Below are 144,179 nucleotides of genomic sequence, written 5' to 3' on the forward strand. Positions count from 1 at the left end.
CACGGGTGGGGGTGTACATACACGGGGGGTACGTCTCGGACGTACGGGGGTGGGGGGAGTGTTGGGCGCGTATGCGGGCACATGTCTCCATGGTTGCTATGGGAGTTCGGTGCGGACGGTGTTTTTTCCATACGGTTGTAACATCGGACGCACGGGATGGATCGTGATTCCTCGGTTGGACTTCACCTTTCACATTTGTACGGTAAATCGTCCGAGGACGTGTCGGACACATTTTCCGACCCGAGGACGTGTGGGAAATCATTCCCGATGCGGTTCGTATGGACTTTTTACCATGCGAATCGTGATTGCCAGTTCGTACGGCACTTGTACGATTCGTACGGTAAAAAGACCGGATACGAGTCGCACAGGGAATTTTTTTACCGGATCGTAATTGGCACCATAGTATACTTACCAAACAGCTCCACCTGCTGGCATGAATTTTTGCTGCACCTTCATCTAGAAGCCTTCCTGTAAGGAGAGAAAAGAGTTTTACTCAAAACGAAGATTCACATGCTATGCAAATATATAGAAGAGAGACAATAGCTACTTGCGAACAGGGTAAGAATATCAGAGGATAAATAGAGTAATAAGATATTGTTGTACATAATATTGTGTGTTTTAAAACAGTGAAACATTTAGGTTATTTCTTGCAGTTCACACATTTAAAAGAAATACGCAAGAAACAACGAAGAGAACCTGGAAGAAGTGTAGCTATCTCGTCTTGTCCCCTACCCCTTTTCCCCTTTTAGTTTCTTCAGCCCAATTACTTATTAAGGAGTTTGGCTGGGAAAGTGAATAGGGGAGTTGGGAAATAGCGTCAGTCTGCTCCTGCGCAATTCACTTGGTGTTGAGTCTGACAGTAATTTAATTATAATAAATTGAATATTAATTTTATTTTAATAAAATTTTGCGGATTAGTTTCGTAGCAGGTTGTGGGTTTATAGAGGAATAGGGTGGAAAGTAATTTAATTATAATAAATTCAATATTAATTTGTATTTATTAGTATTTAATTGTATAGTGTTAATTATGGTCATTAATTGATTATTAATTAATTAATAATTGGCCGTTAATTTTTATTGATTAATTAATTGGTAAATATGTTAATGGTGTCATTTTTTTAGGAGTGGGTTGGTTTATAGGGGAATAGGGTAGAAAGAAATTTAATTATAATTAAATTATTAATATTTTTCATAATTAATATTTATTTAATATTGTTAACTGTGGGAAATAATTTATTATTAATTACTTATTAGTTATTATTAAATAATTGGTAATTATGTTGTCATTTTTTAAGAACCTGGTTGTGGGCTAATAGGGGAGTAGGGTGGCAAGTAATTTAATTTTAATAAGGTATTAATATTTTTTTACAGATATTATGTATTAATTATTATTTTATAGTGTTAATTGTTTAAATCAATTAATTCATAAATATGTATATTTTGATTGTTAATTGTTATTAATTAATTAATTGTTAATTATGTTAATTGTGTAACTTCTTACGAAATTGGTGGTGGCATTTGTAGGGGGATATGGTGGGAGGTAATTTATTATTAATTAATTCTTTGTTAATTGACAGTAATTAAATAATAACATTTTTATTTTGTCAATTGTGTAATAATTTTGATGTGAGTTGTGGGCTTTATAGTGGTAAATGGTGGGAAGTAAATGTTTTTTTTTTTTAAATATATATATTTTTTTTCAATAAGATAATAATAACCAGGCGGCACTTAATTAGATCATATAGACAGCCAGATATTCCATCTTACATTTTATGTGTTTTTTACGTCCATCGCTTGAGTTGTAAACTTCAGTCATCAGCATGTCGTCACACACATGCACATAATACCTCACATGCAAATCACAGTATTCTATTACAGAGATCTTCTTCATATCGTTCCTTCAGGGTCTTGTGGTATAAGCGGTAAGGTGCATAGCTCCCCCCTGTATATGTTCCACCCTTTCCACAGCCGTATCCATTTTTCCGGGCACCCCCTGCATACATATACAGTCTTTTCAGCTACCATAGCTATATCCATGTCCTTAAACCATTCTGCGAGTGTGGGCGTGGCCGCTGCACCCCAGTGTCTTGCGATATTATTTTTTGCTATCATCATTCCCAAGGTTGCCCATGTCTGTTGCGTGATATTAAGGTCTGTGGGTTCCCAGATATTTAAAAGGCAGCGCTTGGGTTTGGGCAGGACTGGGCTACCGCTGAATCGTGTGATTTTTCCCATTACCAATTTCCAGTATTTCACTATCTCAGGGCACTCCCAGATAGTGTGGAAAAAAGCACCAGGCATCCCACATCCCCTCAAGCAAAGTGGAGTGTCCGCTCTCCCCATGTGGTGGAGTGTCAGTCGTGTATAATATACTCTATGTAGGATCTTAAGTTGTATCAGTCGGAGTCGGGATGGGATTGCCACTTCCCTGGGTGAGGCTAATGCGTCCTGCCAGTCTGAGTCACCAAGTTCTCCCAGCTCTGCTACCCATTTAGAACGGAGCATTTGCATGGGGTCAGGTGCGTTGTTAATGATTTTCCGATACGTCATGGATATTGCCCTTTTGTCCATGTGCTCTGTGAGTAACCTGTCTTCTAATGGCGATGCCTCGGGTAACTTGGTGGCGGGCGGGATTGCTGCCTCTAAGGCATGCTTTATTTGATAGTATCGGAAACGCTCCGTTGGTGCCATCCCATATTTGGTCTGGAGTTGCTCGAATGCAATCATCTTCCCCCATACCCAGAGGTCCTCGACCTTGGAGATGCCAATAGCATCCCATTGTTGGAATCCCTTGCTTTTACTCAGTCTACCCAGTCTGTCCGCAACCCAGAGAGGTGTGGCCTGTGTGATTTTGTTATGCCAGCCCAGTTTTTTATGTACTGTTTGCCATATTTGGAGGGTGTGTTTCGTCGGGCCCAGCAGGGTCTGCGGCTTGCCATAGATTGCACGATACGGACCTTCGTCTCCCATTCCCACCCTATCTAGCCCGTAAGCCGGGTCTGTGTGAGGGACATGCAGCCAACTGTTTATTACCGTTAGTTGGGAAGCCCAATAGTAGGTCTGGATATTAGGGAGTGCAATTCCACCAGGAAGTAAATGTTTTTTAAATGAATTGATGATTTGTTGTTAATTGATATTAATTTATTAATGTAAAATTAGTTATGTAAATTGCGTACATATTTTTTAGGTGTGGGTTTTGGTGTTTATTGGGGTTTAGGGTGGAAATTAATTTAGTTGAAATGAATTAATAATTACTTGATCATTAATATTCATTTATTAATTGATAAATATTTGTGTTAATGATTTAGTTTTTATTTTGTTTGGGTATTTCCGCTTTATAGCTTTAACGTTTTGTTAGTACATTAATTTATACCTTTTTAAATGTGTTTTTTAAATTATTTATATTTGTATAATTGTTAATTCATGTGTTAATTATGGAGGTACACTTTTTTAAAATTTAGATATGTGTTGTAAATTGTGTGGTGTTATAGGGTAGGGAAAAAATATTACTTTTATGTCATTTATAATTTTTGGGATTAAAATTAATTTTTATTTCGAGATAGTTATCTGTTTGTATTTTTTTTTATTAAAAAAGTAATATTTTTAAGTAAATTTAAACATTTTGCTACATTTAGGTGCTGATTCCGATCCGTTAAAAATAATTTGCGTACGACCCGCATCCGTATTTTTTTACGTACGAGTCACACAAGTACAGTACAAACTGGCAAGTACGATTGGGACGTGAAATATAACTACGAATAGTGTTGGGAAAAGTCTACGAGCGCGCGTCGGAAAGTGTCCACGTCCGAATATCTTCGGGAAAAGTGTACGAAAGTGATCCGGACAGTTTCACTTACAAATCGTAAAACAGAACTCCGAGCGCGCAAGTACGATCCGGACCGCCTGTCAGAATACACAATCGCACGTAAAAAGGCCCGTACGGAGCCAACGCAGTAGCACACATGTACACGGGTAAACTCATGCCCGTGTACGAGCCGTACAGCCCCCCCCAAATATGTCAGCACCGTACACCACCCTGTCCGCACTGTACCCCAGCCCCGCAACTGTACGCGCCTTACCCCCATGTATGCGCAGCACCCCCTCATGTACGCGCCGTACCATCGCATGTACGTACTGTACCCCCATCCCCCCACCGCATGTACACACTGTACCCCCAGCCCCCCCCACCGCATCTACGCGCTGTACCCCAAGCCCTCCACCGCATGTACGCACTGTCCCCCCAGCCCCCCCACCGCATGTACGCACCGAAGCCCTGCACCGTATGTACGCACTGTACCCCCAGCCCCCCACCGCATGTACGCACCGAAGCCAAGCACCCCATGTACGCACTGTACCCCCAGCCCCCCACCGCATGTAGGCACCCAACCCCTGCACCGCATGTACGCGCCATACACCAACACGGTACCCCAGCCCCCTCACCCAGCATCGCGTATGTACGGATCGTACCTACGCGAAAAATACTCTTACAGAACCTGGACACTGTAAAACAGCACAAGGAGGGCCAATCCGACTCGCACAACAACACAAAACATGTCGACATGACAAAACACATCTCAAAGACTGACCTGGCACATCCAAACAGGCAAACAGAGGCCCAAAATCACAACCACCACTTATAACACACCCACCAAAATTCAAACACAGCCACACCCAAAAATGGACCAATAAAAAGGGCCCACACACACACCCCATGAGCCTTTGCAACAGACCCACTGCTGCCAGACCCCACGGACAAACAACCCCACACAACTCACACTTTCGCCACACCTTAACTCACACACCTTCACACAACCACCTCCACAAACATCCCCCTCTTCACATTCACACACACACACACACACAACCATCCACACCCACACCCCACACCATGCCCACAGACAAGAATCCAAAGTTCACCACGGCGGAGCTGGAGCTCCTTGTCAACGAAGTCATCAGAGTCGAGCCACAGCTGTTTGGAACATTGGTCAGACAGACCAGCATAGCTGCAAAATCTGCCATGTGGCAGAGGATTGTCGACAAGGTGAATGCTGTTGCGCCCGTCCGAAGGACCAGGCATGAATGCCAAGCCAGGTGGTACGATCTGCGCAGGGCGGTCAAGAGGAAGATGAATGAAGAACATGCCCAGACCAACATCACTGGAGGTGGGCCGTCCCGCAGACCCGTACACTACCATCCCTGGGAGGAGAAGGTGATGGCCATGCTACCGCCGGTGGGACTACACGGAGTGGAAGGAGTCGCAGAGTCTGGTGAGTACACAAACAACTCATGTAACTTGGGGGGAATGGCATCCACACCCCAACCACCAGAGGCGCAACTAGAGCAAAATTTCGGGGGAGGCCAAGAAAAAAATGTGTGGGGGGATGAATCTTGTAAGCCATAGGCAGAGTGGAGCTGCAGGGGCTGTTAAAGGGGTGAAACAACAGCGAGGCCTCATTAACACGCAAATGGCCTGTTAAAGACCAGTGAAGTGCTCGGGTGCGGCTGTGAGTGTGCCGGGAAGCTGTCACATCCCGGCCTGCATGGAAAGTCTGGACACGACCTGGTCCATGCCTCTGGTGTCACGCCGGTATGAGTCCAGGATGTTGCGTATGTGTGTCAGACCGGGGTCCTGAGCTGGCAGGTCAGGTTCGCGCCTCCGCCTGCCTCCACTCCCACCACCCCTGTCCACATGAGCCTGGCCTGCCGTTGTGGGTACATCAGGTCTCCGGGACCCCTGAGGGATGGCATTTGCAGGGTTGCCTGCCTCCTCCTGGGTGCCCGGAGAACCTTGTCCCTCCTGGTCAGACTGGCTGTGTTGTTCAGTGCGAGCAGGGCTCCTGGGTGTCTCCTGGGATGTGGCAGGAATGGGGGTGGTGGTTGGCACAGATGTACCTGACGCGGGTGCTGCAGGGGCTTGTACACCTGAGGGGCCAGGTTGGTCATGCCAGTCATCAACAACACCAAGGACGGATGGAGGCAAGACTGGCTGAGCTCCTGGCGGTGCACAGGGACGTGGGAGAATCACTCCGTCAGATTGCACAAAGCCTGGCAAACCCTCCCTGTACCACGAGGCGTAGACCAGCACCAGACACAGGGAGGGACGAGGAAGAGGAGGATTCGTCTGACGGAGCGTCCCTGACATCGTCAAGGCCTGCATCTGAGGGTCCCCGGAGGAAGGTGGGTCGTCCACGTAAAAGACCGTGAGAGTTACCGGAGCATCACCGTCTCCCAGGTCACCTGGCCTGGCACCTGGCCCTCTGGCGCAACAGCAGCACCTCACCCAATGACATTCTCTGCCGGGGAACAACCTTTACAACGCAACTTTTACAACGCACTACCATTACAACGCATTTTTTACAACGCATAATCCATTACAACGCATGATATTACAACGCATGACACTACAACGCATTTTTAAAAACTACCATTACAACGCATTCCATTACAACGCATACTACCATTACAACGCATACCATTACAACGCATAATATTACACTATACTATCCAACACTTACCCTACTGATGCACCCCCTGGAGTTAGAATAGTAATTTTTACCCCTATACTATCCAACACTTACCCTACTGATGCACCCCCTGGAGTTAGAATAGTAATTTTTACCCCTATACTATCCAACACTTACCCTACTGATGCACCCCCTGGAGTTAGAATAGTAATTTTTACCCCTATACTATCCAACACTTACCCTACTGATGCACCCCTTGGAGTTAGAATAGTAATTTTTACCCCTATACTATCCAACACTTACCCTACTGATGCACCCCCTGGAGTTAGAATAGTAATTTTTACCCCTATACTATCCAACACTTACCCTACTGATGCACCCCCTGGAGTTAGAATAGTAATTTTTACCCCTATACTATCCAACACTTACCCTACTGATGCACCCCCTGGAGTTAGAATAGTAATTTTTACCCCTATACTATCCAACACTTACCCTACTGATGCACCCCCTGGAGTTAGAATAGTAATTTTTACCCCTATACTTTCCAACACTTACCCTACTGATGCACCCCCTGGAGTTAGAATAGTAATTTCTACCCCTATACTATCCAACACTTTCCCTACTGATGCACCCCCTGGAGTTAGAATAGTAATTTTTACCCCTATACTATCCAACACTTACCCTACTGATGCACCCCCTGGAGTTAGAATAGTAATTTTTACCCCTATACTATCCAACACTTTCCCTACTGTTGCACCCCCTGGAGTTAGAATAGTAATTTTTACCCCTACACTATCCAACACTTACCCTACTGTTGCACCCCCTGGAGTTAGAATAGTAATTTTTACCCCTACACTATCCAACACTTACCCTACTGTTGCACCCCCTGGAGTTAGAATAGTAATTTTTACCCCTATACTATCTAATACTTACCTGAAATGTAATTTAATATTATGCGTTGTAATGGTATGCGTTGTAAAGGTAGTATGCGTTGTAATGGTAGTGCGTTGTAAAGGTATTTTTTTAAAATGCGTTGTAGTGTCATGCGTTGTAATGTCATGCGTTGTAATGGATTATGCGTTGTAAAAAATGCGTTGTAAGTGCATGCGTTGTAATAGTGTGCGTTGTAACGTCATACATCCTTCTCTGCCACATGGACTTGCTGGTCACAGTCTGACCAATGATGACCAACACTGTGGTCTGGACTCTGATGACTCCAACTGACAAGGATGCCATCTCCCCCTGTGAACTTTGGATTCTATGCACCCGGTAGAGCACCTTGGCACATCTAGCAAAAGACTCACCCCACCAAAAATAAATTCACATTGTTCTGCACATGAGATGTTGCTGTCATTTTGCATTATTCAATGACATATGTGTGTGGAAATGTCTAACTATGCCTGAGTGTTGAACTAACTCCAGCCATCCATACGCTGGGATCAAAGTCTGGTACAGGACACACATGGGTCACAAGGTATCATTCAATGTAGGCATTGAGCACAACACTCACCTGTGATGGCCTCTGGCTGCTGAGGGGGGGCTTGCTAAACTGTGTGGACACACCTATTTGGGAGATCATCATCAAGGCGTAGAGGTCATGGCCCATGTGGAGGTACCCGGGGAGGAAGTCCCAGGTATGTGTTGCCAGGTGGGAGAACAATGTCCTGTATGCTGGAGTACGGTGGATGTTAAGAACGGTGGCCAGGGCAAGGTTGGATGCACGGAGATTGCCCAACGGGATCTAGGATGACAGACGTACAAGGTAGGTTCGGGGTCGGGGTTGTGGACTGCCTCCTGAGTGTGGGTGGGGAGTGTGGAGATCATCCTGCAGCAGACAGTGATCCATTGCAGCTATCTATGGTGGACGGTGAGGTGGCTGGGGCGCAGGGTGTAGATGCTGAGGTGTGCAGATGCCCCCTGGAAGTGGACCAGGTTCCTGGGAGTGCAGATGTACTTGCACCGTAGAGGGCGGGCCTGTATATGAGACGGATGTTGTCATGGACCTGGGAGATGGTCTGTCGTAACTTGGAGTGGATCTATCTGTGGATCATGTGCATGATGCAGAGGGCGTTGCAGCATGAGGCACAGATGCTGTGGACTAGCATGGCATATGTGAGCGAGCCAAACATGATGCACACCATCTCGTGTGTGTGGCCACTGGGTGCTTGTGCAGGGCCCGCAGCAGCAGGCGCCATCTCCCTGAAAAATGCCCCATTTTGCACACAAAGACTAGGATGTCAGAAGGACAACTGTAACAGGCACGTGTGTAAAGTAAGGAGTGTCCAGTGTCACATGGCACACCCAGAGACAATGCATGCACAATCACCAAAGAGCCATTACACCGGATCAGGAAACTGAAGGGCGACCTGCGCACAGGAGACACACCCTCAGCAGCTGGTGATGGCTCATTGTGTGGTCGACCTTGCTAAAAAACATACACGACCATGTACTTCGTGCCCAATAGAGAGCCTAATCCATGAGCAACTGCATGCATGTCGCTAGACTACACATGGACTCCTATGCATTATCGACAGCAAGTATGCCAGAGATGCCGCATGCCAAGTGGCAAGAAACCTGCATTGACAGAGACGAGGCACCTTGGAGTGTGACGAACACCTTTATTACTCAGCCTCACACAAATGGAATTGCATCCATTGGAACAGTATCACAGGTCATACGGCTGACCATGTGTGACCTACACTGGACACCCCCTGCAACACACAGATGTGGTACATCCTACTGAGCTGGCACACAAGTGAAGGGGTTGAGCTTCACACCCCTTGCTGCACACGGAGAGTGTACAGTTCCCCATTGAGCCTCATATGGGGATGTCCCACACCATGTCCACCATTGGCATCCCGTATGTTCCTGAGGGACGTTATACACACATTGATGCCTTCATCAGAATACACAATCCATGACAGATGACTGTCAGGAAGGGTGACTATCAATTTATGGGAGCCATGCAACACGTCAGGTGGCCCATGGTGGATCGACATGTATGCACGGTAACACAACATGCACAGGAGCAGTCCCCACATATCACAAACACGTACCACCCACAAACCGCCTTGCTGCACTCCTTACCCAAAATTACTTTTCACCATGTCTGTGCATTTAACTCTGCTACAGCCCACGTTGCGATACTCATGAGGAAGAGCAGGAGTGCAATGATGACATGAGCAGACGACAGCCGCAGGAAGCTGGGGAGGACAGACACCCAACAAGTCAGCGAAGAGCTAGTAATCCGCAGACATGTACATGCACTCTACAGGATTTATGTTGTCGCCATGCTAAATATGAAATATGTGTACCCGCTGACATCATGACTTGAATGACACATCAGAACACACCTCCAAGTCACTTAGCACACAGTCAGCTCGACACACACATTGCAACACATGCCACACAAGGCCCTAAGCGTGCACACTCTGACACAGGGACTCACCATCATGAGAAGAAGTTGCGGATAAGCTGACTCCGGATGTCCTCATCCTCATCCTCACTTGCCCCGTGCCCGAGCCCCTCATCCTCCACGGGTGGATTATCCTGCTCATCCGGATCCAGGATGAGTAGCACGGCCTTCTCCACTGCCATGTTGTGCAGCATGCAGCACACAAGGAAGATGTTGCAGACCTTCACCGGGGCATATGGGAGTGCGCCGCCGGTCTTGTGGAGGCACCGGAATCTGCTCTTCAGGAGTCCAAACGTCCTCTCAATCACGCGCCTCATCTGCCCATGGGTGTCGTTGTACCGGTGTTCTGCAGCTGTTCTGGGGTTGCGGAGCGGCGTCATCAGCCATGGCATGTTGGGATAGCCAGCATCCCCTACATGGAAACATCATGGACAGAAGTGGGTCAGGAGAAGCAGTAAGATATGAAGATACCGCTGAATACAGGACTAACAGAGTATACCCACTAACAAGACATGCACGTTCGTTGCGCAGCTGCAGCATCATTTCAGGCACCCTGCTACGCCTCATGATGTAGGCATCGTGTGCTGATCCTGGAAAACAGGCACAGACATGGGATATCATCATGTTAGCAAGACATACCACAAGGGCATTGATGGAGTGGTAATGTTTGCGGTTACGGAAGGCTACCTCCAGTGCGTGTGGTGGTACCAAAGCCACATGTGTCCCATCAATGGCCCCAATGACGTGGGGCATCCCTCCCAGGGCATAGAACTCACCCTTGACACCTGTCAACTGCTCACGAGTCGGGAAATGTATGAATTCATCCAGGTGTACCAACATGGCCTCTAACACATCATGCAGGACACGGCTGAACATGGTCTGGGACATGCCACCTACATCAGCTATGGTCAATTGAAACGTACCCGTGGCAAAGAAATGTAGGGCTGCCATCACCTTCATCTTGGCTGTCAGTGCAGAAGGATACCTGTGTAGCGGTTGGAGGTGTGGTTCCAGCCTTGTGGTCAAGTCGTCAATCAACGGTTGGGAGAAGCGGTAGCAGCGTATACAGTCACGTTCCCTCATGGCAGCCAAGTCTGGCATTGGTCGGGGGAGAGGGGGTGCCCTGCAGAAATTTGGAAGGAATAACGAAGATTGAGTACAGCACTACACCACTGTCAATGAACTGAGCACATGTTCAACAGCTAATACACATATGCTACATACAGAGTCTGTACTGTGCAATGCATCCAGGACACGTATGCCAGCCAGGTGACACCCCTGCCAACAGTCAGCTACACATGTGGGTGCGCAAGATCAACATGACATGCCATGGAACTAGCTGTGGGCCAGTGTAAGTGAACAGGCAGACGCATTACAGGAGTGACAGACAACCACATATGTGCATGAGAAGGATGTTTCATCATACAGACCGGTGGCGGAACACCAGAGGCACAGGTCACATGTCCTTGAAATAGGACAGTCCACACACCTTGCCATGAAGGGGTACATGTCAGGAATGATCACACATACATTGAGACTACGCAGATATGTCCTTGTCTCGCAAGGCCATGTGCGATGCATGCATACACCCGTTACTTCTGATTCCACATGTGGCCTGGTGTGCGTAATAGTGTGCCATGCCCATCCACACGCACACACATGTTGGATGCAGCAACTGCAGATGCATGTCACGGAACAACTACAGCAAGCTCATGGGAACACTTGACACACACATGACATAGTCACATCATACAACGCCGGTAGTTACATGTCAGGTGTCATTATCCCTGTACCTGGCATCAGGGGACAGTTGCGGGTGTAGGTGACTGTGCCATGCCAGTGATGCAGTGCCCGACTGTCCACAGAGGGTAGCTCCTCTGTATCAATTGATATCAAGTACATTTGCTGTTGTGTCATGCTCCCCATTGTTTCACAGTGGCATGGTGGCTAAACCAACTGTGTGGTGCAGGGCCTACATATGTTTGTGGTATTGTAGATGTCACTCATGTTGCTGTTCATGCTATGCGCTGTGTCCTATGTAGTTTGGACTCATGTGTCATATGTCTACAGGTGTCTGATCATTTCCTGTCTCTTCACCTTGACCACAGCATCGTCGGGGGAAACCGAGGGAGACACTGGCACGGACGTGGGGGAGGGATCCAGCACCGGGGCCACCAGTGCTGGGGAGTCTGGAGCAGCAGGTGGCACGGAGGCCAAGGGGAGTCAGGCGGAGGACCTGTCCAGTCCCATCACCGCCCTCCCACTTGCTCGGGTCCCTTGTGTCCGTGCTAGGCGACAACAGGTGCGTGAGAGGCGGCAAGGAGGTGTATTTAAAAGGTGAAGGGTGCACTTCCACTCCGGATCATTCTGTGGTGTGTAGGCAGATTCAATTGCATGGTGCATGTCATATGCACGCTCATGATTTAGCTTGTATTCTGAGGTGGATTCGTGTGCCAGTCATGACCCCGTCTTGTGCGCTGCTTGATAATGGTAATTATGTGCTGTTCAATGAAGAAGCTTGCTGTGGGATGCTTCCGGGAATTGCTCACATCGTGACTGTATCACTACGAGTGGTTTTCTGTCATTACGTCCTTTTCCCACCCCCGCATGGCTGGCTGGATGTATCCATCTGGCCTTCCATTCCAACCTTGAAAGCAGAGTTCAACAAGATGTGCAGAATAAGGGCTCTATTGTCTCAAAAACAAGTCGTGTTGACTTCATACCGAGAAACATTTGTCCTTCACGTAGCTCACACGCGCACAGAGGTGCAAGTGCTTTTGGACACTGTTCTCCCACTACATATTTGGGACACGGATTCAGACTATCTTTCATGCCTCGTCAACAGGTGGCCTGGATGTTTTTTTCAGAATTGTGTGCTCTGGCCTCGTGACCTCCTTCCATACTCTGTTTGGTGTGATCCCCGCATTTCATCATTCGATTTGTTCTAGCGTCTTCGGAGGTCTCCCTTTGCTTCTCGCACTCGTAGCTAGGGTGCTATTGTTGATCTGCGTACTACGCTGTGGCTTCACAATTTGCGTTAGAAGACAGCATGCACCGGCTGCTCCATCTTCGGAAACAGATGCTTGAATTCTACGGCACTCTGCCGCTGGCGACCTTAAGCAGTGCCTATGGATTGTCCTTCCGGTTTCCCTTCTTTACCTGCGTGCAACCTGTCTTTCATTGCCTAGATTGTCCATTCGAATGGGCTCTGGATTTGTGCCTGTGTAACTCGGTGTCTCCTGACCCGGATTATGATCGACTGATGAGCCCCTTAGTGGCTCATGAGTTGGACTGCTCTGGCGTCGGGATTATGGCCTGTGCTGCAGCACATGGAGTCCTTGGGAATTGGGACATCGGAACCGCTGCAACTGAATTCTTATCCAGAAGTTATCTTGATGTCCCCACCTGTTGTCCACAAATGGTGCTGGATGCCCCGATTGTTGAGGAACACGTGTGTTCTTTCCCCCTGCTGAACTGGATGGCAGATAATTTTGCGGAACGTTCAAATGATTTCCTCTTGAAAGCTGTTGCGACTTATTGTGCCTATACCTTGATGGACTGACGTTAGCCCTGCTCATTTCATGGTGCATCCATCGATGTTATGTTTTTCCCCTTTTAAATGGTTCATTTCCCTGCAACATCGTTCATCATTGACATTTCTTTTCTGACTTTTTTTCGCTTCCCTTCTATGGACTTCCAGTTCATGCCCTTGGTTCCGTTGTATCAGACTTGAACTCTGCGTTCTCGATTTAGCGCCCCTAGTGGTTAGTGGTACGAACAAGGGGGGGTGTAGTCATGATTCCTATCTCCCTATGTACAATGCTAAGTTGGCACTACCGCGTTAGTTGTTAGTGAGCCATCTTGCCAATTTTGCTGCTTTTGCACGCGACACTGTAGTTGCGTGTAATCATTTTAAAAATGCCTACTCGAGTTAGCTTCACATGAGGACTGTCAGTTGTGTGACATCCTTCACAGTGAGCAGCGAGCTTGTACTGTACATTGTGTACACAAACATTCTGGGTGACTAGACGGTGCATGTTGTTGTGTGCAGGTTGATCGCCCCACTATTTGGCCATAACATGCATGCAGCTGCAGATACCTGATAGACGAATGCTTGCCATATTGTAGTGCAGCACGTTTGAGTTTCATTGTGATGGGGAACTTTCGCAGGAGAAGAGACTAGATGATCCTGTGATGTGATACCACTGAGCTGATCTGTAGGGTGGGGGGTCCCCCGTTCAAGCCTGGAGACCTTCTATTAGTCGAATGATACTACTATTGGTTTACTGGCGACAGGAAGATTGCTGTTTCCACTGTCATTTACTCATGATTGTTCCTTTCATTGTCTATGATATTGCATCTTCGATGATGCTTCTGAACTTAACCATTTGTCTGCTTATGTTAGCCACAGTACTGCATCTTAGGACGCGAGGTTCATTGAATGAACTCTTTCAACTTTACCGTGTCTGTGTATATTCTGTTGTGGACTGATCTGAGAATAATGACGTATAGGTATGTCTGATTCCCACCATTCGTGAGAATATTGTAATGCGCTTGTTCTGGGTTGTCTATACATAGGGACCGCCGAACTCAACCTCGGCTAACGAATGGGACACTAAGCTAGTCGGATGAGGGGTTCTGGGTTCTGAGGGGAGTTTGTGGTACACCAAACATGTCTCCTTCGTGCCAGGCTCCGCACCCCCTGTCTCCCCTGCTGCCGTCCATGCAGAGTCTGTGGACATTCAGCGCCACTTGCAGGTTGGTCAGACATGGCTCCTGCGTGTCCTCCATGGCCACACCAGACTGCTGAAACGGATGGTGTCATACATGGAGGGCATGTCATCAGCGATGTCTGACCAACGGATGTTGCTGAGGTCCATTGACTCGTCACTGACGGCAGCAGTGGCTCTCCTGCAGCGCTCCGTCCCCCCCTACCCCGGCACCATCCGCACTTCCCACTCCTATGCCTGTCCCATACACACCCAGACGTCCCCATGCTCGCACCACACCAGACACAGGCAGCACACCACCAGGGGAGGCCAAGCGCACACCTCCTGTCACGCACACACAGGGGGGAGAAGGCACAGGCACTGGGTCGGGGGGAATACACCAGCCACGCTGTCACAGTAGGAGTCCGCAGTTCTCACGAGCCACCACCTCCGAACCCACTCCCCTTGGCTCTCCTGCCCAACAGTCGGACAGGGAGTCCTTCATGGCCAGTCAGTCCCCTGCCTGAGTGTGACACCACCCCGCAAGCTTTTGAGGGACTCCCCGGGCAGGGTAGTTGATTCCCCCCCTATCCACACCCTCCCACAGTTGCGCTGCGACCCATCCCTCCGACCCCCCCCCCCTCCTTGGGGCCTGTGGTTCCTTCGGGTGCAGGGGAGACACTGCAAGAGCTTGCTGCCGTGTGCAGCGCCATACTGACCTCCTCCTTTGGCGCTGCCCCACCCCCTGTGGTGGAGTCGTCCGTCCCTGCACCCACGACACCTACCCGTGCCCCTCCTTTCCCTGCGGTGCCTGGTTCTTCCCCCCCACATGATGCCCCCCACTCTGTGGATGATATGGTACAGTGCACTGTGCAGGCAAGCTAGGGGAGACGCGTCCCGACGTGTTCCCCCCCCAGGACTTCGCATCTGGCGTGGCCCATGGGCTTGGTGAAGAGTGTACTGTAGCTACTTTTCTTCGACATGCTGATTGTGGTTTTTTGTTTTTCCTTTGCACACAAATGTTTTTCTGGTATTGCTGTTGGTGCTGCTGCTCCCTGAGTTGGGGTGGTGATGATGTGTTGTGTGTCTGTGAAATGTTGTGGTGTGCTGCTCATGGGGTGGACCCTGGTATCTGCATGCCGTCACAAGGTGACTGCATGTATTCTTAGGTGATGTTAGCTCTTACTGCATGGTGACATTGTCCCAAGTTGTGTTCCTTACTCTGTGGCAACTGCCATCTTCCCTGCAGGGTGTTTCCCAATTGTTGTGCTGAGCTGTGTCAACATTTCCTGGGTGTGTGACACGTCCCTTCGACTTTCGCCATGCATGCTCTGCTATGTCTCCACCTGCATCGTTTGTGGCATCCTTGCTGGACACTGTACTTGTGTATGGAATGTATTGACATGACTTCATGTGGACATTTTCCCTTTTCCGCACTATGCATGTGTGTACTCCCTGCCTCACACACATATGTTACGTGTTCTGCAGGGTATTTGGGCACCTGACTGACAATTGTGGGCATTGTATCTGTGTGTACTCCACCCTTTTCCTTCCATGGGAGGCTAAAACTTGTTGGCTGCCCCGGCACCTGTGCATTTCTATCATTCCTGGTATGTGGGTGACAGTGTGTGTTCCCTTAGGCTCTCTTACTTTAGTGGTGTTTGACATGAGGATACTGTCTTGTTGCATGATCTCAGTGTGTGTATTGTGCTGCCTCCGCCAGGGGTGGGTATGCATGTGTAATTTGTCATCACACCCACATGTGGTGTGTCATGCAGTGGGGGAAGGACATCCATCCTCATGGGAGTGGGACACTGCCGTCAGTGATGTGTTGTCATGGCACTCTCAACATTGTCGCATATTGTGTATGCCTTCATGCACCCATGGAGTTTGGCTCATCGGAGGGTGATGTACACACCCCCATGGCTCTGTCCACTGCTGGGGGTCCTCTACACCCACCCCTAATATGTCTGGGCAGTGCTGGGAGTGATAGGCACCCACCCCTCATATGTCTGGCCAGTGCTGGAAGTGATAGGCACCCACCCCTCATATGTCTGGGCACTGCTGGGAGTGATAGGCACCCACCCCTCATATGTCTGGGCACTGCTGGGAGTCCTCTGCACCCACCCCTCATATGTCTGGGCACTGCTGGGAGTGATGGGCACCCACCCCTATGTATGTGTCCACTGTCGTGGTACGAGCCGTACCCACGTGCTGATGTCCTGGGTACGGCCCGTACCCCTGCGGCACCCCAACTTTGGGGGTGCAGCCCGTACCCATGCCTTTGGGACGTGGGTACCGGCCGTGCCGCCATTGTTGGTGTGACGTAGGGGTAGGCGTGGTATGTGCCGTACCCACGCACTGATGCCCTGGGTACGGCCCGTACCCCTACGGCACCCCAACTTTGGGGGTGCGGCCCGTTCCCATGCCTTTGGGACGTGGGTACCGGCCGTGCCGCCATTGTTGGTGTGACGTAGGGGTAGGCGTGGTATGTGCCGTACCCACGCGCTGATGCCCTGGGTACGGCCCGTACCCCTACGGCACACCAACTTTGGGGGTGCGGCCCGTACCCTTGCCTTTGGGACGTGGGTACAGGCTATACCGCCATTGTTGGTGTGACGTAGGGGTAGGCGTGGTACGGTCCATACCCACGCTCTGGGGGGCGTGGGGACGTCCAGTACCACCATTGTGGTGGTGACAGGTACGTGTCCACGTCCACTTCCGTTGTGGCGGGACGTGGGATTGGTGGACACGCCCCCCGTAGTGACCAGACCATGGAGGTAATTATTGTGCAGGTTGTATTTGTATTTTGTGGGGTGTGGGTTATGTTTCTTACCCCTTGCCCCCCACCCCCCCCTTTGCCCCTGGGGGTTGTTCTGACCTTCTGCGGCATCTGCGTTGGTTTCTGTACACGAGGTGGTAGGCTATGAGGGCCGGGATGACGCGTAGGTTGGGGTCCATGGCTGTCCGTCGCGTACCGGTACTCTTTGTTCGCGTCGTCCTCAATTTCCCGGCAGTTTTTGGCTCCCGTGAAAACTGCTGCGTGCGGAGTGACGTCGGCAAGAATCGTACTTGCTGGTCCGTAGAACGCTGCCTGACTCCATCCGGACGTCGCGTATGCGCCGTCCAGATTCTGATTTGTATGTATTTTTGGGCCGGTCGGTGTTTTTTACGACTTGTACGGAAATGGTGTTTCTGTGCGAATCGTACTTGCGAGTTTGTATGGTGTTTTTCCCGGTTACGAGTCGGACGGAAAAAACGCTCCGTCCGGCCATTCGTACCCGGGTTTTACAGGATCGGAATCGACACCTATATTTTTATGTTTTGTAAATTTTGATATTTTTATATATGTTGTTTTTGGGTTTTTTATTTAATTTTGTATTGTAGTAGATATTTTGTTTGTTTTCAAATTTAATTTTTTTGTGGGAATAGTAGTTTTTACCCCTCTGCTATCCAACACTTTCCCTACTGTTGCACTCGCTGGAGTGGGAATAGTAGTTTTTGCCCCTCTGCTATCCAATACTTTCCCTACTGTTGCACTCGCTGGAGAGGGAATAGTATTTTTTACCACTCCGCTATCCAACACTTTCCCTACTGTTGCACTCACTGGAGTGGATATAGTAATTTTTATCCCTCCGCTATCCAACACTTTTCCTACTGTTGCACTTGCTGGAGTGCGAATACTAAATTATTTCCCTCCGCTATCCAACATTTTCCCTACTGTGGCATGCATTGGAGTGGGATTAGTAAATTATTCCCCTCTGCTATCCAACAGTTTCTCTACTGTTACATTAATTGGAGTGGGAATAGTAAATTATTGCTCAACGCTATCCAACATTTTCCCTACTATTGCACTCGCTGGAGTGGGAATAGTAATTTTTAACCCTCCGCTATCCAACACTTTCCCTACTGTTGCACTCGCTGAAGTGGGAATAGTAATTTTTATCGTTCCGCTATCCAACACTTTCCCTAATGTTGCACTCGCTGGAGTGGGAATAGTAATTTTGTATCTCTCCGCTATCCAACACTTTCCCTACTCTTGCAGTTGCTGGAGAGGGAATAATAATTTTCACTTCTACGCTATCCAACACTTTCTCTACTGTTGCACTCATTGGAGTGGGAATAGTAAATTATTTCCCTCGCTATCCAACACTTTCCCGACTGTTGCAATTATTGGATTGGGAATAGTGAATTATTCCCCTTGACTTTCCAACACTTTGTGCACTGTTGCAGTCACTGGAGTGGGAATAGTAAATTATTCCCCTCCGCTATCCAACACTTTCCCTACTGTTGCACTTGCTGGAGTGGGAATAGTAATTTTTTCCCCTACGCTATCCAACACTTTGCCTACTGTTGCACTCAATGTAGTGGAAAATGTACTTTTAAAAAAGAATACAAATTTTAATATTTTAATTTATAACAATTTTTTTATTTTATTTTTATGTTACAGGTGTATATATATATATATATATTCATTTATAATTGTTAATATATTTCTAACATTTTATAATTAATTAAAATAATTATTTATTAATTAATATTAAGTAAATATATATATTACATTTTATATATGTATGTTTAATTTATTTCTACATTTTGGGGTCGATTCTGATTTTGGCTGGAAAAGGTTCTTCCCGACACGGACCCGTCATATTTTCAGACCGAACCGTACACACGCCTTCCAAATGGCTGAGTACGATGCAATGGTTGAAATTTACAACCGACTCGGCCGGATTTGTTTTTTTTTACAGCCGAGTCAGCAGGAAAGGAGCCTGACGCGATAGACTCTTACGTGCAAGATTCGAGATAGTCAAGCGCCAACCCGACGCAACAGACACATACGCGAACGACTCCATTAACACGATACAACAGACTCGGACGCGAATGATGCCACATAGTCCAGCATGAACACAACCCAATAGACACGAATGCGAACGATTCGACAGACAAGCACATACACGACGCGACAGACACGTACGCGAACGACTCCATGTAGCCAAGCATTAAGACGACACGACAGACTCTGACGCGAACGATGCCACATAGTCCAGCATCAACACAACCCAATAGACACGTACGCGAATGATTCTACACAGCCAAGCACATACACGACACGACAGACTCGTATGCGAACGATGCCACATAGCCTAGTATGAATGGAACAGTCTTGGACAAAACATTGTCGCATTGTATAATTGTACACTGGAGTAATTATCAGGGATCATGGCCATTGCTTGTCTGCACATGGCAGAGGGTGTTCTTGTGATACACAGCAATCTTTGCCTCACCAAATCTATGTTTGTATGTGACACAACCACTACATTGCCACAACATGCTTGTGGTGTTGGGACCAGGAATCATGCATGCTGGTTTGGAGATGCTGCTATTTTCATGTCCACACTCACCTTATGATCACTGTAGTGATGGGGGGTTTAGGACACATTACCACATTCGTCCCAAGATGCTGGATTTTTTAACCCCACTAACACCTTTTGGGCACACATGTGTTAGGAGTCACAATGTATGTTCACTGTCAGGATCTGTGTTGTGAGCATTTTACACACACAGACATTAAATCTTGCAAAGATGGTAGGGGGTTTGCTTACTCATCCTTAGTGTGTGAATCCTGGTGGTGCTAGGCATCCAGCCCCCTATGAGTGGGGATGGTAATAGTGATGGGCATCCAGCCTCCTACGGGTGGGGGCACTGGTGGTGATGGGCATACAGCCCCCTATGGTTAGGGTATGCTAGTAGTGATAGGCATCCACCCCCTATGGTGTGGACAATACTTGGAGTGATAGGCATCCACCCCGCTATGGGGTGGACAATGCTGGGATTTATAGGCATCCGCCCCCCTATGGTGGGGTTTCCTTTCATGTCATTTTGGTGTGTGGTAGGTATCTGACTTACCTTCTGCGTCGTGCACGTCGGTAACGGTAGGCATACAGTATAGGGAAAACATGCACGATTGGATAAATGGCTGCTCCGTCTCGTCCCCGTTGATCGTGTTCTGGCGCAAAACAGAGCTTCAATATGCCTCGTCCTAATGCTGTGACGTGCTGGAAGCGGTGCCCTGTACGAAGCGTAGTAAAGACGCATCATACTTGCGTGTCCGGAAACTGGTTGGGAAAAGCCTCCGTACTACTCGATTTCCATGTTTCCTGAGCCTGTTCGATCGTGAAATAGAGCACGAATTGGAGCAGACGATTCGGTCAGAAATTTGCCTGTAATACGCACGTACTTGCTCGTTTGTAGAAAAAAGCTCCAGATACGAGTCGGTCGTAAGGTAAGCCTACGAATAGCATTGGGAAGGCAATTTTAGCATCATCGGAATCGGGCCCTAAATGTATTACTTATAATTGTAAAAATTTACAAATAATTCTAAATATTTTTTTTTAAGTTAGATGTATTATTTAATTTATTTTACATTATTTTTTATACATATAAAAAAAACGATATTTGGTACTTTGATATTTTTAACAACGATATTTTTTCTCTTCATATTTTAGTACTTACCATTATGAAGCTAGGAGGTCAATATTTTTTACATTGATATTTATGTCCTGATATTTTGGTAACACAATATTTTTGTACATCAATATTCTGTCAGCGATCCAACACTGGCATTCACATCAGTAGAAAAACATTATCTTGGCCCTTATGGAAGCCAGTAGGCATTCAAACCCCCAGATCAAATTTTTTATAACTGCAATTTTAAACCGTTTACACAATTAAGAGAAGAATTTGATCTTCCAATGCATCAATCCTTGAAATATATTCAGTTTCAATAATGCTTGAAAAAGCAACTCGGTTCGTCCACTAGGGGACTTCAAAACTCACTAATAGTATCATATTTAAATACGTGGGACAAATGTAAAGGAGTAATATCTGGTATTTATAAAACTCATGCATTGCACCTTTATTCTCAATCTCTCTCCCAGAAACTCCACTCCAAATGGCAGACTTGGCTTTCAATATCCTAAACTAAAGGGGAATGGGCGGAGCGGTGGAAAAAAGTTACATTAAAATACATTTCTCTATTTAAAACAATGGGAAAAAAATTAAAACAGATTCAGATAAGCAATTAATCCATTATTTAAAAAGAGCCAAAGTTTTAAAACTTAAGAACTATTTTTTTCTGTGCAATTGCAACTGCTAATAAATACCAGCTCAGGCTAAAAACAACATAAGGCAGCGTTTCTTACCTCAAAACTCTCAGAGCTTACTGCTGATTTCTATATCCTAACTTCTGACAGGGAGGGCAAATCCACTTTTTCCTAATCTTGTCATAAAATGTGCAAAAGAACAAAATATGTGCAAAACTTTCTATATTTGCTAAGGAACATAACCTGCAGAGGGATTCAGTATTTAGCCCATTATCCGTATTCCATTTTACTGTATAGGTTTTAATTTGAAATATAGCATAACAAAACTTAAAATTTCCTGTTCTTGGCAGGGAAGGATAAACAGCGTCCACCTACTCCTCGAACCCTGGAAAAGGCTTAAATTCCAAAAACTGCTTGGTAAATCTGCCTAATCTTGGGTTACTATGCAGAATGTTCAGCTGGTACTCCCAATATATCTGCTTCAACTTTTTCTTGGAGTTCTGGGACAGTGTCTGTGGCTGGTCCCAATAATCACTTAAACCAAGCTAGCTTAATGAACCATGCTTTCACATAACGCAGCCAGAGGAGAGTTAGCAGTTCAGCTAAGGTTATTATTTCTCTAAGGCCTTCTCTAAAGTGATCCAACTGTGTATCATCCACAACCTCACCCAGAAGAGCAGTGGTCTCAAGTTTGCAATATGCTCCATCCGTTTTACATTAAGGTCATGGAAAAGGGGCGTTAATGCTGTAGCCACTGGTAGGCCTTATAGCCTCCTCATGAATTTATTTTCCTCAATGGAAAGCTTCCTCGAATTTTCTATGCCCCATAGGTCAGCCCCATACAATGCTGCAGCCTGGGCTGTATACTTTCATATCTCTAGAGGAGTAAAATAGTTTATTGTAGACTTATGATATTTACCATAGACCACCCATGCACCATGTGTAAGAATCATTCTTGTGTGATTTATTTGTGTGTTCCACGACACCCTAGAGTTTATAGTAATACCCAGATAATTAAAATGTGAGTCCATTTCAAGATTTTCTTTACCAAGATGGGTGTTTTTCTTAAAAGACCTATGAGGTTTCAAGGACATACATTTGGTCTTGCTTATGTTTAATTCCAATCCCTTTCCAGTGTAGTATTAATTGAACCCAAGATCGTAATCAGGCCCTTAGTATTGTCAGTGACACTGTATGTGTGGCATGCGGCCTGCTACTGTCAATTGCATGCAAGGAAGAAGCATTTATGGCTGTCTTTTCTTTAGGTGTTGGACAAGAATGCTCTGGGAAAGAGGTGGTGCTGCATCTCTCAGCCCTCTTACAGAGTCATAAGATGCTCATCAAAATCTCTAATGCAGCAAGTGCTTATCACCAATTCACAGATTGCCTTTCTGGAGTATTAACAACCAAATGCAGCATCAAACTGCTTCTGCCTCGTTGCCACTACAGCTCAGACTCTACTTGTAGGGTCAGAAAGGCCTTCTCTGTCATTGCAATTTCCTCCTTCTAAGTGCTCACTCCCACCACCATCTCAAACCGACCAGAGTTTGGAAGTTATCCATGAGGCCAATATGCCTACATGTCTCAAAATTACCCATTTTGCCACCTGGGCATTCTTCAATCAACATTGACTTAATTATTGTTGCCCCAAATGATTGTTGTACTTTCCTTGGTGTATTCCACAATTGACTATTACACTGAAAGTCACAGGCCCTTCCTACTATGACTACGACCAAACACTGAAGTGTGCAAATTTATGACCCGAAGCACACTGTTTACATTACCTCTGGACTGATTTCTCACAGGGCCCTTCACCCCATGCGTTATTGGTTGACCTTTGAGATCCAAAGGTTTTCAGGGTCGCCTTTTCCACATACAAGGGGGCAGATTTACAAGCCCCTTGCGCGTCACTTTTAACATGGGAAAAGTGACGCAAAAGTGGCGCAAGGAGCTTGTAAATCTGCCCCAAGGTTCCTTGCTCTGGGATAAACTCAGTTATCGTTTTCATTCATTATTGTAGTCATTCATCTTAGTCATAGCCTCTCCCTCCCCCATACTCACGACCTAATTTGGAAAACAACAAGTGCTGGAGCCCAAACTTTCTTTCACAGTCCTCCAACGGGAGTTGACGAATGTCAGGATTGCCGAACACCAAGGTGGTGTGGTCTTGATTCCACCTCATGGCTCTTTCATCAACCTCCCCTCCCTGTCCCTTTATCTCACTCTTACAGGTTCCTCCTTTGTCCTCAAAAATGGGAGGCTACACCTGCTTTTGATACATTTACAATTGTACAACTTTGCTGTTTATCATAATGAATTGTATAAGTACTTCTCTTCTGGGATCTGCAACTCTTGCATATTGGCTTGTGTTCACAGTTGTGTAAACACACGCTCGGAAATGTACGCTGTGTGAATGCATACATTTAAGACATCATTGTATTTGGTGTGAATTACATTTTTTATGCACTATAGAAAAATATTTTTCTCTGCTGAGAAACCCATTTGCCTCCACACTGAAAATATTCTTGTCATTGAGTAGATCTTTGAGCGTTTTCATGTTGAGAAAGTACCGGGAAAAGGGTTGTGAATACAATGTAGCTACAAGTTTGTTGGTGGTATGACAACCATTATCGTATTTCACTGAAATTTGACTCCCATAACTCTTGGGATGAGGAGATTTACTCGTGTTGGTGTTAATGTATGGGTGAGTAAATCTGGTTACTAATACAAATTCACTAAAGAAAATGAAAATAAATTGATAGGCTCTATAAAATACAGGGTTATTTTGTACTTTCTATTTAAATTACAGAGTGCAATGAAATTTAAATAGTGAAAAACGTTGTCGTCAGAAAAATTTGTTTTCTCAAAATACCATCTAAATTACCTTCCCTTTCTCATTAAATATATAACATTGGAATATAGCACTTTGGATTCCACAGAATGTAAACACAATGCGCCTTAGAACAAAAATAAGTTAGAAACATATACTAAAAAGACATGGATCGATCTAATAGGTCCTGCAGTGAAAAGTCTGATAACATGTAAACAATATTATTAACAATTATTATAAAAGTACAGAAAATAGGTAACGACTTCACGTTAGTTGTTAAAACCAATCAATTAACCCAGTGTTCTACATGATACATACAGTGTCATTATTTTCCACAATATGGGTGCTCAGCATTTACCATCATCATTCAAAAACTTCATTTCGGACAAAATGACCTAAAAAGTACATCACAGAGCAAACATTTTACATCTAAAATTTCATCGTATTATCAGTCGTGATTAAAAGAAAAAGATAAAAAAGCAATGATAATTATACACACATTTTCAATTTAGGAATACATTAAATTTGGGATATAGGATTTGGACAAAGGTTACACAATTGACTTCGAAAAGTGCATGGTGCAATAAGTACATAAATTAGCTAAAAGAAATAAAAAAAACCTCTGTATAAAAAGAAGTAAAAAGCTCTTATATATAAAACTATACATGAAACATCAGGGAGGTTATGAACTACTGTACTATCACGTTTGCTATAGGGCAATCGAAACATTATTACGAGATCTCAGGTAAACCCTTCTAGTGCACCACATTGAAAACAGAAAACCAGCCACCGAGTATACTATTGGAATGCTTGAATCAGATTTCAGTATCCTAAATGTTTCAAGGCAGCGCCTACTGCCAAGATTCCTGCAAATCTGAACCAACCAACGTCTCCTTGCCTTCTGGTAGCCTGAACAACTAAAAAAAACATGGAGCTCAGTTTCCTCGGGGTGGTCGCATGCCGGGCACTGAATCGTTTGTTGGTCTCTCCACTTGGCTGTAAAACAGCGAAGTGGAAGCACCCCATATCTATACTGTAAATAGAGCTTCCTAGCCGCTGGTGGCGTGATAAGATCTATTGCCGGCTCAAAGCAAGGAAAATCTTTTATTTCTAAAAAACCACTAGTGCATTTCCCAGTCCCAGAAAGGGTATGGAGTTGTGTCAATCTGTATTCTTTATAGCATGCCTTCATGTGACCCTTAGTTATTAGCAGACAGGCTGACTCAGGTTCAGACCAGCAATCCCCTAAACCCATGCTAGTTAGCAGGGATTTTATGTGGTCAAGCCACGGAATTTTTACAGCGCCCCGTAACCTCAATACCTCTAATAATTCCTCCCTATAGGATATAAGTTCGGGGGAGGTCCAAAGGCGACGCCAGTACATTATGGGCTTAAGACTCGCTACTTCAGCTATTGGTATTATACCTGTGTCAAGACGTAGCGGGACCAACGGGGTACTACGAGGTAATCTAAATAACTGTCTTAAGTACTGATTCTCCACCTTTGATAGTTTTTTCAAATTTAGGTGGCCCCATAGCTCTGCGCCATATAAAGCCCCACCTCTTGCTTGAGCCCTATAGATTTCAATTGCTGGACTAACAGTTCTTTTGCTGGACTTATTAAAAACCTTCATGATGCCACCTGAAGATTGTGCTAGTTTAAGTGTGGATTTTGTAATATGAGCCCCCCATTCCATAGACTCGGTGATTGTAATGCCTAAATACACAAAGGATGACACTCTCTCAAGAGGCTTGCCATTTAAAGACGGGTTAGGACGTGTACTTTTTGGACAATTAAATGCCATAAATGTGGTTTTCTGTAGGTTAATTTCTAAGCCTCTGTCTCTACAAAACATCTCAAATTTATCCAAAACCCTTTGTATCCCCATATGCGATTTGGCAACCAATAGGGTATCATCGGCAAACTTCATTGCCGAGATTCTACGGGAGGCTAGCTTGGGGGCATCAAGATCTTTTTCTGCAAGCAAGGCATCAATCAGGCCATTAATATAGAGGCTAAATAGAGTTGGCGCAAGCACGCACCCCTGGCGAACACCACGGTTAATGGGTATGGGGGCTGTAAGATTACCATCCTTCCCATAACTAATTTGCGCATAGTTACATTCATGTAAACGTTTAAAAAGTCAAATTAAATAAACTGGGACCCCCATCTCGGCCAAAACCAACCATAATTTCTCCCTTGGTACTAAATCAAACGCAGATCTCAAATCTACAAAAATTAAGAAGAGACTACCCCCCTGCACATATACAGTCTTCCAATACAACAGTTGTAATCTTAATACTTGGTCCAGGGTCGACAATTTTTCCCTGAACCCGGCCTGGAGGGTGGACAAAACATTCCTCTCTTCCATCCATGACTGCAGTCTAAGAAGCAAGACTCGCGCAAACATTTTTTGAGAAATATCTATTAGACTTATAGGTCTATAGTTGGTTGGGAGGAGTGGGGAGCCCTTTTTAAAAATCGGAATTATTTCCGCGCCAAGCCAGCTAGAAGGAATCTTCATGCCTTGCATAATTGAATTAAAAAGCATCCAAAGGTATGGAGCCCAAATAGCAGGTTCACTCTTAAAGAGGTCTCCAGGTATCTTTACCCGGAGCTATTCTTGCAAATTCGACCTTTATTTAGTTTATAGTTATGCACAGGCCCACATCACCATCAGACAGGGGCATTGGATCCCAAATACCTGCAGGACAAGGAACTATTGGGACACAACCAAGAACAGAATCATCACCGGGCTCCTTAGCATATAAGGTTTCAAAGTGCCCCCGCCAAACCTCTTCGTCTAAATTTGGCTCAACCGCACTTCGAAGGGCGGTTGTGCCAGAATTAGCAATTCCCCAAAAAGTCCTCATATCTCTGTCACCTAAAGCAGTTTTCATAGTGGCCCAATTTTCTTCTTCCCACCTTTGCTTAGCCTCTTGTATGACTGCTTTGTAATTAACTCTTGCTGACCGTATTGAGAGGCGATCTTTGGCTTTGATAGATGTTACTAAAGTCTTTTTAGCCTGACGGCAGGAAGTATTATACCAAGGGTGGGAGGGCAACTTATCTTGTTTCAAATTTTTATTTGGGAAAAAGAAATCATAGGTGACTTTTCCTAATTTATCATAATTAGATTGGGCCTGCTGAAGGTCAATGCCCTCCTTAATCAGGCTAGACAGGTTGGACGCATCTATAAAAACCGGAAGCAAAGCTTCATATAGACTGGCCAAACTTGCTTCTGATTGGCTAAAATTAGACCATTTCACTCTCTTCCTGCAATGTGTAACGACCACCCTAGAATCAGAGGGGTTATCTGTAACTGGCAGACTCCCCATGTTCAATCCTTTAAGTTCCACAACTAGTGCAGAATGGTCACTATCTAGACGTGGGATTATCTTAAAATCCATCATCCTATCCCAAAAGTGTGAATTAATAAAAATATAGTCCAATATAGACCCCCGATTTTTGCTGTGGAACGTATAACTATTCGATGTTTCGGATAGAGATCTCCCATTGCAAGCTCAAAGAGAATGTCTCAGCATTTACAATTTTTGAGTATTAATTGATAATTCACTAGTGAAACTTGACTTATCTCTTCTGAACTAAATGTTATTCCATCCAAATTATTATACATTATAAACTTAATAATCATTTCTTAATGGTTTATCATGAACCGTACAAGCTTTCATATTCACAGCATTTCTTTTAACTTTTTAGAGAGGAAGTCATTTAAATACCATGTCTTTATCTTGGGAATGAAATGACTTCCACAACAGACAAATATATAATGCAGTAGTAAGGTGATGTACTGTAAGAGCCCAATATGTGCACAAGGTTTGCAGTTAGGGGTTTGGGGACATATATAAGTGTCTGCCCTTTCATAAATATTTCTATGACCATCTTAGACTTCTGAACCATGTTTTTGGAGTTTTCTTTTGCCTTATTTGGAGTTACATAAAAACCACAAATGGCCTTGCTAAATTGCTGCACATATGAAATTAGAATAAAGCACATTTCATTTTCATGATTCTTACTTATTTCAAGAAACTGATTTACAGATTGCCAATTTCATATCAAATAAACATTTAGAGAAAACACACTTTATCAGAATCTGAAGTTAAGGATAAGTGAACAATTGAAGGTAAACTTTAACAGAACGAAGTCTAACAGTGCAGAGCAGTAAACAAGTACACAAGTGAACGATTAAAGCTTCATTTTGAAGTAGAAGCAGAGTCTTTGGAACATCAGCAATACTTTCCAGGAGCCTTGACAGTCTTCAAGATAAGTGACAAACGAGCACTGCATGAAAGTCCCATTTGCTGTACAAAGGTACAACAGAAGAACTTTGGATATTATGTATTGAACTTGAGAGAACATTTCAGAAAATTAAAAAGTATACAGAAATGGTCATGCATAACTTAAGATAAAATAATGGTAGCTGCAGGACCCCAATAGAAGGCATATTTCTGTCATGATTCCTCTTGTTACGGTGAATATTGAGGCTCACAGATTTATTTGGTATCACAGGATTGAGTAACCTCCTGTCCAGCTTCCTTCCCCGAAAAACATAATTTTTGCCTGGATACAGGACGATACTGAGTATCTTAGGACACACACCCTCAGATTAATATCAGCATAAACCCTTGGATGCACAGTGGTCACTAGGCCTGGCTCCAGTTCATCTTGTTTTGTTTTCTATACACTCTGAGTCATTCCTAGATTGGAAGTCTGGCCATATTTCCAGGAGTCGCTGAGGGCTGTAGTGATGCACAGTGATGAGAGAAGAAAACTGACATCTGTTGTATTCTATTTTGTGCCCATTGAACACGTCGCTGGGGGGCTTTGTGAGATTAATTTTCAGCTCATCCATGCATATTCCGATGAAAGAGTCCTCCATGTTGATTAGTTGGATGGTTTGAGCCACATCATAGACCTTCTTGGCCACGTCTCCGGAAAAAACGTATCCTGGTCCAGCGCAATATGGAGGATACGTGTCCTTTGGATAGACTTCTTTGGGGACGTACCATTTGTATGCTTTGCTCCGGAGTGGCCCTGTATTTGAAACAATATAACCAGACATATAGTTTGTCCTTACCGGTAGCTCAGGCCTCAGAAGTTTGTGGACTAAAAAGTCCACATTCAAGAACATGTCGCTGTCTATTTTCATGACATAGCTGGCTCGAGGACAGTATTTGGCCACCCACTCCATCCCCATCATGGTTTTTAGGGTCAGGTTATTGTAGGTGTCCAGGAAGTCCTGTTGAATAATGTCTTTGAAAGTCGCACTCTCTTCCTGGAGCAGGTTCTGGGTTTCATTGGTCATAGTGGGAGATATCCCAGTCAGGAAAATCCTTGCAATTGACACGCCAGGGATGCTGCTTTCGTTACCCCAGGTGCTTCGAATGGCGTGCCTAGCGGCAATATCTTTGCTATCTACAATGATCATAATAACCAGGAAAGGTGCTTCCCTCTTGCACTTCTCTGGTTGATTGAGAATGAACTTGTAATTATAGGGATATGGCGGTATGAGTGGGTGCCGCGTGGGAGACGACATCTGACTTGTAGAACGCGCCGTATATTCCAAGATGGGGCTGGCACTGGGAGTAGGATGATGCAACACAGTCCATGGCACACGTATTTTTGCATTCATAAACACAGACACTGTGAAGATGCCACACATGAGGAGCAGGGGATTGCAATGGATGCACCGAAGTCGCTTTACTGGACTTGCCTTCATGATGTCAGACCTAAAGAATCCAAGCCGAACCTCGGAATGACCTTAAATAGCAAACACAAATAAATGCAGTGTTAGCAGGTGCTAAGGAAGTTATGTTAGGCAAATATGAGCGTGTTAATGACAATGAGGCACTGAAAAGAGGTTATTATTTGATTCAGTTTTTTACCCAGAAAAAACATGGAGCCTCCCTGCTTCTCATAGCAACCTGGATCCAACCCAAGAAAAAGCACCTTCTCCCGCCCTCCCTGCTCGATATACATGATTTTAAATCATCTCTTACACCCCTAAATGTACAGTGTTGTAATGGGCCCCAGTCAGTCATTATTGCACTATACAAGTACCAACTGATACAATGCTCATTTACACTGTATATTCTGAAAGCATACATTTAGTTGTTGATCTCCCAAACTCACTCACAAAGATTTGGAAGCAATCACATGACAAGTCATACTATAAGGAAAAAAACTAAATTATGTTAATAGTACAATATCTATAATCTACAGCTGTGCTGATACTGACAATGTATTGATGATAACCTTGACTTATTTTTGTGCAACATACAAGACTATCACATGGGTTACAGCAGTACTAGCCACTAAACTAAAGCACACAAACCATCAACATAACACATTAAACAGAACAAACATCCAACGGAACCCAGTTATGGCACATTGTTGGCTTTCACCATGCTCACAACAGCATGTGTACTGTGATACACTGCTGCACTAACATCCAACAGAGCACATTACACAGAACTAACAACTAACATACCTCCAACCACCCCCACACACACACAGATACTCTCTCCTCCTCACCTGCCAGGTAATGAGGTGGTCTACTGACCTACAAAAAGCATAAACAGCAGATCCCACGGGGCCTAGCCCTAAAATACCTAAATTAAACAGCCAAAGCTCACTGCATTACACACAGACACCAAATAGGGTACAGGATCACGGCACAATGTGTGTAATGTTTCAGAAACAGACGAATCTGCGAGTATAAGCTCAGAACCAGATGGAAAGGCAATGGACCGCCAATGCCTTAGTGTGGTGGTGTATAGTGACCAGGCTATTCTAATAACAAACTGGACACTAGAAATCCCGAAAATATAACTTATAGTTTATATAACAGGGGTTTTAGATTTTGATTTGCAACCATGTCTCTCTAACTGTGCTTTTTCAGTCAATTTCCTAGGTTTTTCCCATTTGAATGCAACAGACTTTGCACTGCGTGAGCAATAACATTATTTTATCAGATTTTTTCCAGGAAATTTCTTAAGTGTTTCTTTTAAAGAAATATTAGCTGTTAGATGCAGGCCATACCCTGCATCTAACTGCCAAGCATCTAGTCCCTGCAGCATATGGCCTTTCGCTTATGGCCATGTGTATCAAATCCCCACTGCACATGGCAGAAGGTCATAACCTAGGCCAAAGACCTTATGCATATCAATAACTTCATGCAAATAGACCCTGTGCATTCTACCAGGCCAGAGGCCTTTAATCCCGCCACTCTTTTACATTTGCGCTTTTACTAAAACTCACAAATCTAAATAAATTGTCATTGTTTAAAAATTCACATGAGGGATAAAAAAGTAGATTTCCCGTACATAAGGAGTATCGGACCTATATTATGTTAGCATGATGCATCTATACGTACGTTCCCTGTTTCATATATATGCATCGCTTGGAGGAAACTCGTTTATTTCCTCCCTGTATATCTATTGCTAAAAGAGCAGGCCGAGAACCATACAGACGCCATCTTCTGATGATATGCTCAAGCACGGGCTGTGATCACGTGTTGATCACGTGCAATTGTCAGGCCCCAGTTCATCTGAGTTACTGGTAGCAGCTGAAGGTAGGCTGTTTACTTGACTGTTCTAAGACTCAAGGTCGCATCTGGCTTTGGGGGGCGATAAGCGCATTCCTGGAGGCGCCGTGTCTACACTCTCAGGCACCAAGACGAAAGGGAGTCACCCCTCCTGACCTCATCAGTAATAGATAGTTAAGCCTTTGTACTAGTCTCATGTGTGCCAAATATGGTCCTTTCCTGGAGCTCGAGGGCCAACTGGTGTTTTTCCTTTTACAGTGATTGTATGTGTTGAACCGAAAAGTATATAACCTCATGTTTGAATACGAGCCAATAGTCTTCTCGGCGCACCTGATGGGTGAGGTTCGGAGAGGCTCCTCTATAGAGTATTATGTTTAATAAACGATTTCATCTTCTTCACTGCCAACTGACTGATTATTTGGGAATGGTATTGGGACTATTGGTAGGTATAGTCCTTTAGTTTATTTTTATGGTACATCAGTTGGCGACTCTGCCGGGACTCCGTGACTGGGTCGTCCTCCCCGTAAACGGGTGGTAAGGACAAGGGGTATTTCTGGTCGACCGGGTGGACGGAAAAAGGATCCTTTGAAACTTAGCCATCTTTAGTATGAACTTACTCTGCTCTCACGATCAGAGTATCCTCAGCTGCTAGTGACCCATCACCGGAGTCCTACGGGCGTAACCCAGGAGCTGACCGTGTTGGTCTTCAGGAGTTGGCAGTGGAGAACACGCAATTGTACCTGTGTGCACCAGGTGAGTGGAATTGTTTTGATGTTCTTGGCATGCACTGTTGAGCAGTGCTTTTGAAGCAGTTAACTGTGTAAGTATTTGGTGGTCAGTGTACCACGGAGAATCTTGGGGGTCTGACGGGGCAGCATTGGGGTAGCTGCACGTATAGATGCTCCACGGACCTTTTGTGAATGATAGAGACGCCGATCGGACGCACGGTGTGGCACGTGTGGTGCGCGCCCGGCCGGACTGCTCTCAGAAAAGCCTGTGGCTGTACCTGGGTAGCCTTGGGAACAGAATAGTCCCAAGAGTGAACCAGGAAGGCTGCGGGATGGTCTGTAGGTCGGTCTGTGGTTATACCTGTCCGTCGGTCTCTTGGTAGTCTTTGGACTGCTTGATTTTGGTATCTGTCAGTCTTGGAATCTAAATTTGATTGATTCTCCATGAACAGGAGTTGACGGGCTCTGTTCTTTGTTTGGAAAGACGTCAATTTGAATATCTTTGTGTTAGACGGCGACCTCAGAGGAGCCCGGAGGGGGGGTCCTGACTACCCTGAGTCCCACCCGTGTAGTATCGTAGCCGGGCACTGGCGGGAGATTCCCCAGGGGGAGGAATCTCGCAACTAGGATCGTACTTCTGGCACCACACGACACAGAGAGACCACACTGGGTATTCTCAGAAAACAAGCTTTATCAAATAGGTATCACTGCAAATATGTACAAGGTGAGCACGGGCTCAAGAGTCTCGGAAAGGTAGGGGGTAGCGGGACTGTCTCTGGTAACGGTTCAAAGCAGGGACGTATCCGGCGCACAGCTCACAATCCTCGAGCTGGGGGATACGTGGTCGGAGTCGGGGTCCGGCGGGACCGTGAGAGTCTAGGGGAGCCGCGAGTCACTCAGCGGGCTCAGGTACAGGTTCGGAGGTCTTACGATCTTCAAGGAGCCGCGAGTCACTCAGCAGGGCTCAGGTACAAGTTCGGAGGTCTTTACGATCTTCAGGGAGCCGCGAGTCACTCAGCAGGGCTCAGGTACAAGTTCGGAGGTCTTACGATCTTCAGGGAGCCGCGAGTCACTCAGCAGGGCTCAGGTACAAGTTCGGAGGTCTTACGATCTTCAGGGAGCCGCGAGTCACTCAGCAGGGCTCAGGTAGGTTCAAGTTCCAGGAGCCGCGACCGCGTCGGCAGGCTCTCGTTGTTCCAGCGTCGAATCTGCCAGACAGTCTCAGAGCACCCCTTGTTATAGGTCGACCCCTCTTTGATGTCCGGAGTCTGTGCAGGCAGGGGTCTTGTCACCTGGGGGCCGCTTGTCGGGGTTTCCTGCTATTGTCTTTTGATCCTTTCAGGGCCGGGTCGGGAGGAGTCCCAGACACCCAGCAGGCACGGAGGGCCATTCTACGAGGCCGGGTCCAACACTTTGTATGTATATATATATTATTGTCTTGTGTATGTTTGAATGAGCGTGAGGTTGTATGTTTTGCAAATGTTTGAACATGGCCATGTTTGGAAGTTTATTTTTATGATCGAATGAGGAACGTGTGACGACAATAACTATGCCGTGTTTTAGCAAATTGAGTTGTTTTGGATGTTGTTGTCGCCCTAATGATACGCATTTGGCTGAAAGTCAACCTACCCCGCCTGAGGGCAGCCCAAGTTATGATATGTATGTAAAGCATGGTATTACACCTCTCTTGTTTATTACACTATAGCATAAATATACTAAAGATAATGTGGAATTACAATGGCCCTTAACCGGGTCCTTTGATGAAAAAATGATACATTTTCTGCAGGATCGATTATTTTCTAAACATAGTCGACAGTCAATGTTTGACTTCCTAAGTCTGTGGCAGAAGGAAGCAAAGCGTAGACGTATGCGGGAGGAGTAAGTATGTAGGATGAAAGGAAATCGGACGATTACGCGGAAAGCTATAGCTTATGATAAAGCACAAACTGAACAAGGGATTGATTGTGCAGACAGACAATTTAGATTGCAAGTGGATAAGACCTATGTGGCCAGGACTGAAGCGGAAGATGAGATAGAGGATTTATTGGATACTCGTCCACCTCCACCTTATGCTCCGCAGCGCATATATCCGTTGTTCCCCCGACTCTAGTACAGGCCCCTTCAGCTTCCGCCCCTGTCGTTTCCTCTTCCCTTGCCTCTCCGGGAACGTCCTCTGTTTTGTCTCCCTCAGTGTCTGAGACGGCTACTTTATGGCCTGTTACCCTACAGTAATACAGTGACAACAGTACAGATGGACACCACACAGGTTGTATATTAAAAATAAGTATTTTTATATAGAATTAAGACAACACCACAAACGACAAAAATCCACAATACTGTACTTTAAAATGGTAGAAATAGCTTAGTTCTCTTAAGATGGTAAATGCGACACTTTATGCTCAATGTACCTTTGGATGCGTAACGCTATATAACGAAAGAGTTGCAGGGAAGGTGATGTGTCGGTTCCTTACACGCAAGAACGGTGATGCGTCAGTTCCCTACTGCTGCATAGGGGACGATGATCCGTTGGTTCTTCTCGGCATGGGGAGGTGATGCGTTGGTTTCTTACTGCACTTTCGTGGCGATGCCGTGATGCGATGACGATCCGATGCAATGCGACAAAAATGGCGTCTTCTCCTTGATGCTACAACGACGAGGCGATGCGTGCATGCCCGATAGCCGTGCGGCGACTCTGCGAATCTTCTGAGCCGCGACAGGCCCTGTGACACACTTCTCCTGTGATACGACGGCGTCTGCTGCAACGACGACACTCTTCTCCGGTGATGCGAGGTGCTTCGGTGATGCGATGCGACAGCGGCAACACAATTCTTCAGTGATGCGACGACAGCGGCTGCATCACGCTTCGTGCTTCCAGCTCCCAGCGACACGCAGTCTCTCAGAAGGCCCAGCACAACAGTAGGTACTTCAAATTCCCAGCAAGGGAATGCAGGGGAGCTGGTTGGTGAAGTCTGTTGTCCCTGAGACTTCAGCAGGAGGCAAGCTCTATCTTCAAGCCCTTGGAGATCCTTTACAAGTTGATGAAAGTAGCACAAAGTTCCTTTCTCCTTTCTTTGGCAGTCAGGCAACCACTGTAGGCCAATCCCCCAAACAGCACTCAGCTTAGGGATAGTCTCCTCCTTCAGTTTCTCTCTGGTTCCTCTCCTCAGGAAAGGTTCTTCTTGTTTCCCAAAAGTGATCTAAAGTTCTGGGGTCTGGGTCCCCCTTTTTATACTTATATTCTCTTTGTTCTCTGAAGGCAGAGAGGCCTTTGCCTAGTCCAAACCAGTTCTGGTCAGTCCTGGAGCACCTTGTTTACATGACTCCTTCTTTCCTTTGATAGTTTAGGCCAGGGACATCAGACGCACCACAGGAGGGGGAGCCAGCATTGTGGAGGGAAGGCACAGCCCTATTCAGACCCAGGTGCAACTCCTCCCCTCACTCTCCATGTTGATCTCTCTATTCAGCCTTGTGCTCACTCACCCTGTCTCCTGTAATCCCCCAGCCCCTGTCACTCAAACTCCAGACAAGGAGTACACAACCTAGCAGAGGCAGGCTTGGATAGTTAGGCAAGAAAATACCTACTTTCTAAAAATGGTATTTTCAAACACAGAATGTTAAAACCAACTTCACTAAAATATGTATTTTATCATTCTGAGTTCAGGCATACTAAACTCGAATTTCTACCTAGTTCCCTGAGTCAGTTAGGATTATAAGATGTTATAATCAACGGCCCATTATGGCCTATAGGGAACAGGTAGCCTTGCAATAGTGAAAAACGATAATGGCTGTAATTCACTATCAGGACATGCCACACACATCAGGGAATGTCCTAACTTATACTTACAATGCATCCTGCCATTGGGCCTACCATAGGGGTGTCTGATACGAAGAAAAGGGAAGGTTTAGGGGCTGGCAAGTGGGTTCACTTGCCAGTCAACATGGCAGTACCAGACTGCACACAGGCTCTGCAATGGCAAACCTGAGACACACTTTTAAGGAATCTTCTGTGGGTGGCACAACCAGTGCGGCAAGCCCACCAGCAGCATTTGATTTACAAGCCCTGGGCACACGCAGTGCACTGTACTAGGGTCTGACAAGTAAACCAAACCAGCCAATCATGGAGTCACTAATCCATACATCAATTTTACCATAGGGAGCACTTGCACTGTGTCACTGAATAGCAGTGGCACAGTGCCCAAAGCATCTATAACCAGCAAATATATGTGAGGCAACAGCAAAAAAATGGAAGGGAGACCCACACCAATGGTGCCAGGTCTAACAACCGCCAACATATATCTAGTCACCAGCAAGTTGGACTACGAGAACACCCTCTATGCCGGTATCAGTAGAAGAATACAAACCAGCCAGAACTCGGAAGCCAGACTCATCCTCAGCATCCTACAGCTACCTCACATCACAACACACCTCAGGGAGCTCTACTGGCTACCGATACACAAATGCGCTAATTTCAAACTCCTCACACACACATTCATGTTACTACACAACTTAGGTCCCACTTACACGAACAGTATGATCTTCTTCCACTAACCACCCAGAACCCTCCATTTTGCAGGATTCATACTCGCATACATCCCCCGCATACACAGAACCAGATCAGGAGGATGGATGTTCTCTTACATTGTTCCTAAAGCATGGAATGGCCTCCCACTCCACATCAGAGCCTCCTCCTCTCTTACGCAAGAAGTTGAAGACCTGGCTTTTCAATCACCCAACTAACCATAGACAATGCTAGGTGCACACACAACCTGCTCAGCTCAAGGATACCCTCATGCATTTTAGTGCGCTCTACAAATGCTCCTAACATAACATAACTGCGAAGGGCCTGGAAGGTTCTCGAGCAAGAAGGTTCTTGTTGGAACTGACAATTTCTGGTTGGCTGAGGCGAGGCCTTAGCCAGGAAGACCCCACCACTCCTGTGGGGTGGGTGATTACACTTCTTGTATAACCTGCACTCACCCTTGGGTAGCTTGGCACTGAGCAGTCAGGCTTATCACAGAGGCAATGAGTAAAGCATTGGCACAGCACTCACTCACAATAAATATACTGAGCATTACAAAGGAGACTTCACACATGATGTTTGTAAATACATTTTGTGTTCAACACACAGTAATCAGTGCAACATAAATATCATGTATTTCGGTGCATAAATCTCACGTGGAAATATTACTATCAGCACTAGGCCCAACCGTGTTGAAATTACACCAGTAGAATGCACACTTGGGACTACTGGCGTAACGAACCTTTGAGGGGGCCTCCCTGGAAGGCACGTGGGAGGCCACCCTCCGGGCTCAATCAGGAGCTCTGCAGCCAGAGTGCTGTGCTGAGGGGGCTGCGGGGTCCTGTGTTACGTCCCTACTTGGGACCGATCCTATTCTACCCACCCCTTTTCCCATTACCTTTATGCGGTGCAACACGTTGTCAACCCTAGGCCCACCAAGGCAATTCTTATAATTCAATATCACACAGCTATAGGGTGCACCTCAGGTCACAATGATAACAGAAATATGTACATACAAAGAATTATAACACTTGCTAGCAGCACCACAGGCAGAGGCTGCACGGGTAAAATCAATGTCAAATGTAGTGTTCTTCTGGCAAGAAATCAATGTGTATGGCAACACCGCCGGCCAGTGTAGTTAATCACAGTCGATTCGTAGACTGTCACTTCCACACATACACACACATAGACTCAGCACTGAAATGCGGTGCAACAGATATCAGGCAGGTCCATATGGAACGCGTTCGCACACATGCACACAGCACTGTAATGCGATGTAACTGATACCCAGCAGGTCAATTGACATAGCACTTTAAACCCTCTGACCCATGTCTCCCTTCACACTCCCAATTCTCCTCGAATACCCTATGCCCACAGATTAGAGATAACCAGTCCTCCCCCCGGATACTAGGCCGCACGCGACCAAAGTCACACTTAGTCAGGGTCCCAGGGAAGCAGGTGCGGGTAGGTAACAAGAACAATTAGGAGGTAGTCGTCAAATAGCAGCCACCGGGGAAGTTCACCTACTGAATGCAGAGCATAAGTGGACTGAGGACAAAAGTTGGTCACTCAAAAAGAGTTCCACAAAGGCCTTCTGGTACCAGCCCAGTTCTGCTAAGCACAGGGGGGAGTCACTCAGTCTCTTGACCAGCTTCTGACCGCTGTAGGAAGCGTTCTTTCAGCCCAGTCAATGATACCCAGGCCCAAGCCAGGCAATACTACCTGGCAACACTATGTCATTGGGGGCCTGGTGAAGAGAGGGCAGTTAGTTTGCCACACTGAGGGCCAAAAAGAGAACAATCGATGAATGGGGAAGGAAGCAGGGGAGCCTGTCGGAAGACAGAGGCACCCTGTAAGGTACACGTCAATCAGAGTAGTACCCAAGCCATCTGGGCACAACATCTGGTGCACAGTGAAACGAGCTTCCCACAATGAAGAGTCGCACTTTCAGTACCTTCCTGGAAAGGAAACACAACGCCTGGTGCACGTTAATACTGGTCGCACCAGGCAATTCTGGTCCCACACACAGGCTTAAGTTTAGCAGTGCTACTCGAGGTAGAATCAAGCACTACTACAGTTACACCCCCACCCCCGAGGGTCGCAACCTGTGATTCGGACACCGCACACAATGTGCATGCAGTCGGTGTGTCGCATGAGATAGATGTGGCACGATCTACGTGGCAGGCAACGGTGGATTCCCCAACCAGTGAATCCACTCACCACTGACAAGATGCGTATGCGTGTCGAGGTCCCCACGATGCAGAGACCACATACCTTAGATGTGGGCAAGATTTTGGGGCTCAGCACAAGGCAATCCTGTCTCCAGGCACAATTCTTAGTTCTGTGCTACCAGTCTGTATCCAGTAGACTATGTGGGCACTTAATAGTGCACTGCTCCTCGGGTGTCACAAGTAGATGGTGTGGATCACTCGTAGGAGATCTTTGATGTCCCCGAGGCATCCAAGACAGGGGAGGGTGACACACATCCCCAGATATCAGCCCAGCCCAGCCACTATTCAGGAAGGGCGCATGGTCCCTTTCAAAGGCAGTAATCCTCCTTGAGCACAACATATTCCTCTGGCAGTGTGCATCACACAGTTCCAGGTTCCCTGGTCCCATGTCTCCACAGGTGTATTTCTGCCCTGCTGAAATATGGCACCAGTAGTTATACAGTTGTGTGCCTTTGAAGTTAGGGGTGGTTCAGAGGGTTTCCCTTTGAATCACAGATGTCTCCCCTAAATTTCAGTCATGTCTGCCTTGAGGCTATGGAATGCAGATCTCAGGGCGCGATTCACAGAACTAACTTAAGACAAAATCCTAAACTTACAACCATTTTGGTATTCACAGAAGGCACTTACTCATTTTGGTATTCACAGAAGGCACTTACTCATTTTGGTATTCACAGAAGTTAGGAGTCCTAACTTTAGGACTCCTAAATGCCTTCTGTGAATACCAAAAGTCTTAAAATTAGGATTTTTATCAGTTTAGTTGTAGTATTGTTAGGACTCCTAACTTTAGGACTCCTAAATGCCTTCTGTGAATACCGAAAGTCTTAAAATTAGGATTTTTCTCAATTTAGTAGTAGTAAAGTTAGGACTCCTAACTTTAGGACTCCTAAATGCCTTCTGCGAATTCCGAAAGCCTTAAAATTAGGATTTTTCTCAGTTTAGTAGTAAAGTTCGGAGTCCTAACTTTAGGACTCCTAAACTGAGAAAAATCCTAATTTTAAGACTTTCGGTATTCACAGAAGGCATTTAGGAGTCCTAAAGTTAGGACTCCTAAGTTCTGTGAATACCGAAATGAGTAAGTGCCTTCTGTGAATACCAAAATGAGTAAGTGCCTTCTGTGAATACGAAAATGGTAGTAAGTTTAGGATTTTGTCTTAAGTTAGTTCTGTGAATCGGGCCCATAATCTTTAGTGGGGCCATGATCCGGCTCCCAAAGACCAAATGTCACAAACTCTCCCTCCAATCTATCCAGCTAGGACCTCAAATGGCAGAGGTCTGTGGTTCCAGTTGCATGCCCAAGTTTTATAGCTGTCCCTGGGGAATTCACAGATGTGCCCCCCCAGCATGGACAGCAGTGAAGCTAAAAGGCGCACAAAGAGTTTTAGAGAAGAGAAATGCCCCCTTTCTAGAAGTGGCATTTCTAAGCTCTTAATGACAAAACCACCTTTACCACAGGAGAGGGCTTGTCATTGTGAATCCATTGACAGGAAACACGATGAGGCTGCTCCACTGCAATCTACTATTGCAGCCTGAAGTAATTTCACCTATTTCACTATGTTAACCTATGAGAAGGTCAAACCTCATAGGTAGTGAAAACACACCTGGGCATTATTCTTCACTACCTGGGCAGGGTACACACGTGTACCTGCCTTGCCTTTCACCTATCAGTTGCTTCCCCCCCTTAAGACGTACCCTAGAGGTGCTCTAGTGGTAGTGAAAGATCCTCTAAGTATCTGCATTGATTTCGAAAGGCCAGCCTGAGCATATGTGCTATTGCGCACACACAGACCTGCAATGGCAGGCTGGACACATGTTTAAAAACATCAAAGGTGCAAGCACGCACTTTGGCCTGCAATGGCATGCTAGTGCTGGAGCGGGTAGTACAAAATGTTGTATACCACCCCCATTCTGCATGTTTATATTAATCCGAATAATCAATTAATTGTAATATTATTAATCTGTCTGAAGTGATAATTCACCAACTATATTAACAAGAGAATTACACATGGGAATTGCACTTTGCATGGCTATATTAATTATGAATTAACTAGTGTACTTTGGCCTGCAATGGCATGCTAGTGCTGGAGCGGGTAGTACAAAATGTTGTATACCACCCCCATTCTGCATGTTTATATTAATCCGAATAATCAATTAATTGTAATATTATTAATCTGTCTGAAGTGATAATTCACCAACTATATTAACAAGAGAATTACACATGGGAATTGCACTTTGCATGGCTATATTAATTATGAATTAACTAGTGTACGCATATTAATAGTAGAAAATTAGAATATTATATGTTATATGTTGCTTTAAGTGATGTATTTGTAATTTGTGCTTTATTTAGTAAGTATAAACCGCTCTGAGTGTTGCTTCTGCTAGATAAATACACACACATATGGGTATTAGTAAGGGGATAACATTTTATTAGTCATTTCCATCTTTTAATTACGTTTTTGTGTTTCTTTTGCTTAAGTTGACCATTTCGGCCTATACAAGATGGCTGAACGAGACGTTAAACGTGACTGCCTTGACAACACGAGGTTCTGGGTGAAGTGCGCATGCGTCACCGCCAGCAACAGTGGCCTGGACCTGACCCCGGGAGAACATGTACCCTCCAAGGTCATTCCGGGAACCCGTTCAAGACTAAAAGACAATGCCCAATTTTCAAGCCGGAACAAGCAAGTTTGATGACTTCATCATCTAACACCCTGAGAACTATTCATCGCGAGTCGAAATTGACAAATGAGAACTCTCTAAACCCAATCTTGATACATAGTTGTTAGTATTTTCATTATAAAAGTAGGTAGGGAATTAGGGTAGTTTTGACGCGCTCTCCTCCCCACCTCTGGACACCCTCGCTCTTCTTTGACGAACTCGATTTCCTGACGTTATGCCGACGGAGAGGACGGTGACACTGCTGGACAGCTGTTATCCTGAATCTATGAGAGACTGAATTGCGGCCTAACGTTGCTGGATAAATTCTCCTTGACTGACTGACTTAGAGGACGACTTTAGCCAGAATAGGTAAATATGATGCTCTGAAATGCTGATGATGATTTCTAACATTTCTTTCAATATTTCTTAGATAAAGAATAATTGACAAATGTGTTGTGTCGATTATTTGAAGAAGAAAAGTAGAAAAGAAGTAGAGCAAAGATAGACGAGTAAATCATCAATTACCAATTCAACTAAATGACCTATCTCCGTATGGGAGGGATATCTTAGGTTTAAATGTCAATGTGTCTAGGGCAAAGTAAAGGTATTTCCCTCATGTCAGCGTTGTGAAACGTATTTTCCCTCAGAAAACAGGTCAACCGAGTGTAAGTATATTGGTGTTATGGGCCCCACCAATGAATGTATGTGAGTAAATTGGATGACGAGTTAGTTGGTCTGTGCTGAAGGGGGAATTTGACGTTCTGCGCTGCATCAGTGTTTCTGGTAGCAAGATGATGGTTGTTATTGTTTTGGTTTGGTGATTATAGCTTGTAAATTGCTTATTGATTAGTGGTTATTGATTGATATTGCTTTATGTATTAACACTCTATGTTGAGTCACGTCGAGTTCTATGTTGTTTGCACGACTTCTGGGATGTAGGAAGTCGGAAGTTTGTAACGGTTCTGTAGTAGAGCAGAGGTAAGCGCTGTTCTCGGGAAAGACGGAATTGTTGTTATCCTGTAGGTGCTAGAGCAGAGTTTTCAGTTTGAAAATAACTGGGTTTTGAAGCTCTGGTATGTCTATTTGTTATATTAATATACTAATTATTAATTATTAATTATTTGTCTTGTGTAAGTGTTTATACTTACTAATCAACTCGTTTGTTTTAACAAGAGAGAGTTATACGTGGGAATGCATAAATGTGCTATTTAACAATAATGTGCATGCTTTCATGTTTAAACGTTGCTGAGTGCTGTTTATTTTTAAGCACAAAACGCTTTTCGAATTAATGCTTTTCTATGTTGCAAGAGCTAGATAATTGCATACACATAAGGGTATTAGTGGGGTTAACACTGTTCAATCACTATGCTGTGGTAACGTTGTTTTTGTCTCTTTTAATTAAGATGGTCTATTGTGGCCTATTGTGGCCTAAATAAAGATGGCCGATACGAAAAGCCTGGCCTCGAGTAGAATTCGTGACGAGAGAGAGCCTTGCTGAATATGGTCCTGAAGTCAGCTGACCACAGTCCTTGCTTTGCTTGATTGAAATTTTCCGTGAGGACAGCAGCAGTTTTGGGCGATCTCCAAGTGAAATGAAGCGTCCTTGGCAGCTTTGGGAAACAAAGGAGCTTTAAAGAAAGACTCTGAATTATGATCTCATTGCCGAGGAGACGTGGAATTACACGATACAAATGTATTTTTTGGTTCCTGTTCCGTTATGTTTATTTTGTGATTTTTCCTGAGCGGAGATTTTTAAATGTAGCGATGCTACATCCTTTCCTTCTCGCTTTGCTCAGAGGTTTGACGGAAGAAGTTATTACAAATTATGTTTTTCTTTGTTCGACTTGCTATAAGAATTGTTAGCCTAGAGAGGGCTTTGCCACTTGCCATTCGCCTTTTGCCGCGTTCCGAATCTGCGTTGGTGAGGATCGTTGCTGAGAGGACTTCGTCTTGAGAGACTTTACCGAGAGACTTGTCCTGACCCGTTCTGACATTTAGCTAGAATAGGTAACTATGAGAAAAATGATTTATTCTGATTGATTTTCTTTGACTAATTTTAGATAAAGCAATATAACTTTGAATATGGTGTTGGTTCTTATTTCTTGTCAATTATTGAGTATCCTATTTTGATTATTATTGTATAGATTGTTCAGATTATGTTTAAGGGCAGTCTCAATAACCAGATCTTATCGACCTCGATATAGATGCAGGGTGTTTAGGAGTTTTTCTTTCCACAGGTTATTGCTGGTAGAGTATTTGAGCGTATGTTAGTGAAATGGGCCCTAGTGTATGAAGAATGTATGTGCGTGTAACTGTGAGATTCCTCTATCTGTGGAAGTAGGGATATTATATGCACCCTGATCTCTATCAATTTCCTGGTAGCAGAGTTGTGATGGTTATTGATGATTGTCTTGATCTGATTAGATTACATATTGATTATTGATTATTGATGTTGGTATATGTACTAATACTATATGTTGGAGTTGTCATGTTGAGTTATATGTAGTGCTTCTGGAATTTGGAAGCTGGTAGCAGTTCCGTAGTAGGGCAGAGGGAAGTATATGCTGCTCTCGGGAAAGACGGGATTGTTGGTCCTGTATGTATGCAGGAGAATTCACATTGTCTGGGTTCGGAATCAGTGACATTATTGTATGTTACTATTAGAATATATTTCTGGTATATAAGGAGTGTGTATGGTAGTGAAGGTTATCTGTGAAACTCTGGTCTTAAGTCCCAGGGACCCGTAAGGTTTGCCGTTAAAGCTTATCGCAGGAGGAGTAATAGGTATTCTCTGAGCTTGTTTGAGGAACTGGGCAGGGAAACTGCTTGGTTAATGTGTGTTATAATTCTGTAGTGGAGCAGATTGTTCGCTGTTCTCGGGAAGCAGGATTCTGTGTGTATGTACTATATTTTCTTGCATGAATGTGCGTGAATGCATATACATTTAGTTGATTGTAAGACTCTTTGGATAAGTCCTAGAGGAAACAGTTAATGAATGTATGTTAGAAGGGCAGAGTAGAGGGAAGTGCTACTGTGTCAACGAGAGGTTCTTGTGAAATAGATTTCTTTTACTATTCTGTGGTTAGCGAAGCAGACAATGGAGATGTTTATATGTTGTAACTAATAGATTTTGTAGAAATTTTGACACGAAGTCTACTGAAAAGATTTTGTAAAGGAGGGGTAGACGAGTGACAGGAGACAGGAGACAAGCGACTGCAGCGACTGCTGACGTCAGGAAGACCGCGCTCTGATTGGATAATAGATCAGAATAGTGTTCGCGCTGGGATTGGTGCGTTGGTGTGAGCCGCGCAAGGATTGGAAGAGCTATTCTAGTGACGTAGACGCTCCAGGATTGGTGCGTTAGTGTGAGTCGCGCTATTATTGGTTGAAAATCTGTATTGTATAATTATAATACGGAAAAGAGTAGAGAGCTTTGGTAAAAACTAAAATGTATTACCAAGAAGAGAAAAAGAAGAAAACATTCTTTGGAAAAATTAAAAAGTGGTTTAACAAGGATAAAGATGTTAAGACGAGAGAGGGTGAATTGTTACCTCCACCGAAAACACCTGCATCCTACATGGCTGCAAGATATGGGTATCATACCTGTATATGGTTGGAGAATTGGATTAGGTATACTAAAGAAGATGGTGTTCTAGCATTTCCAGAACATGGTTCATTTAATTTGGCCGTGTTGAGAAATTTACGGGAAAAGATGTTATGTCTTGACCCGAGACCAAGACCTACACAGTTTGAGGCTTTAGTGGAATGGGAAGAGGAAGTACATGAGCGAGAAAAACAGAGATCTGGAGGACAGTATAGGTACATGTTTGGGAGGAGACATGATCGTGAGACTCATCATGATCGAATGAAAAGGTGGCGAGATGCTAGTATGTCAGAGGGATTATATCCAATGAGAACAGTTGAAGAAGGAGCAGAGAGGGTTCCTGAGTCAGAAATAAGAAGATATGGAGTTAATGAATATGAAGATGAAGTCTTGAATGACATGATTTACAAAAGACCACCTCCATATAGACCAGAACCAGAAGAGAGTACACCAGTTGTTTCTCCAATAAGAGATACAGTTTGTATCATTGAGACAGAAAATGTGACACCTGAATCAAGAAATGGTAATTCTTTCAGGGAGAAAGTAAATCGAAGTGGTGACGAAAATGCAAGAGAATTAGCTAAAACTACAACAGAGCTGACTGAAAAGATTAGGGAGTTAACGAAAAATCTGGAAGCTGTTACGGTGCCTGTAACAATAGGTCCGGTTATGCCTGTGTTTGACAAGCAGAGAATAGGTGAAAATGGTTTGGTGATTCCATATGTTGGGAATAATTTGATAAGTTCAGTTGGTCCTTCAGGAGATTCAGGAAAAAGGACAGAAAGTAGTGACCTGAGACAGTCCAGACATGACACATGTAGTGAAATATTAGATGCTAGTGAAGCTAGTTGTTCAGGGATGCCAATTTTAGAACCGCAAAAGAGAGTGGTTCCAGTGAGGAAAACTACTGCAATAACAGCTGAAGATTTGAATGATTGGATGAAAGTTCTTCAGAAAAAGGATAAAGATTCGCAAGCAATTGATGTGGCTAGGTTACGGGTAGAATTAGAAGAGCTTGTTACAGGGACAGTTCCAACAGAAATTCTTAAAAGTCATCATGATGGTGAATTAATGTTTATGTGCAAAAATATTACCTGGAGAGCGAGAAATACACATGACAGGTTAAGAGCAATAGCGAATGAGCAGGGAGTTGACATTGATAAGGTTAAAGCTTTGCAAAAAACCTACAGGATGGATTTTTCAGAAAAAGACATTGAAAATTTGAATGCAACTGGTAGAACAGGACAGATTAAAGAAATGGTTGCATTATTGCGAAGATGGGAAGATGTAGAAAAATGGAAGGATAGGTGGTATAAGAAAAGAGAGGAATCTGAAGATAGAACAACTTATTCAGCTTTTCCAGTGAGAGAAAAAGAGAAATCAGTGGATAATTATCCTATGAGAGAAATACCTGGAGGAGGATATGTACATGTTCCATGGACCAGACAGGATATTTTATCATTTACGAATGATTTTCCTCGATTGAGAGAAAAGCCCGTCGAGTGGTATAGGCAGGTAGATAGGTTTGTGAAATTGTCAAAAGTGCTGTGGATTGACCTGAATAGTCTGTTTGATATAATTGTTCCAGCAGATTTGTGGACTGAGTGTAAAATAGTTGTGAGTTGGCCTACTGAGGAATATCCAAGAGATCCAAGAACAGGAGCACCAGATCCAGAAGTAATGAGAAAGTATGATCAGGTGATGGTATACCTGAAGAGTAAAGTACCTGCAAAAGAGACAGATTGGGTAAAAATAGATAGAACACAACAGGAAGCAAAAGAATCAGTTCATGCTTTTTACGAGAGGCTGATACTGGCGTTTAAACAATTCAGTGGAGATGAACACCTGGGTGACAAAGATTTGAGTCATTTTGTATACAGATTTGTATATGGTCTCAGACCTGAAATTGGTGAGAGAATTCGTGAGCATACAGTGGATTGGCAGAGTAAGAAAATAGATGAGATTCTGAGACATGCTAAATACTTCAGTGATGAAATTGAAGCAAAACAAAGAAAGCTGAAAGAGAAAGCAATGTGGGCACAAGTGAAAGTTGCAGAAAGACAGGAAGCACAGTTGATGGAACAGGCGAATAATCCAGGAAATAATGCAGGGAATAGACCTAGATATGCAGGGAAAGGAAAGGGGAATCTTGAGGAAGCGAAAAAAAAGTTTCCTTGTCACAACTGTGGCCAATTAGGACATTGGAGGAATGATTGTACGAATCCAACATTAGTGAATAATGAGGGTAAAACCTTGAATCAACAGGTGCAGAACGAGGGGAATAATCAACAGCAGCAACAGCAGAAAGTTGTGAGACAGCAGAGTCAAGAGCCAAAACCGCCCTTGCCGCAGAATAGAGGAGCACAAAAGTATAATCAGGATTCGGGATTCTACAATGATGAGCAGGTAAACAAACCAAGGCATTCTAATCAGGTACAACAGTACTTGTTAAAGAATGAAGGGAGTGAGTCTGAGGGTGATTATTGACGGTGCCAAAGAGAGGAGGAAGAGTGCATACTTGGTGCAACTCTAGAAATAGACCAGGCAGGACCATTTGTGGATGGGAAAATAAATGAAGAAGGTGTTACTTTTTTAGTAGACACTGGTGCGACGAGATCAACTGTCAGGTCAACAGATATTAAAAATCTTCCTCTCTCGGATGAAGCAATCCAAGTAGTTGGTGTAGCCAATACACAAATCAGAACACGTCTTACGGAACCAGTAAGAGTACAGATAGGGAAATTTTCAGACATGCACAGATTTATTGTCTGTGACACGAGTCCAGTGAACCTGTTAGGTAGGGATCTGTTATGCAAGATGAATTGCACAATTTTCTGTACACCGGATGGAATAGCTTTTGAAACACCAGATGAGGATGTTTTGTATCGAGTGACTCTAGAAAACAGGGAAAGTGAGTTAATTGGTGCATTTGCTGTGTTTGATCCAGAGGATTTGCCTCGAGAGCTGAGGGACACAGTGAAAAGGACAGTTTGGGATTTTACTGGAGAGGATGTGGGATTGATGAATAATGTAGATCCAGTAAAAATTGCAGTGAAGGAGGGAATTACATATCCTAACATTCCTCAGTACAAAATGACACCAGAAATAATTGAGGGAATAACTCCTATAATTGAGAAAATGATTCAGCAGGGAGTCCTGAGAGAACTACTGAGTAGTCCGTGTAATTCACCGATAATGGGGCTAAAGAAGCCTAATGGGAAATTTAGGATCGTACAGGATCTGAGGAAAGTTAATCAAATTGTGGTGGCATGTTGTCCTATTGTGCCAAATCCATCAGTGATCCTGTATCAGATTCCACATGATGCTGAGTGGTATACAGTGATTGATTTGTGTCATGCGTTCTTTTCAATTCCATTGCATCATGACAGCCAGCCGATTTTTGCATTTAGGTTTGGCCAGCGTATTTTAGCATGGTGTCGAATCCCACAGGGGTATACAGAGAGTCCTTCGATATTTAATCAGTTGTTGAAAAAATCGTTGGAGAGTTTGATCATGCCTGAAAGTTCAGTACTAGTGCAATATATTGATGACCTACTTGTGGCATCAAAGACACGAGAAGCTTGTGAAGTAGATACCATAGCTTTACTGAATCATCTGGCAGATGGAGGGTTAAAGGTATCTCCAGCCAAATTGCAATTTTGCAAGAAAGAGGTGCATTATCTTGGACATAATATTGAAAAAGGTCTGAGAAAAGTGACTGATGACAGAATCAGAATCATCAGAGAAATGAAAGCTCCAAAGACCCAGAGAGAAGTGAGGATGTTTCTGGGGATGGTGGGTTATTGTCGTCAGTGGATAATTAATTTTTCGCTGATAGCAAAGCCACTGATTAAACTGACAAAAAGTGAGATGACAGACCCATTGGAACTAGATGGGGAACAAATGGCAGCATTTGAAGAGCTTAAAAATAAAATGTGTGAAGCTCCAGCTTTGGGTATGCCTGATTACGAAAAGGAGTTTGAATTGTACTGCAGTGAGAGAAATGGATGTGCACTTTCAGTGTTAATTCAGAAGCATGGATTACTGAGAAGGCCTATTGCGTACTTCTCATCGACACTTGACCCTGTAGCTGTGGGTTTACCAGGTTGTCTAAAATCTGTGGCTGCAACATGCAGGAGTCTGGAACAGAGTGAGGGAATCATAATGGGATATCCTGTAAGGGTATTTGTACCTCACAATGTGGCAATTCTTTTGACAAGAAGCAGAACTCAGTACATGTCACATAGTCGGTTGACTAAATATGAGAAAGTGATTCTAGGAGCATCAAATGTGACTCTTGAGAGATGTGTAAATGTGAATCCAGCGACACTTTTGCCGGATATTGAAAATGTGGGTGTGAAAACAGAAGATGATCATGATTGTTTGGATGTGCTTGAGTACTGTACAAAACCGAGACCAGACATAAGGGATCTTCCCTTACATGAAAGTGATCATGTGTTGTTTGTGGATGGTTCATGCCTGAGAAATGATGATGGTGTGCTATGTGCAGCATATGCGGTGTGCAAAGTTTCAGAGGTTATGGAAGCATCACCATTAAAAGGAGTGAAATCTTTACAGGTTGCTGAATTGGTGGCATTGACAAGAGCTTGTGAAATTGGGAAGGATTTGAGGACGACTGTGAAGACTGATAGTCAGTATGGATTTGGAGTGGTGCATGATTTTGGCCAGCTTTGGCTACAAAAAGGTTTCTTGACATCGAGTGGAACTCCAATAAAGAATGCTGAAGCAATTGGGAAATTACTTGAGGCGATACAGCTGCCTAAGGAGTTAGCAGTTGTAAAGTGTGCTGCCCATGGACAAGGAGAGGATTTTATCACGGTTGGAACCCGGTATGCAAATGACATTGCTCAATACTGTGCAAAATCGAATCAGTCAATTAATAGGGAAAGAGAGGGGGAAATGTCTTTTTGCTCTGTGATGTTTACTAATGCCTTAGAGACATGGGATGAAGTGAAGCAGTTGCAGGATGAGGCAGGAGAGGAAGAGAAAAAAGATTGGATTAAGGCAGGATGTGCCCCAAGAGAAAAAGACCATGGGCCCGATTCACAGAACAAACTTAAGACTAAATCCTAAACTTAGTACCATTCTGGTATTCACAGAATGCACTTAGTACTTCTGGTATTCACAGAATGAACTTACTACTTTTGCTATTCACAGAATGAACTTAGTACTTTTGCTATTCACAGAATGGATTTACGACTCCTAAACTTACGTCCGCACTCGGGCCGGAAATTCCGGCCCGGAGGCGGAGCTTCCGGCCCGGAGGCGGAGCTTCCGGGCCGGAGGCGGGGCTTCCGGGCCAGAGGCGGAGCTTCCGGCCCGGAGGTGGGGATTCCGGCCGATTTAGCTATGGCTGAAATCTCCACCTCCGAGCCGGAAGCTCCGCCTCCGGCCCGGAAGCCCCGCCTCCGGGCCGGAAGCTCCGCCTCCGGGCCGGAAGCTCCGCCTCCGGGCCGGAATTTCCGGCCCGAGTGCGGACGTAAGTTTAGGAGTCGTAAATCCATTCTGTGAATAGCAAAAGTACTAAGTTCATTCTGTGAATAGCAAAAGTAGTAAGTTCATTCTGTGAATACCAGAAGTACTAGGTGCATTCTGTGAATACCAGAATGGTACTAAGTTTAGGATTTAGTCTTAAGTTTGTTCTGTGAATCGGGCCCCATGTTTGGGTCTATAGGGATGGCAGACCAGTAATGCCCAACTCCATTTTGTCGTCAATGGCAAGGATGTATCATGGCCAGGGACATTTGGGGAGGGATGCGATGATAAGGTCGTTCAAGCAGACCTGGTACAATGCAAAGTTCAGGACAATTGCAGAGAGCATCTGTCAAAGGTGTTTGATTTGTCAGCAATTTAACACTGGGAAAAAGACAGTGGTGAGTCTGGGAACAATAGGCAGAGAAGGAGGTCCTTTTACAAGAATGCAGATTGATTTCATTGAAATGCCTCAAGTGAACAGACTGAGATATGTACTAGTTGTAGTCTGTTTGTTTTCAAGGTGGGTTGAGGCCTATCCGACTAGGAGAAATGATGGAGTGACAGTGGCAAAATTACTGTTAAGGGAGTTGATTCCTAGGTACGGGTTTCCAGTGACGATTGAGTCTGATAGAGGTGGACACTTCTATAATGAACTCATGAGTTTGATTTGTGAAGCATTAAGCATACAGCAGAAGCTACATTGTGCATACAGACCAGAGGCTTCTGGTGTGGTTGAGCAGATAAACGGCACAATCAAGAATAGGATTGGAAAAATGTGCTTAGCCACTGGCATGAAATGGCCGGACGTCTTGCCTCTAGTGCTAATGACTATTAGATCTACTCCAGATAGAACTACTGGTTTAAGTCCGCACGAGATAATCATGGGACGTGCAATGCGCCATGCATTTGTACCTGTCAATAAGTTGATGACAATAACTGATGACATGATTTTGGATTACTGTAAAGGCCTGGCTGACGCAGTTCATTCTGTGTTTCACCAGGTTGGAGAAGAAGCTACCACACTTGAGAAGAAGCAAGCTCATGATCTGAGTCCAGGAGACTGGGTGAGGATTAAGGTGCACGGAAGAAGAAATTGCTTAGTTCCAAGGTGGGGAAGACCGAGACAAGTCATTCTAACAACGACAACTGCAGTGAAGTGTGCTGGTGTGAAAAACTGGGTGCATGCGAGTCATACTCTGAGAGTTCCAAACCCAAAAGAGGGAACTGGTAAAGAGTATTTTGAAGAATCAGATTCCAGTGATGATGAAGACCCAGAACCAGTGAGAAAAGAAGCAGAAAAAACTCCAAGAGAACCATTGGGGGTCTCAGAAAGGAGATCAGATTCTGTAAGAGAGCCGGAAATTTCAAAAAGCAGTGAAGAAAAAAGAAAAGAAAAGAGCAATTCCACAGAGATTACTCCTGAATCAGAAGAGGAGGAGACTGAAGAACCACTTGAGATTATACTTGAAGAAGCAGGGTCAGAAGAAGATAGAGAGGGACAGATTGCGGAAGACCCCCGAGGAGGTGTAGGGAACTCTTCTAATAAGCTAGGTGAAGGGACAAGTAGACAGCAAGAAGATTGCGTGTCGGAGACCCGAGGAGGGACAGGAGTAGGAAAGTCTCAAATAGTGGTGAAAGAAACTGTGGAGGAAAAGAAAACTGCTAGAAAACGAAAACAGAAGGCACTTGAAACAGAATTGGATGAGAATGAGAATGAACAAACAGAGGGTCGAGTTCTGAGAAAGAGAACTTGGATTGGAGAAAGAAACAATAAAGAAATTAGGCCGAAGAAGGTGATAAAAGGAGATCGTTGGCATAACAACAGAGTAAAGAGATTGAGATACAGAGTAATAAGTGTCACGCTCCGTCCTCCTGTGGTCCTCAGGGTTGTACTGATGCTGAATGGGGTCCACCTCTCGACCTCCCCAAGTCCGGAATTATGGAATAACACAGACTGGTGAGGTGATCGAGTGAGGGAAGGAAAGGGTAGGGACAGCAGGGAAGGAGATCTGTAACGAGAAAACACACAACGTATCTAAACTTTGGCAAGATGTAGGTAAATAATCTCTCCCGTTAAGGAGTCTTACTGTTTTGTCGGACTGAGATGCGGGTAGTTCGCCCTTGTCTTAGGGTGTGTATCTCGGGCGTGGGAATCACTTCCACGTTATGACGATGCCTACAAACAGCACCGAAAGCTTTAGCGCTCCTCCGCACGAGGCTCCGCCAAGGAGTCTCTCCAACAGAGGAGCGTACTAGGAAGGTGCTTGGAAATAGCACCACAAGAAGCTTTAGCGCTCCGCTGCACGAGGCTCCGCCAAGGAGTATCTCCAACAGGGGAGCGAACTAGGAAGGTGCTTGGAAATAGCACCACAAGAAGCTTTAGCGCTCCTCTGCACGAGGCTCTGCCAAGGAGTCTCTCCAACAGAGGAGCGAACTAGGAAGGTGCTTGGAAATAGCACCACAAGAAGCTTTAGCGCTCCTCTGCACGAGGCTCCGCCAAGGAGTCTCTCCAACAGAGGAGCGAACGAGGAAGGTGCTTGGAAATAGCACCACAAGAAGCTTTAGCGCTCCTCTGCACGAGGCTCTGCCAAGGAGTCTCTCCAACAGAGGAGCGAACTAGGAAGGTGCTTGGAAATAGCACCACAAGAAGCTTTAGCGCTCCTCTGCACGAGGCTCCGCCAAGGAGTCTCTCCAACAGAGGAGCGAACGAGGAAGGTGCTTGGAAATAGCACCACAAGAAGCTTTAGCGCTCCGCTGCACGAGGCTCCGCCAAGGAGTCTCTCCAACAGGGGAGCGAACTAGGAAGGTGCTTGGAAATAGCACCACAAGAAGCTTTAGCGCTCCTCTGCACGAGGCTCTGCCAAGGAGTCTCTCCAACAGAGGAGCGAACTAGGAAAGGACCTAATCGGATCGAGGGCTGATCTGCGACGTCTACTCACTTCCCGCGTCTAGGTAGCGCTGAAGCCGGTCTTCGGGTTGGAGCGTTTCGACTGCTCGCCAGGACTGGACGCCGAGGAGGAATAACCAGCGTCTGTTTGCTGCTTCCGTCTCACAGATAAGGGATCCGGCGCACCGCATAAGCGTCACGTGTAACCGCGTTACGCGCAACGCCTCACGGGAATTGTAGTCTTTGCGAAATCGCGGCAGTCAGTGACTACCGGGTGTTCGGCCTGACAGTACATCCCCCTTTCCGAGGACACTGACTGGCCCTTGGTTTCTCAGGGTATCGGGCGTGGAATGCCGCCACCAACCGGGCCGCATGAACGGACGAGGCCGGTTCCCAAGAGTTTTCTTCCGGCCCGTAACCCTTCCACGCCACCAAATACCACAACTTGTTTCTCAGCACTTTGGAGTCCATGATACCTTGTACCACATATTCCTGATCGTGTCGTACCCATATAGGCACCGGACGTTTCTTCACAGGACAATAGGATGGCTTAAGGAGAGAGACATGAAAGACCGGATGTATGTGTAAGGAGGGTGGCAAATTCAGTTTGACAGCTACAGGGTTAACATGCCGGATCACCCGGTACGGACCTATGTATTTAGGGTGAAAAGCGCTGTGTTTTTTAAACCTGATGCTTTTGGTCGACAGCCAAACCCACTCCCCTTTCTTGTATGAGGGCCCCGGTCGACGATGTTTGTCCGCCTGAGCTTTGTACTGCATTTTGGCCTTTAACAAGGCATCCCGTGTGTCTCGTAACGTGGAGTGAATGTGTTCTAGCCTTTCTTGTACCGAGGGGAGTTTGGAACGTGGAAGAGGTAGGTCGAGAGGTGTGAACCGAGGGTGAAATCCGTAAGAGCTAAAGAAAGGGGAGTGTTGGGTGGAGGTGTGCTTGGCGTTATTGTAAGCTATCTCCGCTACCCAGAGCCACTCCACCCACGCCTCTGTGTTGTTGTCCACATAGCAACGGAGGAATTGTTTTAATGTCTGATTAAGTCTTTCTGTTTGGCCATCCGATTGTGGGTGAAAACTAGTGGAAAGGGCGGATTCAATTTTCAGTTCTGAGCACCAGGTCTTCCAAAACCGGGCAGTGAACTGGGCCCCTCTGTCCGATACAATGACTTTTGGAAGGCCATGGAGACGGACAACATGGATCAGCAGTAGTTTGGCTAACGAACCCGCAGTGGGAACCTGCTTGCATGCAATGAAGTGCCCCATCTTGGTTAAATAGTCAACCACTACCACTATGGCAGTGCATCCTTGGTCCCGGGGTAACCCTACGATAAAATCCACTGAAAAACGTTCCCATGGGGTGTCGGGTGTGGGTAGAGGTTGTAACAATCCTTGAATGGGGCGGTGTTCGGTCTTCATCTGGGAACAGGTGACGCAGCTTTTGACCCAAGACATGACGTCGGTACGTACTGTGGGCCACCAGAATTGTCTCTGAATCTTTTCCAATGTTTTCTTCTCTCCGGTATGTCCGGCACAGGGGAGATCATGACACCATGTGAACACCATCTTCCGTAACTCCTGGGTTGGGATCAAGAGCTGGTGACCTTTAAAGAACAGACCCTGGTGGCTCTTCCATTCTGGGTGGAACTTCAACCAGGTTTTCCAGGTAAAGGTGTTCATTCCTTGCTTGGTCTTCTGTAAGAACAGATCCGTGTGCACGGCCCCAATCACTTGGTGGGGTGCGATTATGGCCCTTTCCTTGGTTCCGGGACGGTCTGTCGGCATTTCTTGTCTTGTAAGAGCGTCAGCTTTCTGGTTATCTTTGCCAGGACGAAAGGTGATAAGAAAATGAAATTCCGCAAAAAACAGCATCCACCGGAGCTGACGCGGGGTTAGATGTCTTGCGGCTCGCATGAATTGGAGGTTCCGATGATCCGTGTAAACGGTGACCTGGTGAACCGCCCCTAATAGCCAATGTCGCCATTCACTGAACGCATCCTTTATCGCTAGAAGCTCCTTCTCTGCAATCGTGTAGTTCTGTTCCGCGGAGTTGAGCTTTCGGGACATGAACGCTATGGGGTGCAGGTATCCTGTTTCTTCATTCCTTTGAGATAAGACCGCTCCTACCGCAACTTCCGAAGCGTCGGCTTCCACGATGAAAGGCATCTCTGGACGAGCATGGGCCAACACAGGAGCAGAAGTAAACGCTTGTTTGAGCTGTTCGAAAGCGTCTTGGGCGTCAGAAGACCAATGAAAGGGTACCTTTTTTCGGGTAAGTTTGGTGAGAGGTGTTACTGTCTCCGAAAAGTTCGAGATAAACCTCCTATAAAAGTTAGCAAACCCTAAGAAACTCTGGATTTCTTTCACGGTCCGGGGTTGGGGCCAGTCGAGGATCGCCTGCACCTTTCTTTCTGCCATAACCTGACCAGACGGGGTAAGCATCACCCCCAGGAATTTGACCGTGGCCACATGAAACTCACATTTGGAGATTTTACAGTAGAGTTGATGATCCTGAAGGGCCTGTAACACTCTTCCTACGTGGGCACGATGCTCCTCTTCGGTAGTGGAGTACACCAGGATATCGTCTATGTAGACGACCACAAACCGATCCAGAAATGGCCGTAGGACATCGTTCAGGAAAAATTGAAATGCGGCCGGGGCGTTACATAGCCCGAAGGGCATGACCAAGTACTCGAACAGCCCATACCGCGTCTTGAAGGCCGTCTTCCACTCATCGCCTTCTCTCATGCGAACCAGATGGTATGCCCCGCGTAGGTCCAATTTGGTGTACACCACCGCCGTCCGTACCTGCTCCAGAAGAACCGGAATCAAGGGCAAGGGGTATTGGTTCTTAACGGTGATGGCATTTAAGGCTCTATAATCAATGCAACACCGCAAGTCCCCGTTGGCTTTGGGGATAAAAAAAAGGGGGGACGCCGCTGGCGATCGAGAAGGGCGGATGAATCCTAAGTGCAGATACTTGTCGAGATATTCGCGGAGATGTAAATTCTCAGGAGTGGTGAGCGCATAGACCCTACCACACGGAATTTCAGTGCCTGGGACCAAATCGATGCGGCAGTCATATTCCCGATGTGGGGGTAGTTCTTCCGCCTTACTGTCACTGAACACTACAGCGTATTTCTCATAACATTCTGGTAGGGTCACGTCTTTCTCTGCAGCCGTTGCCACATGGAAACCAGCGGCCAACGTCTCCGATGGTCGTGTGGGGTAGTGGTTGCATTTCTCCTGACAGTAGTGGGATTGCAGGATTAAGGTCTTGTGTTTCCATTGTATGGTTGGTTCATGCTTCTGAAGCCAGGGGAGACCCAGGATCACTCCGTAGTGTGGGGCATGAATGACTTGGAAGGACAGCACTTCGTGGTGATAACCTCCATAGACGATTTCATATTCTTGGGTCATGTAGCTGATAGGTCCGGACTCCAATTCCTTGCTGTCAACTGCAAATACTCTTTCAGGGGTGGTTTTCTGAATGAGTTGTAGCCGTAGACGTTGAGCTTCTTGGTGATCTATAAAACACCCGGTGGCGCCGGAATCAATCATGGCTTGTGTTGGTTTTCTTTGGTCGTCCGTCAGGATGTCAACCTCTATGAAGAAGTGTTTGGCTTCGACGGCGTTATGGCTGTTAACTGAAGGGATCAGATACGTGCTTGATGGCTCCCCTTCGTGAACCTTCAAGCTTTGAAGTTTTCCGAATCTTTTCCGGTTGTTGCTGCGGCCGTCTGTCCTGGTCGCGGACGCCCAAACCGTGGTCGTACTGGACATTCGCGGAGGAAGTGCCCCTTTTTGCCGCAATAAAGACAGAGGCCTTGTTTCCTCCTTTGGTCTTTCTCGCTCAGAGTGAGGGAGGCACGCACGGCTCCTATTTCCATAGGCTCAGATTTGCTAGCCGAAGAGTCCATTGACTGCTTGAGGTCTGGTGGTAACGACCCTCTGTCCTTTCTCCGGTGATCCCCTTTCCGTTCTTGGAGGCGATGGTCCAGGCGTAACGTCAACTCAATGAGGGCAGAGCACGTGGAGGGTTGAGGGTCAATCTGGGCAAGGACGTCTTTCAGCTCTTCCTTCAGACCTTGGTAGAAGACGGCGGCTTGCTTGGATTCGGGCCAGTCCGTCTCAGCCACCAACCGCCGAAACTGGTTCAGGTAAGTAAGCAAGTCTGCATTACCCTGGCGTAATACCAATAAGTCCCTGTCTGCCGCGAAGGACTCGGTTCTTCTATCAAAGGTTTTCTCAAATTCAATTCTGAAGGCGTCCCAGTCGTACAATAATGGATCGTCCCTTCTCACCAATGGCACTGCCCACTGAGCTGCCTCTCCCGCCAAATAAGAGATCACAAACGCTACTCTAGCTTGATTCGTGTTGAATAGCCGTGGTTTGCAATTAAAATGAAGCAGGGCTTGGGTTATGAACACTTGTATCTTTTTGTTATCCCCATAAAACCTTTCAGGGGAGGCCAACGGGATTTGTGTGGGCATCTCTACGACTACTGGAACTGAATGAGGGCGCATGGTGTCTCCTGCATCAAAGGGATTCCTTTGCATCCTATCTACTCTAGCCTGGAGAGTTGCGCTCTCAGTTCGTGAGGCCGTGAGCTCTGCTTGAACAAGGGCCAGGGCCGCCATGACATCTTCCAGCGTGGTCATTCTCACACCAGCACAACCGGGAGGAGCGAATTCGTGGGCTGGTTATTCTGTCACGCTCCGTCCTCCTGTGGTCCTCAGGGTTGTACTGATGCTGAATGGGGTCCACCTCTCGACCTCCCCAAGTCCGGAATTATGGAATAACACAGACTGGTGAGGTGATCGAGTGAGGGAAGGAAAGGGTAGGGACAGCAGGGAAGGAGATCTGTAACGAGAAAACACACAACGTATCTAAACTTTGGCAAGATGTAGGTAAATAATCTCTCCCGTTAAGGAGTCTTACTGTTTTGTCGGACTGAGATGCGGGTAGTTCGCCCTTGTCTTAGGGTGTGTATCTCGGGCGTGGGAATCACTTCCACGTTATGACGATGCCTACAAACAGCACCGAAAGCTTTAGCGCTCCTCCGCACGAGGCTCCGCCAAGGAGTCTCTCCAACAGAGGAGCGTACTAGGAAGGTGCTTGGAAATAGCACCACAAGAAGCTTTAGCGCTCTGCTGCACGAGGCTCCGCCAAGGAGTCTCTCCAACAGGGGAGCGAACTAGGAAGGTGCTTGGAAATAGCACCACAAGAAGCTTTAGCGCTCCTCTGCACGAGGCTCTGCCAAGGAGTCTCTCCAACAGAGGAGCGAACTAGGAAGGTGCTTGGAAATAGCACCACAAGAAGCTTTAGCGCTCCTCTGCACGAGGCTCCGCCAAGGAGTCTCTCCAACAGAGGAGCGAACGAGGAAGGTGCTTGGAAATAGCACCACAAGAAGCTTTAGCGCTCCTCTGCACGAGGCTCTGCAAAGGAGTCTCTCCAACAGAGGAGCGAACTAGGAAGGTGCTTGGAAATAGCACCACAAGAAGCTTTAGCGCTCCTCTGCACGAGGCTCCGCCAAGGAGTCTCTCCAACAGAGGAGCGAACGAGGAAGGTGCTTGGAAATAGCACCACAAGAAGCTTTAGCGCTCCGCTGCACGAGGCTCCGCCAAGGAGTCTCTCCAACAGGGGAGCGAACTAGGAAGGTGCTTGGAAATAGCACCACAAGAAGCTTTAGCGCTCCTCTGCACGAGGCTCTGCCAAGGAGTCTCTCCAACAGAGGAGCGAACTAGGAAAGGACCTAATCGGATCGAGGGCTGATCTGCGACGTCTACTCACTTCCCGCGTCTAGGTAGCGCTGAAGCCGGTCTTCGGGTTGGAGCGTTTCGACTGCTCGCCAGGACTGGACGCCGAGGAGGAATAACCAGCGTCTGTTTGCTGCTTCCGTCTCACAGATAAGGGATCCGGCGCACCGCATAAGCGTCACGTGTAACCGCGTTACGCGCAACGCCTCACGGGAATTGTAGTCTTTGCGAAATCGCGGCAGTCAGTGACTACCGGGTGTTCGGCCTGACAATAAGAACAAATACATCAAATGCTGAACAAGTGAATGAAGTATCGAGTCAAAATGAAGTGAAAAGAAAGGAGCAAGAAGAATCAGGAGAACCTGAGGAAATAAAAAGAATAAGAAGACCCAACCAAAAGTACAGATCACCGGAATGGTCTTATGTGGCACTGTCTGAAGAAGGAGAAGAAGAAACAGTGACTCGAGATAATCCGGAGGGGATCTTGAGAAAAGTGGTTGAGGAAAAAGAATGAATCTTAAAAGTTATTCTGACTGGCATTGGAGAAGAGTCAGATGCACAAGATGTTGTTGATGATCTGATACAATTTGATGTTGCTGAAGAAGAAGGAGTGAAAACTGATGAATATCCAAATTGAGTGAACTGAAAAATCACTTGGAGGAAAAGTGAAAAGAGAAAGTCTGAAATTCAGTTGTCTGAAGTAATCCAAAGCATAACAGTAGTGGAGTAGTAGAGGCTAAGTCAAAAGACAAGGTCAAAGTAATAAAATGGCTAACATAGAGCATAATCAAAATAGATGTGCCTTCTTTAAAAGATGGTGTAGAATGTGCTGCTGCTGTACTGGATTATTAATGCTACTATGGGGAGTTTTAGTTTTATTAGTTACTTTTAAAGTTACATTTGAGATGCATACAGAAAATATGACAGATATAGAGAAGAATTCACAAAAAGTAGTTTTGAATAGAATTAGTAATACTTACATACACAAAGATAGGTCAATTAATAATTTTTCTAGTAATGTTTTTTCGAAGTTGTTGTACGAATATGTGAAAACAATGGAAGTAAGGGATTGCTACGTTTGTATGCAATTACCTGCATCCGTTTCAGAGGGTGTTACTTATCATCATTTGCCAGCTACATATGGTATTTCATGTAGTATATTAAGTAGTGTTTTTTATTTGTTAGGGAAAGTAGATTATAAGATGTCTAACAGAGATAGTATTTTTGGGCATTTGCCAATGAACAAAGAGCTGAATCCAGCTAAAGAAGCTAACACTTTTGGTGAAATTTTTATTGAAGAAAAAGGATTAACATTAGATTACATTTTTAAGAATAATTTAACTTGCAGTCTGAAAGAAGAGGAGAAAGAATTCCTGGATATGGTAGAGGAAAGGAGATTGAACATGCATGAGAAAGCAGGGAAATATGAAGTGAGTGAAACAATTTGGGACATTGAGATGGGAAAAGAATTGAGAAATGGGGCTAGTCCAACTTTAGCTCTAGATGTACCACAAAAGGGTAAACTATGCATTACAAGAAGGAAATCCCAATATGATACATATTTTGTTGGGACTAGTGAGTGCCATGATACATACTTCATTGCAACAGGTTGGGGTTTCAGAGGTGGAGAAGATACAGTTTTCCCAGGAGTGTATTATGTTTGTGGGAACAAGGCTTATTACAAGTTGCCTGACCATTGGTATGGCACGTGTTATGTGGGTTTGGTCTTTCCAAAGATTTTTCATATAGATAAAATAACAGATGTAGAACATATTAATTTACTAATGCGTTTCAAGAGAGAAACCTGGTCTGAAATTGTGGGTGATATTTTTGGGGTTTTAATTCCAGCAGTGGGAATTTCTTTAAATGCTTATGGAATTCGGAAACTGTCAACAGTGGTGGATCGCTTATCGACAAATACCGCTGGGGGGTTTCTTTTAGTGAATACGGAATTAAGTGCCGTACGTGCCATGTCAATGCAAAATCGACTTGCCCTTGATATTTTATTGGCCAAGGAGGGTGGAGTTTGAGGAATGCTGAAAGTTCAACATTGTTGCACTTACATTCCAGATGAAAGCAAAGACCTGAAGGTCTATATCAAAAATATTACTGATTTGCATGAAGAATTAGTACCACTTGAAGCTGAGAGTTTATGGACTAAAATAGCTAATAAAGTGATAGCTGTTAAAGATTTTATTGCAAAAATAGGTAGTACTATTATAGGTAGAATATTGTTTCCTTTAACTTGCATAATTATTGCTTTACTGATACTGAGATTAGTGTGTGTGTGTTGTAAAAACAGGGGAGGGAAGAAGAAATTGGATAAAGAGAAGAAAAACAAAAACAAAAGGTTGAAAAGAGAACCACAAGAAATTGAATTAGAAGAATTGAGGGAGAGTGTTTATTTGGAAACAAAGAGGGATGATGAAAGAGTGACTGGTGTGTAGTGTTGTGTAATGAGAAAAAGACATTTCCGATTTCTCCTAAAATGGGACTAAATTTTCACTAATTTTTTTTTTTTTTTGGGGTTTATTTGGTGATAAAATCACCAAAGGGGGGATTGCTAGAGCAGAGTTTTCAGTTTGAAAATAACTGGGTTTTGAAGCTCTGGTATGTCTATTTGTTATATTAATTTACTAATTATTAATTATTAATTATTTGTCTTGTGTAAGTGTTTATACTTACTAATCAACTTGTTTGTTTTAACAAGAGAGAGTTATACGTGGGAATGCATAAATGTGCTATTTAACAATAATGTGCATGTTTTCATGTTTAAACGTTGCTGAGTGCTGTTTATTTTTAAGCACAAAACGCTTTTCGAATTAATGCTTTTCTATGTTGCAAGAGCTAGATAATTGCATACACATAAGGGTATTAGTGGGGTTAACACTGTTCAATCACTATGCTATGGTAACGTTGTTTTTGTCTCTTTTAATTAAGATGGTCTATTGTGGCCTATTGTGGCCTAAATAAAGATGGCCGATACGAAAAGCCTAGCCTCGAGTAGAATTCGTGACGAGAGAGAGCCTTGCTGAATATGGTCCTGAAGTCAGCTGACCACAGTCCTTGCTTTGCTTGATTGAAATTTTCCGTGAGGACAGCAGCAGTTTTGGGCGATCTCCAAGTGAAATGAAGCGTCCTTGGCAGCTTTGGGAAACAAAGGAGCTTTAAAGAAAGACTCTGAATTATGATCTCATTGCCGAGGAGACGTGGAATTACACGATACAAATGTATTTTTTGGTTCCTGTTCCGTTATGTTTATTTTGTGATTTTTCCTGAGCGGAGATTTTTAAATGTAGCGATGCTACATCCTTTCCTTCTCGCTTTGCTCAGAGGTTTGACGGAAGAAGTTATTACAAATTATGTTTTTCTTTGTTCGATTTGCTATAAGAATTGTTAGCCTAGAGAGGGCTTTGCCACTTGCCATTCGCCTTTTGCCGCGTTCCGAATCTGCGTTGGTGAGGATCGTTGCTGAGAGGACTTTGTCTTGAGAGACTTTACCGAGAGACTTGTCCTGACCCGTTCTGACATTTAGCTAGAATAGGTAACTATGAGAAAAATGATTTATTCTGATTGATTTTCTTTGACTAATTTTAGATAAAGCAATATAACTTTGAATATGGTGTTGGTTCTTATTTCTTGTCAATTATTGAGTATCCTATTTTGATTATTATTGTATAGATTGTTCAGATTATGTTTAAGGGCAGTCTCAATAACCAGATCTTATCGACCTCGATATAGATGCAGGGTGTTTAGGAGTTTTTCTTTCCACAGGTTATTGCTGGTAGAGTATTTGAGCGTATGTTAGTGAAATGGGCCCTAGTGTATGAAGAATGTATGTGCGTGTAACTGTGAGATTACTCTATCTGTGGAAGTAGGGATATTATATGCACCCTGATCTCTATCAATTTCCTGGTAGCAGAGTTGTGATGGTTATTGATGATTGTCTTGATCTGATTAGATTACATATTGATTATTGATTATTGATGTTGGTATATGTACTAATACTATATGTTGGAGTTGTCATGTTGAGTTATATGTAGTGCTTCTGGAATTTGGAAGCTGGTAGCAGTTCCGTAGTAGGGCAGAGGGAAGTATATGCTGCTCTCGGGAAAGACGGGATTGTTGGTCCTGTATGTATGCAGGAGAATTCACATTGTCTGGGTTCGGAATCAGTGACATTATTGTATGTTACTATTAGAATATATTTCTGGTATATAAGGAGTGTGTATGGTAGTGAAGGTTATCTGTGAAACTCTGGTCTTAAGTCCCAGGGATCCGTAAGGTTTGCCGTTAAAGCTTATCGCAGGAGGAGTAATAGGTATTCTCTGAGCTTGTTTGAGGAACTGGGCAGGGAAACTGCTTGGTTAATGTGTGTTATAATTCTGTAGTGGAGCAGATTGTTCGCTGTTCTCGGGAAGCAGGATTCTGTGTGTATGTACTATATTTTCTTGCATGAATGTGCGTGAATGCATATACATTTAGTTGATTGTAAGACTCTTTGGATAAGTCCTAGAGGAAACAGTTAATGAATGTATGTTAGAAGGGCAGAGTAGAGGGAAGTGCTACTGTGTCAACGAGAGGTTCTTGTGAAATAGATTTCTTTTACTATTCTGTGGTTAGCGAAGCAGACAATGGAGATGTTTATATGTTGTAACTAATAGATTTTGTAGAAATTTTGACACAAAGTCTACTGAAAAGATTTTGTAAAGGAGGGGTAGACGAGTGACAGGAGACAGGAGACAAGCGACTGCAGCGACTGCTGACGTCAGGAAGACCGCGCTCTGATTGGATAATAGATCAGAATAGTGTTTGCGCTGGGATTGGTGCGTTGGTGTGAGCCGCGCAAGGATTGGAAGAGCTATTCTAGTGACGTAGACGCTCCAGGATTGGTGCGTTAGTGTGAGTCGCGCTATTATTGGTTGAAAATCTGTATTGTATATTTATAATACGGAAAAGAGTAGAGAGCTTTGGTAAAAACTAAAATGTATTACCAAGAAGAGAAAAAGAAGAAAACATTCTTTGGAAAAATTAAAAAGTGGTTTAACAAGGATAAAGATGTTAAGACGAGAGAGGGTGAATTGTTACCTCCACCGAAAACACCTGCATCCTACATGGCTGCAAGATATGGGTATCATACCTGTATATGGTTGGAGAATTGGATTAGGTATACTAAAGAAGATGGTGTTCTAGCATTTCCAGAACATGGTTCATTTAATTTGGCCGTGTTGAGAAATTTACGGGAAAAGATGTTATGTCTTGACCCGAGACCAAGACCTACACAGTTTGAGGCTTTAGTGGAATGGGAAGAGGAAGTACATGAGCGAGAAAAACAGAGATCTGGAGGACAGTATAGGTACATGTTTGGGAGGAGACATGATCGTGAGACTCATCATGATCGAATGAAAAGGTGGCGAGATGCTAGTATGTCAGAGGGATTATATCCAATGAGAACAGTTGAAGAAGGAGCAGAGAGGGTTCCTGAGTCAGAAATAAGAAGATATGGAGTTAATGAATATGAAGATGAAGTCTTGAATGACATGATTTACAAAAGACCACCTCCATATAGACCAGAACCAGAAGAGAGTACACCAGTTGTTTCTCCAATAAGAGATACAGTTTGTATCATTGAGACAGAAAATGTGACACCTGAATCAAGAAATGGTAATTCTTTCAGGGAGAAAGTAAATCGAAGTGGTGACGAAAATGCAAGAGAATTAGCTAAAACTACAACAGAGCTGACTGAAAAGATCAGGGAGTTAACGAAAAATCTGGAAGCTGTTACGGTGCCTGTAACAATAGGTCCGGTTATGCCTGTGTTTGACAAGCAGAGAATAGGTGAAAATGGTTTGGTGATTCCATATGTTGGGAATAATTTGATAAGTTCAGTTGGTCCTTCAGGAGATTCAGGAAAAAGGACAGAAAGTAGTGACCTGAGACAGTCCAGACATGACACATGTAGTGAAATATTAGATGCTAGTGAAGCTAGTTGTTCAGGGAAGCCAATTTTAGAACCGCAAAAGAGAGTGGTTCCAGTGAGGAAAACTACTGCAATAACAGCTGAAGATTTGAATGATTGGATGAAAGTTCTTCAGAAAAAGGATAAAGATTTGCAAGCAATTGATGTGGCTAGGTTACGGGTAGAATTAGAAGAGCTTGTTACAGGGACAGTTCCAACAGAAATTCTTAAAAGTCATCATGATGGTGAATTAATGTTTATGTGCAAAAATATTACCTGGAGAGCGAGAAATACACATGACAGGTTAAGAGCAATAGCGAATGAGCAGGGAGTTGACATTGATAAGGTTAAAGCTTTGCAAAAAACCTACAGGATGGATTTTTCAGAAAAAGACATTGAAAATTTGAATGCAACTGGTAGAACAGGACAGATTAAAGAAATGGTTGCATTATTGCGAAGATGGGAAGATGTAGAAAAATGGAAGGATAGGTGGTATAAGAAAAGAGAGGAATCTGAAGATAGAACAACTTATTCAGCTTTTCCAGTGAGAGAAAAAGAGAAATCAGTGGATAATTATCCTATGAGAGAAATACCTGGAGGAGGATATGTACATGTTCCATGGACCAGACAGGATATTTTATCATTTACGAATGATTTTCCTCGATTGAGAGAAAAGCCCGTCGAGTGGTATAGGCAGGTAGATAGGTTTGTGAAATTGTCAAAAGTGCTGTGGATTGACCTGAATAGTCTGTTTGATATAATTGTTCCAGCAGATTTGTGGACTGAGTGTAAAATAGTTGTGAGTTGGCCTACTGAGGAATATCCAAGAGATCCAAGAACAGGAGCACCAGATCCAGAAGTAATGAGAAAGTATGATCAGGTGATGGTATACCTGAAGAGTAAAGTACCTGCAAAAGAGACAGATTGGGTAAAAATAGATAGAACACAACAGGAAGCAAAAGAATCAGTTCATGCTTTTTACGAGAGGCTGATACTGGCGTTTAAACAATTCAGTGGAGATGAACACCTGGGTGACAAAGATTTGAGTCATTTTGTATACAGATTTGTATATGGTCTCAGACCTGAAATTGGTGAGAGAATTCGTGAGCATACAGTGGATTGGCAGAGTAAGAAAATAGATGAGATTCTGAGACATGCTAAATACTTCAGTGATGAAATTGAAGCAAAACAAAGAAAGCTGAAAGAGAAAGCAATGTGGGCACAAGTGAAAGTTGCAGAAAGACAGGAAGCACAGTTGATGGAACAGGTGAATAATCCAGGAAATAATGCAGGGAATAGACCTAGATATGCAGGGAAAGGAAAGGGGAATCTTGAGGAAGCGAAAAAAAAGTTTCCTTGTCACAACTGTGGCCAATTGGGACATTGGAGGAATGATTGTACGAATCCACCATTAGTGAATAATGAGGGTAAAACCTTGAATCAACAGGTGCAGAACGAGGGGAATAATCAACAGCAGCAACAGCAGAAAGTTGTGAGACAGCAGAGTCAAGAACCAAAACCGCCCTTGCCGCAGAATAGAGGAGCACAAAAGTATAATCAGGATTCGGGATTCTACAATGATGAGCAGGTAAACAAACCAAGGCGTTCTAATCAGGTACAACAGTACTTGTTAAAGAATGAAGGGAGTGAGTCTGAGGGTGATTATTGACGGTGCCGAAGAGAGGAGGAAGAGTGCATACTTGGTGCAACTCTAGAAATAGACCAGGCAGGACCATTTGTGGATGGGAAAATAAATGAAGAAGGTGTTACTTTTTTAGTAGACACAGGTGCGACGAGATCAACTGTCAGGTCAACAGATATTAAAAATCTTCCTCTCTCGGATGAAGCAATCCAAGTAGTTGGTGTAGCCAATACACAAATCAGAACACGTCTTACGGAACCAGTAAGAGTACAGATAGGGAAATTTTCAGACATGCACAGATTTATTGTCTGTGACACGAGTCCAGTGAACCTGTTAGGTAGGGATCTGTTATGCAAGATGAATTGCACAATTTTCTGTACACCGGATGGAATAGCTTTTGAAACACCAGATGAGGATGTTTTGTATCGAGTGACTCTAGAAAACAGGGAAAGTGAGTTAATTGGTGCATTTGCTGTGTTTGATCCAGAGGATTTGCCTCGAGAGCTGAGGGACACAGTGAAAAGGACAGTTTGGGATTTTACTGGAGAGGATGTGGGATTGATGAATAATGTAGATCCAGTAAAAATTGCAGTGAAGGAGGGAATTACATATCCTAACATTCCTCAGTACAAAATGACACCAGAAATAATTGAGGGAATAACTCCTATAATTGAGAAAATGATTCAGCAGGGAGTCCTGAGAGAACTACTGAGTAGGCCGTGTAATTCACCGATAATGGGGCTAAAGAAGCCTAATGGGAAATTTAGGATCGTACAGGATCTGAGGAAAGTTAATCAAATTGTGGTGGCATGTTGTCCTATTGTGCCAAATCCATCAGTGATCCTGTATCAGATTCCACATGATGCTGAGTGGTATACAGTGATTGATTTGTGTCATGCGTACTTTTCAATTCCATTGCATCATGACAGCCAGCCGATTTTTGCATTTAGGTTTGGCCAGCGTATTTTAGCATGGTGTCGAATCCCACAGGGGTATACAGAGAGTCCTTCGATATTTAATCAGTTGTTGAAAAAATCGTTGGAGAGTTTGATCATGCCTGAAAGTTCAGTACTAGTGCAATATATTGATGACCTACTTGTGGCATCAAAGACACGAGAAGCTTGTGAAGTAGATACCATAGCTTTACTGAATCATCTGGCAGATGGAGGGTTAAAGGTATCTCCAGCCAAATTGCAATTTTGCAAGAAAGAGGTGCATTATCTTGGACATAATATTGAAAAAGGTCTGAGAAAAGTGACTGATGACAGAATCAGAATCATCAGAGAAATGAAAGCTCCAAAGACCCAGAGAGAAGTGAGGATGTTTCTGGGGATGGTGGGTTATTGTCGTCAGTGGATAATTAATTTTTCGCTGATAGCAAAGCCACTGATTAAACTGACAAAAAGTGAGATGACAGACCCATTGGAACTAGATGGGGAACAAATGGCAGCATTTGAAGAGCTTAAAAATAAAATGTGTGAAGCTCCAGCTTTGGGTATGCCTGATTACGAAAAGGAGTTTGAATTGTACTGCAGTGAGAGAAATGGATGTGCACTTTCAGTGTTAATTCAGAAGCATGGATTACTGAGAAGGCCTATTGCGTACTTCTCATCGACACTTGACCCTGTAGCTGTGGGTTTACCAGGTTGTCTAAAATCTGTGGCTGCAACATGCAGGAGTCTGGAACAGAGTGAGGGAATCATAATGGGATATCCTGTAAGGGTATTTGTACCTCACAATGTGGCAATTCTTTTGACAAGAAGCAGAACTCAGTACATGTCACATAGTCGGTTGACTAAATATGAGAAAGTGATTCTAGGAGCATCAAATGTGACTCTTGAGAGATGTGTAAATGTGAATCCAGCGACACTTTTGCCGGATATTGAAAATGTGGGTGTGAAAACAGAAGATGATCATGATTGTTTGGATGTGCTTGAGTACTGTACAAAACCGAGACCAGACATAAGGGATCTTCCCTTACATGAAAGTGATCATGTGTTGTTTGTGGATGGTTCATGCCTGAGAAATGATGATGGTGTGCTATGTGCAGCATATGCGGTGTGCAAAGTTTCAGAGGTTATGGAAGCATCACCATTGAAAGGAGTGAAATCTTTACAGGTTGCTGAATTGGTGGCATTGACAAGAGCTTGTGAAATTGGGAAGGATTTGAGGACGACTGTGATGACTGATAGTCAGTATGGATTTGGAGTGGAGCATGATTTTGGCCAGCTTTGGCTACAAAGAGGTTTCTTGACATCGAGTGGAACTCCAATAAAGAATGCTGAAGCAATTGGGAAATTACTTGAGGCGATACAGCTGCCTAAGGAGTTAGCAGTTGTAAAGTGTGCTGCCCATGGACAAGGAGAGGATTTTATCACGGTTGGAAACCGGTATGCAAATGGCATTGCTCAATACTGTGCAAAATCGAATCAGTCAATTAATAGGGAAAGAGAGGGGGAAATGTCTTTTTGCTCTGTGATGTTTACTAATGCCTTAGAGACATGGGATGAAGTGAAGCAGTTGCAGGATGAGGCAGGAGAGGAAGAGAAAAAAGATTGGATTAAGGCAGGATGTGCCCCAAGAGAAAAAGACCATGTTTGGGTCTATAGGGATGGCAGACCAGTAATGCCCAACTCCATTTTGTCGTCAATGGCAAGGATGTATCATGGCCAGGGACATTTGGGGAGGGATGCGATGATAAGGTCGTTCAAGCAGACCTGGTACAATGCAAAGTTCAGGACAATTGCAGAGAGCATCTGTCAAAGGTGTTTGATTTGTCAGCAATTTAACACTGGGAAAAAGACAGTGGTGAGTCTGGGAACAATAGGCAGAGAAGGAGGTCCTTTTACAAGAATGCAGATTGATTTCATTGAAATGCCTCAAGTGAACAGACTGAGATATGTACTAGTTGTAGTCTGTTTGTTTTCAAGGTGGGTTGAGGCCTATCCGACTAGGAGAAATGATGGAGTGACAGTGGCAAAATTACTGTTAAGGGAGTTGATTCCTAGGTACGGGTTTCCAGTGACGATTGAGTCTGATAGAGGTGGACACTTCTATAATGAACTCATGAGTTTGATTTGTGAAGCATTAAGCATACAGCAGAAGCTACATTGTGCATACAGACCAGAGGCTTCTGGTGTGGTTGAGCAGATAAACGGCACAATCAAGAATAGGATTGGAAAAATGTGCTTAGCCACTGGCATGAAATGGCCGGACGTCTTGCCTCTAGTGCTAATGACTATTAGATCTACTCCAGATAGAACTACTGGTTTAAGTCCGCACGAGATAATCATGGGACGTGCAATGCGCCATGCATTTGTACCTGTCAATAAGTTGATGACAATAACTGATGACATGATTTTGGATTACTGTAAAGGCCTGGCTGACGCAGTTCATTCTGTGTTTCACCAGGTTGGAGAAGAAGCTACCACACTTGAGAAGAAGCAAGCTCATGATCTGAGTCCAGGAGACTGGGTGAGGATTAAGGTGCACAGAAGAAGAAATTGCTTAGTTCCAAGGTGGGGAAGACCGAGACAAGTCATTCTAACAACGACAACTGCAGTGAAGTGTGCTGGTGTGAAAAACTGGGTGCATGCGAGTCATACTCTGAGAGTTCCAAACCCAAAAGAGGGAACTGGTAAAGAGTATTTTGAAGAATCAGATTCCAGTGATGATGAAGACCCAGAACCAGTGAGAAAAGAAGCAGAAAAAACTCCAAGAGAACCATTGGGAGTCTCAGAAAGGAGATCAGATTCTGTAAGAGAGCCGGAAATTTCAAAAAGCAGTGAAGAAAAAAGAAAAGAAAAGAGCAATTCCACAGAGATTACTCCTGAATCAGAAGAGGAGGAGACTGAAGAACCACTTGAGATTATACTTGAAGAAGCAGGGTCAGAAGAAGATAGAGAGGGACAGATTGCGGAAGACCCCCGAGGAGGTGTAGGGAACTCTTCTAATAAGCTAGGTGAAGGGACAAGTAGACAGCAAGAAGATTGCGTGTCGGAGACCCGAGGAGGGACAGGAGTAGGGAAGTCTCAAATAGTGGTGAAAGAAACTGTGGAGGAAAAGAAAACTGCTAGAAAACGAAAACAGAAGGCACTTGAAACAGAATTGGATGAGAATGAGAATGAACAAACAGAGGGTCGAGTTCTGAGAAAGAGAACTTGGATTGGAGAAAGAAACAATAAAGAAATTAGGCCGAAGAAGGTGATAAAAGGAGATCGTTGGCCTAACAACAGAGTAAAGAGATTGAGATACAGAGTAATAAGAACAAATACATCAAATGCTGAACAAGTGAATGAAGTATCGAGTCAAAATGAAGTGAAAAGAAAGGAGCAAGAAGAATCAGGAGAACCTGAGGAAATAAAAAGAATAAGAAGACCCAACCAAAAGTACAGATCACCGGAATGGTCTTATGTGGCACTGTCTGAAGAAGGAGAAGAAGAAACAGTGACTCGAGATAATCCGGAGGGGATCTTGAGAAAAGTGGTTGAGGAAAAAGAATGAATCTTAAAAGTTATTCTGACTGACATTGGAGAAGAGTCAGATGCACAAGATGTTGTTGATGATCTGATACAATTTGATGTTGCTGAAGAAGAAGGAGTGAAAACTGATGAATATCCAAATTGAGTGAACTGAAAAATCACTTGGAGGAAAAGTGAAAAGAGAAAGTCTGAAATTCAGTTGTCTGAAGTAATCCAAAGCATAACAGTAGTGGAGTAGTAGAGGCTAAGTCAAAAGACAAGGTCAAAGTAATAAAATGGCTAACATAGAGCATAATCAAAATAGATGTGCCTTCTTTAAAAGATGGTGTAGAATGTGCTGCTGCTGTACTGGATTATTAATGCTACTATGGGGAGTTTTAGTTTTATTAGTTACTTTTAAAGTTACATTTGAGATGCATACAGAAAATATGACAGATATAGAGAAGAATTCACAAAAAGTAGTTTTGAATAGAATTAGTAATACTTACATACACAAAGATAGGTCAATTAATAATTTTTCTAGTAATGTTTTTTCGAAGTTGTTGTACGAATATGTGAAAACAATGGAAGTAAGGGATTGCTACGTTTGTATGCAATTACCTGCATCCGTTTCAGAGGGTGTTACTTATCATCATTTGCCAGCTACATATGGTATTTCATGTAGTATATTAAGTAGTGTTTTTTATTTGTTAGGGAAAGTAGATTATAAGATGTCTAACAGAGATAGTATTTTTGGGCATTTGCCAATGAACAAAGAGCTGAATCCAGCTAAAGAAGCTAACACTTTTGGTGAAATTTTTATTGAAGAAAAAGGATTAACATTAGATTACATTTTTAAGAATAATTTAACTTGCAGTCTGAAAGAAGAGGAGAAAGATTTCCTGGATATGGTAGAGGAAAGGAGATTGAACATGCATGAGAAAGCAGGGAAATATGAAGTGAGTGAAACAATTTGGGACATTGAGATGGGAAAAGAATTGAGAAATGGGGCTAGTCCAACTTTAGCTCTAGATGTACCACAAAAGGGTAAACTATGCATTACAAGAAGGAAATCCCAATATGATACATATTTTGTTGGGACTAGTGAGTGCCATGATACATACTTCATTGCAACAGGTTGGGGTTTCAGAGGTGGAGAAGATACAGTTTTCCCAGGAGTGTATTATGTTTGTGGGAACAAGGCTTATTACAAGTTGCCTGACCATTGGTATGGCACGTGTTATGTGGGTTTGGTCTTTCCAAAGATTTTTCATATAGATAAAATAACAGATGTAGAACATATTAATTTACTAATGCGTTTCAAGAGAGAAACCTGGTCTGAAATTGTGGGTGATATTTTTGGGGTTTTAATTCCAGCAGTGGGAATTTCTCTAAATGCTTATGGAATTCGGAAACTGTCAACAGTGGTGGATCGCTTATCGACAAATACCGCTGGGGGGTTTCTTTTAGTGAATACGGAATTAAGTGCCGTACGTGCCATGTCAATGCAAAATCGACTTGCCCTTGATATTTTATTGGCCAAGGAGGGTGGAGTTTGCGGAATGCTGAAAGTTCAACATTGTTGCACTTACATTCCAGATGAAAGCAAAGACCTGAAGGTCTATATCAAAAATATTACTGATTTGCATGAAGAATTAGTACCACTTGAAGCTGAGAGTTTATGGACTAAAATATATAATAAAGTGATAGCTGTTAAAGATTTTATTGCAAAAATAGGTAGTACTATTATAGGTAGAATATTGTTTCCTTTAACTTGCATAATTATTGCTTTACTGATACTGAGATTAGTGTGTGTGTGTTGTAACAACAGGGGAGGGAAGAAGAAATTGGATAAAGAGAAGAAAAACAAAAACAAAAGGTTGAAAAGAGAACCACAAGAAATTGAATTAGAAGAATTGAGGGAGAGTGTTTATTTGGAAACAAAGAGGGATGATGAAAGAGTGACTGGTGTGTAGTGTTGTGTAATGAGAAAAAGACATTTCCGATTTCTCCTAAAATGGGACTAAATTTTCACTAATTTTTTTTTTTTTGGGGGGTTTATTTGGTGATAAAATCACCAAAGGGGGGATTGCTAGAGCAGAGTTTTCAGTTTGAAAATAACTGGGTTTTGAAGCTCTGGTATGTCTATTTGTTATATTAATTTACTAATTATTAATTATTAATTATTTGTCTTGTGTAAGTGTTTATACTTACTAATCAACTCGTTTGTTTTAACAAGAGAGAGTTATACGTGGGAATGCATAAATGTGCTATTTAACAATAATGTGCATGTTTTCATGTTTAAACGTTGCTGAGTGCTGTTTATCTTTAAGCACAAAACGCTTTTTGAATTAATGCTTTTCTATGTTGCAAGAGCTAGATAATTGCATACACATAAGGGTATTAGTGGGGTTAACACTGTTCAATCACTATGCTATGGTAACGTTGTTTTTGTCTCTTTTAATTAAGATGGTCTATTGTGGCCTATTGTGGCCTAAATAAAGATGGCCGATACGAAAAGCCTGGCCTCGAGTAGAATTCGTGACGAGAGAGAGCCTTGCTGAATATGGTCCTGAAGTCAGCTGACCACAGTCCTTGCTTTGCTTGATTGAAATTTTCCGTGAGGACAGCAGCAGTTTTGGGCGATCTCCAAGTGAAATGAAGCGTCCTTGGCAGCTTTGGGAAACAAAGGAGCTTTAAAGAAAGACTCTGAATTATGATCTCATTGCTGAGGAGACGTGGAATTACACGATACAAATGTATTTTTTGGTTCCTGTTCCGTTATGTTTATTTTGTGATTTTTCCTGAGCGGAGATTTTTAAATGTAGCGATGCTACATCCTTTCCTTCTCGCTTTGCTCAGAGGTTTGACGGAAGAAGTTATTACAAATTATGTTTTTCTTTGTTCGACTTGCTATAAGAATTGTTAGCCTAGAGAGGGCTTTGCCACTTGCCATTCGCCTTTTGCCGCGTTCCGAATCTGCGTTGGTGAGGATCGTTGCTGAGAGGACTTCGTCTTGAGAGACTTTACCGAGAGACTTGTCCTGACCCGTTCTGACATTTAGCTAGAATAGGTAACTATGAGAAAAATGATTTATTCTGATTGATTTTCTTTGACTAATTTTAGATAAAGCAATATAACTTTGAATATGGTGTTGGTTCTTATTTCTTGTCAATTATTGAGTATCCTATTTTGATTATTATTGTATAGATTGTTCAGATTATGTTTAAGGGCAGTCTCAATAACCAGATCTTATCGACCTCGATATAGATGCAGGGTGTTTAGGAGTTTTTCTTTCCACAGGTTATTGCTGGTAGAGTATTTGAGCGTATGTTAGTGAAATGGGCCCTAGTGTATGAAGAATGTATGTGCGTGTAACTGTGAGATTACTCTATCTGTGGAAGTAGGGATATTATATGCACCCTGATCTCTATCAATTTCCTGGTAGCAGAGTTGTGATGGTTATTGATGATTGTCTTGATCTGATTAGATTACATATTGATTATTGATTATTGATGATGGTATATGTACTAATACTATATGTTGGAGTTGTCATGTTGAGTTATATGTAGTGCTTCTGGAATTTGGAAGCTGGTAGCAGTTCCGTAGTAGGGCAGAGGGAAGTATATGCTGCTCTCGGGAAAGACGGGATTGTTGGTCCTGTATGTATGCAGGAGAATTCACATTGTCTGGGTTCGGAATCAGTGACATTATTGTATGTTACTATTAGAATATATTTCTGGTATATAAGGAGTGTGTATGGTAGTGAAGGTTATCTGTGAAACTCTGGTCTTAAGTCCCAGGGATCCGTAAGGTTTGCCGTTAAAGCTTATCGCAGGAGGAGTAATAGGTATTCTCTGAGCTTGTTTGAGGAACTGGGCAGGGAAACTGCTTGGTTAATGTGTGTTATAATTCTGTAGTGGAGCAGATTGTTCGCTGTTCTCGGGAAGCAGGATTCTGTGTGTATGTACTATATTTTCTTGCATGAATGTGCGTGAATGCATATACATTTAGTTGATTGTAAGACTCTTTGGATAAGTCCTAGAGGAAACAGTTAATGAATGTATGTTAGAAGGGCAGAGTAGAGGGAAGTGCTACTGTGTCAACGAGAGGTTCTTGTGAAATAGATTTCTTTTACTATTCTGTGGTTAGCGAAGCAGACAATGGAGATGTTTATATGTTGTAACTAATAGATTTTGTAGAAATTTTGACACGAAGTCTACTGAAAACATTTTGTAAGGGAGGGGTAGACGAGTGACAGGAGACAGGAGACAAGCGACTGCAGCGACTGCTGACGTCAGGAAGACCGCGCTCTGATTGGATAATAGATCAGAATAGTGTTTGCGCTGGGATTGGTGCGTTGGTGTGAGCCGCGCAAGGATTGGAAGAGCTATTCTAGTGACGTAGACGCTCCAGGATTGGTGCGTTAGTGTGAGTCGCGCTATTATTGGTTGAAAATCTGTATTGTATATTTATAATACGGAAAAGAGTAGAGAGCTTTGGTAAAAACTAAAATGTATTACCAAGAAGAGAAAAAGAAGAAAACATTCTTTGGAAAAATTAAAAAGTGGTTTAACAAGGATAAAGATGTTAAGACGAGAAAGGGTGAATTGTTACCTCCACCGAAAACACCTGCATCCTACATGGCTGCAAGATATGGGTATCATACCTGTATATGGTTGGAGAATTGGATTAGGTATACTAAAGAAGATGGTGTTCTAGCATTTCCAGAACATGGTTCATTTAATTTGGCCGTGTTGAGAAATTTACGGGAAAAGATGTTATGTCTTGACCCGAGACCAAGACCTACACAGTTTGAGGCTTTAGTGGAATGGGAAGAGGAAGTACATGAGCGAGAAAAACAGAGATCTGGAGGACAGTATAGGTACATGTTTGGGAGGAGACATGATCGTGAGACTCATCATGATCGAATGAAAAGGTGGCGAGATGCTAGTATGTCAGAGGGATTATATCCAATGAGAACAGTTGAAGAAGGAGCAGAGAGGGTTCCTGAGTCAGAAATAAGAAGATATGGAGTTAATGAATATGAAGATGAAGTCTTGAATGACATGATTTACAAAAGACCACCTCCATATAGACCAGAACCAGAAGAGAGTACACCAGTTGTTTCTCCAATAAGAGATACAGTTTGTATCATTGAGACAGAAAATGTGACACCTGAATCAAGAAATGGTAATTCTTTCAGGGAGAAAGTAAATCGAAGTGGTGACGAAAATGCAAGAGAATTAGCTAAAACTACAACAGAGCTGACTGAAAAGATCAGGGAGTTAACGAAAAATCTGGAAGCTGTTACGGTGCCTGTAACAATAGGTCCGGTTATGCCTGTGTTTGACAAGCAGAGAATAGGTGAAAATGGTTTGGTGATTCCATATGTTGGGAATAATTTGATAAGTTCAGTTTGTCCTTCAGGAGATTCAGGAAAAAGGACAGAAAGTAGTGACCTGAGACAGTCCAGACATGACACATGTAGTGAAATATTAGATGCTAGTGAAGCTAGTTGTTCAGGGATGCCAATTTTAGAACCGCAAAAGAGAGTGGTTCCAGTGAGGAAAACTACTGCAATAACAGCTGAAGATTTGAATGATTGGATGAAAGTTCTTCAGAAAAAGGATAAAGATTCGCAAGCAATTGATGTGGCTAGGTTACGGGTAGAATTAGAAGAGCATGTTACAGGGACAGTTCCAACAGAAATTCTTAAAAGTCATCATGATGGTGAATTAATGTTTATGTGCAAAAATATTACCTGGAGAGCGAGAAATACACATGACAGGTTAAGAGCAATAGCGAATGAGCAGGGAGTTGACATTGATAAGGTTAAAGCTTTACAAAAAACCTACAGGATAGATTTTTCAGAAAAAGACATTGAAAATTTGAATGCAACTGGTAGAACAGGACAGATTAAAGAAATGGTTGCATTATTGCGAAGATGGGAAGATGTAGAAAAATGGAAGGATAGGTGGTATAAGAAAAGAGAGGAATCTGAAGATAGAACAACTTATTCAGCTTTTCCAGTGAGAGAAAAAGAGAAATCAGTGGATAATTATCCTATGAGAGAAATACCTGGAGGAGGATATGTACATGTTCCATGGACCAGACAGGATATTTTATCATTTACAAATGATTTTCCTCGATTGAGAGAAAAGCCCGTCGAGTGGTATAGGCAGGTAGATAGGTTTGTGAAATTGTCAAAAGTGCTGTGGATTGACCTGAATAGTCTGTTTGATATAATTGTTCCAGCAGATTTGTGGACTGAGTGAAAAATAGTTGTGAGTTGGCCTACTGAGGAATATCCAAGAGATCCAAGAACAGGAGCACCAGATCCAGAAGTAATGAGAAAGTATGATCAGGTGATGGTATACCTGAAGAGTAAAGTACCTGCAAAAGAGACAGATTGGGTAAAAATAGATAGAACACAACAGGAAGCAAAAGAATCAGTTCATGCTTTTTACGAGAGGCTGATACTGGCGTTTAAACAATTCAGTGGAGATGAACACCTGGGTGACAAAGATTTGAGCCATTTTGTATACAGATTTGTATATGGTCTCAGACCTGAAATTGGTGAGAGAATTCGTGAGCATACAGTGGATTGGCAGAGTAAGAAAATAGATGAGATTCTGAGACATGCTAAATACTTCAGTGATGAAATTGAAGCAAAACAAAGAAAGCTGAAAGAGAAAGCAATGTGGGCACAAGTGAAAGTTGCAGAAAGACAGGAAGCACAGTTGATGGAACAGGCGAATAATCCAGGAAATAATGCAGGGAATAGACCTAGATATGCAGGGAAAGGAAAGGGGAATCTTGAGGAAGCGAAAAAAAAGTTTCCTTGTCACAACTGTGGCCAATTGGGACATTGGAGGAATGATTGTACGAATCCACCATTAGTGAATATTGAGGGTAAAACCTTGAATCAACAGGTGCAGAACGAGGGGAATAATCAACAGCAGCAACAGCAGAAAGTTGTGAGACAGCAGAGTCAAGAGCCAAAACCGCCCTTGCCGCAGAATAGAGGAGCACAAAAGTATAATCAGGATTCGGGATTCTACAATGATGAGCAGGTAAACAAACCAAGGCGTTCTAATCAGGTACAACAGTACTTGTTAAAGAATGAAGGGAGTGAGTCTGAGGGTGATTATTGACGGTGCCGAAGAGAGGAGGAAGAGTGCATACTTGGTGCAACTCTAGAAATAGACCAGGCAGGACCATTTGTGGATGGGAAAATAAATGAAGAAGGTGTTACTTTTTTAGTAGACACAGGTGCGACGAGATCAACTGTCAGGTCAACAGATATTAAAAATCTTCCTCTCTCGGATGAAGCAATCCAAGTAGTTGGTGTAGCCAATACACAAATCAGAACACGTCTTACGGAACCAGTAAGAGTACAGATAGGGAAATTTTCAGACATGCACAGATTTATTGTCTGTGACACGAGTCCAGTGAACCTGTTAGGTAGGGATCTGTTATGCAAGATGAATTGCACAATTTTCTGTACACCGGATGGAATAGCTTTTGAAACACCAGATGAGGATGTTTTGTATCGAGTGACTCTAGAAAACAGGGAAAGTGAGTTAATTGGTGCATTTGCTGTGTTTGATCCAGAGGATTTGCCTCGAGAGCTGAGGGACACAGTGAAAAGGATAGTTTGGGATTTTACTGGAGAGGATGTGGGATTGATGAATAATGTAGATCCAGTAAAAATTGCAGTGAAGGAGGGAATTACATATCCTAACATTCCTCAGTACAAAATGACACCAGAAATAATTGAGGGAATAACTCATATAATTGAGAAAATGATTCAGCAGGGAGTCCTGAGAGAACTACTGAGTAGTCCGTGTAATTCACCGATAATGGGGCTAAAGAAGCCTAATGGGAAATTTAGGATCGTACAGGATCTGAGGAAAGTTAATCAAATTGTGGTGGCATGTTGTCCTATTGTGCCAAATCCATCAGTGATCCTGTATCAGATTCCACATGATGCTGAGTGGTATACAGTGATTGATTTGTGTCATGCGTTCTTTTCAATTCCATTGCATCATGACAGCCAGCCGATTTTTGCATTTAGGTTTGGCCAGCGTATTTTAGCATGGTGTCGAATCCCACAGGGGTATACAGAGAGTCCTTCGATATTTAATCAGTTGTTGAAAAAATCGTTGGAGAGTTTGATCATGCCTGAAAGTTCAGTACTAGTGCAATATATTGATGACCTACTTGTGGCATCAAAGACACGAGAAGCTTGTGAAGTAGATACCATAGCTTTACTGAATCATCTGGCAGATGGAGGGTTAAAGGTATCTCCAGCCAAATTGCAATTTTGCAAGAAAGAGGTGCATTATCTTGGACATAATATTGAAAAAGGTCTGAGAAAAGTGACTGATGACAGAATCAGAATCATCAGAGAAATGAAAGCTCCAAAGACCCAGAGAGAAGTGAGGATGTTTCTGGGGATGGTGGGTTATTGTCGTCAGTGGATAATTAATTTTTCGCTGATAGCAAAGCCACTGATTAAACTGACAAAAAGTGAGATGACAGACCCATTGGAACTAGATGGGGAACAAATGGCAGCATTTGAAGAGCTTAAAAATAAAATGTGTGAAGCTCCAGCTTTGGGTATGCCTGATTACGAAAAGGAGTTTGAATTGTACTGCAGTGAGAGAAATGGATGTGCACTTTCAGTGTTAATTCAGAAGCATGGATTACTGAGAAGGCCTATTGCGTACTTCTCATCGACACTTGACCCTGTAGCTGTGGGTTTACCAGGTTGTCTAAAATCTGTGGCTGCAACATGCAGGAGTCTGGAACAGAGTGAGGGAATCATAATGGGATATCCTGTAAGGGTATTTGTACCTCACAATGTGGCAATTCTTTTGACAAGAAGCAGAACTCAGTACATGTCACATAGTCGGTTGACTAAATATGAGAAAGTGATTCTAGGAGCATCAAATGTGACTCTTGAGAGATGTGTAAATGTGAATCCAGCGACACTTTTGCCGGATATTGAAAATGTGGGTGTGAAAACAGAAGATGATCATGATTGTTTGGATGTGCTTGAGTACTGTACAAAACCGAGACCAGACATAAGGGATCTTCCCTTACATGAAAGTGATCATGTGTTGTTTGTGGATGGTTCATGCCTGAGAAATGATGATGGTGTGCTATGTGCAGCATATGCGGTGTGCAAAGTTTCAGAGGTTATGGAAGCATCACCATTGAAAGGAGTGAAATCTTTACAGGTTGCTGAATTGGTGGCATTGACAAGAGCTTGTGAAATTGGGAAGGATTTGAGGACGACTGTGATGACTGATAGTCAGTATGGATTTGGAGTGGTGCATGATTTTGGCCAGCTTTGGCTACAAAGAGGTTTCTTGACATCGAGTGGAACTCCAATAAAGAATGCTGAAGCAATTGGGAAATTACTTGAGGTGATACAGCTGCCTAAGGAGTTAGCAGTTGTAAAGTGTGCTGCCCATGGACAAGGAGAGGATTTTATCACGGTTGGAAACCGGTATGCAAATGACATTGCTCAATACTGTGCAAAATCGAATCAGTCAATTAATAGGGAAAGAGAGGGGGAAATGTCTTTTTGCTCTGTGATGTTTACTAATGCCTTAGAGACATGGGATGAAGTGAAGCAGTTGCAGGATGAGGCAGGAGAGGAAGAGAAAAAAGATTGGATTAAGGCAGGATGTGCCCCAAGAGAAAAAGACCATGTTTGGGTCTATAGGGATGGCAGACCAGTAATGCCCAACTCCATTTTGTCGTCAATGGCAAGGATGTATCATGGCCAGGGACCTTTGGGGAGGGATGCGATGATAAGGTCGTTCAAGCAGACCTGGTACAATGCAAAGTTCAGGACAATTGCAGAGAGCATCTGTCAAAGGTGTTTGATTTGTCAGCAATTTAACACTGGGAAAAAGACAGTGGTGAGTCTGGGAACAATAGGCAGAGAAGGAGGTCCTTTTACAAGAATGCAGATTGATTTCATTGAAATGCCTCAAGTGAACAGACTGAGATATGTACTAGTTGTAGTCTGTTTGTTTTCAAGGTGGGTTGAGGCCTATCCGACTAGGAGAAATGATGGAGTGACAGTGGCAAAATTACTGTTAAGGGAGTTGATTCCTAGGTACGGGTTTCCAGTGACGATTGAGTCTGATAGAGGTGGACACTTCTATAATGAACTCATGAGTTTGATTTGTGAAGCATTAAGCATACAGCAGAAGCTACATTGTGCATACAGACCAGAGGCTTCTGGTGTGGTTGAGCAGATAAACGGCACAATCAAGAATAGGATTGGAAAAATGTGCTTAGCCACTGGCATGAAATGGCCGGACGTCTTGCCTCTAGTGCTAATGACTATTAGATCTACTCCAGATAGAACTACTGGTTTAAGTCCGCACGAGATAATCATGGGACGTGCAATGCGCCATGCATTTGTACCTGTCAATAAGTTGATGACAATAACTGATGACATGATTTTGGATTACTGTAAAGGCCTGGCTGACGCAGTTCATTCTGTGTTTCACCAGGTTGGAGAAGAAGCTACCACACTTGAGAAGAAGCAAGCTCATGATCTGAGTCCAGGAGACTGGGTGAGGATTAAGGTGCACAGAAGAAGAAATTGCTTAGTTCCAAGGTGGGGAAGACCGAGACAAGTCATTCTAACAACGACAACTGCAGTGAAGTGTGCTGGTGTGAAAAACTGGGTGCATGCGAGTCATACTCTGAGAGTTCCAAACCCAAAAGAGGGAACTGGTAAAGAGTATTTTGAAGAATCAGATTCCAGTGATGATGAAGACCCAGAACCAGTGAGAAAAGAAGCAGAAAAAACTCCAAGAGAACCATTGGGAGTCTCAGAAAGGAGATCAGATTCTGTAAGAGAGCCGGAAATTTCAAAAAGCAGTGAAGAAAAAAGAAAAGAAAAGAGCAATTCCACAGAGATTACTCCTGAATCAGAAGAGGAGGAGACTGAAGAACCACTTGAGATTATACTTGAAGAAGCAGGGTCAGAAGAAGATAGAGAGGGACAGATTGCGGAAGACCCCCGAGGAGGTGTAGGGAACTCTTCTAATAAGCTAGGTGAAGGGACAAGTAGACAGCAAGAAGATTGCGTGTCGGAGACCCGAGGAGGGACAGGAGTAGGGAAGTCTCAAATAGTGGTGAAAGAAACTGTGGAGGAAAAGAAAACTGCTAGAAAACGAAAACAGAAGGCACTTGAAACAGAATTGGATGAGAATGAGAATGAACAAACAGAGGGTCGAGTTCTGAGAAAGAGAACTTGGATTGGAGAAAGAAACAATAAAGAAATTAGGCCGAAGAAGGTGATAAAAGGAGATCGTTGGCCTAACAACAGAGTAAAGAGATTGAGATACAGAGTAATAAGAACAAATACATCAAATGCTGAACAAGTGAATGAAGTATCGAGTCAAAATGAAGTGAAAAGAAAGGAGCAAGAAGAATCAGGAGAACCTGAGGAAATAAAAAGAATAAGAAGACCCAACCAAAAGTACAGATCACCGGAATGGTCTTATGTGGCACTGTCTGAAGAAGGAGAAGAAGAAACAGTGACTCGAGATAATCCGGAGGGGATCTTGAGAAAAGTGGTTGAGGAAAAAGAAGGAATCTTAAAAGTTATTGTGACTGACATTGGAGAAGAGTCAGATGCACAAGATGTTGTTGATGATCTGATACAATTTGATGTTGCTGAAGAAGAAGGAGTGAAAACTGATGAATATCCGAATTGAGTGAACTGAAAAATCACTTGGAGGAAAAGTGAAAAGAGAAAGTCTGAAATTCAGTTGTCTGAAGTAATCCAAAGCATAACAGTAGTGGAGTAGTAGAGGCTAAGTCAAAAGACAAGGTCAAAGTAATAAAATGGCTAACATAGAGCATAATCAAAATAGATGTGCCTTCTTTAAAAGATGGTGTAGAATGTGCTGCTGCTGTACTGGATTATTAATGCTACTATGGGGAGTTTTAGTTTTATTAGTTACTTTTAAAGTTACATTTGAGATGCATACAGAAAATATGACAGATATAGAGAAGAATTCACAAAAAGTAGTTTTGAATAGAATTAGTAATACTTACATACACAAAGATAGGTCAATTAATAATTTTTCTAGTAATGTTTTTTCGAAGTTGTTGTACGAATATGTGAAAACAATGGAAGTAAGGGATTGCTACGTTTGTATGCAATTACCTGCATCCGTTTCAGAGGGTGTTACTTATCATCATTTGCCAGCTACATATGGTATTTCATGTAGTATATTAAGTAGTGTTTTTTATTTGTTAGGGAAAGTAGATTATAAGATGTCTAACAGAGATAGTATTTTTGGGCATTTGCCAATGAACAAAGAGCTGAATCCAGCTAAAGAAGCTAACACTTTTGGTGAAATTGTTATTGAAGAAAAAGGATTAACATTAGATTACATTTTTAAGAATAATTTAACTTGCAGTCTGAAAGAAGAGGAGAAAGATTTCCTGGATATGGTAGAGGAAAGGAGATTGAACATGCATGAGAAAGCAGGGAAATATGAAGTGAGTGAAACAATTTGGGACATTGAGATGGGAAAAGAATTGAGAAATGGGGCTAGTCCAACTTTAGCTCTAGATGTACCACAAAAGGGTAAACTATGCATTACAAGAAGGAAATCCCAATATGATACATATTTTGTTGGGACTAGTGAGTGCCATGATACATACTTCATTGCAACAGGTTGGGGTTTCAGAGGTGGAGAAGATACAGTTTTCCCAGGAGTGTATTATGTTTGTGGGAACAAGGCTTATTACAAGTTGCCTGACCATTGGTATGGCACGTGTTATGTGGGTTTGGTCTTTCCAAAGATTTTTCATATAGATAAAATAACAGATGTAGAACATATTAATTTACTAATGCGTTTCAAGAGAGAAACCTGGTCTGAAATTGTGGGTGATATTTTTGGGGTTTTAATTCCAGCAGTGGGAATTTCTTTAAATGCTTATGGAATTCGGAAACTGTCAACAGTGGTGGATCGCTTATCGACAAATACCGCTGGGGGGTTTCTTTTAGTGAATACGGAATTAAGTGCCGTACGTGCCATGTCAATGCAAAATCGACTTGCCCTTGATATTTTATTGGCCAAGGAGGGTGGAGTTTGCGGAATGCTGAAAGTTCAACATTGTTGCACTTACATTCCAGATGAAAGCAAAGACCTGAAGGTCTATATCAAAAATATTACTGATTTGCATGAAGAATTAGTACCACTTGAAGCTGAGAGTTTATGGACTAAAATAGCTAATAAAGTGATAGCTGTTAAAGATTTTATTGCAAAAATAGGTAGTACTATTATAGGTAGAATATTGTTTCCTTTAACTTGCATAATTATTGCTTTACTGATACTGAGATTAGTGTGTGTGTGTTGTAAAAACAGGGGAGGGAAGAAGAAATTGGATAAAGAGAAGAAAAACAAAAACAAAAGGTTGAAAAGAGAACCACAAGAAATTGAATTAGAAGAATTGAGGGAGAGTGTTTATTTGGAAACAAAGAGGGATGATGAAAGAGTGACTGGTGTGTAGTGTTGTGTAATGAGAAAAAGACATTTCCAATTTCTCCTAAAATGGGACTAAATTTTCACTAATTATTTTTTTTTTGGGGGGTTTATTTGGTGATAAAATCACCAAAGGGGGGATTGCTAGAGCAGAGTTTTCAGTTTGAAAATAACTGGGTTTTGAAGCTCTGGTATGTCTATTTGTTATATTAATTTACTAATTATTAATTATTAATTATTTTTCTTGTGTAAGTGTTTATACTTACTAATCAACTCGTTTGTTTTAACAAGAGAGAGTTATACGTGGGAATGCATAAATGTGCTATTTAACAATAATGTGCATGTTTTCATGTTTAAACGTTGCTGAGTGCTGTTTATTTTTAAGCACAAAACGCTTTTCGAATTAATGCTTTTCTATGTTGCAAGAGCTAGATAATTGCATACACATAAGGGTATTAGTGGGGTTAACACTGTTCAATCACTATGCTGTGGTAACGTTGTTTTTGTCTCTTTTAATTAAGATGGTCTATTGTGGCCTATTGTGGCCTAAATAAAGATGGCCGATACGAAAAGCCTGGCCTCGAGTAGAATTCGTGACGAGAGAGAGCCTTGCTGAATATGGTCCTGAAGTCAGCTGACCACAGTCCTTGCTTTGCTTGATTGAAATTTTCCGTGAGGACAGCAGCAGTTTTGGGCGATCTCCAAGTGAAATGAAGCGTCCTTGGCAGCTTTGGGAAACAAAGGAGCTTTAAAGAAAGACTCTGAATTATGATCTCATTGCCGAGGAGACGTGGAATTACACGATACAAATGTATTTTTTGGTTCCTGTTCCGTTATGTTTATTTTGTGATTTTTCCTGAGCGGAGATTTTTAAATGTAGCGATGCTACATCCTTTCCTTCTCGCTTTGCTCAGAGGTTTGACGGAAGAAGTTATTACAAATTATGTTTTTCTTTGTTCGACTTGCTATAAGAATTGTTAGCCTAGAGAGGGCTTTGCCACTTGCCATTCGCCTTTTGCCGCGTTCCGAATCTGCGTTGGTGAGGATCGTTGCTGAGAGGACTTCGTCTTGAGAGACTTTACCGAGAGACTTGTCCTGACCCGTTCTGACATTTAGCTAGAATAGGTAACTATGAGAAAAATGATTTATTCTGATTGATTTTCTTTGACTAATTTTAGATAAAGCAATATAACTTTGAATATGGTGTTGGTTCTTATTTCTTGTCAATTATTGAGTATCCTATTTTGATTATTATTGTATAGATTGTTCAGATTATGTTTAAGGGCAGTCTCAATAACCAGATCTTATCGACCTCGATATAGATGCAGGGTGTTTAGGAGTTTTTCTTTCCACAGGTTATTGCTGGTAGAGTATTTGAGCGTATGTTAGTGAAATGGGCCCTAGTGTATGAAGAATGTATGTGCGTGTAACTGTGAGATTACTCTATCTGTGGAAGTAGGGATATTATATGCACCCTGATCTCTATCATAGGTACACAGGAGAAACGTGTGACGATTGAAGTTGTACGATGCATTGTCTGGGTTCGATTCGGTGACATCGCCGTGTGTTGCCATTAGAGACATTTTACTGTGTGAGAGAAGTGTGTATGATAGCGAAGGTTATCTGTGAAATTCTGGTCTTAGGTACCGGGGATCTAACTGGCATTCCGATAACGCTTATCACTGGAAAGGTAATTGGTATCTCTGAGCTCGATAGAAGGACAAAGGAGAGGTAAGCGCTGTTTTGTTAACGTATGTCATAATTCTGTAGTAGAACAGACTGTTCGCTGTTCTCGGGAAAGACAGGAGTCTGTGTGAATGTACTACATTTGCTAGTGTGAAAGTGCGTGAACGAAATAGCATTTGGGTTAATTGCGAAACTCTGGGTTTATTTCTCAGGAGCATTGGGTCTCCAACTATGTGTCTTAAATACTAGAGACCAAGCAAAACAACACAATATACTCTACCCCTATGATTGAAAAATGTACAAAGTATCATCTATCTAACTCCAAACAGGATGACACTCAAATTGGAAAAAGAAAATGTGGCATACAAACACATAAAGTCACCATAGAGAAGGATATAAAGACAACAAAACACAAAACGATCAATATAGCAAAAATATTATTTCCTTTTATTTGGGAATATAAATTTGTTTCATTTATTCATGTCACTTTATAGTACATAGATGAAAAATCTTTTTAGTGGATGCTTCCACCGAAAACAATCACATTGGATAAATCATGTAATGCAATAATACAGAAATGGAAAAATTCAATAACGCACAAAAAATACTAAAAATTAGTACAGAAAGGGATATGACACAAAACGAAATGAAAGGAATGAATAAATAACAGGTTCCCAAACCAGGGGGGAAAGGAAAAAGGGGGACTGTTTTTGATCAAACATACATACACTCAAATTCAAACAGCTCACATTCATACAACATTACATAATTCATTCAAAAAAGACCAAAGACACTCGTGGACCCAATCCAAAAGCATGGAATGGATGATCCCAGGATACTTTGATGATTGATCAAGATAGACGTAGAAACACTTATCAAAGTATACAAATAGAATCAATGGGGGTATGACAGGCCCAATAAACAACGCCGACGCGCGTTTCGGTGAGACAACTCCTAATCAGGAGTACCACCTTCTTCAGGGCGTAACAGACCGACCCCCACAGGCTGGGACCTGCGTGGAGAGCATGAGAAGAGGAGGAAAGGTTTCCTAGCGGTAATATTCTAGAGCAGATTCCTCCCAATCCGAGTCGAGGAAAGACATAAACAGATTTAATACCTAGATTCCAAGGGAGCTGAAAACAGAGCGGGAATACATCCACCCGCTAGATATAAACAGAAAAGCGATGGGGTTCTGTCCCTATTTCTCCCGTTTATATTCCTGGTTTAATCATCAAGGAAAGGTTCCAAAGGCGGTTCTCGTAGAACCTGGGTCCAAAGGACCTTCCCGTGGAGCACACTCCAACAGACAAGCAATGCAGCAAAACCAAGGTGGTCGGATCGCTTTATGGTCGCCGTGCGATCATCCTCGCGATATTTGTGCTACTTGGACCTTGGCTAATCGAGCTCTGACATCGGACCTTACCATAAAGCGATCCGACCACCTTGGTTTTGCTGCATTGAAAACGCCTCTGAAAACCTGATTTTGCTTGTCTGTTGGAGTGTGCTCCACGGGAAGGTCCTTTGGACCCAGGTTCTACGAGAACCGCCTTTGGAACCTTTCCTTGATGATTAAACCAGGAATATAAACGGGAGAAATAGGGACAGAACCCCATCGCTTTTCTGTTTATATCTAGCGGGTGGATGTATTCCCGCTCTGTTTTCAGCTCCCTTGGAATCTAGGTATAGGGAGGAATCTGCTCTAGAATATTACCGCTAGGAAACCTTTCCTCCTCTTCTCGTGCTCTCCACGCAGGTCCCAGCCTGTGGGGGTCGGTCTGTTACGACCTGAAGAAGGTGGTACTCCTGATTAGGAGTTGTCTCACCGAAACGCGCGTCGGCGTTGTTTATTGGGCCTGTCATACCCCCATTGATTCTATTTGTATACTTTGATAAGTGTTTCTACGTCTATCTTGATCAATCATCAAAGTATCCTGGGATCATCCATTCCATGCTTTTGGATTGGGTCCACGAGTGTCTTTGGTCTTTTTTGAATGAATTATGTAATGTTCTATGAATGTGAGCTGTTTGAATTTGAGTGTATGTATGTTTGATCAAAAACAGTCCCCCTTTTTCCTTTCCCCCCTGGTTTGGGAACCTGTTATTTATTCATTCCTTTCATTTCGTTTTGTGTCATATCCCTTTCTGTACTAATTTTTAGTATTTTTTGTGCGTTATTGAATTTTTCCATTTCTGTATTATTGCATTACATGATTTATCCAATGTGATTGTTTTCGGTGGAAGCATCCACTAAAAAGATTTTTCATCTATGTACTATAAAGTGACATGAATAAATGAAACAAATTTATATTCCCAAATAAAAGGAAATAATATTTTTGCTATATTGATCGTTTTGTGTTTTGTTGTCCTTATATCCTTCTCTATGGTGACTTTATGTGTTTGTATGCCACATTTTCTTTTTCCAATTTGAGTGTCATCCTGTTTGGAGTTAGATAGATGATACTTTGTACATTTTTCAATCATAGGGGTAGAGTATATTGTGTTGTTTTGCTTGGTTTCCATTTCCCCTACTTCTCTACCCATATTGCGTGATTAGGGGTTGCCCTTTGTTCTTTGGTTAAATACTAGAGAAACAGTTAGCTAATGCTTGTTAGAAGGGTGAAGTAGAGGGATGTGCTACTTTATCAACGGAAGTAACGATTCCGTAGTAGGGCAGAGGTAAGCGCTGCTCTCGGGAAAGACGGAATTCTCGTGAGAAAGGTCTATTGCTATTCTTTGGTTAGCGAAGAGGACAATGGAGATGTTTTTACGTTGTTACTAACAGAATTGTAGAAATTGAAACAAGACTTACTGAGCAGATTTGTAAAGGAGGGGTAGACAGGAGCAGGAGCTGCCGCAACGACTGCTGACGTCAGAACGACTGCGCTGGGATTGGACAGTCGGTCAGAACTGCAAAACTCTCCGGATTGGTGCGTTAAGTGTGCGCCGCGCTGCGATTGGAGAAATACAGGGTGACGTAGACGCTCCGGATTGGTGCGTTAGTATAAGTCGCGCTGGGATTTGAGAATTGTGACAGTGACGTAGACGCTCCGGATTGGTGCATTGGTGTGAGTCGCGCTGCAATTGGACAGAGTAGCGGTACAGTCGTAAGGAGAAACTAGTAAGACACGAAAAGAAAGGAAAATGTATTACGATCCACCATAAAAAGAGAAAAAGTCATGGTTTGGAAAAATTAAGAAGTGGTTTAAGAAAGACCAACCGGTTAAAACTAGGGAAGGACAGTTACTTCCTCCACCGAAAACCCCTGCATCTTTAATGATTGCAAAATATGGATATCACACCTGTATTTGGTTAGACAACTGGGTTAAGTATACAAAGGAGGATGGAGTGTTAGCTTTTCCAGAACATGGTTCATTTAATTTGGCTGTTTTGGGAAATTTGAGAGAGAAAATGATGAATTTAGAACCGAGACCTAGACCGACTCAATTTGAGGCATTGACCGAGTGGGAAGACGAAATGCATGACAGAGAAATGGTAGAGGATATAGGTACTTGTTTGGCAGATCGTACGGACATGAGACGCATGATGATCGAATGAGAAGGTGGCGGAATGCGGGTATGACTGAGGGTTTGTTTCCCGTAAGAAATGCAGGAGAGAATGAAGGACGAAAGTGTGTAGAAAAGAGGCATAATGTGGAGACGAAAGGGTATGGAGGGAATGAGTCCGAGGATGATGTTCTTGATGATATGTTCTATAAGAATCCACCACCATACCGACCAGAACCAGAAATATTAACTCCAAGTGCCCCAATGAAAGAAACAGTACGAATCATAAAATCGGAACCAGAGTTCCGAGATTTGGGAAGAAATAATCCTATTGGAGAGGGAGAAAAGAAAACTGGAGGAAAATTGGATGGAGAAAATTCAGCAGAATTAGCCAAAACAACCCTAGAATTAACAGAGAAAATAAGAGAATTAACTAAGAATCTGGAAGCGGTAACTGTACCAGTAACAATAGGTCCAGTAATGCCTATTTTTGACAAGCAAAAAGACAGTGAACATTGTTTGACAGTCCCTTATAAAAGTAATAAATTGGTTGAACAACCAAGAGTGAGTCAGAGTGAGAATCCATGGAGACAGACTATGAGTATGATTGACCCGAATTTTTCAAATAATCCATTTGTAGGTCAGAACTGTGCAGAAAAACGTATGACGATGATATAGACCATGTCAGAAACACAAAAAGATTTTGGACAAAGTAATATAGAGAAGCCAGTAGGACCGTCTACAGAGGAGTTGAGTGAATGGTTGAGAAGTTTGCAAAAGAAAGATAAGGAATCTCAGTCAATAGATGTAGCTAAATTACGAATGGTATTGGAAGAATTAATAGTAGGTACTATCCCGACAGAGAAGTTAAAAACGTACCAAGATGAGGAATTGTTATTCCTGTGCAAAAGCGTAACATGGAGAGCGAAAAATCTTCATGAAAGATTAGAAGAAGTTGCAAATGAAATGGGCATTGATATTGAAAAGGTAAAAGCCTTACAGAAATCCACTGAAAAAGATATTGAAAACATGAATACCACAGGACGAATAGGTCAGATTAAGGATATAATTATTTTGTTGAGAAAATGGGGAGATGTGGACAAATGGAAGAGCAGATGGTATCGTAAGCGAGACGAAGTTTCAGACAAAACGTTTTCAGCCTATCCTATGACAGAAAAAGAGAAGGCTGTGACAGAATAACCTATGAGAGAGATTCCAGGAGGAGGATATGCGCATGTCCCATGGACTAGACAGGATATTTTGTCATTTACAAATGACTTCCCACAACTGCGTGAAAAGCCCGTCGAGTGGTATAGACAGGTAGACAGATTTGTGAAATTATCCAAAGTATTGTGGATTGATTTGATTAGCCTGTTTGATATAATTGTACCAGCCGATTTATGGACAGAATGCAAAATAGTAATAGATTGGCCAACACAGGAATACCCAAGGGATCCTAAGACAGGAGCTCCAGACCCTGAGGTAATGAAGAAATACGAACAGGTTATGGCATTTTTGAAGAACAAAGTACCCCCTAAAGAGACAGATTGGGTGAAAATTGACAGAACACATCAAGAAAGCAAAGAATCAGTACATGCCTATTATGAGAGGTTAATTTTAGCCTTTAAACAATTCAGTGGAGATGACAATTTGAGTGAAAAAGATTTGAGTCATTTCGTATACAGGTTTGGATATGGTCTTCGTCCAGAAATTAGTGAAATGATAAAACAGCATACGGTAGATTGGCAAAATAAGAAAATAGACTAAGTGTTGAGACATGCTAAATATTTTAGTGATGAAATTGAAGCAAAACAGCGAAAACTGAAAGAGAAGGCAATGTGGGCACAGGTAAAAGTAGCAGAGAGACAAGAAGCACAATTAGTGGAACAAGCAGGGTCAAAACAAAGATTTAATCCTGGGAAAAATAAAGGGAATATTGAGGAAGCTAAGAAGAAGTTTCCATGTCATAACTGTGGTCGGATAGGGCATTGGAAATCCGAGTGTAAATTTCCACCAAGTACTAACGATGAAAATCCATCATTGAATCCACAGGTGCAGAATGAGGTGAGTGGTCAACAGCAACGACAACAGCAGGGTGTAACACAACAGAATCAGGTGCCAAAACCACCTTTTCCACAGAACAAAAATTGCCAGAAGTATAGTAAGGAGAATGGATTCTACAACGAAGAACAGGTAAAAAAGCCGCAACGCGCTAGCGCTGCTTCGCAGTATTGGCTGCAACGCGATGAAAGCGATTCAGAAGAGGGTTATTGATGGTGCCGAAGGGAAGAAGAAGAGTGCGTACTTGGCGCAACTCTAGAAGTAGACCAGACAGGCACATTTGTAGATGGAAAAGGTAATAATGAAAATATTACTTTCCTAGTTGATACTGGTGCTACTCGATCAACTGTCAGATCAGCTGATGTCAAGAATCTTCCTCTCTCGGATGAAACGATCCAAGTAGTCAGGGTCTCCAACAGACAGATTAAAATTTACCTTACAGAACCAGTTAAGGTTAGTATAGGGAAATGTTCTGAAATGCACAGATTTGTAGTGTGTGACACTAGTCCTGTGAACTTGTTAGATAGGGATTTATTGTGCAATATGAATTGCACTATATTTTGTACTCCAGATGGAATAGCCTTTGAAACACCAGATGATGATGTGTTATATAAGATGACATTGGCAAATAAAGAAAAAGAGATTACAGGAGCCTATGCTGTATTCAATCCTGACGAACTACCAAAAGAATTGAAACAATCAGTAAAGGCAGAAGTTTGGGACTTCACAGGAGAAGATGTAGGATTGATGAGGAATATAGATCCAGTAAAGATAACTGTAAAAGAAGGAGTAAGTTATCCAAATGTTCCACAATATAAATTGACTCCGGAAATAATCGAAGGAGTTACTCCTGTGATTGAGAAAATGATAAGGCAAGGAATTTTGAGAGAAATAATGAGTAGCCCATGTAATTCACCGATAATGGGACTGAAAAAGCCTAGTGGGAAGTTCAGAATAGTGCAAGATCTGAGAAAGATAAACAAAATTGTTGTACCATGTTGTCCCATTGTACCGAATCCATCTGTGATTTTATATCAGATTCCTCATGACGCAGAATGGTACACAGTGATTGATTTGTGCCATGCATTCTTTTCCATCTCATTACACCATGACAGCCAGCAAATTTTTGCATTTCGTTTCGGCACGCTTGTTTTGGCGTGGTGCCGAATTCCACAGGGGTATACAGAAAGCCCCTCAATATTTAATCAGCTATTGAAAAAGTCTTTGCTTTGGAGAGTCTGTAAATGCCTGAAAATTCAGTACTAGTCCAGTATATCGATGACCTACTTGTGGCATCGAAAACTCGGGAAGCTTGTGAGGTAGACACGGTAGCTTTGTTAAATCATTTGGCAGATGGAGGGCTAAAAGTGTCACCATCAAAACTACAATTTGTAAAAGAGAAGTCCAATATTTGGGACACAGCATTGAGAAAGGACACAGGAAAATAACCATAGATAGAATCAGGATCATAAAAAGAATGAGTCCACCAATGACCCAAAGAGAAGTGAGAATGTTCCTGGGAATGGTTGGATATTGTCGTCAATGGATAGGAAATTTTTCCTTGATTACAAAACCTTTGGTACGACTGACAAGAAGTGATGTGAGAGAGCCAATTGATTTGAACAAAGAGGAGTTGGCAGCATTCAAGAAATTGAGAGAAGGATTGTGTGAAGCGCCTGCATTGGGTATGCCTGATTATGATAAGGAGTTTGAGTTGTATTGGAGTGAGAGAAATGGATGTGCACTCTCTGTTCTAGTACAGAAGCATGGAAAACTGAGGAATCCAATTGCATATTTTTCATCCATGTTGGACCCAGTAGCTGTAGCCCTTCCTGGGTGTCTGAAAGCAGTAGCTGCTACATGTCGAAGTTTGGAACAGAGTGAAGGAATTGTGATGGGGTATCCTGTGAAAGTGTTTGTGCCTCATGATGTGGCGATTCTTTTAACAAGGAGTCTTACTCAGTACATGACGCACAGCCGACTGACTAAGTATGAAAAGGTCATTTTGGGCGCAGCAAATGTGAGTCTTGTGAGATGCGTGAATGTGAATCCTTCAACATTGTTGCCTGATGTGGAGCATGTAGAAGTAAGAGATGAAGCAGATCATGACTGTTTGGATGTACTTGATTTTTGTACAAAACCACGACCTGACATAAAAGATGAGCCTTTACCAGAAAGTGATTATGTCATGTTTGTTGATGGATCCTGTTTGCGAACAGATGATGGAGTGCTAAGTGCAGCATATGCAGTATGTACAGTTGCAGCAGTGATGGAAGCATCCTATTTGAAAGGAGTAAGGTCGGCCCAAGTAGCTGAACTTATCGCCCTGACCAGAGCATGTAAGATTGGGAAAAGTGTGAGAGTGACTGTGATAACTGATAGCCAGTATGGCTACGGGGTGGTCCATGATTTCGGCCAAATTTGGCTGCAAAGAGGTTTCCTGACCTCAAGTGGGACTCCCATTAAGAATGCTGAGGTGGTTGGAAGGTTGCTTGAGGTAATACAGCTGCCCAGGCAATTAGCTGTGGTAAAATGTGCTGCTCATAGTCGCAGTGGCGATTACATTGCCACTGGAAACAAATTCGCCAACGACATGGCACAGTATTGTGCACGAAATCAGAATTCAATCAATCGGGCAAAGGAAAAAGAATTGGTTTTGTGTTTCCCAATGTTTACTAACACTGTGGGAACATGGGATGAGGTAAGACAATTGCAGGAAGAAGCAGGAGAGGAAGAAGTAAAACAGTGGGTAAAAGCAGGATGTCACCAAGAGAGAAAGATCATGTGTGGGTCTATCGAGATGGAAGACCAGTTATGCCTGATAGCATGATGTCTGCCATGGCACGGATGTATCATGGACAGGGACATATAGGGAGAGACGCCATGATTAGGTCCTTTAAACAAACTTGGTATAATGCCAAGTTCAGGCTTGTGGCGGAAAGTATCTGTCTAATTTGTCAGCAATACAATCCACTAAGAAAGACAGTGGTGAGTCTAGGAACAATAGGCCGAGAGGGAGGGCCTTTTACCAGAATGCAAGTAGATTTCATTGAGATGCCTCCTTGTAACAGATTGAGGTATGTTTTGGTAATGGTATGCCTATTCTGTAGGTGGGTAGAGGCGTTCCCAACAAGAAGAAATGATGGAATGACAGTGGCAAAATTATTGTTGAGGGAATTTATACCTAGGTTTGGGTTCCCAATAATAATTGAATCAGACAGAGGAGGACATTTTCATAATGAGATCATAAAACTGATTTGTGAAGCATTGAATGTACAACAAAAATTGCATTGTGCCTACCGACCAGAGGCTTCTGGTGTAGTAGAACAAATGAATGGTACTATCAAAAACAGAATAGGGAAAATGTGTTTAGCCACAGGTATGAAATGGCCCAATGTCTTGCCTCTAGTACTCATGACTATTAGATCAATACCAGACAGAAATACTGGTTAGAGTCCTCATGAAATCCTCATGGGACGCGTAATAAGACATGTATTTATACCAGTCAACAAGCTGATGACAAATAACTGATGACATGGTATTGGAATACTGTAAAAGCCTGGCTGACGCAGTTCATTCTGTGTTTCATCAGGTTGGAGCGGATGCCACCACTCTTGAAAAGAAGCCAGCTCATGATCTAAGCCCAGGGGACTGGGTAAGGATAAAAGTACACAGAAGAAGAAACTGTTTGGTTCCCAGGTGGGGAAAACCAAGGCAAGTCATCTTGACTACAACCACAGCAGTGAAGTGCGCTGGATTGAAGAACTGGATCCATGCAACTCATACTTTGAGAATTCCAAATCCAGTTGACTGTAAAGAAAAGGAGTATTTTGATGAATCAGAATCCAGTACTGAGTCAGATGACGGAGATCCAAAAGATAAAGAAGGAGAAAACTCTGAAAGGGGGGAGACAGATTCAAGGTTAACTTTGGTCCCCAGAAGTAACTCCTTAAGGAAAAGACTGCAGATTTCTGAATTCAGTTCAGACTCAGAAACAGAACAAAGAGCCCATACATCCAAGAAAGAACAAAGGAAGAACAAAGAAAAGAACAGTGGAGAGACAATAAAAAAATCTGTGAGAAGGAAGTACCAGATGAAAGATTGAGAGAAATTCCACCCGAAAATAAACCTTTAGATGGACAGGTGCCAGATACAGAGAGAGAGGGAAAGATTATTGCGGAAGACCCCCGAGGAGGTGTAGGGAACTCCAACATCCAGTTAGAAGCAGGGACAAGTAGTCAGCAGGAAGATTGCGTGACGGAGCTTCGAGGAGGGACAGAAGTAGGGAAAACAAAAGAGGTGGAAAAAGAACTCGTTAAAGGTAAAAAAGCAAGTTGAAACAGAGTCTGAAGAAAGCGAAGATGAAATACCAGAAGGCCGGGTTCTGAGAAAGAGAGCTTGGAGAACTGAAAAGAATGATAAAGGGAGTAAATTGAAAAGAGCGGCCAAAGATGAGGTGTGGCCAAACAAAATAAAGAGACTGAGATATCGGCTGACACGTGTAAATTCGCCAAGAGCTGAACAGGTGAATGAAGTAACGAGTCAGGAAAAATCGAAAGAAGAAGAACAGACAGTAGTCAAAGAAAGCAAAAGAACAAGAAAACCTAACCAGAATTACAAATCACCAGAATGGACATATGTGGCCCTGCCTGAAGTAAAGGAAGAGGCGGATAGCCAAGGCAATCCAGAGGTGGTTTTGCCGGAAGTGGTTGAGGAAGACGAAGAATCGGAAATCCTGAGAGTTATCTTGTCCGATATTGGAGAAGAAGCGGATGTTCAGGACAACTTGTATGTTGAAAATGAAGGGAAGGTGAAAGATGATGAGATGCCAAACTGAATGAGACAAGAAAATTACTGATGGAAAAACAATAAAATATTGAAAAAGACAAAAACTGGTAGAACCACGTAGGTGCTTAGAAGCCTAGGGTGAGAAACTAGTTGTGAAGTGGAAGAGGCTAAGTCATAAGACACGGCTCATTTTAGAAAGATGGCAAACATAGAAAGTAGCAAAAGTAGATGTACCTTTCTTAGAAGATGGTGCAAAATGTGTTGTTGTTGTACAGGATTATTAATGCTTCTTTGGAGTATTCTTGCTCTACTCATTTCATTTAAACTTACTGTAGATACATTAGAAGGACATAGTGATAACATAACTAATATAGGGAAAGTTCAGAAGGTAGTTCCAACTAAAATAGATAAAAACTATTTACATAAAGACAGGTCAATAACAGATTTTTCTAACAATGTGTTTTCAAAGTTGTTGTATGAATATGTAAAAACTATAGACGTAAGGGATTGCTACGTTTGTATGCAATTACCTGCATCTGTATCTGAAGGAGTGACTTATCATCACCTTCCTGTAACATATCGAATAACATGTAGTGTAATAGCTAGTTTATTTTATCAGACAGGTAAATTAGAGTATTATTTTTCAGATGTAGATACTATATTTTCACAAGTACCAGCAATTAACAAGCTAAACAAAGTTAAACCTGCAAAAGTATTAGGTGAATTTTTCTTAGAAACAAATGAACTAACATTAGAATATATATTCAGAAATAACTTGACTTGCAGTTTAAAGAAAGAGGAGAAGACATTTTTGGATATGGTTGAAGAAAGGAGATTGAAAATGCAAAGGAAGGTTTCAGAAGGGAAGGTGGAGAAAACGGTTTTGGATGTAGAAACGGAAAAATATTTAAGAGGAGAATCGAGTCCAACTATGGCTTTAGATTGGCCTCAGAAAGGGAAATTGTGTATAAGAAGGAATCAGACGGCATATGACAATTATTTTCTAGGGAATAGTGAGTGCCATGATACATACCGGATCATGGGCGGATGGGGATTTAAAGGTGGAAGAGATCCAGTCTTTCCAGGACTGTATTTCATATGTGGGAACAGGGCATATTATCGTTTGCCAGACCATTGGTATGGCACATGTTATGTTGGCCTGGTTTTTCTAAAGATTTTTCACATGGATAGAGGAGAAGATGGTGTACATAGTTTAGGTAATCATTTAGCACGTAGTAAAAGAGAATCTTGGGCTGAAATTGTAGGGGACATTTTTGGAGCACTGATACCCGCATTGGGAATATCTCTGAATGCAAACAAAATTAGAAAACTTTCAACAGTAGTGGATCGATTGTCAACAAGCACCGCTGGAGGATTCTTATTGGCAAATACTGAAATGGTTGCCATGCGTGCTATGGTAATGCAAAATCGACTTGCCCTTGATATTTTATTGGCAAAAGAGGGTGGAGTCTGTGGAATGCTGAAGGTTCAACATTGTTGTACTTACATTCCTGACGAAAGTAAAGATTTGAAAATTTATATTAAGAATATTACAGAATTGCATGACGAAATTGTACCACTGGAGGTTGAAGGTGTTTGGGAAAAGATTGGTAAGAAAATATCTGCTATTAAAGACTTTGTAGTAAAATAGGTAGTACATTTATAGGCAAAATATTATTTCCATTAACATGCGTGATTTCCTTAGTATTAATAATTAGACTAGGATGTATTTGTTGTAGAAAGAATAAAAAACCAGAGAAGAATAAAAAGAGAAAACTTAAGAAGGGATAAGAAACAAGAAAGAGAACTTGAAGAAATAGAACTAGAAGAATTAAAGGATAGCATGTATAAAACAGCAAAAAGAGAAGAAACAGGGGAAACTGAAATATGAATGAAACAAGAAATCAATTCGAAAATTTCCGTAAAAAGAATACAAAATTTTATGTTAGTGTGGTGATATAATCACCAAAGGGGGGATTGCTGGAGCGGGTAGTACAACATTTTATATACCCCCCCCATTCTACATGTTTATATTAATCTGAATAATCAATTAATTGTAATATTATTGTGCAGTGTGTTTCAGGTGAGCTTCTTCTTCGTAGCGCACCAGCTACCAACGACCTCAGTACCCTGCTCCCGGCTGAATCTGGAACGTTCCCGAGAATCAGCTGGTGGAACATTGGACTTGACCTTACCAACTACCGAAATCCAAGAGGTGAACCTTGAAAGTTGAATGTATGATTTTACATGCATTTTTGTCTTTTTACTCATTGACTTCAATGGTGCATTGTTGCGCACCAAAGTGATTCATTTGTGAACTTTAAAAAGTCATAACTTAAAAAGTACTTACTGGCGAACAAAGTTCTTGTTCTGAAAAATTTAATAAAAATAGGTGTTATTTTCATAAATTGGTCTCGAATTAATTGTTGAGTGTGTCAAATTTATTGCCTCCTTCTTTACAACAAAAGCTTAGCACTACCATCTGATAAGCCTAACTGCTCGCACACACTACTACAAATAGGGCGTTGGTAATATCTACTCTTGCCTCTGTATACCAATTTGGGTCTCATTATACTCTCTGCATAGTGTACTTGATATAGTGCACTATATGGAGAGCCAGCATCCTACAATGCTGTAGCAGTTTGATGCTAACAGATTTGTATATGTGCACAATGTGACAGGGCTGATGCTGTGGCTTGTCAATAATGTAACCTTTTATGATCTGTGTTCCTAGTTCCACCACCATGTACCTCCAAATTATATCCATATCCAGTGCATGGTGTACCCCTACTTACTTGTTAATGATGAGGTGGTGTAAGAGAAAAGAGGTCTGGTGACATCAGCTGGCAATATTCAGACCAATCCAAGGAAATGAGGAAAGAAATTTGGGACATGGTTCTCCATTTTTGCAAATGGGTGAAGTTTTGACTGCATGGAAGATCGATGGAACCCCAGCATCTGTCATCATCCACAGAACAAAGACCTTAAATTCTATCCTTTTTAGGTCGAGCCTAGAACAGCTGTTGCTCGACTTTTAGTAAAGGGGATCTCGAAAGTGCTACCCAGGCATCTGCCTTTCCTGCGCCAGCCTTCAGCACCATCTGTCTTTCCTCTCCCTTGCTCCCTGCCTCCGCCCCTCCCCCCACTGCTGCGCACGCATCCCTAGCGTGCTTTAGCGCGTCATCGCGATGACTTTCGCTTTCATAGTGATCGCGATGACTTTCGCTTTTACGGCCGCGCGGCGTTACTTTTACTGCTGCGCGGCCAATGCTTGTTCAGCTAGTATTTCCTACACCTAAGATGCATCGAGGAAAGATCTTCGCTCCCTCCCCCTTCGTCCCAAATCTACTGTATTTGGAAGGAGACCTTCAGAAAAATCCTTCATTTATTCTAAACTTCCACATCCCCACCCCCTGAGTCCGAGGTGATTACACAAAATGAAGCACATTTCACTCCGATGACAACAAATTTGGCAAAGAGGTAGTCCTCAATTCAGACTCGTGCCTTTTGCTTAAATGGTGTAAATCCGTTCAGTAGTTCCTGAGAAAATTAGAGTTAAAAAGATAGATATATCTGGGCGGAGCTTAACCACACATCTCATCGTGAGATCTGATTGGCTGTCAGTACTTCATCCAAGAAGTGTTGGCAGCCATCTTGGGACCAATATACATGATAGCACCTCATTAAAAAGCATTGCAGTTAATAGAAGGTTTTAAGACTTTAGTTACATTATAAATCATTTGTTGATGGTACCATACTCATTTTAGGAATTGTGATGTGTTCTCAGATGATTTTACCATGTGAAAAAGCCTTCGGCTGTGATATCATGAATCATGTTTGAGAGAAAACTATTTTCTCATGCTTTTCCCACAGAGGTTTGGAATGTGATCTATAAGCTAAACTGAGAGCATATTTTCTGTAAATTCACATTATCTTTCACGTGAGAATGAAGTCTGACATTCTCAGTAAAACATGTACATCCAACAAGGGCAGAGACTGTCAGTTGATTCCTTTGTGTTCTACTGCAGCTTCCCAGAGTGTTCTAAAGAACAACTAGGGCCCGATTCACAGAATTAACTTAAGACAAAATCCTAAACTTACTACTTTTGGTATTCACAGAATGCACTTGCTACTTTTGGTATTCACAGAATGCACTTACTACTTTTGGTATTCACAGAATGCACTTACTACTTTTGGTATTCACAGAATGGATTTACGACTACTAACTTCACGTCCGCACTCGGGCTGGAAATTCCAGCCCGGAGGCGGGGCTTCCAGCCCGGAGGCGGGGCTTCCGGCCCAGAGGCGGAGCTTCCGGCCCGGAGGTGGGGATTCCGGCCAGTGGCGGAGATTTAGCCATGGCCAAAATCTCCACCTCTGGGCCGGAAGCTCCGCCTCCAGCCCGGAAGCCCCGCCTCTGGGCCAGAAGCTCCGCCTCCGGGCCGGAATTTCCGGCCCGAGTGCGGACGTAAAGTTAGTAATCGTAAATCCATTCTGTGAATACCAAAAGTAGTAAGTGCATTCTGTGAATACCAAAATGGTAGTAAGTTTAGGATTTTGTCTTAAGTTAGTTCTGTGAATCGGGCCCCTAGAGCGCTAACAGTCCTACTTATGACAAACGTATTGCACACCTGAAGCCATCTTGATTGGAATAAAGTGCTAACATTCTGAATTTATGGCAAATGTGTGACATATCTGAATGCCTTCTTGATGGAATCAAAGTAAAAAACTGAAAGTATTTCCTACTGAGGAGACTGTAGCAAATGAGGAAATTAGGAAACTTCATACCAAATAAGTCTCCCAAAATGGCCACCAGAGACAAAAGAGCCCAAATGTAGCCCAAATATCACCCAGATGTAGCCCAAGTATAGCCCAATGACAGAATGTCCCAGAGTGTTCTAATGAACAACTAGAGCGCTAACAGTCTTACTTATGACAAAAGTATGGCACACCTGAAGCCATCTTGATTGGAATAAAGTGGTAACACTTAAAACATTTAATTTACAAAGGAACAAAATGAGGGGGTTCATTTTGCCATAGAAATTATGATTAGTGCTGCAGAAAGAAAAATTAGGGCACACTTCTCAAATCCTCTTCTATTTCATAAAACAATTCTGACATGCAGACTGAAACATGCACTTTGAATACCAGCAGCAGACTTCCCTGGTGAGCAGTAGCTTTACTACAGTGATCTAATGAGCAACTAGAGAGCTAACATTCAGAATTTATTGCAAATGTGTGACATATCTGAATGCCTTCTTGATGGAACCAAAGTAAAAAACTGAAAGTATTTACTACTGAGGAGACTGCAGTAAATGAGGAAATTAGGAAACTTCATAACAAATAAATCTCCCAAGATGGCCACCAGAGACAAAAGAGCCCAAATGCAGCACAAATATCACCCAGATGTAGCCCACATGTAGCCCAATGACAGAAGTGTGCAAAACACTTATTTTTGTGTATTTGCAGTTTTATATAGTGCAGACTTGTCAGGTATTGGAGTGCTTTACATGAGCATTGGTTACATCACACAAGATCAAATTCATTTTGGTTGTAGACTTGGGGAGATTAAGTGATTTGACCAGAATCACAGAATGTTGAGCTGAAGCAGAAACTCCAACCTGTTTCCCCATTTGCAAAGTCTGCAGCTCTGGAAGTAACACCACATCCTCTCCCCTAGGTGCAACATTTAATCAAGTGGTCAACTAGATAAAAAAATATAAAGATTACAAATAATTTAAAAGTTCTTTGTCACTATTTGAAAACTCAGAAAATATGTCCTCATTTTAGTTTTTTAGAGCACTAACCATAATTTTGATGCAAATAAGACCCTCTCATATATGTAATTTCTAAAGGAAATGCTCTAGGTATTACAGTTTTGATTACATCAAGATGACGTCAGGCGTTCCACACTTTTGTAATAAATATAGAATGTTAGCAATCTAGTTGTTCATTGTTATACTGTTGAGAAGCAGAGGCCAGGGGCACGGACTCTGAAAATTGAAGGTAGGTAGGAGAGTGCAGAGGCAACAATTTGACCACACTGGGCAGGCAGGAAGGGCAGTGGCAGCACAACAGACTATGGAGGGCAGCGGAAAGGGGGGCAGGGGCAACAAACTAACAATACAGGACTGGCAAGAGAGACTGTGGCAATATAATAGACTATTGTGGGCAGAAGGAAGAGGCAGTGGTAGTACAACCATACATGCCAACAGACCCGTTTCAGCCAGGAAACGTCCAATGTTTTTAAGCTCAAATGGGCTTTATTTGATCTGTCTCCTGTCTACAATCTCCTCTTTTTCAATGTAACCCAAAGGGGAAAACCAATACCCCAGTTTTTTTCAAAATCTCCCTCTTACCAAGTTCAAAATGTTCGCAAGTATGGTACATTGGATCATGGTAGGCAGGAGGAATTGGGGTAGGGACATGGACTCGGATAACAGTGGACAGGAGGGACATGGAGAGGTGCACCAAACTGACCCTACAGGGCAGGCATCAGGGTTTGCAGCAACACAATACACCACACAGGGCATGCGGGACGGGAGTGCAGCACAACAATCCATAGAAAGCAATAGGGAGGGGACAGGACCATGCACATTGACAACAGAGAGCAGAGGGGAAAGAGGCAATGGTAGCTAGCTGACCATAATGGACAGACAGGAGAGAAAGCTGCAGCATAACAGACCATAAAGGGCAGGAGGGACGGATCAGGGGCATTACAATGGAACAGACAAGCCAGGAGGGAGGGAATAGGGGTCTGCACATGGAAACAGGGGGCTGGGGGCAAGGGGGCAGGGCAAGAGCAGCAAGATGACCATGGAGGTCAGGCAGGATGGGCACTAGAAACAAGACACACCATGAAGAGGAACAGTTAGACTATGATGGCATACACACAGACCATGGAGGGAAGGTGGGAGGGGGTCAGGGGCAGCTAGCTGACCACACAGGGAAGGTGGAAGGGGCCATGGCAGCACAGAAGACCATGCATGGCAAGCGGGAGTGTTAGTGGCAGCGCAATGGCTATGATGGGCAAGAAGGAGGGTGCAGGGGCATGCACAAAGGACCATGGAGGATAGAAGGGAGGGTCAGGATCTGGGCACAGACAAGAGAGTTCAGGGGAAGGGGTCTCCCAACAGACCGCACGGGGCAGGCAGGAGGAGCAGTTGCAGCACAACAGACCAGGGAGGGCAGAAGGGTGTGGCAGTAAAATGGACCATGGAGGACAGGAGGAAGGGGATAGGGGCATGGCATGTGGAGAGGCAGGGTGGAGGTGGCAGGGACAGGTTACAGTCATCTGACAATGCTAGGCAGGTGGGAGGGGAGTGGCAGCTCAACAGAACACTCAGAGTAGATAGGAGTGGCAGGTCCATGGAACATGGTTTGCTAAAAGGATGGAACAGGGGCATGCACAAAGACATCGGAGGGCAGGGGGTAGGAGAATAGGGGCAGCAAGCTAAGCACAGAGGCTAAGCAGGAGGTCAATGATGGGCCATAGAATTGGGCAATGGAGGGCAGGAGGAGTGGACTGGTACATCATGCTAAATGGAGGGCAGTGGCAGCACATCAGACCATGCATGGCAGGAGGGAGGAGGCTAGTCCATGGATTCAGACAACAGATGATAGGGAGGAGGTAGATGGGGCAGCAAGCTAACTGTTTAGATAAGGTGAGTATTAGGAACTTTATTGTTTTTAAAATGTGTGTCTGTGCGAACTACTTAAAATATGAACAAGTATGCAGCATAATCTCACTTTTATTCAGGAAGAAGAGGACGTTTGTGACTGTGACTCCGGGCTCACTTGGCAGAAACACCCCTGACCCTCCACCCCCCATCGCAAAATGTAATGCCCGTGAAAAGGGTAGGTGGATGCAGGGTTATACAGAATATAGTCCTGAGAGCACGATTGAAAATGAAAACTAGATATAGTATATGGTATAAACTATTCACCAAAAAGTGTGATATAAGATGAACCGGGGCGTGAAATATAATATGCAATACATTGTGCGCAATGACAGATTCATTGGAGAGCGCGAGATAGCACAGGCACTAGCGCGTGCTATGCGATATGCGCCTTGGAGTGTAATATGCACAGGGCAGTGTTGTGTAACCTAACTAGTCTCTAAAGTTGTAATATAAAATATGTGCTGGGGAGTGTAACGTTGCATATGCACTGTGACAAAGATATGGATCCCAGATTGTAATATGCATGGCATAGCACTGTGCGTTATAACAAAGGCATCGAGGAAGGTACGTTAGATGGGGCAATATAACCCGTGCGAAGGCAAGTGTGGCATGACATATTCACGGGGTGGTGTTACAGTCCACATGGGCTAGAGAGTGTCATAGCATACGCAATAGCTGGTGGAATACAACACAGAGGTGTGTGGCACTCGGCGGGCACTGGTGGGTGTAACACAGCATTGGGCTCAGCCAGGAGCACGCTGTGACTCTCAAGTGAGGTTCTTCTCCTTTCCAGATTGTAAAATAAAAAGTATTACACATCCGGCGGTGGATGTGTGTTTTATTAACCGTGAGGGGGGTTTCTTGCATAGTTTGGTCGAATTTTTGTCGAATCCCCTTTGAATGGCTTGGTGTGCGTGTGTATTAAATGTGCCCGTCAATAGCTACCCATGTTTGTATAAATAAACGACAAGGATGTCTACTTGGAGAGTACCCACAGGCGGGGGCGCCGGGATTAGGCACGGTAGGGCGTCAGACACGTCAGAGCTTCACTAGTGGTGTAAATACATTCCACGTGGATTTATTGTATGTCGCCTTTTAATGAATATCACGCAAATCGTCATGGTGATAGGTACATACGGTTTGTCCAGCATGTCCTAGGTGTTTCTATAAATATATTTCTTTTTTAAATAATAAAAAACAAAGGCCGGCCCAGGGGGATGGGGTCCCCGGGGCCATAAGTGGCCTGAGGAGGGCGGCAAAGCAGCCCCCTCTTAAAGAATAAAAAAAAAAAAAGACCTTGACCAGGAGGTTGACGTCCCCGGGGCCGATTAAGACCTTGGGAGGGCCAAATTTATTTTTTTCAACAAAAAGAATTAGGGTGCAGGCCCTGGGGGACGGGGTCCCCAGGGCCAATAAATTAGAAAAAGAAGGGGGGCCACACAGCCCTCCTTCTTAAAAAAATAAAATAAATAAAAGACCGGCATCGCGCCGGAGGCCACGCCCCCTCCTTGCAGCAATCTGCAAACGCGCCCCCTGGCCAGTTGTAAGTTGGGGAATTAATTCCCCTTCAATACTGAGGGTCCCGGAGGGCCAACTAGCCCAACAGGTGCTTCCAGTAAGCGCCACTGAGCTGCGTTGCAGAGAGGTGGTCCAGGCCGTGGCACTTCTTTTTTTTTTTTTTTAAACCGTTTATTACAAATCTCAAGAATATACAATTATGGGCCCACAACCTTCCGGCCGGCCGCTAGGAATGGCAGAAACATATGGCATACGTTCATAGAACCCTTGGCATTACAAAGGAGAATAAGAAGGAGTCATCAACATCATGGGCCACAGCCATAATACGTCACAGTGCGGTTTCATTTTATACAAACAACAAAAAAACAACACCCACAAGGCTACCCTACAGTCGAAAGTAACAGCACGTGCTCCCCAAAGGGGAACCCCAACTATTAGAGGAGTCCAAAGAGGGGAAGGGAAACAGAGCGAGGACTGGGGGAACCTGTGCTCCGGGCTAGGGGAAGGGGTCAGCTAAGGGGACGGGGCTGGTGAGGCAGCAGGCAGCAATGGTGGCGCGCAAATACTCCCACGGTAGGCGTTCCAGGGGCCCCACACTTTCACCCATGTTGCAGGCTTACCCCTCGCCACATACACCACCTTTTCTCGAAACATGCACCAATCCATGTGCTCTTTCCAGGCCGACACCGTCGGGGGGTTCTGGGATCCCCACAGTTGCGCAATGTCACGCTTAGCAATCATATATCCCAGAGTCACCCACCACGTTTGCGGAGCCGAGTAGTCAGTTGGTTCCCACACATTCAACAGGCATCTCCTCGCTTCCGGCAGCAGCGCAACACGCGTAACCACTCGCAGGACCTCGTGCACACCGCGCCAGAGTCGCTCCACCCTCGGGCATTCCCATAAAATGTGCAGGAAGGTCGCCACGGCACCACAACCACGCTTACACAAACCATCCACAGTGTAGCCCATGCGCTGAAGCCTTGGCCCCGTCATGTAGACCCGGTGGAGTATTTTGAGCTGGACGAAGCGAAGGCGAGCCGGTATAGCCACCTCCTTCGGAGAGGCCACCGCGGAGATCCAGTCCTCATCGTCCAATTCCAGACCGTCGGCAACCCAAGCCTCGCGAAGGCCAATCAGCAAGCCCGATCGATCATTAATCAGTTTTTTATAAATAAGGGAGATCGTACTATCTGGAACGTGGCCATCTAGCACTCTATCCTCCAGGGGGGAAGACTCCGGGATGGAGGCGACGTCTGGGAAGACGGAGCCCAGTGCATGACGGATCTGCAGGTATCGAAAGTATTCACTACCCTGCAACTGAAACTCCGTCTGCAGCATCTCAAATGTTTTAAATCCTCCCCTCGACCAGAGATCCCCCACTTTACTGATGCCTATCATGTCCCATTTCGCGAAGCCCTTCGAGGTCCAGAGAGAGCCCAGCTTCTCAGACGCATACAGCGGTGACGCCCGGGTCAAACGGTCCTTCCACCCCATAGCTGCATTAGCCGCATGCCATACTCTGACCATGACACGCGTAGGTCCCGTCAAGCGAGCATCGGGCGCGCCAGAGTAGAGCGCTCGATTGTAGTCGCCACCGGGCAGTAGCATCTTGTCCATCTCAAACGCCGGGTTCAAGGCGGGCCCATAGAGGCCATGGTTAATTGCAGCTAGCTGGGAGGCCCAGTAATACCGTTTAATGTCCGGGAGGGCAATCCCCCCGTCATACCATGGGAGCGTCAACTTCGCCAGGGCAATGCGCGGCCTCCCGTCCCAGAACAGGCGGCGCTGTAAACTCTCCACCTCACGGAAGTAGCGCGCCGGGACTGGGTCCATAGTGTTCTGGAGAGCGTATAAGAAACGTGGCAACGACATCATCTTAAACAACGCCGCCCGGCCGAGCGGCGAAAGCGGCAGGCGCCGCCAGCGCACGACGTCCTCCTTCAAGCGCTGGAGAGGGGGAAGCAAGTTCCGCTCGTAGCGAGCCTCTGGGTCCAGAGTAATGTAGACACCCAGGTATCGAAACCCCTGAGAGGCAATCTGAATCGGACAACCCCGCGGAAGGACAGGAGCCTCCCCAGAGAGCACATACACGCATGATTTAGCCCAGTTGATGACAAGGCCTGAGTTCCGGCCAAATGAACGTAAAACATCAACCAGGACTATGAGTGACTTACGTGGGGAGGCTAGGTACAAAAGGATGTCGTCAGCGTATAGGGACACACGGTCCTCATATTCGGGGGTCCAACGGAGTCCACGGATGGAGGGGTGCCACCGCAGCCACTCCGCCAGGGGCTCCAAGGCCAGCGCAAACAGGAGCGGCGACAAGGGACAGCCCTGTCGCGTGCCCCGGCCCAGCTCGAATGGGGCCGAAACTCTTCCATTCACCACCACCTGCGCCAATGGGCCCGAATACAACAATTTGACCCAACTGATGAAGCCCGGGCCGAATCCAAATTTCGCCAGCATCGCCCAAATGTATGGCCACTCAAGCGTGTCAAACGCCATAGTTGCGTCTAAGGACGCCAAAATGGGCGGCTCCCGCACGAATGGGACACGTGCGAGCACCCCGTGCAAGCGCCGCAGATTAAGGGCTGTATTGCGATGGGGGATAAAGCCAGACTGGTCTTGGTGAACCAGGTCGCCCACCACGCCGACCAGCCGATTGGCCAGCACCTTGGCGAGAATTTTGGGCTCCGCATTCAAAAGCGAGATAGGCCGGTAGGATGTGACCCGGTCCCGAGGCCTCCCCTCCTTGTGGATCACCACGATAGTAGCCAGACGCTGGTCAGGTGGGAGGGAGCCCAGCGAGTGGGCCGTCAGGAACATCGCGCGGAGGTGGGGCGCCAATACATCTGGTCGCAGCTTATATAACTCGATAGGGATGCCATTTGGGCCCATGGCCTTGCCAGAGGCAACCGAACGTATGGCGAGGGCAATTTCGTCGGATGTAGGAGCGGCATCCAGCGACACCCTGTCCTCCTCCGAGAGGGAGGGCAGCGCGATATCCCTAAGCAGGGAATGGGAGTCCTCCTCCGAGCAAGGAGAGACCGGAGAATACACCTCGCGGAAATAATCCGCGAAACAGGAGACAATTTCTTCTGGCTCGGTGACACTCACACCATCCGTCCTCTCAATCAGCGGGACCACACGATTCACACTCTCCTTTTTATCCAACCACGCTATAAGTTTGCCCGCCTTATCACCCACATCATACAGTCGCCCCTGCTGCTCCCTACTGAGGCCCCTGGCCGCCTCCGTAACGAGGGCCCTGTAGGCCGCCTGCTTAAGTTGTAGGACATGCAGTGCAGCATCCGTCACTCCGCTCTCTAAATCACCCTCCAATTCAGCAATTTCGGCCTCCACCCGGGTAACCTCCTCCCGCTCGCGCCTCCGGGCATGGGAAATGAGGGACAGGGCCTCTCCTCTGAGAACTGTCTTGAAGGCTTCCCACAAGGAGATAGCCGAAGGGATGGACCCCACATTCTCATCAAAGTATCGCTGCAGGGATTTAATCACAGCAGCGCGAATAGTGGGGTCGCGCAGGTACCAGGCATTGATGGGAACTACCCTGCCCTCACCCCTCGGAAGGACATCAAAATGGAACAGGAGCGGGGAGTGATCTGAAATACCCCGCGCCAGATGGCGCACCTCCCCCACACTCCCAGCATAGGCCGCCGGGACAAGGACATGATCAAGCCGTGAGAGGCTACCATGTGCCCCCGAGTGGAAAGTGTACTGCTGCTGCGTGGGATGTTTTAAGCGCCAGCAGTCCACCAATCCCAATGTATCCAAGAGGCCAGGTAGCCACGCCTGGGCCCGGGGGAGGTCCCTAGGGGGGTGACGATCCAGAGTCCCAGAAACCACCGCATTGAAGTCCCCCCCAACCACTAGGAGTCCCCCCGGAAGGCCCAGGAGGAGGCGCCCCAGGTCTGCAAAAGTGGTCGCCTGCAACCCCGGTGGGACGTATACCGATACAAAAACCACCACTTTGCCTTCCATTCTCCCCACTAAAACAGCATAGCGCCCCCTATCATCATGGCGCACCTCATCAATTTCCAACGGGAGCGAGTTCTTCACCATAATGCCCACACCCCGTGAGCCCGACGTGAAGCCCGAGTGGGCCACCAAACGATAGCCACGCCGATTCATGGCACAGAAAGAGTTTCCAATAAGGTGTGTCTCCTGCAGGAAGACTACATCGGGTGAGATTCGTTTCAAATACTGCAGGACCACACCTCGCTTGATCCTATCCCCCAGTCCATTAACGTTCCAAGACAACAAAGTCAACTCCCTACCCCCCATAACACACAGGAGCCATCAATCGTCCCCCGGAGAGCACCTTAAAAACGATACAGAAAAGGGTTTGCCTTGTGGTAAAAACGAACAACAACACCCCACCCCAACTCCCCCCCCCAACAGAACTCCCCCCTCCCTGCACCCCTGCATGAGCCCAAACAGCCCCCCCAAAGTGCAGTGTGCCTGTCGCCCCATAAATGGTGAAACTAACTAAACCCCCAGAGGAGGAGGGAGAACCCCCAAGAGACCCCACACGACCTCCACAGGAGGAGACTTACTCAAACAGGTGAACAGTCTAAAGTGACATCAATTTTGTCCAGAGCGAGGCATAATATTAGGCCCTCAGTCCTGATCCGGCGGGCCCTCTCCCCCCACCGCTCCCCCCCCCACCCCCCCGATCCCGATCCCCAGGCAAAGTATCCAACCAGTCCCCGGCTGCTTCGGGACGATCAAAGAAGTGCGTACGGCCATCCAACTCCACCCGCAGCTTAGCCGGGAAAAGCATAGCGTACTTGAGATTTAGGTCCCGTAGAGGACGTTTGACTCCGAGAAAGCTTAGTCTCTGCTTTTGGACCGCTGGGGTGAAGTCAGGATAAAAATTTATATCCATATTGTCGAGTCTGACCGGCCCCTGTAGTCTGGAGGATTGCAGGATAGCGTCTCTGTCTCGGAAGTTGAAAATCCGGGCGATGAGAGGCCTCGGGGGGGCTCCGGGCTTAGGCCTTCCCCGGGGAACCCTGTGGGCCCGCTCCACCGCGAAGAATTTACTCAGTCCCCGGGGCTGGAGGTGGGTGAGAATCAAGTCCTCCACGAATAGATCCGCCGCCGCCTCCTCCTGTCCCTCAGGCACCCCGAGAATACGGACATTGTTCCTTCGGGCCCGACCCTCAGAATCCTCCAGGCGACGATCCATCAGCGCGCTCGCCTGGCCAAGCCGGCGCACCTCCTTTTGGAGGGCTGTCACATCCGTCGTGAGGCCCGATGTGGTGTGGGCCAACGAATCAACCCGGTCATTAGTCTTGGATAAATCGGCCCTTACCAGGCCAACATCCACAAGGACCGAGTCGATTTTCTGCGCCAGTGTATCAAAGCGCTGGTCCACCGAGGCCTTCATCTCAGCGATGGCGCCCATCACGTCTCGCAGGGTCAGGTCCGCGGGCAGAGCAGGAGCATCAGTCGGGCCCTCAGGGGACTTACGCGGCACCTCGGGAGATCCCTTCTGGAGGGTGTAGCGGTCCATGCTGTTGGACTGGGGGACTGCGCCACGTCGGGTCGATTTCACCTTTGCCCGATCTCCATCTTGCTTTGTGGACATGGTTCCAGTCCCACGGCCGTGCCAGGCACGTCGTAAAGGGCGGGCAAGCCGGTTCACGGGATCCGGGGGGGGGGTCACCACAGGGCCACGGGGCAAGTCACAGCCGGCAGGCCGGCAGGGCACCCCAACGGGGCCACACCACCTCACAGTGCCCCGCAACCCAACCTCGCCGAAACAGCAAGGAGGGTGCAAAAGCGAAAGTGAAAGTGCGGGGTACGCGAGCCGCCGCGCCCAGCCCGCCGCTGTTGTTGACTTTGCCTCCGGATCACCCCACAACTCCAATCCGGGGTCCGGCGTGGAGAAGGCCGGAAATCTCAAACGGCGCTACCGCCGGAGTCTGAGGTCCAATTTGGAAGCGGAAAGCGGGTGCCACCTCAGCTCGGGCTCACCAACACAGTCCCCTCATCTAGGACAGGATATTGTCAGGATATATGTAGGAGGTCGCGGAGGTCCTCGGGAGCCTCGCACCTACGCGGCCATCTTGGTTGCGCGCTAGGCTCCTCCCCTCGCCGTGGCACTTCTTACACCTCTCTGCAACGCAGCTCTGTGGCGCTTACTGGAGGTACCTAGTGGGCTAGTTGGACCCTAGGGACCCTCAGGATTCAAATGAACTTAATCTCCCAACTAAAAACGGCCACAGGGCGTGTTTACACAGTGGTGAAGGGAGGGGACGGGGCCTGAGTTAACGTGTGCAAACACGCCCTATGGCGCGTTTTAAGTTGGGGAAATAATTCCCCTTCAATCCTGAGGGCCCCTGGGGGCTAACTAGCCCACCGGGTGCTTCCAGTAAGCGCCACTGAGCTGCGTTGCAGAGAGGTGGTCCAGGCCGTGCCATTTTTTACACCTCTCTGCAAAGCAGCTCTGTGGCGCTTACTGGAGGTACCTAGTGGTCTAGTTGGTCCCTAGGGACCCTCAGGATTCAAGGGGACTTAATCTCCCAACTTAAAACGACCACAGGGCGTGTTTACACAGTGGGGAAGGGAGGGGAAGGGGCCTGAGGTGACGTGCGCAAACACGCCCTGTGGCGCGTTTAAGAGGTAGTTTTAATCCCCTGCCCTATTATATACTAGGAGCTTACAGAGGAGGTCATGATAATCACAGGGGGACCCCAACGCATAGTGTTCCCTAGTGTATGTAGGTGTTTTCACTGTATTCTGAGTGTCTTTTAACATAGCACTGGCTCTAGGACTGGTTAGTCAGACTCAGTTACCACCAGTATCCGTCTGAAAAAGTTGAGGGTACAGGATGATTTTGCAACAAGGCTTCTTTCTGCTCTTCTCTTTGTTCTATCTGCACGTTATCCTTCTTCGTCTTTGAGGACTGCTGTTGCTTCTTTCTGCATTTCTTTTTTTTTATTCAGTGCGTCCTATCTCTGTAGGCATAGTTAGAAATTATTTTTTAAAAACTTTGAAATTCACTGAAAAAAACCATAGGTTTCAGGCACGTTATAGTTAGGAATTAGCATTTAAAAAACCTTAGAAATTCACTGAAAAAACCATAGGTTTCAGGGGCATTATAGTTAGCTGGACTTTTCACTCGTACAAAACCATTGAAATTCTCCCGTTATAGTTAGTTCAGCTAACTATAACTAGCGCGCCCGCAATGCACTGCTAATGACGTCACATATTACATCACTCATGACATGGTCAGTGACATCACTCATGACATCAATGATGACATCATCCTTGTGATAGAGTGGCAGACCCCCTCTCCCCCTAATATAACCTTTGGTAGACACATTCAAAAATAGAAACTAAAATTTTCAAAACAATGGACATACCAATACCAGTTACAACAACCTATTCAGTAATTCTAAGATCCACATACACATCCAGGGGCCGGTTCACAGAACTAACTTAAGACAAAATCCTAAACTTACTACTTTTGGTATTCACAGAAGTTAGGATTTTGTCTTAAGTTAGTTCTGTGAATTGGCCCCTGGATATGTAATTTTCAGAAAAACACACATTCACTGGATGATGACTTTTTTAAACCAGCATTCTTTATTTGTACAGTGCGACTATATAAACACCTGCAATGTGTTCTGTGACTTTAAAGAGAAATGAGGCCAAAGGCTAAGTTCCTTTATAAGGTTGTGGAACTCTCAAGAGACTTGCAATGTCCTTATAATGTATGGCAGGGGTAACTTTATTGCTTATAATTCATAGTCATACCATCACCCTTCTTACAAACTGCTTAATTCCTTGGTGTTTTGCTCTTTCGTGTTCCTTGCAGACACGGATACTGAAAGCAAAATTTGTACTGCAAAATTGAACACACCAAAGAGCAGTTACTTTTTTAAAGAAAAGATTTAAGAATCAGTTTAATGTAAGTCAGTGTAAAGAATGCTGTAGATGAAAGTGTATAAAAACATGGAGAGAGATTCTATCTTTTCTGCAGTAACCTGAAGCATCGATAAAAACCTGTTGCCATACATATCTCCTTTCTGCTAATCACTTTTTAGAAACAGATATCAGATATCAGAAAAAGGAAAAGCTAGTTCCCACTCTCCTTGTTTAAACTGTGCATGACTCACCATTCACCCTGGCTGCTGGCGCTTTGCAGCAGGCATCGAGATCTCAGAAGTCGACTGTAAAAACTAATTACAGTTGATCAGCTCTGTCATGTCTTTATTACAGTTGACCAGAGCCCTCACAAGTGGTCTGTAATAAGGAATTGGAGACATACTTTTGTACTCTGAAGCAAGCCTTATCAGGTACTGCCCCCAAAATATGGAATGGCATCTCACCTGCTATCAGCACCAATCACTCCCATGATTCTGTCAAAAAATAACTAAATATCCTTCTCTCTCAACAACATCTCCCATCTAAGAAATGTTGTTCCTCATAAATAAGTAAGTAACATATGTTGACTTGCTCTGTATTCTCCAAAAGTCAGGTATAAACATGTTTGAGCGTGCTCGCTCCTGAGCTCTACTGTGTTGTGTCATCCCATTCTACTCGTTAATTCAATGTCACTGCTAAGGTTTTTATTACTGACCTATGTAAAGCACGCTGAAACCTTTCGGGATCTGGGTCCAACTACATAGGATTTCAAAAAAACTATTAAAATAAATAAAAAAATAAGCTGATTGCTGGCTGCCACATATACGGGATAAAATACAACCTTCTGTACAATATAAGAAAACTGCAAGTCACTGAGGAGTTCTGTGACCATATAAATGTATGTAGGCTGAGTTCCTTAATATGGTCATGGAAATCCAAGGTGGCTTGCAATATCCATAAATGTACATCAGAGAGTAACTTATTCCTTATAATTCGTGGTCATGTCATCACCCTTCTTAAAAGCCACGTAAATCAAGCCACGCAGGGCCACCCTTCATATCCCTGCATGGCTTGGTAAATCTGGTGTAATGCAAGGCAGCGAAAGTCACTGCATGGTGGAGGCGTTACATGGGTGAAGCATGGGTCTTCCCACTCATCCACCCATGTATTCGGACGCATTGCCACGTAGACCTGGGAATGTATCAGAATTGTACACTTTGAGGAGAAATATCTTTATTTCTCCTCATTGTTTCCTCTTTCTAAGTGTGCTGTATTCTGCAGCACACTTAAAAAGAGAAAATTGCCCTAAGGATTGTTTTTATGCAGGTGTGTGCCTGTGGTCATCTAGTCATGCAGAACACATAGACAGGAGTGGGAGGTGCTATAGACTTTAATAGTCAAATCAATAAAAGTATGTCCAGGAGAGATAAAAGGTAGGACAGGGTAGAGGTTATGAGCAAAACAAAAAACGGAAGGGTTCCTTTAGATTCAGTTCAGTCACTGTGTCTGGAGGGTCCTTGTCAGCTTCTGGGCTCTGGGACCAGTGGTACAGTCATTTTTCCCTTCCTCGTCTTCTTAGCCAGGACCGCTGGAGGGAGGGAGCTGGGGGTGTATGGCCCTCGGAGAAAGACACAAATAACAAGGGTCAGTACTGCATCTGTGGGGCAGATTTACAATCACCTACACCCAGGGAAGTGCTAGTGCAGGGTTTCTTACTAGCTAGGGGTGAAGGGTCTCAGTGTATAGCCCACATACGTCGCAGCTAATACCCCAGTCTCCACCACCCCGCAGTGAGATAGGAGATGAGAGGTTCTTGCCTGGGGCCACAGCTCTCCTGGGTCGTGGCAGGGGAAGTCTCACCTCCCTCCTCTTGTCCAGGTCGGCAAGACTCTAGCACGTTGCCTCTAGGCGGTTCAGGCGGTCGCGTTGGGTCTTCTCGTCCTCCGCAGGCTTCTCCTCGATTCCCGGAGACCTGTAGCAGTCTTCCTTGCTCTGGTTCCTCTTCCGAGACGGCAAGCGTGTCCTCTCCCTCCTCGGCGTTCTTGTTATGTTATGTTATGTTATTAAGGTTTATAGAGCGCACGATTACCTTACGGTGTCCTGGCGCTAAGCACTGAAAGCCTACGCTAAAATGAGAAACTAAAACTGAGAGAAAAACCATGTTTTGAGATTTTTCCTAAAGGAGCTAAAATCTGATGCATTTCTCAGCATGAAAGGAAGTTCGTTCCAGATTTTTGAGGCCCCGTAAACAAAACTCCTTCTTCCCCAGTTTGCCTTTTTTATGCAAGGAATTTTCACTAGCTTAGCTCCAGTAGATCTGAGCATTCTGCATGGAGTATACCAGGAAAACTTGTTTTTGAGAAACTCGGGACCTGTCCCGTTCAAGGCTCTGAACACTATACACGAAGCCTTGAACCTAGCTCTCAGGTGGGTAGGAAGCCAGTGCAGTCTCTTCAAATCACCTTTAACTGACACACATCTGGGAGTCCGGGTCAGAAGTCTGGCAGCGGCGTTTTGAATAACCTGCAGCCTGTTTTGATGTTGTGACTGCATATTAACATAAAGACTGTTACAATAGTCAAGACGGGATAATATGAGTGCAGTCACCACAGTGCGGAGACACCCCTCAGAAAGATATGACCTGATTTTTCTGATCATTCTGAGTACCATGGAACATCCTGAGGTGACCCTGCTCACTTGGTCCCCCATGCTGAGTTTTTCATCGACCACCACTCCCAAGTTTTTAGCTTTCCTACAAGGTGTGGGGCAGAGACCGAGTGAGTCAGGCCACCAATCGGGTGTCCACATCCGAGGATTATTTCTAAACCTCACCACTTCTGTTTTAGCTGAGTTCAGTTTAAGGCAATTAGCCGACATCCATCTGGAAATGGATAACATGCATTGCGAAAAACGGGTTCCTGTTTCCTTTTCAGCTCCCTTCTTCACAGACAGCACAATCTGCGTGTCGTCTGCGTAGGAGGTGAGTTGGAACCCAAATGATCTAATGATGCCAGCCAGGGGGTGCCACATAAATATTAAAACGTGTGGGGCCCCGGAAGAGCCCTGCGGCACCCCGCAGGGCAAAGAGAAGGGTTCTGATGTAGCATCATTTAGTTCGACTATTTGTAGTCTATCCTTCAAAAAGGAATCAAGCAGATTCCATGCTTGTCCTGTTATCCCGATCTCTGACAACCGATTAAGCAGTACTTTGTGATGCACGGTGTCAAAGGCCGCGGATAGGTCTAAAAGGATCAGCATAGCGTTTCCTCCTTTGTCCATAACTTCTCTAATCTCCTCAGTCGATTTGATAAGAGCCAGCTCGGTGCTATGATGAGTTCTAAAGCCATATTGAGAGTGATCCAAGGAATCGTTCAGCAGGAGAAAATCACTGAGTTGTCTGTTCATGGCTTTTTCAAGCATTTTGGCTGGTAGGGGAAGTCTGGAGATAGGGCGATAGTTAGATGGATCTTTAGGGTCCAAAGATTGTTTTTTTAAGAGAGGAAGCACTGAGGCCTTTTTCCAGGGACTGGGAAAAATTGCGGTACGAAATACATTGTTAAAGAGAGGAGTTAAAACCCTGCAGGTTGTGTCTGCAAACTGTTTAATAATCCATGTGGGACAAGGATCGCTGGGAGCACCTGATTTTATATTGTTCATAAGATTCATTGTTTCTTCTGTGTTCAGAGGAATAAAATGATCCAGGGTGCTGGCCGGGGGAGAGGGAATATTAGTGGTAGAATCCGTATGCCTTTTATTGACCAGGTCTGACAAAGAGGAGAAAATAGTTTCCACTTTTGATTTAAAGAATACAGCGACAGTATTACAAAAGTCAGGTGCGACTGGACCGTTAGGCGTCCTAGGGTTTGATAGTTTGATGACTGTTTTAAAAAGCTCCTTCGAGTCAGATTTGGCTTTTGTGGTTTGAAGTGAGAAATATTCTTTCTTGGCTACCAAGAGGGATTGTTTATAGCTCGCAATCGCTGATTTTAGGTCCATTTTATCAGCCGTTGCATAGTTTTTTCGCCACAATCTTTCGGCCCGTTTGCATAATAGTTTTTTTCCTCTGAGCTCTTCTGAATACCAAGGAGCAGTGGGTAAGACCCTTCTCGGTATCCATTTTCTGGGGGGGGCTGCAAGGAGACACGCCTCGTCTAACCAGTTGTTATACAGGCGTGTTGCTACTTCAGGATCGGGCGAATCAATAGGCATTGATTCCATGAGGGAAGATTCTAGATGTATGACATCGACTTTACCCAAAGCTCTGGTCGTAATCTCCTTCTTATCTTTTGAGTCTATAGGACCCCTCATAGCATGTTTAAGTTCAAAGGTAATTATGAAATGATCGGACCAGGTAATCGGGAGGACGGAGATGTTACCCAAGTCACAATTATTTGAAAAAATCCCATCTAGGGTATGTCCTTTTATGTGGGTGGGGAAGGAGACCAATTGTTCAAGGCCTCCTAAGGCCATAGTACTGTTAAGTCTGGCCGTATCAGGGTCTTCCAATTTTTCCAAATGGAAATTGAAGTCTCTTAATACGACAAAAGTTTGTTGACTCAGACCATCTTCTAATAATATATTAAGAGAGTTAAGAAAGTCAGTCTTCCCTCCTGGAGGGCGGTAGATTAAGATCCCTTTGAAAGGTTTATAGTGTGCAGAAGCGATGTTAAAAGACAAGGCTTCGCAGCCTTGATCATACACAGGTAGGAAATGTGGGGTCAGTGAGTCATGATATATCACTGCAAGCCCTCCGCCCATTTTGTGAGTTCGGTCAAGGGAGTAGCAGCAGAAACCAGTGGGGGTGGCCTTCACCAAGTCAGGACCCGAAGTGCTGTCCAGCCAAGTCTCAGTAATAAATGCAAGTTTAACATTGTTGTCTTCCAAAAGAAGAGCACATTCCACTGAGTGTTTGACAAGCGATCTTGCGTTGCCTCTCCTTGCTCCACCTCTCTACGGCTGTACGTTGTGCTTGGGGCGGTGTCTAGAATGCTCACTTCACGTTCATGGCGGTTTTGCATGGGCCCCATGTTGAAATCCCCGCTCAGGAGAAGCGCGGGATTACAGTGCCCATTTCTGCACAAAAACAATCCTGCCTGCAATGCAGGCACCCTTGCACCATGACACAACGCTGCCTGCGTTGGTGCTAGGCTGCGCTGACTGCGTGAGGACAGTAATGCACTACGTAAATATGGTGTATTCCTGCCCTCCCCTATTATGCAGCTCAGCAATTGTCTTGCTGTGTTGTGTTACGTGAAAAAATGATAAATTTGGCCCTAGCGTGAAGTAAAACACATAAAAAACAGTTAATAATTTGCTCCAAAAATTTAATTGAATCAGTTTAAGGTAAGTCAGGGTATAAAAAAGTGCAGAGGCTCAGAATGTGTAGATAAGCATTTGCAATGTCAGTAGTCTCACTTTTCTTCAATGCCTGTAAAGACCGATGTAGCCTCCACAATGTTGCTAGAGTTTTTTAGGTCTTGCCTGACCCAGCGCATGCGCTTGTCTGGCGAGACTTATTGAGAGGGCTCCAAAAAGTGCTACCAGGCCAGCCTAGAGCTACAGTGCATGTGCGCGGGCGCGCGTGCCGCACTTTACCGCGATTACTTTCGCGGCCGCTTTGATGTTTGCTCGTGATCGCGATCACTTTCACTTTCGCGGCCGCACGGCCGCTTTGCATAGCCAATAGGTCTCGCTTTTGGGACCTTATAAGTATTTAGTTATGCAACTGTTGCATGGCTAAACACTTATAAGGTCCCAAAGGCGAGACCTATTGGCTATGCCAATGCTTGTCTTTTCAGTGCCACGAGATGGCGTTTAACAGGGTACTGATTTCTTAGATGCAATGCTGCGTTCACAGCAGGACGAAATGACAAATCTACTGACAGCAGAACCAAGAAGTTTGGATTTGAAGATGGAGGTGCTGTTTTAGGCTTTTGGGGGACAGTAGTTACAGTTTCAAGGCAAAGGGCTGCTTTGAAACGTGTCTGCAACACAGTATATGTGAGCCGTCACCAGATTTTTGAGGACTGAAAACAAAAAAACCCCCATTTATTTATAAAAGCTAAAACAAAAAACATTTCGTCTATGAAAAATAGTAAAAACAGAATTGGCAACCTACTGAGAAATAATAACAACCAAAGCAACTCTTACATATCACCTGAATATGCAATGATAAAACAATGACACGCACAGAAGAGTGGAAGGAAGAAAGTAACCTGCCATGTTGTGAAAAGTTCAACCAAGGGACACAGGCCCACTCGGACCTGGGAGTACAGCAGTCATGTCACATGCAAGCTTAAAATACCACTAAACAAATGTTCTTACCTCAGCACGTACATGTGTGCTTGCATGCAGTGGTGTCTCTCTGCCGGTCCAGGAAGTGCACAGAAGTTCACTGGAAGAAAGGTGTTTTGTAATGTATCTGAACATGTCAAAAACCTTTCAGTAAGTGGGGTTAAATGTCACATGCCACATTTTCCATATATTTCCAGAGCTCTCTAAAGTAATTAAATCAGACACATCCTCTCCCCTTTTGACCACAAAATGGGCTAAAGCGTGCAGCTTCCCCTACAATGTGCACCGACTTCTGCGCAGTGCACCTTTCTCTGCTTGTCACCTTTGCTGCCAGTTCAAATGCCCATTTTTGCTGCTTTTGCAAGTGGCTGCATGTGTGCACAATTTGTCCATCAAACACCCCTTGCACACACGATTTCACGCATGCATGCATGCTTCATGGCGTAAGCAACGTTGTCTGCTTATCTGTATGCTTCTCAGCTTCTGTACACAACTCGTATGTGTGCACTGGCATTGAGTCTGTGCTCATAGTTCTCCTTGCACACAGCCCCATTGTGTCTCAATGCACTCTTATACCAACTTTGGTATGGGAGACCACTTGTACACAGCGATGCACAAGTGTTACCCCGCTAGTCTGCATTGCGGGGAAAGGAACAATGAAAAGACAGGGAAATGAGATGGGTTTATGTGGAAGCGAGAGGTACATAGAACACCACGGTGCTTCAGTGCGCGCAAAGGAATTTGTTTTATTTATTTAAATGTGTACTTACCTCCGTTCATCCATATTCCGGTGTTTACATTTCCCCACTCTGCCCCTCTCCCGCCCTGCCCCGCCTCACTGCCCACCGAACTCCCTCCACGGACCGCTACTGCTTGTAGGTGGAGGCCAGGTTCAACCTTTGCAGAGCAAGATCCAGACCATAATGGAATGGACTGCTCCAACTACCCAGACTCAGGTGAGTGTCTTCTTAGGCCTCACTGGGTACTATAGGAGATTTGTCAAAGGGTATGGATTAATAGTGACACCCTTGAATGACTTAACTTCTAAGAAAATGCCCAAAAAGGTTCAGTGGACAGCTAGCTGTCAAAAGGCATTTGATGACCTGAAGAAGGCCATGTGTACTGCTCCCATTCTGCAGAGTCCCAACTACTCCAAGAAGTTCATTGTTCAAACTGATGCATCTGAATTGGGGGTTGGGGCTGTACTGTCACAACTGAATGAAGAACGTCAGGATCAGCCAGTACCTTTCATAAGTAGAAGGCTGACCCCTAGAGAGAAACGTAGGTCAGCCATTGAGAGGGAGGCCTCTGCTGTGGTTTGGGCTCTGAAGAAGTTGAGGCCATACTTGTTTGGTACTTACTTCCTTGTTCAGACAGACCATAAGCCCCTCTTATGGCTAAAACAAATGAAGGGTGAAAACCCCAAACTGCTTAGGTGGTCCATTTCCCTACAGGGGATGGACTTTACAGTGGAACATAGATCTGGGAGTAACCATGCCAATGCAGATGGACTCTCTAGGTATTTCCACTTAGAACATGAAGACTCAACTGGTCAAGGTTAGTTTAATGTCCCTGCGTTTGGGGGGGGGGGGGTTGTGTAGGAGAGTAGGATTGGCTTCACATGGCTACCCCACTTTTTGCTGGTGTTTCACTGTTTTTCGACCTTAGTCTTGCGATGGCCCTGCTAATCAGGACCACATCCTGGCTGCTTCCTCTCTAAAATGGTTTGCATGTACATTAGGTACATATCTAATTGGATTCTGGAGTGCCTTATAAGCCCCTAGTATATGGTATACTATGTACATAGGGCATAGGTACCTCAGAGGCCTACCAGGGGCTGCAGCATATATTATGCCACCCCTGGGAAGCACTCCAAAATGGCACCACAGGTCTGCTACTGCAGCCTGGGTAAGGGTGTGCTTGCACCCCTTACTGTGGCATAGGCTACCTATATCACTACCTAATACAGACACATATAAACCTATAAGCCACTCCTATGGCAGGCCTTGACAATCCTGAAGGCAGAGTGCTTGGTTTTATGTGAGAGGGTGCCCAAGCATGAGCTGAGCCCCTCTGCAGCTTTCGGAAATGCTTCATTATGGCTGTTCTGTGAGACATTAGTTAAAGAAAGGGTAAACCCATACAAAGTCACTGGGACCTGGGTATAGAGCAGTATGAGAGAAGTGGTCCCAGCATACAGAATCATTCAAAACAAAACGTTAAAAAACAATTAACCAAAAAATTCAAAGAAGTTCAAATGCCATTTTAATCACATTGAACAATTATGATTGTTTTACTGAGGTCCATAATTAAGGCAACAATTTGAAAGTCATAAAAGTGCCCAGAAGAGGAGGAGTAGGGAGGTAAGTGATTGAGTGTGGGATTTAGAAGGAAGTGAATACAATAATAAATCCATTCAGAACACAATCAAATTGATCGGTCTAGGTCTCTGGTCTCGCTTGAGAAGTGAATGGCTCACTTCTCAAGCGGGACCAGAGACCTAGGATTGAATCCCTGACGGTGAAATAGCGGCGATTAATCCCAAGCTGTCTATCCTTAATGATTTGAACACGGCTCCGGTAGTGCTGATTGTTGAGAGCCTCTGGACTTAACTCGACAGAAAAGTCTTTCTGCGGTAGAGTGGCTACCACTCTCTTCGCCCTTGTCGTTACCATCCAGGAGGTTGAAACCCTCTACCTTTGACGATTTTATGACGTCTTAGAGTCCTGTCCTTTGACAGATAGGGTGCCCACACCCCCTCTCCACATGCACCCCAGTCCTGATGAAGACCCCATTTCGTAAGGTCGCAATGAGTACCTACATCACATAAGGGGTCGAAACGTCGACACAACACCATTGCCAATATTATCACTAGTACAGGATGCACTGTGATCTTCTATATATATGGCTGTTCTCAGAACTGTAGATATTCTAATCATGATTTGATTTGGATGCAATACGCGGCAGAGATTTAATGATGCCGATCAATTTGATTGTGTTCTGAATGGATTTATTATTGTATTCACTTCCTTCTAAATCCCACACTCAATCACTTACCTCCCTACTCCTCCTCTTCTGGGCACTTTTATGACTTTCAAATTGTTGCCTTAATTATGGACCTCAGTAAAACAATCATAATTGTTCAATGTGATTAAAATGGCATTTGAACTTCTTTGAATTTTTTGGTTAATTGTTTTTTAACGTTTTATTTTGAATGATTCTGTATGCTGGGACCACTTCTCTCATACTGTTCTGTGAGACAGTCATACCATATACTCGTAAGTGCATTATAACCTCGCGGTAAATGCTAACTTTGGGATGCCTGCATCAAAACATGTCGTGTTTGGGGTCAAACGCTTTGGAATACTACCCCCCGCCACTTCTGGCGGTGGAGGTAGCATTCCACCCTTGTAGAGGGAGAGACATGTTCACACTGGCTAAACCCGGTAAGACTTTCCTGAGCCCTGGCATCACAAAATGGATGCCTCTGCCACAGACACGGGTCTGGCCTCCTGCTGCTGACCGAAACTCTGGCAGGGGAGGCCTGGACAATAGGTTTCCTGTTGAGGGGAGGTGTCCCCACCTTCCCAGACAGGCTGATGTGTATTGGGGCTGGGCGGGAGCACTCTCTGGTGCTTTGAAGTCCTGAACTGGGGGCACACTTGGTGTCCCTGTGCATACTCCAGTTCAAACCGGTTGCAGGGGCTACCTGCCCCTGCTCTGGCACGCAACTGGACAAAGGAAATCGGTGAAACCACCCTTCTTTCCTGGCTCACCCATAGGTGGGGCCTTAGAGTTAGTCCATCCCCTAAACTTACTATAAGTATAGGAATCCAGTCCCTAGGACTTTCGATTACCATGGACGAAACTCTGCAACATATATCCTGGACCTTCGACATTCTACTTTAACTAGAAGACTGAAGAAATCTCCCTTGGGGTTAAGGAGTGACTCCCCTGCTTGGCAGGCACCAAAGAAGCAACTGACTGGTCCGCAATTCTGAAGCTCCCGCCGGACGCCGAACTCTCTGCATCCCCAGAGGTGGATTTCCGGACTTCCCCGAGGCTACCCTGAGTCCACAGCAAAGCTGAGCCCCGTGGCTATCATGGGTAACGTGGAGCCGTGACCCCTGGACACCGTGACCTTTTGCATCAACACTATCTTCCTGGTCCTCCTCAAAGTTGTGCTTTGGGCTCCAAGTAGCCCCAGCCTTGAGCACCTCCTGCACCGAAGATTGTTGGCCTCCACTCCACGAGTGACCCATGGGCCAGCTTCAAGTGGGACCGCTTGAGGCTCCATCGCGATCACTAGCCCATTGGCTAGCAGGTCCCTACGAAGGCAACTCCTTTTCTGATTGGGCTTACCTGGTTGCTCCAGACGTGCACCAACTTACCCTCGCTTGATGAGTCCCTCAGACCTTGCTGGTCTGCACCGCAGTCCTTTCTCTGAATTCCAGTGACTTGCTGTTGCCAAGGCTTGTTGGGTCCATTCCGGTTGCCGACACCGCAACACTCGACAGATTTCGTGGGACAGCTCGAATCCGGCTCGTGGACTTCGTCGACACCTCCTGGACCTCGTGGCTGAAGAGTCAAGACACCCATCAACTCACCTGAAGCACCCGACATCTGTGGGCATTGGTCCATCCTCCCTAGGTCACTGGCAAGTGACCCAGACTCTGTCCTCTCTGCTTTCAGGTTCCTTACATCCTAGATCAAGGATTGGATCTCTTCGGACACTTCTCCTCTTCACGGCAGCAGCAGTTCTTTGCAGGCTTCCATTGAAATCGACGACGCGACCCGACACCAATAGACACCTATGCACCCGGCTTCCCTGGGTGAGGTAACTCGAGTACTCCTGTGCTCTTGTGGGTGCTAGCCCTAGAACTTCTTAAGTCCAAAAGGGTTTGGTCCAGACTTGATTAGAAGTGTCCCTAATCTTTAAATTTCCAACTGCAACACTGCCCATAGAAGATAATAGGAACCCGCGGTTGTGTTTTCACACTGCATACAGTCCCCGTGGGTCCCCTGTGTCACTACCTTGGGTGGTTCCTTGGGGTCCCAGCGATTCTAGAGGCAATGGGCCTAGTGCCTGTTCCAGTCATGGTTCTTATAACACTTTTTTGGTATATGGTTTGGTCCGCCCCTAATGCCCAAACGTGTATTTGTGCTTTTGCTGTCGAATACTGACTTGTAACTTAAGTACTTCGAACTCTAGCCTCATAAAGAGACTAGAGGGGTGTGTGTTAACCTAAATACATATATTTTAAATATATACCTGGTGTGGTTGTCCTTTCATTTGATCATTCAAGAGGTTATAGACTGGTAAAACAAGCTGCTTTACATTCCTTCAAGACTTAGCCTGAAGGCTGCTCTCCATAGCTACCACTAGGATAGCTTTCAATAAAGGTTGTCTTTAACCTATCACCATAAGGGGTTGTTTGGACTGATACAAGGTGCCCACTAGAACTAGTGGACAGCATATATCAGGCCACCTTCTCACAAGAAGCATACAAAGGAGAATGCTGGTTAACACTAACACTCTCATGGAGTGCTGTAGCCATCATGCTTATCCCTTACAAAGAAAGAAAAAACAGTTTTCAAACCTCCACATACGCCAGTGGACAAAAACAAAATATCTATGCACTTTTGAAACATATTTTTTTATTTGCTTAAAACGCATAGCACTTGTACTTTTCAAGCAAATAGCTTTCCAAAGCCCAATGGCTCCCTTGACAATGAGAAATAGTTTGGTTACGCTTTGCCAACACGCACAACACCTTTAGGGTGCCACAAAACCTCAACGGACAAAACGAAAGAGAAACACACTGACTTTCTAAAATGCTTCGGAAACACGCTCAACGTAAAGAAATATGTATAATATTCCTCTAGGGTGCCACGAAAACTCACATCGACAAACAAAATGAAAGATAAACACACTGACTTTCAAAAAAGCAGGAGGAACACAAAAAAATGCAAGTTTTGACAAAGGCGAGCAGGAAAGAAAGAAAAACAAACAAAGTGTAAAGGTACCAGTAGTTAGGTGCAGCTCCGTATGAGGAAACAAATGACAACAAGGAGGGACAAAGAGGAAAGTTTAACTTCTAACAATCAAGCTTTTTTGAAGGACAATCAAAGTCACACATAAAAAGCACGCAAAGTGGATACAACATGTCTCAAGAGACAGGGCAAGTGCTGCCTTGGCTCGACCTAAAAAAAGCCACTCGAAGCTCCTAAAGTGAAGCGCAGCATCATATAGGCAAACAGGGATGGTTCAGAAAGCGAGCCATCCCTGTGGGTGGAAAAAGCCATTAGCATCAAGCTCACCTTAGGGTGCCAAAATCAAACTAGCACTTCAATAAATTAACCTCCACTTCTAGTAGGGGTAGTCCTGCAGAGCCAGTGCTAATGGAAGTGACATTTGTCCCAGAAGTAGATGCTTCTAGGATTGAGTTCAGCCAGGGAACAGGTTCATCATTGCTGGGCTTGAACAAGTGAAGCTGTTCAGCATGTACCAGAGTTTATATCACCAGGGGTTGTTACAGCCAAGCAAATATAGTAACAGATGCAGAATCAAGCACTGGCAAGGCCAATGAGGGAACACCAGTTTTAGCATGATCTGTTTTTACTGGGATGACAAAAAGGAACTATAATAATAGAAGCCCACTGTACATATTTAGAGTACAACAATAGTAATACCTCAGGGAAGCAATGTTTTTGCCGCAAATAATGCCTTTGGTTGTGTCTTGTCTCTGTTCTCTACAATATTTTACAGAGATGTAATGAAGTTAGAAGTCACAGATCTAGGAACTAAGATTTGCGTATATGCTTGGTGTTGAGGTTGTCATCCCCCAGATTATACATGCAAATCTAGAAAGGTTTTTGATTTGAATGAGTACTCCTGCTGCTCTAAAGTCACTGTGTGGATTGTTGACAGAGCGGATAATATACTCGCCTGGAGAAAACATACATTCACACATTCCAATTTACTTTTACTTTTGCTCACATGGGAAATGGGGGCAATTTCCTTTGCCCAACCCAGAGAGAGGCTAACGCCTTCCCCCTGCAGTAGTACATTCTCAAGCAGTTCCAGGGTGGGAAAGCCATACCAAATGTCGGTGACTGCCCATATTCCAATGAATGTGTGCTTCTTTCATCCATTTTGCATGGCCATCCTCCTCTAATACACCCTTTCTGGGACTCAACCCTGAATTTATCCAAATGTAACTCCGACTATAGTGACGGATTTTGCAACATGGTAAGTACAAATGACACTTTCTGAGTCAGGATGTGGAGTTGTCACCTCTTTTTGTGCATGTAGGTCACATTTATGATTATAAAACACATTCCAGGGTGGTGGTTGGACTTCCCCATTACTAAGATTGGTCTTGTTTCTTCTTTCATCCAATGCCTCTTTTTCTTTGAAGTTTGATGTACTTATTGGGAATATAGTAACTACGCACAAGAAACACATATGTAGCATGCTACTATGTGACAGTGGCTTCTGCTCCCTGGGCCACACAATGCCAAGCTGCCAGTGTTTTGATACCGCCTTGATTCCCCCCCCTCCGAGATGTTGTCACCTGATTCATCCTGGTCTACGCACCACATGTTAAACTAATGACGTGCACAAAGCAAGGGCACAACGCTCTCCCAATCCCCGGTGACACAAGTCATACTGTGCGACCCGATACAATGCTGTGCAATGTCCCAGTGTTTGCAGTCTCCTCCAGGTGCTTAACTATCATACAGGACTGGTTTGCCTCTATGCATTAATAGAGCACCTTTGTTGCAAAGAAAATTCATACTTACATCGGCGGACAATTATAGATGCATCAAATGTAAATACAGCGCTGGGAAACTGGGAAAGGGCCGTGCCACAGCTAGTTTACAAGCAAAACGGTGCTGAAGCAAAAAAGCTGTGTTTTATTGCTATGAAGTCTGTAGTAGGGTGACCAACCGTCCCTAAATTTCATGGACTGTCCGTAATTTGGACCTCACGTCCGTTGACCGTGAGGATCCCTTTTACGGATGCCTTTTGTCTATAGTTTTGGGCCTTGCAGGGAGCAGAGCTGTTCCCCTGCAAGAGGCCTCAGCTCCCTGATGGGGCCACCTCACACTCATCCTCGGAGCACAAGAGCAGCCCCTCCCCGCCCATTTTCATTCTGTATGCTGGCTGATGATCACATACAAAATGACAATGGGTCAGTTTGAGCGGTTACAGCATGTGGTGGCTGTAGGAAGGTGAAATCTGACTGCATAGTTGCCCCCACTTTTTTCCTGGTGTTTTGCTGGTTTTCGACTGTCTGGCTGAGATCCTGCTATTCAGGACCCCAGGCTATATGCTTTCTCCCTTAAAATTGATTACAAGTACTTTAAGTACACTCCAGATTGGATTCTGGGATTCCCTTATAAGTCCCTAGTATATGGTATACTATGTATCTAGGGCATAGGTACCGCAGAGGCCTGCCAGGGGCTGCAGCATGTATTATGCTTCTCCTGTGAAGCCTTCCAAAAGGACACAACAGGACTGCTACAGCAGCCTGTGTAAGGTGGTGCATACTCCCCTTACTGAGATATAGGTTCAATATATCTCTCCATATCACTGCACATATAAACCTATCAGTCACCCCTATGGCAGGTCTTATCAATCCTGAAGGCAGGGTGCTTGGTTTTATGTGAGAGGGTGCAAATGCATGAACAGAGCCCCTCTGCAGCCTTCAGAACCTTTATTCCGGGGTTGTTTGTGATGCAGCCAAACCATATATTCTTAAGTGCATTATAACCAAACGGTAAATGGTAACTTTGGGATGGCTGCACGGAAACATGTCGTGTTTGGTGTCAAACACCTTGAAATCATACCCCCACACCAGTACCTGGTGTGGGAGTATGATCCCACCCTTCTAGAGGGAGAGACAGGACAGCACCAGTATACCTGGTACCAGCTAACAGAGCCCTGGAATCACAAAATGGATGCTGCCAGCCACAGACACAAGTCTGCCCTCCAGCTGCTGGACGAAACTCCAGCAGGGGAGACCTGGACAATATGTTTCCTGTCACAGGGAGGTGTCACCACCTCCCAGACAGGCTTTAGTGTATTGGGGCTGGGTGGGTGCACTCCAAGAGTGCTTTGAAGTCTGCACTGGGGGCAATTTGGTGTCCCTGTGCATAATCCAGCTCAAACCAGTTGCAGGGGCTACCAGCCCCTGCGCGAAACTGGACAAAGGAAATGGGTGTAGCCACCCCTCTTTCCTGATCCTCTCATAGGTGGGTCCCTAGAGTTTGTCCCACCCCTTCCTTGGGTATAAGATAAGAACCCCTGGCAACAGGACTTTAGATTACACCTGGACGAAACTCTGATACTGAATCCTGGAACTTCGGTGATCTACATTGAACTAGATGACTGAAGAATCTCCCTTGGAGTAAAGAAGTTACTCCCCTGCAAGGCAGGCACCAAAGACGCATCTGACCGGTTTGCATCTCCGAAGCTCCTGCCGGATGCCAAAGAATTTTGCAACACCGGAGGTGGGTTTCCGTGATCTTAGAGGTCGATCAGTGCCCACATCAAGTCGGAGGCCCATATCCCTCATGGCGAACGTGCAATCCGAACCCCTGGACACCGTGTCACTTTTCAGAAGCTTCAGCTTTCCAACGACTCCTGCAGCTGAGCTTTGGGTTACTTGTAGCCCTGACCCCGAGCAGCATTTGCACCGAAGACTGCCTGCCTATACTCCACGAGTGTTCCGTGAGCTGGCCCTTTGCTGTCCCTTTGCGATCCCTAGTCTGTCGACTGGTGGGTCCCTGTGAAGGCAACTTTACTTCTAATTGGGCTTACCTGGTTGCTCCAGACATGCCCTGACTCTCCATTGCTTGGAGAGTCACCAGGACCTTGCTGGTCCGCACGGAAGCATCTTTTCTCTTCCTGCGTGGGTTGCTGCTGCCAAGGCTTGTTGGGTCGAATCCGGGCACCGACACCGCAGCACTCGACATCCTTTGTGGGACAGCTTGAATACAGCTCCTGGTTGTCATCGACGCCGCCTGGTCCTCATGGCTGCAGAGTCAAGCTTCACCTCTTCGCACCTGAAACACCCGACATCGGTGAGCATTCGTCTATCATGCCTCTGGTCACTGGCAAGTGACCCAGACTCTGTCCCCTCTGCTTTCAGGTTCTTCTGATCTTCTATCCAGGCTTGGATCACACCAAACACGTTTCTCCTTCCTTGTAGCAGCACTTTGCAGCACATCGCCATGGAAATCAACGACGATTCCTGACACCATTTGACGCCTATGCACCCGGCTTCCCTGGGTGAGGTAACTCGAGTACTCCAGTGCTCCTGTGGGTGCTGGCCCTAGAAACCCGTAAGTCTAAAGGGGTTTGCTCAAAGTCCTCTCCTAAGTGTCCTTAACTTCTAAAATTCCAACCGCGACTTTACCATTGAATTGTATGGGGCTCGCGGCTGTGTTCTCACACTGCACACATCCCCCGTGGGTCTCCTGTGTCACTACCTTGGGTGGTTCCTTGGGGTCCCAGCGATTCTACGTGCTCTAGACACTGTGTCTAGTCAAGTCGTGGTTCTTATACCACTTTCTTTTTTTTTTTTTTTTTTTTTTTTTTGAAACCGTTTATTACAAAACTCAAAAAATATACAAAGATGGGCCTACAACCTTCCGGCCGGCCGCTAGCAGACAAAAGGAGAATATGATACACATTGTAGAGCGTGTGTTGCGGCTGAGGAAGATGCACAGGAGTTAGCAGCGTTGATAGCCACACCATCCGGACCCCACTGTACGGTTTCATTTTGAACTGAAAGAACAACCAGAAAAACAAACCCACAAGGCAATCCACAATCAGAAATAGCAGCATGTGCTCCCCTGAGAGGGGGACCCTACCAGTCCATAGGAGTATCAAGAAGGGGAAGAGATCAGGACTAGGGCTGGGTAAACTCAATGCCCGGAACAAGGAAGATAGGTCGGCTAAGGGGATGGTGCAGGCGACGGATCGGGCAATAACGGCGGAGCACAGATTCCCCCGCGGTAGGCGTTCCAGGGGCCCCATACTTTCACCCATGTCCCAGGCTTACCTCTCGCCACATACACCACCTTTTCCCGAAACATGCACCAATCCATATGTTCCTTCCAGGCCGAGACAGTCGGGGACCTCTGGGATCCCCACAGTTGAGCAATATCACGCTTGGCCACCATATATCCCAGAGTCACCCACCACGTCTGTGGCGCCGAGTAGTCGGTAGGTTCCCACACATTCAACAGGCATCTCCTCGCTTCGGGTAGCAGCACCACATGCGTAACCACACGCAGGACCTCATGCACACCACGCCAGAATCGCTCCACCTCCGGGCATTCCCACAATATGTGCAGAAAGGTCCCCAAAGCGCCACACCCACGCTTACACAACCCGTCCACAGCATAGCCCATACGCAGGAGCCTTGGCCCCGTCATGTAGACTCTGTGGAGTATCTTGAGCTGGACGAAGCGAAGGCGGGCCGGTATGGCCACCTCTTTCGGGGAGGCCACCGCAGAGGCCCAGTCCTCGTCGTCCAGCTCCAGTCCATCGGCAACCCAAGCCTCTTGAAGGGCAGTCAGCAATCCCGAGCGGTCATTGATCAGTTTTTTGTAGATCAGTGAGATCGTGCTGTCCGGAACGTGTCCATCCAGCACTCTATCCTCCAGGGGGGAATACTCCGGGATGGATGCAACGTCCGGGAAGACGGAGCCCAGTGCATGACGGATCTGCAAATACCGAAAGTACTCCCTGTCATGCAACTGGAATTCCGTCTGCAGCATCTCGAACGTTTTAAATCCTCCCCTCGTCCAGAGATCCCCCACTTTGCTGATGCCTATCATGTCCCACTTCTCGAAGCCTTTCGAGGTCCACAGGGAGCCCAACTGCTCGGACGCGTATAGTGGTGATGCCCGGGTCAGACGGTCCTTCCACCCCATCGCCACATTGGCCGCGTGCCACACTCGCACCATGACACGCGTGGGGCCGGTCAGCCGAGCGTCGGGCGCGCCGGAGTAGAGCGCTCGATTATAGTCCCCACCCGGGAGTAACATCCTATCCATTTCGAATGCCGGGTTTAAGGCGGGCCCGTACAGGCCGTGATTAATCGCAGCCAGCTGGGAGGCCCAATAGTACCGTTTGATATCCGGGAGGGCAATACCTCCGTCATACCATGGGAGCGTCAGCTTCGCCAGGGCGATACGCGGCCTCCCGTCCCAGAACAGGCGGCGCTGCAAACTCTCCACCTCACGGAAGTAGCGCGCTGGGACGAGGTCCATAGTATTCTGTAAAGCGTACAGGAAACGCGGCAGAGACATCATCTTAAACAATGCCGCCCGGCCGAGCGGCGAAAGCGGCAAGCGCCGCCAGCGCGTGACATCTTCCTTCAGGCGCTGGAGGGGGGGAAGCAAGTTCCGATCATACCGGGCCTCCGGGTCCAGAGTAATGAAGACACCCAGGTACCGAAATCCCTGCGGGGCGATCTGGATCGGACAGCCCCGCGGGAGAATAGGAGCCTCCCCAGAGAGAACATACACGCACGATTTAGCCCAGTTGATGACAAGGCCGGAGTTACGACCAAATGAATGCAAGACATCAACCAGTACTATCAGTGATTTACGTGGGGAAGCTAGGTACAAGAGGATGTAATCCGCGTATAGGGATACGCGGTCCTCATACTCGGGGGTCCAACGGAGACCACGGATGGAAGGCTCCCACCGCAGCCACTCCGCCAGGGGCTCCAAGGCAAGCGCAAAAAGGAGCGGTGATAAGGGGCAGCCCTGCCGCGTGCCCCGGCCCAGCTCGAACGGAGCCGATACTCTACCGTTCACCACCACCTGCGCCAATGGGCCCGAATACAGCAATTTGACCCAACTGATGAACCCTGCGCCAAAGCCAAACTTCGCAAGCATCGCCCAGATGTATGGCCATTCAAGCGTGTCAAACGCCATGGTGGCGTCCAAGGACGCCAAAATGGCCGGCTCCCGTATGTACTGAGCACGTGCGAGCACCCCATGCAAACGCCGCAAGTTAAGGGCCATGTTACGATGGGGAATAAAGCCGGACTGATCCTGGTGAACCAGGTCGCCCACCACGCCGACCAGCCGATTGGCCAGGACCTTGGCGAGAATTTTGGGCTCCGCGTTCAGTAGCGAAATGGGCCGATAGGATGTAACCCGGTCCCGAGGTCTCCCCTCCTTGTGGATAACCACGATTGTAGCCAGACGCTGGTCCAGCGGGAGGGAGCCCACCGAGTGAGCCTCCAGGAACATCGATCGGAGATGTGGTGCCAGCGTATCCGGTCGCAACTTGTACAACTCGATGGGGAGACCATTAGGACCCATGGCCTTGCCGGAAGCGACCGAACGTATGGCGAGGGCGATTTCGTCGGAGGTTGGAGCGGCGTCCAACGACACTCTGTCCTCCTCCGAAAGGGAAGGCAGCGCGATATCCCTGAGCAGGGCACGGGAATCCTCTTCAGAGCGGGAAGACACCGGGGAATACACCCCACGGAAATAATCCGCGAAGCAGGAGACAATTTCTTCCGGCTCAGTAACACACACACCGTCCGTTTTCTCAATCAGCGGGACTACACGACTCGCTCTCTCCCTTTTGTCCAGCCACGCAATCAATTTACCAGCCTTATCACCCACATCATACAGTCTCCCCTGTTGCTCTCTACTGAGGCCCCTGGCCGCCTCCGTGACAAGGGCCCTATAGGCCGCTTGCTTGAGTTGGAGAACATGCAATACGGCATCCGTCACCCCACATTCTAGATTACCCTCCAACTCGGCTATCTCAGCTTCCACCCGGGTCACCTCCTCCCGCTCGCGCCTCCGGGTGTGGGAAATAAGGGACAGGGCCTCTCCTCGTAGTACTGTCTTGAATGCCTCCCACAGTGAGACAGCCGAAGGCACGGACCCCACATTCTCGTCAAAATAGCGCTGGAGGGATTTAATCAATTCAGCGCGAATAGTGGGGTCGCGCAGGTACCAGGGATTGATCGGGACCACCCTACCCTCACCCCTCGGAAAAAGATCCAGGTGTAACAGGAGCGGGGAGTGGTCCGAGATACCCCGTGCCAAATGGCGCACCTCCCCCACCCTCCCAACATAGGCCGCCGGGACCAGGACATAATCTAGGCGTGAGAGACTGCCATGGGCCCCCGAATGGAAGGTATACTGTAGCTGTGTGGGATGTTTTAAACGCCAGCAATCCACCAATCCCAAAGTGTCCAATAGGCCAGATAGCCACGCTTGGGCCCGGGGGAGGTCCCTAGGGGGGTGACGATCCAAAGTCCCGGAAACCACCGCATTGAAATCCCCCCCCACCACCAGAATCCCCCCCGGAAGGCCAAGGAGGAGGCGCCCCTGGTCCGCAAAGGTAGTCGACTGCAGCCCCGGCGGGACGTATACTGACACAAAAATGACCACTTTGCCCTCCATCCTTCCCACCAAGACAGTGTAACGTCCCCTGTCGTCATGGAGCACCTCATCAATCTCCAACGGGAGCGAGTTCTTAACCATGATGCCCACACCCCTTGAGCCAGACGTGAAGCCCGTATGGGCCACTAGGCGATAGCCACGTCGATTCATGGCGCAAAAGGAGTTGCCAATGAGGTGTGTCTCCTGCAGAAAAACTACATCGGGCGAGATTCGCTTCAAGAACTGCAGGACCACACCACGTTTAATCCTGTCCCCCAGTCCATTCACGTTCCAGGACAACAGAGTGAGTTCCCTACCCCCCATCATAGACAGAAGCCACCATTTGTCCCCCCGAGAGCACTATAGAGCTAACACAATGATACTGTTGCCTTGTGGTAAAAACAAACAACACCCCCCCATCCCTGCCCACCCGCCCCAACAAAACTCCCCCCACCCTGCACCCCTGCATGAGCCCGAACAGCCCCCCCAACGTGCAGTGTGCCTGTCGCCCCATATATATAGTAAAAACTAGCTAAACCCCCTAGAGGAGGAAGGAGAACCCCCAGTAGACCCCACACAACCTCCATAGGAGGGGAAATTATACAGACGCTTAATCGAGAGTGGCATCATTTTTGTCCGGAGTGAAGCCCAATATTACCCCCTCAGTCCCGATCCAGTGTGCCGTCTCCCCCCGCCGCCCCCCCCCCGACCCCTCGATCACGATCCCCAGACAGAGTGTCCAGCCAGTCTCCGGCCGCTTCGGGACGATCAAAAAAGTGCGTGCGACCCTCTACCTCCACTCGCAGCTTGGCTGGGAAGAGCATAGCGTATTTAAGGTTCAGGTCCCGAAGACGGCGCTTGACGCCTAGGAAGCTCAGTCTCTGCTTCTGGACCGCTGGGGTGAAATCAGGGTAAAAGTTCACCTCCATATTGTCAAGCTTAACCGGCCCATGCAGTCTGGAGGCTTTCAGGATAGCGTCTCTGTCCCGAAAGTTGAAAATCCGGGCAATGAGAGGTCGCGGAGGGGCTCCGACCTTCGGCCTTCCCCCGGGAACCCTGTGGGCCCGCTCCACTGCGAAGAATTTACTCAGCCCCCGTGGCTGGAGATGGGTAGCGATCAGGTCCTCCACAAATAGGTCCGCCGCCGCTTCCTCCCGTCCCTCGGGCACCCCGATGATGCGGATGTTGTTCCTCCGGGCCCGACTCTCGGACTCCTCCAGGCGCCGATCCATAAGCGCGCTCGCCTGACCAAGCCGGCGCACCTCTGCTTGTAGTGCCGCCACCTCAGTAGTAAGGCCCGATGTGGTGTGGGCCAAAGAATCAACTCGGTCGTTGGTCTTGGAAAGATCGGCCCTCAGCAGGCCAACATCCACGAGGACCGAGTCGATCTTCTGTGCCAGTGTGTCGAACCGCTGGCCCACCGAGGCCTTCATCTCGGCAATGGCGCCCATGACATCCCGCAGAGTCAGATCCGTGGGCAGGTCCGGGGCATCAGGAGGGCCCTCAGGGGATTTGTGCGGTCCGCCGGGAGATCCCTTCTGGAGGGTATAGCGGTCCATACTGTTGGCCTGATGGGTGGTGCTACGCCGGGTCGACTTGGTCTTTGCCCGGTCTCCATCTTGTTTCGTGGCCATGGCCACCAGTCCCCCGGTCGCACCAGCCACGTCGTGAAGGGCAGGCAATCAGGGCCACAAGCTCCGGGGGGGGCCACCCCAGATCGGCGGGGTGGGTCACAGCCGGCGGGCAGGCCGAGTCTCCCAGCGAGACCACACCAACACAAAGAGCCCCGCGACCCAACCCTGCAGAGACGGCAAGGGGGTGCGAAAGCGAAAGCGAAAGTGCAGGGTACGTGACTCGCCAGGCCCGGCCCGCCGCTGTTGTTCACTTTGTCACTGGGTCACCCCTCAGCGCAAATCCGGGGTCTGGCGAGGAGAAGGCCGCAGACTTCAATCGGTGCTCACTCCGGCGTCCGAGGTCCGATTTGACAACGGGAAACGGGTGCCACCTCAGCTCAGGCTCACCAACACAGTCCCCTCATCCGAGACAGGATAAATTCAGGATAGTCGTAGGAGGTTGCGGAGGTCCTCGGGAGCCTCGCACCTACGCGGCCATCTTGGTTGCGCGCTAGGCTCCTCCTCTCTTATACCACTTTCTTAATATATGATTTGGTCCGCCCCAAGGGCCCATTTTATATTGTGCTATTTACTGTCATTTTAGAACTGTATTATTGTGTATCTTGGACTCTAATCTCATAAAAAGATTAGGAGTGAGTGTTTAGAAATAAATACATATATTTTATATATACCTTGTGTGGTTCTCCTTTCATTTAGTGATTCAAGAGGTTATAATCTGGTACACCAAGCTGCTTTACACTCCTTCAAGACTTAGCCTGAAGGCTGCTCTCCATAGCTACCACTAGGATAGCTTTCAATAAAGGTTGTCTTGAAACCTATCATCAATATGGGTTGTTTGGACTGGTGCAAGGTGCCCACGATAAAGAGTGGAGAAGCATATGCCAGGCCAACTTCTCACAGTGGCCGCCTTTTGTGTCTTGTCACGTTGTACTGAAGAAGAACAAGGAAAGCGTTAGAAAATGAGGCCCCAGCATGCTACTCCCAACTTCTCCCTCTTGATCAACCCGTGTCAAAATGGGCAAATGCATCTTGGGCACACCAACCAATGAGGCTGGCGCACACAATAATCTATTAATGCAAATCTTAAACAGAGAAGTTACTAACGCATTACCAAAGCTGAATTCAATTCGAAATCTTTCCACAAAATCAAAGTTCAGAAGGAGCTCTGTTCATAAGAGTGTAGAACACCCCTTACCGTTGGAGTGAATTGTAAACACACAAGGGAGCGGATTGAAAGTAGATGCACTTAATTCATAGGAAGATATTGAAAAATGTAATAACCATAAAATAGGTTTTCAGACTTCCAAAACGAACTGCAAATCAAGGTACGCCCACACCAAAAAGCCATTAGCTCAATTAATTTCAGCTAATATGAGCAGATGTATTGTTTTAGGAGTAGAAAGTCATGTTCTGTTTTCACATAACTAACTCACAGCCAGATGTGCTCACATGCACTGTCCAACCAGCATTATGTAACATTGGTGTGAGCAAGTTTTCTCACATGACTAGGGAGTGGACATTTGAGTATGGGGATGTCTTGCAAAGTAGGTGAACTCTTGAAAACTCTTGACTTTGCGGATATTTACAAACATTTGCTGACAAGTTTCCACCATGCAAAGATATAAATGTACACCAAGCTGCATCTACCAGACTGGTCCTAAGGTACTCTGGGATAAGTTACCCCCTACGTTCCGGCATGGCATCTTGTTTATTTGAGGTCCCATACTGCATTCGGGTTCCAACAGGGCCTCCAGCTGAGCTAGAGCCAGGCTTCAGGATCGAGCCTGGTTTGAGCTTTCAGTGGCTCACCCACCTCTGCACACTAGCAACCACCTACAACTAGCGATTATTAAGATTGTGCACGTGTTTGGCCTCCTCCTGCCGCGGTCTAGGGCAGGGCATTCTGTTAGGATTACATCGAAGAAATTTACAAAACAAATGTACAAAAACGCCCATGATGCTATGTGCCAGTTCATGAAAAGAAACTGGTGAAAGAAGTTAAGAAGAGGTTATAGTTCTTACACAGTCTCATGATTTCAGAGCTGAAGCATATTTAATATTATATACAACGAAGCCATAGTTACTGCTTTTTTATTTTATTTTATGCAACTAACATCCAGTGACAAAGCCAATAGTCATGGCTTGTAGTAGGTCTAATGTTACTGCATGCAATGATAGAAAGAGCAAAATACAAGTTGAGGAGCACATTATGCTCAGCACATATTTTTAGCTTAGGTGTTTTAAGCCACATCCTTAATTACATCAGACACGCTCCTTGGTGAGACCCCCAGTTTTTTCATCCAACTTAAAGCCCTGGAAACAACACCATGTCACAGTCACCTCACGTCCTGGCACGGTGCATCATGCATGACTCACAACTTCCAAATTTTCAGATTGCCTATGTGCAGGGGCATAGTGAACCCTCCCCCACCGAAACCCACCCCACCACACTCCTTGCTTTAGGAACTACAGCGAGGGTGAAGTTCTTTATGGGCATCTTCTGTCTGTAACTCAGTTGAAAAAGGCTCAGCTCATAATTAATGTGAAAAGTTGAGTTAGTGAATAAGTTAAGGATTGGGTAAATGGCTGGATGGATTAGTGAAGGGATGAGTGAAAGGGTGAATGGATGGATAATGAGAGAAAGTATGGATGGATGCGTGAGTGGAAGGATGGATGAGGGTAAATAGATGGATGGGTGGAAGGGTAGATGGATGTGTAGTAGGGTGGATGGATCAGTAAAAGGATGGATGGATGAGTGAAAGGGTGGACAATGGTGAGTGAATGGGTTGATGATGGGCAAGTGAATGGGTGGATGGATGAGAGAAATGATGGATTGATGAACTGATAAGTGAAAGGGTGAATGAATGGATGGATGGATGAGTGAAAGGGTGGATGTAAGGATGGACATGTGAGTGAAAGGGAGGGTAGATGGACAGAAGGATGGATAGATGAGTGAAAGGGTGGACTGATGAGAGAAAGGATGGATGGATGAGTGCAAGGGTGGATAAGTGATAGGGCCAATGGATGGATTCATGAGTGGATGAGTAAATGCATGAGTGGATGGATGGGTGAAGGGTGGATAGAAGGATGGATGGCTAAGTGAAAGGGGAATGGAGAGAAAAAGGGAGGATGGATGGATGGATGAATGAAAGCATGGATGCATGATTGGCGGAATGGATGGGCGAGTGGGTGCATGGATGAGTGAAAAGAAGAATGTAAAGATGGATGACCTCTGGTCTGAGACCTGCTCTCTCCCCAGCAGCTTCGCTGTCTCTGATGCCGCTGCTTACCTCGTCTTACCTCCTCCTGGTAGGTGTTCGAGGCACTGCTGCCCAGGTCGGTCATTGTGCCCGTCCTCCTGCTACTTCTGTTTTTACAGGTTGTGCTTGTGACTGTGCCTGCTTCTGGTTTGCTTATTGTGATTATTGTGCCTTGTTTTTTTCTTGTTTTGCTTTATTTTCCCTCCCCGCTGCCCCTGCAGCCCCTCGCCCCTGCCGGTTCCCGCTCCCACCTCCCAGCTGCATGTCCCTCCCCCCTTCCCTATTTGGTGGCAGCCACTGTGCAGTCGTGCCGAAGGCGTGCCAAAGGCAAGCCCGTCTGCGCCCGTTCAAGACCGGACCGCCAGAACCCTTGGATCTCCGACCACGCACCACTACGAGCCTGCTGCCCTCCTCACACTCAACCCAGGGAGGAACAACAACTGCCAGCTGTCCACTCCGAAGACTACCTACGGCCAGTTCTCCAGCCACTACTGACGTCAGACCTCCGCCTCCGACCATGCAATGATGAACACCACCCCCACGATGAACGCCAACACCTCTGGAGCCCTAAACTGCATACTCCTCAACATGCGCTCCCTGCACAGACACGCAGTAGAGATCTGGGTCCTCCTTAACATCCTCTCACCAGATGTCGCCTTCTTTACAGAAACCTGGACCAACGCCTCCTCCGCCTCCGACATTGCCACCACTATCCCTGACAGATACAAGATACAGAGGAAGGACCGCCCCAACTGCCCAGGAGGAGGACTCACTATCGCACACAAGAGCTCCCTCTGACTCTCCACTTCTACCACGAGCAACTCCTTCTCCACCATGAACACCTTCACTTCCAGATCCACACCAGTCCTAGAACCGCACTTCACCGCTCCCTTGCCTATAGACCCCCCAGACTCTGCGCCTCATTCGCCACCACCATTGCTGACCTCATCGCACCTCACGCCATCTCCTCCATGGACTACATACTCGTCGGAGACCTAAACTTCCACCCCGACAACCCCAGCGACCCCCCAACTACAGCACCCTCCTAGCAAACGTTGCCAACATCGGACTGAAACAGCTCATCACCGCGCCTACCCACAAGGCTGGACACTCCCTCGACCCCATCTTCACAGGAGGTAATAACATCCATTTCAGCCACACTACGCACCCCCCATTGACGGACTACAACTGCGTACACTTCCACATCGACAAGCTCATGCGGCCCAAACCTGCACCACGCCCTCCACGAAGGAACTGGAGCAAAGTCACTGAAAAGCAGCTCAACTCCACCCTCAACCACAACGCCCCCACCACTCGACCGACACCAACTTTGCAACCAAAGAACTCCACAGATGGATCTCCAACTGCACAGACAAGCTCGCACCCCTATGCAACCCCGATGGATAGCGCCCTAGGAATGCCACCTGGTTCACCGCCGAACTCCAAGAGTCCAAACGCACCTGCAGACGTCTCGAGAAGTAATAGAGAAAAAGCAAAACGTCAAAAGACCGCACCACCTACAAGAACGCCAAAACGGAATACCACCAACTCATCAGATCCACCAAAAGAGCCTTCATGCAAAACAAGATCAGCGCCAACTCCAGCAACTCCAAGGAACTCTTCAGCATCATCCAGGAATTCACCAAGCCCACCAGCGAAACCAAGGACATCACCCCTTCCCAGAACCTCTGCAACAAACTCAGATCATACGTCTATCTTTAAATCAAAAGTCTCTACGACAACTTCAATGACCAGACACACGACGGTGATACCAGTCCCCTCTACAGCAACACCATCCAGCCTTTTGGACCCCAGTCACCACCGAAGACACCACCTTGATCATGAAAGGCATCCACTCAGGGGCCCCCACGAACCCCTGCCCGCTGCACATCTTCCATAGAACCGCCACCACCATCGCTCCAGAACTACGACGCACCATCAACGCAACCTTCGAGACGGGAATCTTTCCCGACGACTGGAAACGCACAGAAGTCAGACCCCTGTTCAAGAAGCCATTAGCAGATCCCACGGACCTCAAGAACTACCGTCCAATCTCCCTCTTCCCTTTCACGGCCAAAGTCACTGAAAAGACCGTCAACGCACAACTAACAAAATTAATCGAAGAAAACTCCATCCTCGACCCCTCCCAATCCAGATTCTGAAGCAACCACAGCACCGCCGCTGACGACATCCGCACCCGTTTCGACCAAGAACACACGCTGCAGCCCTGACCCTACTCGACCTATCGGCATCATTCGATGCCGTCTCCCACCGCGCACTCACCGCCAAACTCCACGACCCCGGCATACAGTGAACTGCCCTTGACTGGATCTGCTCGTTCCACACCGACAGAACCCAGAGAATCAGACTACCACCCTTCCGCTTCGAACCCATGGCATTCAACTGCGGAGTACCCCAAGGATCATCGCTCAGCCCTACGCTCTTCAACACATACATGGCACCCTTCGCAGTCATCGTCAGACAGCACAGACTCAGCATAGTATCTTACGCCGAAGACACCCAGCTCATCCTCTTCCTCACCAAGGACCCCATCACCACCAGACTCAACTTCCAGAAAGGAATGAAGGACGTCGCATCCTGGATGAGCAGCCACTGCCTAAAGCTCAACTCGGAAAAGATAGAGGTCCTCGGATGCCCCCCCCCCCCCAGCTTGGGACAACACCTGGTGGCCCACCGCCCTCGGTAGCCCTCCCACCCCCACTGATGACACCCGGGACCTCGGCATCGTACTCGACTCCTCCCTCTCCATGACTCCACAGCTCAACGCCGTCGCCTCTAGCTGCTTCAACACCCTCTGAATCCCCGAAAGACTTTTAAATGGATCCCCCACGAATCAAGAAAGACCGTCACCCACACACCCATAACCAGAAGACTCAACTACGGAACGCCCTACATGCCGGGATCAGCAAGTCTCTGCTCCGCAAGCTTCAGGCCATACAGAAAACCGCAGCTAGACTTGTACTCGACATCCCTCGACATGAGCACATCACCCACCACCTCCGGAACCTCCACTGGCTCACTGTTGAGAAGAGAGTTAATTTCAAGATACTCACCCACACGTACAAATGCCTACACAACACCGGACCCCAATTCCTCAACGAAAGAATCTTCTTCCACCTACCCAAGAGAAACCTCCGATCCGCCGATCTCACCAAAACCCCATGCATCTGCAGGAGCCAGAACAAGTGGAAGAGCCTTCTCCTACATCACGGCTAAAACCTGGAACGAGCTCCCGATCGACATCAGACGCGCCCCCTCCCTGACCATCTTCAGGAAGACACTCAAGACCTGGCTCTTCGACTGAATGGAGTTGCCCCCCCCCGCACCGCCTTGAGACCCTCATGGGTAAGTAGTGTGCTTTCAATTCCCCGATTGATTGATCAGTGAAAGAATGCATACATAAATGAAAGGGAATGTGGAGAGCTGGATGGATGGATGGATGAGTGAAAAGTTGAATGGGAGGACGGATGAGTGACTGGGTGGAAGGATGAGTAATTGAAAGGATGGCTGGATGGGTGAAAGGGTAAATGGTTGGATGGATGAGTGAATGGATGGATGGATTGGTGGAAGAGTGGATGGATGAGTGAAAGGATAGCTTGGGTGGAAGGGTAAACGGTTGGATGGATGAATGTGATGGATGGGTGGAAGAGTGGATGGATGAGTGAAAGGATGGATTGGGTGAAAGGGAGGATGGAGGGATGGATGAGTGAAATGATGGAGGATGGAAGGTTAGATGATGGATAGGTTTGTAAATGGTCAATTCCCCAAATGATTGATCAGTGAAAGAATGCATACATGAGGGGAAGGTGGAGAGCC

General features: G+C 45.1%; 1 protein-coding gene across 1 annotated transcript; it reads right to left on the reverse strand.

Annotated features, from left to right (window-relative positions):
* Positions 1 to 28,378: 28,378 nt before the first annotated feature.
* Positions 28,379 to 121,061, reverse strand: LOC146813812 (beta-1,3-galactosyltransferase 2-like). Its single transcript, XM_085609120.1, has 2 exons — positions 121,043 to 121,061; positions 28,379 to 30,305 (listed from the first exon to the last, which is right to left on the reverse strand). Exon 2 carries the CDS (start codon positions 30,262 to 30,264, stop codon positions 29,206 to 29,208), a length of 1,059 nt encoding a protein of 352 aa, XP_085465246.1. The 5' UTR covers positions 30,265 to 30,305; positions 121,043 to 121,061; the 3' UTR covers positions 28,379 to 29,205.
* Between the last annotated feature and the right edge of the window lie 23,118 nt (positions 121,062 to 144,179).

This window comes from Triturus cristatus, chromosome 6 (genome assembly GCF_964204655.1).
Source record: "Triturus cristatus chromosome 6, aTriCri1.1, whole genome shotgun sequence".
Lineage (NCBI taxonomy): Eukaryota > Metazoa > Chordata > Amphibia > Caudata > Salamandridae > Triturus > Triturus cristatus.

Bases quoted from the DNA above. Each gene is read 5' to 3' on its own strand.
- LOC146813812 (XM_085609120.1), bottom strand. From the start codon at position 30,264: ATGAAGGCAAGTCCAGTAAAGCGACTTCGGTGCATCCATTGCAATCCC.